General features: G+C 37.0%; 3 protein-coding genes across 21 annotated transcripts in view; 1 reads left to right on the plus strand and 2 right to left on the minus strand.

The window, feature by feature from the left end:
* Positions 1-4,002: 4,002 nt before the first annotated feature.
* Positions 4,003-63,384, minus strand: STRN3 (striatin 3). Of its 5 annotated transcripts, none has more exons than XM_068684410.1 (18): positions 63,025-63,384; positions 43,691-43,794; positions 38,593-38,666; positions 37,202-37,280; positions 36,722-36,901; positions 36,158-36,290; positions 34,971-35,112; positions 29,380-29,490; positions 22,643-22,783; positions 17,466-17,599; positions 11,252-11,427; positions 11,073-11,120; positions 9,804-9,925; positions 8,198-8,365; positions 7,778-7,918; positions 6,274-6,381; positions 5,855-5,941; positions 4,003-5,717 (listed from the first exon to the last, which is right to left on the minus strand). In XM_068684410.1, exons 1-18 carry the CDS (start codon positions 63,382-63,384, stop codon positions 5,548-5,550), a joined length of 2,478 nt encoding a protein of 825 aa, XP_068540511.1. In that variant the 3' UTR covers positions 4,003-5,547. The 5 variants fall into 5 exon arrangements, with proteins under 5 accessions (XP_068540511.1, XP_068540510.1, XP_068540512.1 ...); XM_068684409.1 differs by having other exon boundaries at positions 37,202-37,283; XM_068684411.1 differs by lacking the exon at positions 29,380-29,490 and having other exon boundaries at positions 37,202-37,283.
* AP4S1 (adaptor related protein complex 4 subunit sigma 1) lies at positions 62,562-86,450 on the plus strand. Of its 4 annotated transcripts, none has more exons than XM_068684415.1 (7): positions 62,562-62,882; positions 68,864-69,016; positions 72,402-72,599; positions 74,032-74,118; positions 75,222-75,290; positions 78,660-78,671; positions 85,698-86,450. In XM_068684415.1, exons 3-7 carry the CDS (start codon positions 72,462-72,464, stop codon positions 85,824-85,826), a joined length of 435 nt encoding a protein of 144 aa, XP_068540516.1. In that variant the 5' UTR covers positions 62,562-62,882; positions 68,864-69,016; positions 72,402-72,461; the 3' UTR covers positions 85,827-86,450. The 4 variants fall into 4 exon arrangements, with proteins under 4 accessions (XP_068540516.1, XP_068540515.1, XP_068540518.1 ...); XM_068684414.1 differs by lacking the exon at positions 62,562-62,882 and adding an exon at positions 63,611-63,742; XM_068684416.1 differs by lacking the exon at positions 62,562-62,882 and adding an exon at positions 64,286-67,245.
* A 1,835-nt stretch (positions 86,451-88,285) lies between these two features.
* Positions 88,286-144,179, minus strand: part of HECTD1 (HECT domain E3 ubiquitin protein ligase 1) — a 61,872-nt gene continuing 5,978 nt past the window's right edge. The window contains exons 3-43 of one of the 12 annotated variants that reach the window (XM_068684399.1): positions 131,224-131,458; positions 130,097-130,324; positions 127,573-127,854; positions 127,038-127,308; positions 126,601-126,677; positions 126,415-126,513; positions 125,966-126,080; positions 125,207-125,381; positions 123,695-123,833; positions 123,304-123,474; positions 122,130-122,352; positions 121,997-122,041; positions 118,764-119,027; positions 118,557-118,633; positions 117,206-117,340; positions 116,813-116,974; positions 116,375-116,469; positions 116,081-116,186; positions 115,371-115,505; positions 115,152-115,291; positions 114,383-114,706; positions 113,756-113,922; positions 113,390-113,566; positions 109,780-110,616; positions 106,389-106,610; positions 104,545-104,678; positions 102,241-102,397; positions 101,177-101,399; positions 98,486-98,540; positions 98,068-98,250; positions 97,495-97,705; positions 97,330-97,415; positions 95,030-95,157; positions 93,930-94,131; positions 93,653-93,790; positions 92,778-93,385; positions 91,597-91,675; positions 91,417-91,510; positions 90,952-91,102; positions 89,591-89,735; positions 88,286-89,235 (exon numbers count right to left, since the gene is read on the minus strand). In XM_068684399.1, the coding sequence (XP_068540500.1) occupies positions 89,098-89,235; positions 89,591-89,735; positions 90,952-91,102; positions 91,417-91,510; positions 91,597-91,675; positions 92,778-93,385; positions 93,653-93,790; positions 93,930-94,131; positions 95,030-95,157; positions 97,330-97,415; positions 97,495-97,705; positions 98,068-98,250; positions 98,486-98,540; positions 101,177-101,399; positions 102,241-102,397; positions 104,545-104,678; positions 106,389-106,610; positions 109,780-110,616; positions 113,390-113,566; positions 113,756-113,922; positions 114,383-114,706; positions 115,152-115,291; positions 115,371-115,505; positions 116,081-116,186; positions 116,375-116,469; positions 116,813-116,974; positions 117,206-117,340; positions 118,557-118,633; positions 118,764-119,027; positions 121,997-122,041; positions 122,130-122,352; positions 123,304-123,474; positions 123,695-123,833; positions 125,207-125,381; positions 125,966-126,080; positions 126,415-126,513; positions 126,601-126,677; positions 127,038-127,308; positions 127,573-127,854; positions 130,097-130,324; positions 131,224-131,458 (7,633 nt within the window). In that variant the 3' untranslated portion in view covers positions 88,286-89,097. Of the gene's footprint in view, positions 89,236-89,590; positions 89,736-90,951; positions 91,103-91,416; positions 91,511-91,596; positions 91,676-92,777; positions 93,386-93,652; positions 93,791-93,929; positions 94,132-95,029; positions 95,158-97,329; positions 97,416-97,494; positions 97,706-98,067; positions 98,251-98,485; positions 98,541-101,176; positions 101,400-102,240; positions 102,398-104,544; positions 104,679-106,388; positions 106,611-109,779; positions 110,617-113,389; positions 113,567-113,755; positions 113,923-114,382; positions 114,707-115,151; positions 115,292-115,370; positions 115,506-116,080; positions 116,187-116,374; positions 116,470-116,812; positions 116,975-117,205; positions 117,341-118,556; positions 118,634-118,763; positions 119,028-121,996; positions 122,042-122,129; positions 122,353-123,303; positions 123,475-123,694; positions 123,834-125,206; positions 125,382-125,965; positions 126,081-126,414; positions 126,514-126,600; positions 126,678-127,037; positions 127,327-127,572; positions 127,855-130,096; positions 130,325-131,223; positions 131,459-144,179 lie in introns of all 12 variants that reach the window. The other 11 variants (XM_068684398.1, XM_068684403.1, XM_068684397.1 and 8 more) reach the window with 11 other exon arrangements.

The following is a 144,179-nucleotide window of genomic DNA, read 5'->3' on the forward strand; positions in this document are numbered from 1 at the left end:
TGTCAGCCAAAGCATCTTACTAGAAAACTACATTTATTCAGGCTGGCAGAATCAGTCACCTGCTTATCAACGGCAAAATAGTCAAAGTGCTAAATCAAGAAGATAAAATCCAGCTCCTGTTTCACAAACAATTACCCCAGTAATGAAGTGGTATTGAAAAATATTTGACAGGATTTCCTGTCAAATAAGACACAATGTTATTTCCTAGTAACACAAAAAAACTCCAGGTAAGACAATCCAGGAGAAACCTTTGGCTCCAGACCACTCCAACAAGAGCACGAGGCACACGAAGCTGAGTGACGACACAGACCTCAGCGTGCTGGGACTTCTGCAGGGAGCTGACTGCGCTCTTAACACCTGCACCAACATTTGAGCTCCTGCTGACAGCGATCGCAGCGACCCACTGCTGCTTCTCGCAGGGGCCCGATGCTCACCCCAGCTGACCCACAGCCTGTGCCAGGGCTGGCAGCCACGGCCCCCTGCTGCCACGCGTATTTCCCAACAGGGTGGGACAGGTTTTTGTTTGCTCCCTGCTGAGATTTCAGGAAGGCAAGATGTGACTTCTGCAAGACGAAAGAGCTTTGTATTCCCACTTCAATGTAAGCATAGATACAAGATGTCCCTAGTCAAGTGAGAAGCTTTTTCCTCAGAAAACCGTTCTCTTTGGAAAGAGGGGAAAGCAAAACACAACTATGCTTTCACTAAAAAGCACTGGACACCAGCAAATCCACCCATTTTGAGGTACAAAATAAAAACTGGAGGAAAGACACTTACATGAACGTAGAAAAAAAAAAAAAAAAAAAAAAAAAAAAAAAAGGCTTTAAAACAAGAAGAAAACAGGCCCGCCATTAGAAAGCTGCCCATGGCATGCGGTCCCCTTGGCCAGCCACCATCCGTGAGAGAAAATGGCTGCCTGGGCCAGCCGCCATCAGGGAGGGAAAATGGCCGCCTGGGCCAGCCATCACAAACGTCCCCTCAGCTCCCAGGCGCAATATGGGGTCCCTGGTACGTCCACAAGAACGTTACCGTCCCCACCTGCCCTCCAGGGGCACAAACACGGCGTTAGGGGGTCCGGGACCAGCGCCGAGCAGCGCCACCAGCCCTTCTCCCCCGCGCCCTCAGCCGCCCCGCGACGACCACGGGCAGGGAGAGCAGCGGCCCTCCCGCCGGGACTACTCACAGCTCGCCGCTGGTCCCCCGCGTCCCGGTCCTCGCTCGGGAGTCGTTAGAGCCGCCTCCGGGCTGCCTCCGCCCTAACGGGTGCGGCTGTGCCCTTGAGGACGGCCCCCGGGCACGGCCGGTGTCGCCCTTACACGTGGGCTGCGCTTCCCTGCGCAGTGCCGCTGGGCCGGGGCGCGTGGCCGCCCTGCCCCGCGTCCTGGGCCCGGCCTGGGGCTCGCGGCTGCCAGGCCGCTGCTGTAACGCGCTCGCCTATTTCGTCACGTCCAAGTGGCTGAGAAGGGGAGTTGTAAACCCTACTCCAACCCTCTCCGACAACTGTAGGGCAAGAGCAGTAGCTGAAGATTGTACTCCAATGAGCAGTGGGGTGGCTGTTGCAGCACACTACGTACAAAACAAGAATTTTGTGCCAGATCAAATGCCCGAGCACTGCTCCCAGACAGGGGCAGGGGGCACTGTTTTAGGCAAACTAGACTGCATCAGCTGGAACAGGAGGTGTGACCTCCTGGGTCATTCATACTCACCTCAGTTGTAACATTTGAAAACAACTCCAGGATGTTCTAGTTTTGTTTTAAAAAAGTTAATTAAAAAAGCACATAAATACAAAGATTATGATTAAACTAAAGCAGACAATTAAAAGGTAAAAGTCAGCTGTGTTTTCATATTATACATCTTAACTGGGAGAGGTTTTAAGTCATTTTCCTAGCAGGATTTAGACAGGCTAAAGTATTTAGTCTCCCTACAAGAACACCAATTGTGCATTTGTCTGAGACACCTTTTATTTAAAGGGGTAGCTAGAAGAAAGGAAGAGTAGTCATCAGCACTGTGAGACCAAACAGCTTGCCACTGAGTTGAGAGTAGAAGTGGTAGAGAAGCACAAAAGAACATGCTAGGAGAGATGGCTATCAGTGTTCAAATAATTAACATGCAATGGGAGAAACATGAAGTCTGTGATAACATGTCCTCAAGCCTGCAGAGGACACCAGAAGAAAAAAAAAAAAAAAAAACACCTTAAAAACCCTTTTATCAATTATGTCCTAGTAAAAGAAATACTTTTCTTAGGATTTCTAAGTTAAGGAAGATTCTTGACCAGGACTCCTTGCACTTTTTCATATGAATTTCATGCTTACTTTATATAGCCAAGATGCTGGACTGCAGGACACTTACTGCTTAAAACAGTTCCTACAACATTTTTTCCGCTAGATGAAAAGAGGAAGACTGTTATATCAACCATACCCCAAAATGTTAAATATATTGTTAAACATGCTCAGATATCTTTCAATCAAGTTTTTGTGTGAATCCTTTGGGTCTCACTTGCAAAAGAGAATAAATCCTTTCAGAGAAGCGGAGGTGTTTTTCCTAAATGGAAATATTTATTTCAGCACTATCAGTTTTTCCATCACCAGCACTACAGCTCTTCTGTTCTAAAAAACAACAAAAACCAACAAATAAAGGTTTTATACTGTTATACCTCACAGTAAATAAACCTAGACTACATTAGAGATTATTGCCAATATTCAATAAATGAAGACACTCTACAGCATTTGATCCACTGTGCATTAGTGAGCTAAGATGATTAAGGTTTCAATTAAGGAAAATAAGCAAATATTTGTTTTTACCATTTCAATTTTAATACAACTCAAAAAAGTAAATGTTATGCATGGCAATGTTTATTAAACAATCACATTTCATTTAAGCATTAAAATGCAGCAGTCTGGAAAAGCTGCCAGAAACAATGTTTGGCTTCAGAAAAGGCGATTATGAAATTACTTCCAATAAAATTCAAATACTGTCTTGTCTGTTGATTAGTTGAATGCTTTAGACTGTAAGGGAAAAAAAGTGCAAATCAGCTGAATGTCACTTTAAAAAGTAAAGTCTTAGTGTCCTACAAGCAGTTATTGAAAGGCCTCACCTCAAACCTTCATGATAAAGGACAATATTATCCAATTCCTATACAATTAGTATTTACTGTAGCACATTTTAAACAATATAACATTACTACTAAAACAAAATTAATTTTGGAATATAACTATAGTATTCTGGCTACCATGGGCACCTTTTTTTCCTTTTTTAAATCTAATTTGCTTGACATGAGATGGCATGAGATACTTCTGAACTTGAAACTTACATGGAACAATACAGTAAGAACCACTTATAGGAACATGTTCCAGCTAAATTTAATTTATACCTAAATGTACTATTTTTGCTTGAAAATCTAAGATTCATATTCTCTTTCTGCCGATATACTTCCAGGGAAGTGACTCATTGCAGAGTTGCTAAACATTGACCTGTTGCTCAGCCTTTTACAAAGACAACTGCCCTTTTGCACATCATCTTTATTGGAGGACTTGAAAAGAAGTGGATGAAGGATAATAGATAACATTTGACATAGGGACAAATTGTAAGCATTGAAAAAAACAGTGAGGGTTTTGCTTTTACATTCAACACAGTGGTGCCACTGCAGTTGGAAATAAAACCAGAGTGCTTTCCTGGCTCCTAAATCACTTAAGATCACTTCATATACAGAGATATAAAATAAGCATACTGCTTTTGACTAAGGGCTCTAAAAATACATTAGTAATTTTTCAATTTGTTCTTGTAAAAAAGCTTTAAAAATACTGTGGAAACATGTTCTTATATGTGGGTGCTGCTGCTTGAAACAGATGTTGACATCGAGACAACTATTACAACTTTTGAAAAGCAGAGCAGCTTATAAGCATAATAAACAAATGATCATTTTGCAAAAATTTAGACCTAATTTAGTAACTTGTAGAATGACACTTTCAAACTGTGCAACACAAAATAATGTAGCCAACAGTAACATACAGGTACACCATTTAATATTTATTATATGCATTTTATATACATTATTTTTCAACAGCTGTACTTCTGCTATGTGGTACAATCTTAAAAATTTGCTGATTCATAGTTTGTAAAACAGAAACCTTACAAAACTCATCAAAACTCGCAAACTGATCAGAAAAGTTCTGTGGAAGACTAGAAAAAATACTTTATTGTATTAATCATGCATTACACAAACAAAATCTTTAGTTACACCATAAACTGAAGCACGTCTGAAAAGAAAATAAAAGCAGGGAATAACTAGTCAAAACACAGCAGATTTATGAATCTTGAATCAACTACTTTCGTATTCTATTCGAAACGCAAATAAAAATATCTTTCACTCCAAAAGTTCTGAAACAAGATTGTTTTTTTGGAATCAACTCCACTCCAGGTACTTAACCAGAGGAAAAAAAAAATCTTTGTTTGCAACTTTAGAATTATGAAATGTCCCATTTTCTCATCTATTTTAGACTGTTCAAAGAGTGCCATAATAGATATACAGGGCCCTTTAACACACTACATAAAAGGCTATAAAGACCAACAAAAAGTGAAATAAATAACAATAGGCCATTAGCAAGATGGGTAATCCTTGATAAATAAACTCGTAAATACAGTAAGATGTACAAAATATCACATAGTGATAGGATGCCAAGATTAATTTTTTTTTTTTAAGAGTTCATTGGGGGGTGTTAACCCCTCTGTGTTTCATTTAAACACATTTTACAGTCCTTTATTTATGAAGACAGTTATGCGATGATGAAGAATTAGCATCCTTATGCAAGGACTTAGCTGAGCTGTATTAGGCAAAAGAAGGGAAGAGTGTGGTTACACAGCAGCGGGTCAGTGAGATCTCTGTGTTTTAGGGTTCTATAATGCAGAAAAACATTATCAATACAATCTTGAGCACTGTTGTGACAGGCTAAATATATAAAAAGACTTATAAAAACTAGAATTTTATCCAAACATTTTGTGCAACTAATGCTAAAATATTTTAAGTTAAATTTCCTTTTCTTTAAAGCAAAATAAAAGTTTAGAAGGGGAATCTGTGGCATTCAACTGATAAACAGAAGATTACTAAGAGATGAAAAGAAAGCTACTCTTGGAGCTCACTTCCCCCCACAAGAGCACCACATTCCTAACCCTAAGGCAGCACACAGAGTCCAAAATAAAAGTCTTTTGTAAGATCAGACTCCACGTTTGCTTAAAGACACCTAAAGAACAGACATACGCTCAGTTCATATCCAGTCAAGGCTACAAATACTGGTTTTCTTTTTATTCTTTTTTTTTTTTTTTTTTTTACTTCTCCCCGCCCCCCCCAATACAGTAATTACAGTTAAATGAATGAGCCTGACATTGTTCAAGATGTGGTGACTTTTCACCAACTTATACCTGCCCCACTTAAGAGCCTTCACCCAGGCAGATCAGATGTAGTGTCTTATTGGTAACCTTATTGATGGCAGTGATGCATTCCCTCTTTTTTGTCCAAACAGACCTGCTGTTATGATGCAGGTTTGTTCTGCTGTGTCACACAAATACTTTGGCAAGGGCATCAGCTCCTGCACTGGCAATATATGCTTTTGATGGATGAAATGCTACATCATAAATTGATTCATCCAGCTTTTTCCTATGAGCTGTTATTTCTTGCACACATGTCTTGCTGTCCAAATTCCATAATCTAATGGAACAATCATGGCCTATTTGGGGAAAAAAAAAGAAAAAAGGAAAAAAAGACTATGTTAGATTTTTGTCAGACGGTTAAATGCATCATAAATAAAAAATCCAGAGCATAAATGAAAAATCCATAGAACATAGAGTATTAAAAGACCCTTACTTCCAGACATTAAATAGATTCCATTAGGATCTACAGCTAGACTTGTGACAGCATCCAAGTGAGCAACCATAGAATGGATCATTTTACCTAAAAGCAAAATAAACAAGTGAATTTCCTGTGAAGTACCGCTTCTTTTAAGAATAATATTCCCATTAAATGCAATATGGAATAACATGCTTATTTATATTCCAATATCTGAATGCTACAATTCTATTACAAATTATCACGTTTCAACTACAGACTACATAAGCATATGGGTAAGCGACACACATCTCTCAAAGGCACTCACACTATAAGCACACCTTTTATCTAACATCTTCATTGGTAGCAATGACAATGATGATCAAAACTGGGCAAGTAATAACCTAAATTTTAAATTTTAGTCCAGTAAATGTCCCAGAGGTTCTCTTTACACTTACCCGTTTTGTTGTCAAAAAATTTGATGTGTCTATCTTCATGAGCTGTAATAGTTACAGGAAGTGTGGGATGACTTACAACCTTGTTAATATGATTACTTGATTGTACACCTGGAAACAAAAACAAGCACAAGCATATCCATCTGCCTTAAAGAAAAAAAGCTAAAACTAGAGTATTTTAGCATTACACTTTAGCACACTGTATTAGCTAACATTATATAAATAACACATTTGGAACAACATCAATAAATATCAACAAATAACAACTTCCTGCTTTACAAGAGATTGACTAAGCCAAGTATATGCTAAGCCAATGTTTTTTAAGGTTAAAGCTGTACAACTAGTTCATACACATGAAAGATCCTTGAGAGATGGCAAACAGAAGAAAGCAAACCCAAACCAGGGCAACGCTAACTAAGCAGAAACAAACAAATTATAATGTATTTTTAGTAGACACCTATCATAGCTCCACATGAAAAAAGATTTACCTTGAAAACAAAAAGAAAGAATCCAAATAACCGAAGTCAGCCTAACCTACCAGATTGTCAGATATCTTTACATATTTGAGATTAAAGAAACACTGAACAGTTCAGAATCTCTTTAAGAATTTAGAATACTTTTTAGAAAGCACTTTCTATATTTTGATATGCCAGTGCTTTAAGGACTGTTTCCCTCTTTTTTTTTTTTAATTATATTTAAGAGTTTCTCTTCAAGCTAGGAAAAGAATTTCTCCAAGTTGTTTCTCACTCTCAGTGTCAGTTTTGCACAAGCTATCTATTATATAGCTTCTGCACTGTTCTGTAACCTCTGTCGAAGTCTTTATACAAGTTAGTAATTACACTTACAGTATTAAGTAACTGAACTGGACTAATTGGATAGGAGAAGCACATACTCCCCTTGCAATATTCTTTTAGATTTCACTTCAAAGACAAGAATGACCAGAAACTGGAGGTTTTCTTTACAAAACACTCTCATAGGTTGAAGAAAATTAAGTCTGGAATAAAGACCCTCTATTTAGACTGTCAACAGCTATATACGATTCTCAATGACGAGCTATGTCTTTGTAGCATGTTATTTGCAGCAACAGAATTTCTAATATTTAATGTTCCACAGGAGAGAGGCTTTAAGTACAACCTGTACAGACTCTACACTGAACTAATCTTCTGCTTAATTCACTTCTTCCTTATGATCTTCCATATCAAAGCTGTACGATGAAAACTAAACAGTTTTACTAAACAATTCAGACAACTAAATCCAGAGAAAACCTAACTTAAAGATCAAAAAACATTGCTTTTGCTATCTCTAACCACTTTCAAATCCTCCTAACCCACAATCAACCACCATTTCAACTGCATTAGTTCCAAACATTTTTACATATCTAGCCAACTTAAGACATCAAATGACATAATGCAGGTAAGATGCATAAGCTTTGGTTTGACATATAGTAAAACTTGGATAAAGGTACCTCATTCAAGATGGATATTTAATAGAAAAGAGCTTTACTTACCAGATTCTATTTGCGATGAAAGCATTACCACTGACTGGGATGTTTCTAAATCATAGATGACTGTGCTGCCAGTGTTAAAAGATGCCACCATATGTGCAGGATCACAACCTATAAAGTCAACTGACGTAGGTATTCCATGCTCTAGAAAGTGAAAGAATTGTCTTTAGAAAGAAACACTTAATGTTTAAACTCTGAAGAATTTTTAAGTTTGTTCTACACTCATACAATAACGTAGAAAACGTTCCCTTTACAGCAGTGCTGCACCACCAGGATTATCTTATGAAAAGATCTTTTCCCGTTAGTCCTGTTATCTAGTGTTGAAAAATAGAGACAAGCCTAGACATATCATAAACTGTCTCATGACAGATTATCAAAACCAAAATTTCACTGAAAAAACAAAACAAAACAAAAAACCCTTACCTTTCTCTCCATTGTAAGTGCAAATACAGGGAATTTTTTCTGGTGGGTTCCATAATCTAATAGTGCCATCTGCTGAACAAGATAGTAAGTGATTCTTTACACCGCTGTAAGCGAGACCCCAGACTGCATCTGTGTGAGCGAGTAATGTGCCAGCTAGAACGTTTGGCTCTGGAAAAACAAAAGTTTAGGAATTAAATATTTCTTGTACCTCAAAGTAAATCAAAGTCCACAAATATCCCATATAGTAGAAGATTAATTAACTTATTCTGTAAATCTGTGATCTAACAGATCTGTTGGTTGTAATCATATACCTATTCTGTAAGTATCAGTAAGAGGAAAATCTAAATAAGTGCCAAACATTCAGTGCAGGCATGAATTCTGAACAAACTGGAATGCATATAAAAAAATAAATTCAAGACAGGTGCTTTCGCACTTGATTTATTCAAGTAGTTTTCTAGAATGCAAATAGATTAGATTCACAAACAAAATGGTCCACTACAGTGCATTCAATAATCAGTGCAATTAATAACATTGCCCCACTATTCAGCAGAATAGTTTGAGAAATTTTGAACGTATTCATGCAGCTAGCTATTAAACTGAGATTTTAACATTTAAATAGCTTGCTATCAGCAAATCATATCTGTAGCCTAAGAACTCCTTCAGTCATTTGTTGAAATTACATATAAACATATACAACCCATAACTGAAATTAAATCACTTAAAGTAAAAAAGAAACAGTCCTTCCCTAGGGTGGCTATAAGAAGCAAAGTAAGAATGACCATTATTATTTATCAAGACAAGGGAATAAAAAAAAAATCAAAATAGGTTTTATTTTGTTCTTAATTTTATTCTTAAAATAGCAGCTAGAATATTAAACAGTAGGTCATTTTTCACAACTTCTGCAAACTATCTATTTTTCCAAAATGATGCACACCTGTTACCAGAACCTCTCAGAGGGGCTGACTTCTTTCATTTACCATCTTTAAATTTACCATCTTAAGGATGCTCGGTTGCAGCCTTTTCTTTGTATAAGATGCAAAAGAACCTAACAAAATCAACTTCCCACCTTCCTGAGTTCTTTAAACACTGATGACTTTGCTGTAATATTAAAAAAAAAAAGTGGGGACACAGGGGACATTCCCCTGACACAGGGGAATGCTTTAAAGCCCTCAAGGTACCCGAATGTCAAAACAAGATGACCTCTGATGTGGAATAAAGAAACACAAGCATATTTTTTCAACAGTTATAACTAATCTTAGTTTTCTGAGAATTTCCTATCAGAATAAAAAATCATTCCAAAGTCTGGAATTTTGCTGCAAAGTAGTAAAGCACACTCCTTAAAAAATAACAGATGTAACTGATTTCTTCTTTATTATTTAGACCTCAGAAAATGGCAGTCTTTCTGCTACCATTCTACAAAGTATGTCACCAATGCAAGTGAAATATCAAGCATTTACCACACACAAAAAAAAAGCTGAAAAACAAAATTTAGTTAATAAATGGCATTCACATTTCACAAAAGCTTTAGAAAACAGATTATTGTCAGGCAGAAAATTAATGTTCAAGACAATGGTTATCAGTTGTTTACCTTTTAAAAGGTACTTACCATAGGTATCATATGGGTCAACATTAGGGCTAGGCATGTTCCACCACTGGATGGTTGCATCAATACCACCACTGAAACACTGTTCTCCATTAGAACTAATTGCCAATGACAATACAGGTCCACTATTGGGAGACAGAACAAAAAGTTTACTGATACTGCCAACAGTATAAAGGTTAAAATTTTGCTCTTTAAGAATAGAACAAAACAAACAAAAAGCCCCACAGTAGATTGGACTAACTAGTTACAGAAAAAAAATGTTAATTCCAAAGAAACAGTTGTTAGAACATATGTAAGTCTGAACAAATTATACAAACCTGTATTAAAATATTGAAGTATATATAACAAATTAACTAAACTATCAAAAACTTAACCAATTCGAGGAACACAGTCTTATTTCAACAGAAACTACATCTGTGAAGCATGAGTTTTTACAGAGCATCCATGCCAATCTAGCAACTACTCGTGCTGACAGAGTTGGTTCCAGCCCCCTGCCACCAAAACTATTCACTTTCTCAGACAGAAATCTACGTTCCAGTAAACTGGTTCATAAAGATAATTCTAGGAGCACTTTTTGGTCAAGATTAGACTACTGCTGGTTTGACTTCTGGAATCTGTTTGCTGTGATACTAGACAAGCACAACCCGTAGCTCAAAGAAAGCAGCAACTCTGGTCACATCACTATGTCAAGGTTTAACTGTCTTGTAAAACAACACCCCCAGATTAGATGGTCATGACAGGCCATGCCCAGGTTGTTTAAGTGCAGATGAGCAAACCAGAATTATGGATTTGAAGGTGGTAAAAACAGATTATTGACTAGATCCACCAACATACTCAAAAGAGTGAGGAACAAAGCTGAACTCCATGTTTAGCCGATTCTTTTTTTTTGGTCCTAATGTTTGCAAGTGTACTTTTCATTTCTCAGACCTGTGTCTGAGGACTACTATGTTAGACTATGGAAGTCTACTTTATGTAACTTCTTTACATATTAAAAAAAATACAGTCCAAGACATACACATTACTCAGGCAATTTCATTGTCTTCTACAATGTCTTCTTCCCCTTGCAACTAACTACATTTGCTCCTTCCTGCCTTTTTTGGTTTATCATGGACTCTGCAAGTCATGAGACGGGCTCAGTATTAGCCTTGTTTTATAGAGCATAATTCTGTCTATCTGATGTAAAAATATAATACATTTGTAGCCTTTAAGGTGAAAAGTATTACGAATCCAGGAGATAACATTTATCAAACAGTAACTCTGTCAAACACTTACATGTGGGCCCTAAATGTGTAGATGGGTTCTACATCTAAAGAGGCACTCCTGAAAGAAGAAGAGAAGTAATTACATTAAATGAAATCTCTACTGAAAAACTTTGAAGATGTTTAAGACTTTAATCAGTTTCAAAGGCTTTTAAAACATGACTGATGCTTTATGAAAACCCATATACTTGCTTTTTGGCAGGAACTGTTTTCTGCAAATTCCAAAGTTTTAGAGTATGGTCCTCAGAGGCTGTAACCAGCACAGGCTCTACAGGATGAAAAGCTAATGCCCGCACTCCATCGAAATGACTGCGTAGCGTATACTTAGGGTTCCATGTCTTTCGGAAGGCATCTTTATTAGCTGGCAGCTTAAAAATGAAAAGGAGTAATTTTATGTGAGTTTAAAAATTTGTCTACTTGTGCTTTAGAAAAATACGCTACTTTTGATTCAGTTAATACATATTCAACCTTAAACATGCATTTATCTACTCATCCACCTACTATACATATACAAAGTCCATCTCTGGCACGTAAAGTAGTCTGCATTTTTTTTCCCCCACTGTAATAGTTTTTGTTCCACGGTGGAAAAGAGTATAATTCTGAATATACAAACAAGCACCTCTGATTTTCAAAATTTGGTTGCAATCCTTTCATGCGATGATACCTTAATTCTTTTTCCCCAAAGAAAGATACTGGCTTCATTGCTTATAACGTTCTCTGTACTCAAGGAAGAGATTACAACTGTCAAAAGCTCATTTATCACTTAAACAAAATAAAAATAAGCTTCAGGCCCCCAGTGAGTGATCTTCCTCAGATGAACAGCTTGACTGAGAACCTAACATAACTCTTGAATAATTCTAAGTACTAAGTAAGGCACGTACAGATAAATAGTTAATTCAAATCTTAAAAAACGTCATCATTTTAAACATGAAATTGTATAAAAATATTATTTGAAAGTCTTTAGTATATTTGAAGACTTGAAATACATTTGTGAGGCAATAATTTAGTTAACTATGTGAAACAATACATACAACTTTTATGTTTATATGTCGTGAAAATACAATTTATACTCTTCACCTAAAAACACGCTAAAAAATAGGCTAAACCAATTATAACTGCTTAGTATTAATCCTCAGTACCTTGGAAAAGTTACAGTCACTGGAAGAGGTTTTCCAGTAAGAAAAAGTAATTTAGAGCTCTAACTATAAGTTATATTAACCAGAGAGTAGAGAAAACACACAAACTACACCACACTTCTCCTAAACCTCCATTCAAGGAGAAACACACATACTTCTCTCTTCCTCTTAAGTAATTATAAAGGAGTTTAGACAACTGACTTTAGTTAGATAACAAAAATTAGCAAATGAAAAATGAATGGAAAATAATTCTATGCTCTGCATTACAGACCATCTGTTCACCGTGTATGTTTTTAAAGCAGTTTTCAATTGTAGGCCAGAATCTCTCAATAACACTAAGATGATATTAAAATCTCTCATATGTAATAAAATCTCAGTACCTTCCTTATATGTGGCAGGACTGAAAATAAGTGTCAGATCATAATGTAACGTACACTAATAACTATTCTTGGACCAAATCTCCAGCCTGGACCAAATTTCCCACTACTCAAACAAAATCTGATTATATCCAATCAGAACAAATAGACTCAGACAATACAATTACTGTTCTGAGTTACAGATCTGCAGGCATTTGCTTTTCCTATATACATATTTATATAGGCATACTTATTTATATATATATATATATATATGTGTGTGTGTGTGTGTGTGTGTGTGTATATATATATATATATATATATATATATATATATATATATGCGCAAATGATGCCAAATTCACATCAAGAAACAAATCTGTTTTACTAGATGTGCAACCTGGACACTTTTTTTTTTTTTTAATACCATGTAACAAATACATTTCAAAACCAAGTTCATAACAAAGTATTTTGTTCTTAATCTTCCTTCTCCACAGCATACTGAATATCACAATATCTTTAACTGAAATTTAAGTTATTTAGAACTATACTGCATATTACATGCAACCTTCATACAGAGAATCATTTTTTTATTTCAGGGAACAGCGTGGGATTCTGGAGTTCTGTATTAAACTTAATAGCTTTCAGTCAAAACAGCTTATTTACTCACCTAAGGCTAAAGTGGATGAGAAAGTGAAAAAAGAATATTTCTAGGAAACAGAGTTCCTTAGCACTCTTAATCCTCATTACATAAATACATTCATCTACCTGGCTAACTCATGCACTTGTAGAAAACTCGGGCTTACAGAAATTTAAGTCAAGTATTTGTAATGTGTAATGGCTAACTTTATCATATTATAACCTAGATTAAAGAACAGACCTCAATTCTTTGAAGATTTGCACTCATAACACATTCATTTTTCTTACAGTTGTGATGAACAGCCATTCAATAAAAGCAGGACTGAGTACACTTGTCCTTATTTCACAAGGAAAATTCAAGTCTTTTGTTGCTGTTCTTAAAATGGCTATTGCAATGGTAAGTTAGTTCTCAGAAGTGCAGAGGAGTCTGCTAAAATGCAAGGTACCAAATTTACAGAACTTACTATATTAAATATGGCTTTAAATCCTTAACGTTTTTAAAACAGATTTCAATATCATGCTTGTTTTAGAAAATACCATGTACACCTTCTGAGAAATCTAGTTACATAAAGAGATGATTTGGGTTTAATTCCCGTTGTCCACATTTCCAATGAACCTTGATATCCTTACTACAACCAAGAGAACAACTAACATCTTTAAAACAGATATCCTTGTAATCTCTAAGAAAAAAAAAAGCAGTAGTCTATTTCAAAAAAAAAAAAAAAGAGCATACCTCATGAAAACATAATCAAGGAACTTGGAAAAGATATTTGCTGATTACAAAGAATAATGTGATCTACACAGTAGGGCTGGGCAAAATAGAACACTAATAATATGTGATACTGTATCAATGTTATAAGGTATTGCAAGAAAAAAGCCCCTCTGAACAGAAAGGCATGGGAACACTGCCCCATAAAGTCTTATGTCCTACTATAAATGTCAGAAGTTAAAGAAAATCAAGAGAAGACAGACTGGAGCACCATTCAGCTTTAAGCGCTCCTTCTCCCTTTTTTCCTAAACTTCATTGGACAGGACCAAGAGGGGTCAGCTTGATCCTAGTTCCTGGATCAGTGCGTGGCCACAGAGCAAATGCTTGGAATAGCAGGGTCTGCCAGAAACAACCCCATCATCCCAACCACCCCACAAACACACATACAAGAATTCTGTCTAGCCCAGGAGACACAAAACACTAAGAACAACAGCAACAACAAAACTTAACCACAATCTCCTGAAACTTAAGAGTATAATAGAAACTAACAACAACACACATCAACCTTACCATACAAAAAAAAACACTAAACAGATTAGAGGAACAAATCAAATTGTAAATGCCTGCTTCATAATAGTTGTCCAACCTAAGCTAATAGGAATTGTTTTTGCATTTACTTTGTTTGTCTGTATGGGAATACAAGGCAAACTCCTCATTCTGCTTTACAAACCACCAGGGAAACAAAACTGGGGAAAAAAAAAAGGCATAGGGAGGGCAAGCTCTTCCCTGTAGTCAACAGAACCCTTACAGAACAGTAAGGAGACTTGCATCCTTCTCTGACTATCACAATGAATTACTCACCTACAGCAATTACAAAAATAAGGAAATAATACTTTGTAACTGCAGTCAGTGTCTTTTAATCTTTTAATGTTATTTTTTCTTTAATATGCTGCAGCTTAGGAGATTTCCAAATCTGGGTGATAAATGAGGACTTCTGGATTTGCAACCAAAACTACCACCATCCTGTGCAGCTATAGAATCAGGATTATATGAGTTAATTGGATTATTTAATTTAATAACATCGCTTCCTCAGGGTACAAACAGCTGCATACAGTAAATATTACTAACTATGTATTGAAACACATGACTTCAGATGACTGCACTCTTACAGTATCTAGATCTTAAATGACTAGTCTTGTGAACAATTTGTGCACTAATAGATTCCCAAACGGGAAAAAAAAATCAGCTACAGTTAAAGTTCTAGATATTTAAAATTTAATCCCATCCTGCCCAAATATTCTCTCCTTTTCAAAATATGACCCTCATCAAGGAGTGCTATACAAACACTAGTGGAGGCCCGCTGTGGTTTTTGGGAGGGTAGGGAGGTTGTCTTTTGTGTGCGTTTTGTTTTTTTTTTTTTTTTTTTTTTTCCCACTACAATGGTTCACACCTGAGTTATTTGAGGAGTATGGAACTATTGCTAGCAAAATGCAAGTGAAACTATGAAGGAATTTTTAACCTAAAAGAACATTGTGATGGGGAACTAGTACCATTAGTCTCTTTAGATCCAAAGCAGAACAAAGATTGCCTTATTCGTAACTAAAAGTATTAATAAAACTTTCCCATCTGTGTTATTTGATACTGCAAGTGTATCTTTTCTGACATAGGAGGAAGTCAGAAATCACCATGTGTTTTTCAGGTACTCTTGCGAAAGTCCCTAAGAGCACTGTAGAGGAAGCAGAGAAAATGAATTAAAGTTACAGCCAATCACTTCTCATTTATATTTGGTGAATGACCTAAGTTGAAGGGGAAAGACTTATTCCTATCTTTTGTGTCCTATATGAGCCAGATAATCATGAATTAGATGGTCTCCCCATACACCTCCCAAACCAAGCCTTAAATCAAGAACCTCTAATGAAAAGGTTTTGATGAAAAACTTTTGAAAATCCAATTACTCTGACATACCCATCACTAAAACGGGAACACCACAACAGAAAAACCACCAACAGAAACTAAGAAGTTCAGTAGTTTCATCTAAAATTCTGAACTGCTTTATATTGTCTCCCAAGCAAGTTAGTGTTCAATGAAGGATAATTTAGAAATTAATAAAAGTATTAAATTGAACAATATGTAAAAAACCCAAACTACTCAATTTCATAATCTCCAATGGAATTTACTACAGGTCAAAAACCTGCAGGTTAGGGTACTATTTTACCACTAGTTCTGGACATTTCAAATTTAAGCACCCTTAAAGCATGTTCAACAGAAAAGTTATCAAAACACCTTGTATTCTATATCCACTTATTCATAGATTTTATTTAAAATTTATAAAAAAGTATTTTCTACACATTACACATGATCCTCATGCCGGTCTACAACATTTTACATCTGGAGATTTTGTTATGTAGAAAGCAAAATCCTGAGAAGAATAAGATGCAAAGAGCTGAAAATGATCTTTGATTTTAAGTTACCTTATTTCTCAGAAGTGTTATGTCATTGAAATGAAACAGACAAACTGAAGATTAATTTTTACTGGGAACAAGACAATATATGAAAATATGGAAATACTGGAAGTATTTTTAAAAAGTAGTCATTCATTTTTATACAGTTCAATAACAGAAGGATAGATTATTAAAGTTTTCATTTGTGATTGAGGAAATGTAACTATGCAACACCCTACAATAAGGGAGAAACGTAGGTATTAATAGCTGTAATGAAGTACTACTGTTTCTACCTATTACAAATACAGAAGGACAACTATATTAAGTAAAAGCTGTGTAGTTTAAGTATTTTCATACCCTGTAAAAAGCTATAAAGAATTTATTTCTTCACGTTACAGGTTCTAAGATTTTAATAAAAACCCTAGTAGTGTTTTCCAATACAAACACACTATCTAACTTGAAAAGGTATACATAGTTATAGAAACAAAGTGAGGTACCTTAACAAAACCTAAAAACCACAAGACACTTTACAGTACATTATGTAAGACTTACCTGACCATTGCCCCAGTCAGACAAATTTACCAGCCAATTAAAACAACATTCATTCGAGAAAAAACTATTGGCAGTAGCTTAACGAATATGGTGAAAAGAATCTCAGAACTCTTACAGTAATTATAAAAATATTCCCTAAAAGTTTACATCCAAAATATATTAACGATGTATATTCTATGCTGTTAACTGTATATAAACACAAAGAGGGGAGCAAAGACATTAAATATCAATATTTGTGTTTTATGCCATGTCTTTTCAACACTCCATTACAGTGCATCACTGCCACTTCTTTAGAACAAATTCCTATTAAGAAGTCATTTTGTCATAACACATCCCCCCAGTGAAAAAAAAAAAAGAAGAAAATTAAATAAGAAAATAAACAAGTCATCTTACTTAACTTGGATTTCCCAAATTACTTAACACATTCACAAGATGCTCCCTCCTCCTCCCACAGAAGTTTTTGCTACTAAAAGCTCTGTTACCATCACCTCTTAATATTCAGGGTGGGGGCAAGGGGCAGCGATTATAGATTACATTAAAATGTATAAAGAATTTTAAATAAAATTGCACTTACATCATAACTATAGTCTGCATCATTTGTTACTGTCAAGTCTGCAAGGTCTCCAAGGCCCAGTACACTTAACAAAACATCATCAGAACCCATAATAAATGACTTGCCTCCTCCAGATGGAAATGTTATTGGCTCAGCTACAAAGAACAAAACAGTTACTTTAAGTCTCAATGTAATAATTTAATCTTCGATGAAAAACTGCATTATTCATAACTTACAGGCAAAGCAGAGTTTAAAACTGAACTTGTATGCACTACATACTACATACCAAGTAAAAAGGAGCATGACAACACGCACACATGTGCAAACACACATTAAAAACAATTCTTAATTATTTCTGACATTTGATTTCAACTTACTTTACACAGACAAATTTTTGTATGTAAAAAGGTCACAAGAATGAAGTGGCTTGACTGACATCACTTTACAAGATCAAAATTATGTCCCAGATCTCCAAATTATACTTAATTCACTATACCACATTGTCTGCTTTCTACTCATCTGCAAATAAGTCTCTGTGTTTTATACTAGTCAGACATCTCTACTTGCATGACTAATACTTGTATCTCAGAAGTTAAAAACCTCCTGCAAAATCTCTTATTTCAGCTTCCAGATAAAAAGAGAAAAAGGAAACATCTGTTATTCATGAACTCCATCCTTCTTAACAGGATTTTGGATGCTAGATGCTTAAAATACACTCAACTGGTATTTATCTTCGTTAGCTCTGCCTCCCCCAAATTAATTATTAACATTTCTGTTAATTACCATTTAAAATTGAATAAATACTAGTTATTTATAACCATTCCTTCTGAACTCACATCTGAATAATAAGATTTTAAACATTCACCCATATTCTTTACAATCTTCAACAATCCTGTATTACAACTTCTAGAATACTAACAAATACCAACTTACTGGTGAGGAACATTACTAAAGGCTTAAACACTGTTATACTTCAGCGTATTATTAAAAGCTGCTTTTAGTTATCAATATTCCTTGTTGCGCAAAAATTGGGACATTTGAAAGTTAAAACACTTAAGACAAACTTCAGCAAAGTATGAACTTCAGTTAAGTTTTTTTTTTCCAAACATCTAAAAAAAAAGCTAAATCTTATTTGACACCCTCAAAAATTAATACTCCCTGACTTTTAGATTTCACTGATTTGGAATACCGAGTTATGGTCTCACTATAATGACACTCCTCAGTTTGAATCCTCTCAGAAAAACCTTGAAGCTCACAGAAAAGGCTTCCACAGCTGAAAAACATCCATAACTTTTTTTTTTCCATTATAGAAAGTTCCAAACAGGGGGACTAATAATCAACATATTCCTTTTTTGAACATACATCTTTATTATACTGCACTGCCACTATGTGAATGGTAACTACAGCAGCTAAAGGGAAGTGACTAAATTACAGGTGCCTGATATCATTGCTAAGGCAATCCGAGGTGTGCAAATAGGAGCCAGCACAGTCAGATCAGTAGATAAACTTCAGTATAGACAAAAACAGCATTTCAAGAGTAAAACAGACTAATACTTGGAAACTACTACACTATTAAAAACACAACCTTATTAGCACAGACAACACAAAGTATACAATTGCATAAAAAGAGCAATCAGTATTCTAACTGTGCACAATTGTCTCTTTTCAAAAGATTCACAACCCACGCAAAGGTCTTGACTCAGATTACATTAAATTCACATCCTAAATAGCTTACCATGCCCCTCTATAAGCTTTTAATTTTTGTTAGTATTTTACTAGAAAGTTCCATTTGACAGTCTGTTCCAAACCACACACATTTTAAAAGAAATCATATTCCTAGAAAATTCCAAATTATTTTCCATGGTTCCACCTAGTGTTTTATTATGGATTATTTTTTTATCCTTGTTGTTCACTTATCCATGCTTCCTAGATGAGATCAGAACTTTTAAATGTTGCTTTACAAAAAGTGTCTGAGCTGACAGGGAGATAAAATATTTTTATATGAAGCAAGAAATAAAATAACATAGCAAACATTGCTTGAGTTAATTTAAACTATGAAATCCTCAAATGAATAATATTCGTCCTCCATTACTTAAGACACTAAGATATTCCTGGTTCTTTTCTGACAGAAAAAAGAAGTGTGAGGGAAAAAAGGGATCCCAATCTGGAATTTCCAAAACTGGCTCACTTTCATCTTGACAAGGTCCCAGCCTCATAAATACAACTACACATTTACAAGCCAAATCTCCCAAGTCTTTACAGTAACAGAAACAAAGCTGCTGATCGCTGGGAAAAGGAAACAGGACACTCACTTGACATCTGAGGAAAATTTCCATCCCTGTTGTGATGCTGTGAGTCTTACTTGATCTTCACAACAAGTCCACATCATTTAAACCTGTCATACTAATACTTTGTCAGATTAATGCTGTCTGTGCTTAGCAGATCAACTTGCATGAAAAGATGCTTTATAGTAAAAGTGAAGCACTATCATAGAAAATAATACCACAATAAGAGTCTATGCATAAATCAAACTTCTTTTGCATCAGAGGTGAACATCCCTTTATTTAAAACTTCAAAATTAATGGTATCCGAAATTCAGAAATGTTTTCTTTCCAACATTTTTCTTAGTACCATAATACGTATGTTTAACTGAGTTTGCAACCAATAAATACCAAATAAAAATGATAGTTTTGCATAAAAATAAACTTGTACTACATGAAAAGACGCAATGATTCAGTATTTGCTTCTCCTTCTAATCCTGAAGTTACTGACATCATATATAATTAAGTCAAATTCAACTAGTAGTATTTGTACAGAAGTGAACTGCTTTAATCAAGTATCTCTGTACACATTATGTTGTTGTCTACTACAAGACCTGGACATCTGATCTTGTTTTCCAGAAAGTTAACACCTACTACAGTGAAAGTTCCAGTAAGTACCAAGCAATAAGCTGTTACTACTGTTTGTTTTTTTTCTCTTTTTTTTTTTTTTTTTTGACAGAAAACAACCCCACAATCTATGGATGATCAAAAAGAAAAAGAATCCATGAAAATAATAATTTGCTATACAACATATTGGATGAAGTAACATGCTGCAGTTCATTCTGTTTTTCTGAAGATCTTGCAATATGGCAAAATGAAAACCCAAATTTCTTACAGCTGAAAATATAAAATTTAATTATAGCAAAAAATTTTTCTCATCATATTTAATCAGGCACTTCAGTAAAAAAAAAAATATATATAATTAATTAACTTTTAGAAAAGTAGAAGATCTTCCTAGCCAATTAGTTCTAATAGAATCATGCTTTCTTCCCTGGCCCCCTAACCCTCACCAGGAAAAGAAGAAACAAGTGAGTTTAAACACTTCCTTCTATACATGAAAATACAGTTACCAACCACTCAATAATTAACAGAACTGGAACACTTAGAGTGTAGCATAAACCTTACGAACATAAGAACTATAAGAAACCATAAGAACATCACAGCTTGGTAATTTTCATTAGGCTACTGTGCCCCAGAAGACATATGATTGATGCGTAAAGCTGTCTGAAAAAAAAAAACTTAACTTTTAAAACATAGCAGAATAAAAAAACTGAGTAATACCAGCACCTTATGATAACGAACTATTTAGTCCTTGTTAAAAAAAAAAAAGCCAGACCTAGAAAGAACACAACAACTACACTAAGTTTCCTTGCTTGCGATTTTGCAAGCAAGTCTATAAAAAGACTTAAAGAGCCACATAACACTGAGGATAGAATTTCTGACCAAACAGTAAAATTTCCAGTCTACTACTCCACTTTGAAAGGTATGCAGAAACCACACATAACAGATACAATAATTAAGATACTCCTGCTACTGCTCTTAAATAGACGAGAGTTACATAGCTTGCCCTTAATGAGTCCCTCTGCACAACGTGTATGGCCTACAGACTGAGGGACCTGTAACTGCAGGGTCAACCTTCACAGAGCCAGAAGACTACTTGAAATGCCTAGTCCAAAGCATCACATTAAAGCACATGGTACTGAGAAGCCTGGTATCTCTCCACTATCTATCACACCACCTTTATGATGATACTGCAAGATACATGCACATACGTATTAGCAAGGTAAAATTTCACCAGTAGTAGTTTTTTGTTTTTTTTTCCTCCACCAATTGCATTCTACAGGTGAGTTTGATACTGGTGCATCTTTAAACTGTAAATGTAAACAAAGCAAAAAAGGCAATAAAAAGAAAACTGAAAGACAAACACTTAATAGTTTGAAAGAACATCTGAAAATCTTCCTGAAAATTTTCAATTTTTCTGCTTGTCTGGGGACAGGAATTTGAGGTGGAGCGGGTGGGATGACAGCAGGGATTATGGAAGAACAGAAGAACCAATAAACAGCATCAGTAAAATGCAAATTGTTTTGACTTTTAGGATAAATGATACCACACCAGGATTTATGAGTCAAAGATAATCCTAAAAGAGAGAAATTTGCATTTGGTGGACTATTTTGATTATTATTTTTTTTTTTCAGTAGAAGACAGGTAATTTACACCATATTATTCTCATCTTGAAGTTACTACAATGAAATCTACTGCTTTAGAACTAAAACCTTAAAACTGAAACTGGCAAAAAGCTGAATAACAAGATTTTGGGCTATTTAGGTTATCATTTGCCATTGACTTCCATTGCTTAAGGTAATCCCAACATGGGAACTAGTATTTTGTAAAGAAATGCCTAAGTATACAAAGATGCTACATAAAATAGGACAAGAGAATTTAAAAATAGTAAACAAACATTAACCTTGAAAAAAAAAAGAGACAAGTTAGTCTCAAAGCTTAAATAACCACTTTTAAATTTCACTTTAAAATGCAAACTGTGTATCAAGTTTTAATACTCACCTTTTCCCCCAACCAATCAATAACACCCTATTTGTACAAGATTTTGCTAACATTGGGTCTGCAAACAGGGATTTAATAGGCTCAGAACAAATGTCTGTACATAAAGTTGTTTGAAAATACTTATAAAAAAGGTCAGTTACAATAAGCCACTGTGATTCAAGCTGTAGTCTCGTAAAACCATTTGCGAAGAACTGCAAATAATAATGATGGGGCAATCTGCAACTCCATTAAGCTTTATAGAGGGGACATATGTTACAGTGTGTGCTTTCTAGAAGAAATCCCCTGGAATATAATAAGTAGCTGAATTTTTTGTACCTTCCTCTGCTCTTGCACCTTCATGATCAGTCATTCTAGAAGAGGGTGACCTAGATTGATTAATGATTCCTGAAGGGATGTGGGGTATCTCATCATCGCCAAGATCTGCTATCATGTCGTGAAGTTTTGTCCTGTTGACTCCTGTAAATTAACGTCAGCAGCAAAAATTCATTTGATTGCTACCGCTTGACTTGACAGAAGTCTAAAAATCTATTAAACTAAGTAAACAAGAACAACTACTAATGGGACCTCATTCAAATAAACACAATGTTTTTTTTTCTCCTTTGTATATTAATAAAATTGATGTTTTTGAAATCAAGAGGAATAAATGCGTTAAATCTAAAACTGCATGCAAACAGTTCGAATTCACCAAATCAAAGAATAACTGCTTTGTGTTCTGCAGATCTATTTTATAATTTCCTGTAGGAGAGAAAAAACCTCAAATCTTACATCCCTTGTGAGAAGCCAAACATCAAAAGAACATAATTACTAAACAAAATACATGAATTAAACATTTGCTTATAGTATTACATAACTTTAACTGTACTAAACAATTTAACATTGAAACACAGTGCAAATAAAAAATAAGCTTACAAATGAGGGAAAAAAATACAGATAAATCATAATGGGGGTGCAACAAACAATTAACTTTCCCTGCTTTTGAATGGTGTTCAAGTTATATAAAATGTTTATTAAATACAAGGCTAAGCATGCTTCCACCACTATATGAAACTGCAGATGCATACCACATCTACTATATAAGCATGCCACAAGAAATAAAATATAATGAATTTGTACATTAAATTCATGATGTAGGTACTAGCTAGCAATAGTATGTTTTAATTAAAAAAGCTTTTTAATTAAGTTCATTTCTGCTTTCAACTTAGAGCTTTCTTGTTAAAAAGAAGTCTTCAACCATTATGTGAAATTTCAGTGATATACTCGTTTTAAAGAAAACAATCTGCAATGATGTAAGACAACCATATTTTAATTAATAAGGAAGTCCTTACAGGTATTGCTGGCAGTTATATTGCAGAACATTTTAAACAAAAATGAAGACAGCACACCTACACTGACCCCTCAAAAAAACTTCTATCAAGCATATTTTTCTTCTAAGCTCACTATAGTGTAAATATTGACTACATTTAAAAGGATATATTAATACTTGAATAACTTTTTAACATATCCATTTTTGGTCAAGTAAGCTTTAGGAAGCAATTTATTACACTATGAGTTGATGAGCCTCTTAAAAAATATAAACCAAACAGAGCCTCCATTTTATAAAGTAGCAAAAGGTAACCACTACAACTAAAGATCACTTATCAAAAGCAGAACTGTATGTTCAAACACTCAAACTCTAAAACACTCTTTGAAATAATACTTGATCATTTCAGTTGTTTAGATATATCGTGGACAAAAATGCTTAAAATTTGTGTCATCAAAAATAAGCATCCATCAATAACTGAATACTCTGTATATAATGCACAGAAGGATCACAATGAAAAATACTTCTGCCAGTGGAATCATGGCAAAAACATTCCATGCATTGGCCAAGAAGGATGTTACATAACTATTCATATTAATAGTTATAAAACACACTCATTTTGCCAAACAAACTACAACTCATACTTTTTTTGTACTTTTGTTGTTTTTCTTACTTTGTTTCATGGAACATATAGTATTTCCATTAAGTCTATGAAAGCTGCTACCCAGAAGTTGTTTGAGAACAAAGATGGCTTCCAAAAGTTTTCCTTATGCAACAGAACATATTTCTTGAATGGTGAAGTTTCATTTCGCTCCCATGTATTAGTGAGTCTAGAAACCTACAATCTCAGGTAATGAAATATTGGAAGTTTTCTTTCCTGGTTATAACGTTTATGTAGAATCATTTCAAATAAATCCAGAATTAAAGCAATATTATTCCCTTAAGAACAAGAGATGGATAAAGCAAGGATTAATACAAAGAGACCTGCTTGAGGAAATGGTGAAAGCTGATAAAATTTCTTGCAAAAAGAATTACTAACAGGAACACGCAACATTCCTCTAAATGCATGAACAGAAAAGATTTCATTGCAGTTAGATATGAAAGCACAAGAAGCAGCTATCAGGAGGGTAGGGGGCACCAAGTATATGTCACAGTCATTGGTCTTACCGTACCACGGACATTGATGTCCTGAAAATAACATCTTTCATTATACAACTGAAATGACCTTCCAATTTTTGCTGGCGCACAGCTACACTGCATTTTAAATCTTGACTGTGTTACTGTCCTTTTGTGCACTCCAGCTTACAGAGTTCGATGATCTATTCTATCATATCATCTAATCAATTCTTGTAGACATCAGCAGACTGAGAAGAACTGTATTTGCCCTGAAGAGCACTGATCTAAAAAGATTGCTCTGACCAAAGAGGTGAAGGAAGTCCCTCCTCACTAGCATGAAGAATATCTCCTATGCATCAACGCTTTTTTACAATAGCCACTAAACTGACATGGTTAAGATCTCATTTCAAACATGTACAAGTTAGTTGTAGTCAGCAGGTGAGATGTTTATAAAAGACATAATTAAATCTCTCAGCGTTCTTAAAAGTCTCAACTATACAGACTGCAGAGCTTGCTTTTGTGTCTTTTCTATTCCAGTTGCTTGTCGGACAGCAAGCTGACAACTTGGTGATCATCAGCTGATACACTTGATATTATAGAGCAATCACTAAGTTGCATGATAAAAAGTTATAACTGGTACCCTGAACTGTCTACGTGGATATACTCTTGGCTCTCCAGAAGAAAACACACTTGTCTTCATGTTGATAAACCCAAACTATTCAGGGAAAAATGCCAAAAAATAACTTAGGAGATTTTATTCACATCCAAACTGAAGGTACCTTTGTAAGTGCTCTCACCCTGAACATAAGGGCATGAGAAGATAACCTCAAAGCGTGCTCAGAGAGAACTAACTAGCAGTAGTCCTGTTCACTCTGCTAACCCCTATCTTGAGCCAGCCAGTCATTTAGTATGTCATTACTTAGGGGATTGTCAACCTTGACTTAGGTGTTCTTCAGCAAGTTAAGTCACTTCTTGTCCTCAGGCATTCACTTCAGAACGGCCCTCAATCCATCACACAATGGAAGGAAAGGAGCAGATGCCATTCCAAACTGCTACTCTGTATTTCATACTAAAAAACGTCAATGCTCATGACTGGGAGACCACCACAGAAGAGTAGAGATTTCTGCTTTCTATTAAGTGTGCCTGCATACAGTTGTTGAAGCATTCTAGATGTTACAAAGATCTTTAAGGATTAGTATGTGCTGACTCCCCATAAGCACCTATGTTCCATGCACTAAATGGCTATGTTCTAGTCTTCAGGATGAAAGAAAACAATCAGTAAATAAACCTGCTAAGAACAAATGCAGAACACCTAGAATCTCCTTCAGAGATCAAAAAAGGCAATCAAATATTCAGCACAAAAAAGCTGTGGTCTGACACGTCAAACAGATTAGTTCCAAGATGTAGCAGTCTGAATCTAACAGTGATCCTTCTGCATCAACCTATGATGCAGTCAAGATGATTAAATCCAAATAATTCCATCAATACAGAACAATTAGGCTGAGGCACAGGAAGAGAGAACTGTCAAGGACCAGGAAAAAAAAAATAAAACCAGTAAAAGGACCTCCATTTGAAGTGATCTAAACATACCATTAAAGATTAGAAAACTGTTTTTCTAACTGCTAAGAGCACACTACTCTTATCTAATTGTATCAAATTGGACATGCACCATTTCTACAATCATGTTGGGAATATTTGAGAAATGATATCTAAAAAGGAGTTAACACCTGATTTGCCTGCAAGAAAATATTTTATCCAACTTCGGCAAAAAAGTTTAATACCTTAAATTCAGCATAATAGTGTAAAAGGTAAGACTGTAAGAAAATGCTTTTAAAGAAATCAAACCTAATTATAATAGACAAATAAGGAGTTAAGTCTAGAATATACTGTGTGTCTTTAAAAAAATCCCACAGCCTCAATAGCTAGACTTTATTTTACTGATTATATTACAAAGGTAATGTAACTAAAGCTTTTTTTTTTTTTTTTTAATTCCTTTCATACGAAAGTAGTACTTCCATGTAATACTTTGACTACTCTGACAGATAACAAAAACAAAAAAAGAAAACGAGCAGGAATGAAGTTATGAAGACGTGTGTGTCAGCAGTAGATGACCTAAATCATGGTGTTCCACCCAGAAGAAAGCATACGAATGCAAACTACAGAAGTATCAAAATAGATCACATCAGCTTCTGTTCCCTTATCAACCTCCACAAATAGAATCAAAGTTATCGTATACATGGGCCAGGGCCACAAAGATCCTATCATGAATAAAACAGTCTAAATGTATATTATGGGATAGTTACCAGATGCTGGTCCAGTAAAATCCCTTAGAATGTCTGCCCTCAAAACACTGCAAGGCAACATGTCCCACCCTAAACACCTGCTTTTATTGTGTATGGAAGTTATGCTGTTCAATTACCTCAGTGATTTAAAGGTCAATTTTAAATTAGAAATTACTATCAGAATCCCACAAACCAACCTGTAAGACTACTAATATAAGCTCAAGGATTCCCAAAATATAATTAAAATTAAAAATAAAAAAAAATAAACCACAACCAAAACATTAAACAGTGATTTGTATTACCTCACAGCATTGTGACACATAGTTGTCTCCTAATTATTTCTCTTATGCAAATATATCCAAGTTTCAAAATGACTTTAGATGAAGAAAATACTTCTCTTGAGTTTTGACAGAGGAACACACATCATCTAAAGACAATGTAAGTCAACTAATAACCAACGACAACCATGTCATATAATTCATGGTGCAAAATTTCGTGTGTTACTCTTTCTAGCAACTGCAGGAAAGCAGAATGAAAGAAACATGTTAACGTTTTCAGTTTTGCAATTGAACACTTCAGATAGAATAATTACTACTTAATCTAAGTGATTGTCTAACAATTTAATCAGCACTATTGACCACTAAAACATCGTTTTTTCTAGTGGGTGAGGATTATGCTCCTCTTCTAGAAGCTGTAAGAGTGCTACAAATTGGGAAAATAAAGTGATTGTGAGAATTCTTAATTGCATAGCAGCCAAGAAAGTAACAAGTGCAGGAAAGAAACTTTTTATACAAGCCCAAATAGTATCTACAAAACAAATAGGGAGACCTGGACATGGCTTTTTGTTCTATTTATACTCCTACAGCAACACTACTTGTCACTGTTTTAGAACTGCTCACCTTGCAGAAGCTAGAAAATGCTACCTGGTATGGTGGGTGTGAAGAGGATAGAATCCAAAGCATAGTTTTGAGAACTTTCACTATGAGATGATCCCAAAGAAACAAACATTTAAAGAGAAATAAAAAAATCCCCTAAATACTTTCCTGCCCATAAATCAAAACATTTGCTGCTATTATGCAGCCACTGCATAACATAGTCTAAAACGTGGAATTTACATTCCAACAGTCTAACAGAAGTTCATGAATAAAAATTCAAATAAAAGGTACATTTTAATATTAATAGGTTTCTAACCTTACAAAATATTTCATGTGAACTTGATTGTTCACATGAATGCTTATTTACATGTTAAATGAGCATTATCATCCAGATAATATATTCTAAAAATCAAAACAAAGACTGAATAAAACTATCTTTATACTACGGAAAAAAAATATTTATGTGCACCCACCTGTATGCATGCATGAGAGTCATGCAGAACTGCTGAAAAACAACATGCACCAACTGAATTTTGTTAGAACTTAAAGTAATCTCAAATCTTAACAAATTAGAGAATTCTTTATGAAGTGTTATATTTTAATTACCACCTGATTTAGTTAGTACATATTCATGTATTTTTAATTTTTTTCTTCAAATACAGGCTTTATTTTTTCTTTTAACTAAATATAGCTAGAAACTGTAATAATATACTTCCAAAATAAGAAACCTGCTAGCAAGGGAGCCTCTCTACGCTAATTTAGTAACATTTTGCCCACTAATAACATTTTTGAGTTGATGGTAAAATGATTTTTAATATGTAGTTAATGTTGAAAGTCTAGTTTAACATAGTTCAAAAAGGACAGCCAGTCTGAAAACTCTTAAAGAGTAAAGAAGCATTAACTAAAACGTGTCAACTGCACAGAACAGTGAAGGACACCATAAAATAAAGATTATATAATAAACAAAAGAGAACTTAATCAAATTACGGGCTTTTTTTTTCTTCCATTCTAATCTTGCCTTAGATTGTAAAAGTAATTAGAAGACCATAAACGGCAATTATAGCTTGATTCAAGCTCATGATTAAAAAAAACCACCACAACACCCAAAATAGTAGTACATTATTTCATTTTAAGAAGTGGAGAAAGCTTAGATTTTCTTTCAGAAAACTTTCTAGAGTAGAAACACCCCCAAAATGTAAATTGTTCGCTATTTCTGTACTCCCATTACAAAGCAGTTCTCTTTTACCTACTTAAGTTTCTGTGTTCTCAAGACATTTGTCCCATCTAGTAAATGGCTGGAGATACAGGTTTCAACATTCACATTTAGCAGTTAGAAAGTTAAAGTTGGTTGCCCCCGTTACAGAAAACAATGTTTAATGGAAATAAATAAACAAAACAGAACTCATGAGGAAAAAAAAAAGTCTTCTATAAAGATAAGCAAAAAAGCGTTGCATTACAAGATTCAGAATCTGCACTTACTCTTTACCCCTTTCTTCCCCTTTCGTTCCTTCTTGTACTGTTCCTTCAGTTTACTTATTAGTCCCTGGTCTACATCCCAAACCTCAGCAGTTGGGGACAGGTCATCTTTGTCTACATGCAGCATATTATTAAAAGAAAAAAAACAGCAATTGGCAATGCAAGCTGTTGGCGATTTACTATAATAGCTGTATAAGAGCATCAATAAAAGTTCTTAATAAATCTTTAAAGGTGCAGTCTCAGTTTAAAGTTTACAAAACACTAAATCTTGTTTCAGTTTTCCAAGGCACTGCTTAATATCAGTTATATTTTTGAAAATTGTATGTTAATTTGTTACTAAGGAGCAAACAAATTAAGCTTCATAAGTAACTTCATGTTACATACTTCAAAATACACAAAAATTAGTTGGTGCTCAGAAACAATTACTGCATCTCTACAAAGACAGTGTTAAGAAATTATTCAGCCAGTATTGAATAAGCAAATGAAAGTAATCATGCTGTATTACTCATGAAAATGCAAGCTGAGTAAGTCAGTGCCAATTTATGAAGACCACCATGCATCCTCTCGCACTCATTCTACATGCACAAGAAACCTTGATCCTACATATAACAAGGGGAACAAGCCTATAAATACAGCACTTCACATGAAAATGGATAAAATTAATTCACAAATGTGAATAAATTGCATTTAAATAAAATAAATTCAAATAAATTGCATATAAAATGCATTATAATTTCTAGAAAATAACACATTCCACAGTTACTTTAGAATATTTGTCTTTTTCCATTTGACAAAACAGTTGATATTCATTTATTAATTTACATTACTTATTACCCACAACAAGTCAAGTCTCCACCTTTCTAAACTATCTGAAACATTTCTGGAAAGATTAAATGAGAAAAAGCATAAAGGTGTTTCTAAGATAGATGTAATATTTGCAGAAGGACTTTATCTAAAGAACAACCATGCATCAACCCAATTTGGCTTACACACAAGCCAAGCTTACACTCACAAAAGATATTATACAAAATAATAAAACTAGGTTCCTCAGTTCCCAACTTCCACTTATGCCTACAATTATCAATGTCTCCATAAAACTGCAATTTTTGATATTATAGCTATTTGAATCATAGAAGTATGCAAGAGAAGCTGTATACAGCAAAGAAAAAAACAAGCATTAGGAAGCAAAACAAACTAACTGACCTTGGCTTTATGAAGTACAAATGTTTCAAGACAAAACATGACAAATAATGGGAAAATATTCTAGGATACTGATGCATCTACCAAAAGACCATCATTCAGGTAGGGCAGATCAATGACAAAGAAATAACCTTGATCAAAGAGGTAGAATACAGGACTGGCAAGAGGTGAGAAGGCAACAACCTGAATACAACGTGGAAGTCTCTAGAACTGTGCACAAAGAACTGTGGAGAAGGAAATGGAATAATTACCTCTTCCACCAAACCACAGCTACAACTACCAAACTGCAAACAGAAAGACCTCAATCTTTATGAGTACAGGGTCAAAATACTGACAGAAAAATACTGCTTATTCAGGAAATAGAAGAGGTACAGAAACATGTCAGAGGATATGTCCCTAAAAAAGAGGAAGGAAATCAGAAAAGCATGTAAACAAAAACAAAAAACACATGGGAAAAACAAAGAAAAATCAGTGGAAGAGGGGAAAAAAATCTAAAGCAACATTAATAGAAGGAAAACAATTAGGCAGGTTGAAACACTGCAGAGAAGGATTTGAGAATTAAATTGAACCAGAAGCAAAACACATGGAACAAAGATGTAATGCTGTCACAAAATGCCACAACGTTCTGCTATGTTTTAAAAAGTGTGATGTATTAAACCAGGAATACAAATAATTCAGTGATGGTGCTGACAAAATTGAAGCAATATCTCTAGTCTGCACTCCACTGAAAGTTTAGGAAATGTTTGAAGATCAAGAAAACAAAAAAAAAGTGAGTTATCAAAGAATTTAAACGAACTGGGCTTATTCAGAGAGCAGGGAAAACTAATGTCTGCAGGCATAAATACTTCAAAAAAATGTCATTGGCTACTGAAATGTAGGTCAGAAATAGAAAACTAGTTAAAACACTACCTCAGATTAATCAGCAAAGCTCTGAAATTAATTTCAAAGAAGATTCTAAGGAAAATATTAAAGTATTTCTCTCAGTAATGCCTGCATATTTCAGAACAAAGTAACCTAACTAGACTCTTCCATAAATCTCCTCTAGTACTGAACTTCTTCAAATTGCCTGTGGTGGTTCTAATTCATACTAAATTGACACGAGGACTGTGCAGAGGATCCAGGATGACTACTAGTCAATACCATTTAATGGAGAAAAAATTGAAGAGGAAAAAGAAATCCTATTTTAAAAAATGACCCAGGAGACTCTGAATTCCAGTCACTCTGCCACCCAGAATTCTGGGCACAGGCGGTAATTCTCCGAGTCATGCTCCACCAGGGAACAGAATTGCTGTGTTGCGTAGAGAAGAAAAAATCAGTGAACATGGTAGACAAAAATCACAAGTAGGATAAAAAGACTACATAATACGTAACATTTGTAATACCTGACATACTATGCAACAACACGTAACATCTCTTTTATTCGTGTTTGTTCAAGGGAACAGAACTTACATATGCAGCTTTTTCTTGATACTGTTTCACCACAAAGCAGTTCTAAATTTTTAATCTGGAAACATACATTCATTTTTGAATGTGCTGTATACATTAATATTTTAACATCACTTGAATTTTCTCATCTTTCAGTATTTTGAAGATGAACTGCTCCTAATAAAATGTCACATTTCGTAAGATTTTATATCACAATACCTGAAAAAAAACTTAAGACTCCAAGTATATTAAATGAGGTATTCATAAAAGAGAGCGTGCTCATAAGAAGCTGTATTATAGGAAGAAAAAAAAAACTTCCACACTCGGTGTCTGGTTGCTTCTCAGAAGTCTCTACTAGCACAAATATCAAATTTGTGATGAAATATTTTAGCATACCTGGAGTTATATGCAAGTAGTACTTGGATAATTAAGCTTTGAAAGTAACAATAAAGCAAGACTGGGCAATAGGTTTAGAGTCTAAACATCAGAAGTTTGATTTGCATGTATTAAACGAAAGCATAAAGAAAACATTTGTTCTTTACATTTTTATCAGAGAGCCCAAATCCTCACAAGAGTAAGAAATGATAGGGCGATGCCGCTGACAGGGAAGAGTGAAACAGGAAGAAAAAAGCTGAGAACAGAAGTGAGCAACTATTCACATTCCGAAAGAGAAGAATGAATTGTAACTGAAATAGTAAAATTGGTGGTTGGTACAATTGTTTAGAAAGGAATGACAAATATTTATTTCAATGAAGTTCTAATAAATGAATAAATAAATCTATGGATTAGCCTTGAGATTTCAAATAATACCAGTTTCATAGAGTTCAAAATAATTGGACAGGCTGTAATAGGGACAGGTTCAGGCAACCTATCATTTTTAGAAGGCATTTAAGTGGGACAGCACTTGAAGTGTTTTGATAGATAATAAAAACATAGTCTTTAAGTGTTTCAAATTTGCACAGTGATCTTTAAAGAAGTGACACAGTCCCAAGACCTGATAGACTGTATCATTAAGCATCTGTTAAAGGAAATAACAGCTGTATTAAAATCACTGACATGCAGTTACAAGTAAGTCTTCTGATTCACTTAAATAGTGAGTTAGTACAAACTATAAAATTTATGGATTTTTTTAATGGGGCAAAATGTAGAATATGTCCTTTTTAAGATGGAAGTAGGTTTGTGTGCATTTCCTCCTTCCTTGCCTCAGACATGAGGGGTTTGATAGCAACAGAATTATTGTGGTTAAACTAGTCAGAAAAAAGCTGTCACATGTGCCCATGAACTCCTGAAATGCTCTGCCTTGCTTCCTGTGGGTTCACTTACAGTATAATAAAAGACACTTCAAAACTGCTCTCTGAAAAGCACTGTGGTTCAATTTGATTTTTAAATAGATTTATTTTATTTATTTAAAGTTTGGGACAGCAACTCAACTCCTTGAAAACAAGTTTGAAAATTTTTGTCTTGCAACGTCAGCATTTCAACTAAATTAGAACCCCAGCACTCTGGGTATCTGACTAAAAATGACAGAGATATAACAGGCTTGGAAAGCAGATACTTGAAACTGAAATGGACAAACTAGTATACTAAATTTCAGCAGTATGCTGTGACAAAATCAATAAATCTTTTCATGAATTAAGGCATCAAGTCATCTTTCCTTCTATATACAACAGTGGTGAGACTAATTCTAGAACCAGAACTTCCTGCAACATTCAATATTTAAAGGGAAGTTGCAAATTCAATCAGAACCTTTGCTTCACAGCCTACTCGGGGATCTGCCCTCTTGGCTAAATAAAATGATGACTAAAAAACTAATCAAAAAACATAGCCTTCAAAGGGGAACAACACCAGCCAACTACAACACTTCTAAATCTAGGTAGTTATTACCAAAACGAAAGGTTACAGTTTACCTGGCTTCATCTTCTAGCTAGAAATTAGAGCTTAAAAAAAAAAAAAATAAATTAAAGGTGACTAACACTGATACTAATTTCCAAGACAGAACACTTACTTACTAATCCTTGGTACCTGCAAAATCCAGATTAGATGTGTCAGTATTTTGATTTCTGTATGCGTTTATATTCCACAAGTACAACAAATTCACTGTCTCAATAGCATAAAATGGTCAAATAGGAGAATCTAGTGGCACTTCTTGGCTTTACAGTTAAAGACTTACAGCATGAAATGACAAAATTGTTTATGACAGGTCAGAAACTGTCAATTCCCCATTGCAGGACAAATGTGAACGACTGTTCTTTATTAATTCTTTTTCCTACCCAAGTTTTCTCCCTCTTTCAGTTTCTTCTTTTGAAACGTGTAGGCTCTAAGAGTTGTGAAGAATTTCTTCTGAAAGTTACTTAACTCATTTTGCTTTGTTTCACACTGAATCTGCTTACTTTATTAGAGTGCATAATAAAATTAAGTAAATAAAAAGTTGGGCCAGTATAAAAGGTGGTGGTTGGTTTTTGTTTGTTTGTTTTTGATTCTACTAATGAAAGTTACATTAGCAGTAACATCTAAAAAAGATCGCAGTCAAAAAATCTAAATACACCCATCTCCATTTTTGCAAGCACACTGAAGAAATTCATTTAACTTGAGAACAGAAACCTTAAAGCTCCCTATCAGAAAGAAAACAACTTTTCAGATTTGAAAGCCAACTTAATTCAGTTATAGAAAAAAAATATATATTCAGTACCCTAGTCCTCCCTATTCAAACGAGAAAATGTATCTATTTGTGGGGAAATTTTCTGAAAATTAAACCAAAACATTAAACGTAACTATAACTGAATTTCTGGCAACTGCAATAGTAAATAGATATGAAAATTTCAGCATCCAATATACTATTATGTAATCACCAGTATCTGACCATCACAATCATCCACACATCCACACCACCTTAGCATAGACTGCAACACTAATATGATGTCATGAACAAGTTTTCCTTTATTTTGTACATTCTTTTGCTGGCATCTTACCCCACTCTGTTCCATCTCCTGAACTTCGGGCTTCTCCAGCTCCCTCACCATCTTCAGCTGTTACTAAAAAATCAAATTCTTTCAAAGCTTCTTCAGTATCAGGGTCATCTGTAAGGTCAGCAGCTAAACCTTCATTACCAATCTGAAAACAGATTAAAAAAACTGTGTTTGAACCATGAACTTTTTTCATACTCAAATATTTAACTTAGAAATTATATAGATTACTCTCACTGAAGACTTATTGCATAGGAAAACACTTTCCAACATAAAATGCAGAAAAAGATACTTAAATCTAGTCAGAAGTAGAGCTGCTTACAATAAAAAACAAAACAAAACAAAAAAAAACAAACAAAACAAAAAAAAAACAGCACAGCCTAGTTATCATTAGAAGGGAAAAGAGCGCTGACACAAAGTTCAGCAACAAACAAGTACATCGATGACTTTGGTTTTGATTTAAAAGGTCTCAACTAGAAACTGTTGTTGATTTTCTTGCAATATTAACAGATTTCTAGAGAAGCTTTATAACTCCCTGCTAAGGCATCATTGAAACGTTTTCTTTCATTCTGCAGGTAAAGAAAATTTCCATGTGAGGCTGTGTTTCTCTAAGACTTGGGCAATACACTTTTGCATAAGGACACAATATTTACAAAGGTAAACAATCTTTCAGTTATTACTTTTTAATAAAAAACAAGCTTTGTCAAGAGTCAAAGTATAACTGCACTGTCTTCATAAATGCTTTAGTGATTTACTTACTAGATCATATGTTTATCAGACTACCTACTGCCCTAGAAGAAAAAAGATTTAACCAGTATTTTGATTTACCTATTTACCAGAAGTATAAATTAATATTAAAAGTGTGTAAAACCCTTCCTGACAAGTCAAGTTAGGAGATTCATACTTGCATCAAGCTGAGCTAATGTTTCTAGCTATTTATGAAAATTCAACACAGCCAAAGGCACCATCATACTGTGGAATTCTCTGCTGAGCAAAACGTAATAAAACTGTCAGTACAGTGGTCCTAAATCAACCTCTTTGCATAAAGAAACCCTGGTGACAGGGAGAATATTCTAGCACAGGAATAAAAAACATGACATACTTATAACTGTCTGGGGGAAAAAAGAAAAAAGATTTCCCTTTTTAAAAAGACATTTATGCATACAAAGCAGTATTTTAAAAAAGTATTTTACTTTATGTTTCTTATTTATCCGGTGCTTTTCTTTTCCTTCTGCAATATCTTCTATCATGTCACTCTCCTCTTCTTCATCACTATCATCTGCATTTTCTAAGAAGTTAAATGTTTCCAGAACATCACCAGAATTCCTAGAAAAAATAAAAACATGAACAGGGAGACATTTACTTGCTCGAGAGATTTTAGAACATTAATCATATTAAATTAAATTGCTACCTGACTTAATAGCTTCAGAATTTTAAAACAAGCACAACAATGAATTGTTGCATGGATAAGTTTATATCGCTATCTAATTCTTCACTCTGCAACACTCATCGGTATCTTTCCTTAAAATAATAATTCCAAAGCGGAATTGAAGATAAATTTATGTCATATAGCCCTATATACTTTCTACACGAGACTTAGAATCTATTTTACTTAAGTGCAAAACCATTTGTAGTCAGGCTACACTCACAGGGTTCGGAGCCTTCAGAGTCTGAAATTCAATGTGAACTGACCAGTACATTAAAATGACCATGCAGAATAAACTGTAACTTCACACATTTCTCACCTCTTCACTTACCTTTTGATTTCCTGTCCCTTTTGTTTTGATGAAGGAGATTCACCCCCATTGAGAATCTGTTCTAAGTTCTTTGTCTCTACTGAACCATTTGTTTCTGAATTGGAGAGCCCAAGCAAAGACCTGACCCGCTGGGAGCGTACATCCAATATCGTATCTGTATAACCTACTTCCTGCAGATACCTATACACATTAACAGGAAAAAGAGCAAAGCACATTTGAGGGAAAAGGAAATAAATCAGTATCAAATCTTTCTGTAAAATGTATTATAGTGGCATTTATTTTAAAATAAACTTCTTCTCCATCCATCTCACATGGAAAAGCTCCATCTATATTGCTTAAAGGTCAAGCCTATAAACCCTGTATGACAAAACCATCATCTGCCCACCTCAATTACCCGGTATCAAAGAATAAGCATACACACAGTTCATGAGACTCCAGAAAACAGTTTCAATACACCAATATTCCAACAACACTACTTACTGTCTTAGTAATTGTCTGCCTTGCTTCCAGGTCAGTTGGCTATTTTGAGGTACTGCAGGAACCTCCGTATCTTTGGTTTCTTCTGAAAGATAGTGACATATTTAGTGGTGTGTTTTTTTTGTTTTTGTTTTTTGGTTTTTGTTTTGTTTGTTTTTTGTTTTTTTTTAATTCAGCTTTTTACAAGACACCAGTGAAACTAAAAGCAAATCTTAAACCTGCATAGGGCAGCATCTATTTTAAAGCATTTTTAAAAAAATTAAAATAGCTTTTTGACTCCTTAATTCTTTGTTAAAGAATAAAGCAACTAATTTAACAGAATTAAGTGAGTTCAAAAATTCTAATCCTCTACTTGGAGTAAAGGAACTGAAGAAGTATTTAACATGGACACAGAAGAAAAGTCGGGCCCCAACTGACTGAAGCTAAGAAATGTTAATGAGAGAAGTGTATCTCTTCCACAAAGCTGAGAGGATTAGAAAGTGACTTGGAAAACACTAAAGCAAAATACAGTTAAAAGAGTAGAAGAATAAAAGACAAAAATGAAGTTACACATTAGCATTTGGAGAAAACATGTCAAGTTTAACACAAATTCCATGAGCCTATGAACAAAAAATTTAGAACCCACTGCACCTACTATGGCAGAGACTACAAAACATTGGACAAATTAAGGGCTTAAGAATTAATATGACACTTCTGAAGCACACTACTAAAATACAGGCCAACAATGCCACTTTCCAGAAGACCTACATTTCAATAGAAGCCACATTCAATTCTGCTTATTAGTTAGTGCAATTACGAAAAATTATCTATAAGCAATACTGTGAAGAGCAAAACTGTTATGATCAACTTATCAGTGTCGTAAAATCACAAGCACTCCAGGGTACAAAAAGGCAAGCTAATTTTTCCTCTTAGAACATTCTCCCTTCATTTAAGGGAAAAACACAGACTCAACGTTTTCCAGGACAATACAGTAATTTTTTTTCCTCATTCTTTAAAAACTATCATCCTGTAACAGCATCAACACCAGAAGTATTTCTAGTATTTATTCTGCACTTATGCTTTCCTTCTTAATGGATGTCACACTGGTGTAAAACATTAAATCCTTCAACAAGAGATATCTAAGAAGTAAGAGAAGCAGCAGCTGAATAAGGAATTGTGCAACCATTTACAAACTTTCTTTGATTTTCAGAGCTGTTTCAGAAAAGAAGAAAGAAGAAAAGTTTTTTTGATTTAGAGATAAAAATATTAACCCATCATAAAATCTTTCCAAGTATTTTCTCTATAATGTACTTGAATGGGGAAAAAATGAGTGAAAATTGCAATTAATAAAAAAAATCTAGAACAATTTATGTAGAACAAATTATGCTAAAGCAAGCTGTTATCAGAAAAGTTACCTGATTCAAAAGTTGGCATTTTCAAGTCACCTTGGTTCAATTCTGTGCCATATTTTAATTTATGATATTTTGCCCTGGAAAAGCATGGAAATAATTAACAAATTGGCATACAATGCTTTTATCAACTCAAAATATTTCACTATTCCCTTTTAAAACAACCATGTTAACATAACACCACTAATCAAAATAAAGCTGTTGTGATCATTATAGTAACATACAATTCTAGTCTTTCAAGAATGCAATTTTGAGATAACCTTTTCACAGTTACTCATGATTACCAGACAATATATAGGTATTTAGTATGTTCTCCAATATATGTATTTTTAGTTTTTATTAACAACAAACAAAACAACAAATACCATACATTAACTACCACAAGAACCTTTAGAAAATCAGTAGCTTCAATTATTTATCAGGGATAATTTCATCACTTGCCACAGTTAATTAATCATCCTATGATGAATGAATGTCACATTTGGGATCCCTGCCTATTTGCCACCTTCAATTTCCTTTTCAATTCTTCTCCTGCCCTGCCTTGGCACAACAGATATTTCTCCCCCGTGCTAACTTTCCTTATCACAGATTCTCTTACTGATTTTCTCCTCCTCACTGACTTAAAGCTTTGCTTCCTATGCTGCTCAATCCACCTATGCAAGTGTGCCTCACTGCTTCTTATCTCCTGATCTCTCAGCCCTTTGATCTTTGCTTTTACATTATTTTTTAAAAATCACTTGGTGATGCTTTTCCACACAGGAATGCGTGAGACTTCCAAATCACGTTCTACGTGCAGGGTGCCTACCACGAGTCTTCAAGTCCCTTTACCTCCAGGAATATTACATGCACAGTAATATGTCTGAACTCTTCACTTCATAAATCCCCTGAAAAAAATATCTTAAAATCTCAGGAAAAAAGATCTAGATGTGAAAAAACCTCTGGTAGAAAGTTATCAGCCACATTTAAAAAAAATGTTTCTATACACATATAGAGAAATACAGCTGTCTTTATACTTCTAAATTTAGCATTTGATTCAAGTTTTCAAAGTAAGTGAACCACATCCAGTTCCCACCAATTTTAAAGACTACTCCCAAATATGAAGACACTAAAGCTTCCTGAGAAAAGACACATACTGAAATGTGCTAGACAAAACCAAGGATTCCCAACAAATTTTCTTTTTGAATGACTGAGCAACTGCTAGTGTTGTTTTTTTTTTTTTTTTTTTTTTGTTTTTGTTTTTTTTTTTTTTTTTTCCCCAAAATTCAAGTTCCTCTCAAATGCTGCCTGACATAATGGATAGTATAGGAGACTGCCTTCTAAATTACGTAAGTTTCTGACAGAACTGCAGGCAATTAGGAGCAGTCTCATTAACAAACTATCAGTAGATGGCACTATTGACCCTTGGTAGCAAGAAAATCCTGCATTTCCTAGCAATTACATTGCAACTGAAAAATTGTATGGTTCCTGAAGAGGTGGTACATGAGTGACCTGAATTTGACTGACTGCCAATTAAATACAAACGCAACTTTGAATTTATTAGTTAGAACACATTTCATCCATCCACTAGTAAGACTGTCAACACTAGGTGCTCTCTCCAAACTGAGAGACTAAGCTTTGTTCCACATTGCAATAGGGTAATGTACCACCATGCTTTTCAGATAATGTGTACAGACTATGATTTATGCGTCCTAGAAAGTACCGTACATGAAAATAAGAAATTTTGAAGATCAATATAGCAGAACAAATGTCTACTCCCAACTCATACCTGAAGTCAACAAAGCACTGTAATTAAAAACCCAACCTAAAATTATTCAATTCAGAGCCATTGTCAATACTATTTATGAGGAGTCAGTCCATTTTGGAGCTTCAGTTTCAAAGCACAGCTAAAATTCTGCTTTGACTGTTCATTACAAAAGATAATGAGGTATTTGATCTAAAAATATACCAATGATTACCCACTACAAATAAGCCAAAATATTGCTGCATGTAATGAGATCAATTAAGTCTTTCACAACACATTTGATACTCAACTTCAGTTTTATACTAAGAAAGTCCCCTCCATATTTTCCATGCAAACAAGGCTAAATCATTACGTATCTTAAAAATCACTAAAAAGCTGCATTGTTGTTCATGAGTCAGTGACATTAATCCCCACCCCACACCACACAATAATTGAATTCTCCAAGAGGCATCTTTTGAGTATTGCCTTGCTATTCTTTTAAAGCTAGGTTTCCGTGAGTGAAGAAATACAGAGAAAAAAGAATGCCTGTAAAGTGGATTTAGCTGCTTGCTGCTATTTAGCTGTTGAATTCTACCACTCAATTGCAAGGAAACAAGCCAGCTCAAATCCAAACACCAGCAAGTCAAAATATAGGTAGTTTTATCATCTCCTGAAGTCTTTTCAATTTAAGCACATTACTGAAGTTTAGAGCACAGCGGCTCAGAACATGAGCCAGAGAAAGTCTAGCTATATCCATAGAGCACTGTAAAGACATAGACTAGCTAGAAACACACACACAATCATCTAGGGCATGATTTTGTTATCAAAAAATAAAAGTCACAAAGAACTGACCCTGAATATTCAAGGAAGTTGAAATAACAAGCACCATTTAACATCTCTAAAACATTACCACACCTGTTATATACTTAAAAATAAAAAACAGAAATATCAAACTATTTTGTGACTACTACTGCATTTTATTGAATCTTATATACTGATGTCCTGTTCCACGCCCTTTGTCTGAAAAACCATGATATTCATCATGATCTGAATGAGTATTTTTTTTTCCCAAACTCCCTATAATCTGACATTCCACTGCCTAAAACTCTCTGACAGCATCGGGGAGTTAGCATTAGCAGAGGAGGAAAAAGGCTTGGAGGGAAAATCAGGTGCAATACCAATCTCCAGTGATCTCCAGATCAGAATTTTCCAATTTATTATTATTATTTTTTTTAATCTTGGGGCTTGTCATTAGTTGGGGTCCACCATGCAGAACACCAATGGCAAGAAAATAAAATAACCCCATCATCTTTAACTCCTCATTCAGTGCAGCAACAAAAACTAACAGTGTATCATTAAATAATGACAGAGTAACAAGTTAGTACTTGTTTGCTTTCCTTAGTCAATCCATCATACCTCAGCAATTAGATCTCCTCAAACTACTGAGCATGAGTATCAAAAAGTTACAGACAGCTTCCTCATTGCCTCCCACACATTGACCAATCAACCCTGGAGTTGCAGTTCCTGTTTTTAGCAAATCTTCATGACATTTCTGGTTGGGACTTAAGCAAGGATTTTTCCTCTTGAAAAGTATGCAGCATTGGCTCGTACCCAGCAACCACAAGAGCTAAAGTGAACTGTACATTTCTGTTCTGCTTCTGTTGTACACATCATTATAAATTTCTCATTCATCAGATGAATTTTGGAATGTCATTGGAAGTCAAACTATAAAGTTAGTTGCATTTCAAGGGAAAACATCAATGCAATTCCACCAATACCATTTATTTTCATATTCCGCGTTCTGTTGTATGATGCTTTCACACACTGGCTGTAATTAACTGCCTTTGATTTATCTTATTAAGTAGATAATCCCCATGGCCTTACAATGGGCATTTGCAGAAAGTCTCCCTGTGCACCATTCAACGAGGTTATCACTGCCCAAACAACCAAACTGTTCTCCTTCAACTGTTCAATGTTCTTTTAAAGGAAGAGTGCACTGCCCACCCAATACTGCACACTTCTCATCTGTCTCGAACCCAGAGTCACTTGCACATTACCTGTATGGCTTCAAAATATAGCTTTTAGTCTTAATACTGGTTGGAAAGCTTGAGTTCCATTCTACCCTGAGAACAGGGCCATATAAAGTAGCTCCTTGGCACCTTCTTACCTCACCCATGAACTAAAACACACGGTGTGGTGGTATGACTTGCCATATAAACCCACACCATTTTCTGAAGTACACCTCTATATTGCATGTTTCATTAAAAGGCATGTAGCCATCCTTGCCAAAACACTAACTTTTAAAAAGAGCCCAACTATTCAGTTACTTCTATGCTATAGTTAGTTATTTATAGTACTAATTCATAACGTAGAATATATTAAGGCATACTCTCAGACAACTGACTTCAAATTTTGTAGTAAATATAGCTAGGCCCCACCTAGACATTTTTTAGTTTATACTGGCAAGAATATTCTCCACAAACCAAATACACAAAAGCTGACAATTTTGTTGCCTGACCCTTAAGAAGTTTACACCATTGGATTCTGGTACTTTTTAAAGAACAAGATAAAATGAGATTTAAGAATCAAGTCCACTACTGAAAGTATAGGAACATGACAAGATTGTCTGCTTAGTGCAAAATAAAGAACTAATTTTGGCCAACTAAGCAGTCAGCCAACAGAAGAGTTTGTAGTTCTGAAAGACATTACCCTGGGTGGACTGAATGGAGTATTTCATTACATTAGTGCTACAGAAAACGTACTGAAACTAGAAATTCTAGCATTTACCACATGATATATCAGTACTTTTATATTAAGTCAAAGTGATTTATTGATATTATCAGTACTAAATTCCAAAGGATTCTTTTCTGCCACAAAACATGGCTTTCATCATGCAATGCATACAAAACAGTTGTAAAGAATGCAGAGATAGATATTTTTAATCTTTTAAAGTTCAATACCACTGGAGAATAGGTAAAGGCATAGTAATAAGGTGTAAGCATTTTAGGAAGAACTACTCTTACTTGATTCGGTCTTACTTAGCATGCAATTGTTCTTTAACTCGGAAAAAGAGAATCTGTTCAATTTGAACTTACTGGGATTAAGATACAAGAACAAACAATTTTAAAATGTGGGGAATTTCTTATAGCAGCCACTGAACTTCATCAGGAAAAAAAAAAGAGACAAGAACGGTACTAGGCAATTCAGTTTCAAGAAGATTTTTCAATAATTACCAAAAACACTTAATGTAAAGACAACCAACCATAAAGACAGTGTACATAAAGTAACTATCCTTATTATTCTACAGTTTAAATAAAGTGAAGGAACCCCTCCTACTCTGCAAAGTCTTCCACGTCAGATAAAAACTTAAATGCGTGTACCTACCTTTCTTGTTTTAATGCATATTCTAACATTTTTATTCTTCTCACTAAATCTTTCTTCAGATTTTCTTGACCCTTTCTTTCCCCTTGTAAAAATGCTATCCGAGCCTGAAAATACAAAAAAAAGGATAACTGGTTTTATTTCATATTGTTACCAAAACAAAAAAAAAGCAATCAAGTCTGGCTTGGAAGAATGGTCAAAAACATTTTTATTTTACTTTCAATGAGTCACTTTAGTTAGTCATTTCTATTTCATTAGTATTTCATTAGTATTTCTTCCCAAGAGTTTTAATGTTGATTTTTAATGCACAAGTATTGCTTTTTTACATTGAAATACAGTGTATTATATAGTATAGTAACTGCAGAAAAAGGCACAAACAAGAACCATTTGAAAACATTTTAATAAATGTACACATTTTTGTTGTTACTGCACTGTTAACATCTTTTCTTTAATACATTTTCTTCTGAATGCAAAGCCCTATTAAAATAGACATAGAACATACTTTTAAGCCTTTTATTTTTTAATGATAATATATTAAACACTTTAAGAGATATAACAGATATAAGAATTAAAATACAGAATTTGCAAATCAGTTCTACAGAAAGCAACTCTTCTACAAATTCAAATTCTAGTGGCTACTGAAGACAGCTGAAAGTTAGAGTATCATGACAGAATTGTTTTTACTATGCCATTCTACATGGAGCAGAATATATTTGAATATTTCTTGGTTTTGTTTTTGTTTTTGTTTTTTTTTTTTCCAAGCAAATTAACTTCCTGAAGTACAAAGAAACAATGAAGCTTCAACTTGTCTGCTAACCTAGCAGACAAGATTATACCCAGTAAAATAAAGTAGCTATCTCTACCAGTGCAAAAGGTCTAGCAGAGAGCTTTAAACTAGCTGAAAAAAAATAAAAGGTAGTTTGTTGAGAGAAAAAAATAATCTCACTACAAAGTAAAAGAGCTTATGCTTTGACTTTTTGGAATTCAAAACTCTAAGGAAGACCAGAAAATTTGCCATTTGAATACAAAACCAAAGAGTGAATGATATTACTAGACTGGCTATCCTTATGGGAAACCACAAACTCATTTGTCCTTGTCATGACTTGGAACTGACTAAAATCATTGGGTAGCTAACTTGAAACGAGATTGGATAGTGTATTTGCTTGGAAGAGACAAAAAAAAAAATAGAATTAAGAAGAGTAAAGAAGCAACAACATTGTGCTGCAGAGGTTAAGATCAATGACACAATTTCATTATTATTTAAGACCTAAGAGATTTTTTTTAAAGGGAGTGGCTGTACCTTTCACTGCTCTCAGTGGTTAGAGCCTGTGACAGTCTAACCGAGATTACAGCATTCCTGCATTGCTCCTGTGATATCACAGTAGAAAGTTTCACACATCAGTGCAGTCCTGATTTTAGCCCCTATTGCCTTTTACTTAATGGTAAACCCAATTAAAATATGTTTCTTCACCTTGCACTAGCTTGTAAGTTAACCAATTAAAATTTGAAAGCCTAGTGAGAACGATGCAGTTATGAGTGAGTTACAAGTTTTGTTGTGAGAACACCTTTGACTAACTACTGCCGTTTTGCAAGAAAAAGTAAAGCACCCGACAACACTGCAAGGTAATGGAGAATTAAAAATAAATGCAGACTTTGTAATGACTCCTGCACAGATATTTTAAGAGAGAAGTTGGAGAAAGATCAAGAATCAGCTATTTTAAATAGCAGTCTCCCACTGGAAAGGCACGAAGGAGCTGAGCAAAACCAACAACTATACACAATTATGTTATGTAGATTTTAAAAGCAGTGCAAAAACTGACTAATCCAACAGAAAGTTAATTGTACATAATGAGCATTTTCTTCAGAAGGCCGTTTACAACCCCTAGTACCTGAGGCAGCAAATGGCCAAACAATTCCGCAAGCCCAACCTGTTATCCTAATTTCCATTAGTCAATGATAACAAAAGCTTGTAAGTAAACAATAGCCTTATACATAAGTACAGAAGTCCACAAAGTGGTTATAAAAGCAATTTTATAAGGCTAGTGTGTTACCTGCATATATGCTCACCACCATACTTCAAACATTAGGAAATTACTGCATCCACAGACTCTTGATGGAAAAAACAGGAATAAGTACTTCAATTATCATTTAACTACAGCCACAAATGCTTTTAAGCTCTTTAACTCTAATGTAGTATTCAACTCCTTCCAAAATTCAGGTCTTCTCTAAGTGATGGTCTTCAACCCTTCCCTCAGTCATCTCTCTTTGCCTAGCATCCTGTTGGAACTATTTGACAGATCTTAGCTTAGCTGCCAGCTGCAACTGTCGGACCTTACTTCATCCTCAGTTTGCAGACCACAGAGATGAAAATAAATTAACCACGACCACACACAGAGAGAGGCATAGGCCTCCAAAATGGTCACAGCCAAACTACTTCCTTCTTCTGGAAGCACTTCTGGATACTTGGCCACAAAGAATTGAGCCTTCGTACTTATCAGATAAAACCAGCCTTACAAAAGGCTTGAAAAAATCCTTAATACACAATAACATTTGTAGCAGTCTTCACAGGGTCCGAAAGGTTGAGCAGAAAGGCTGGCAAATGAATGCTCTCCATAATCTTCGTCATTTTTGTCAGCATTAGCAGACGTCTTTTGGCACCACTTCCTATTGTTTATACACACATGTAGCTGGCCTAGGGACTCACCCCCCCTTGTGACTGTCACATGGCTTAAACCTAATTGAAGCTATCTCTGCAGAAGTTAATAGTTAGATGTTTAGAAATAGAGGAAATGAATTTAGACTTTAGGAAGACTGTTAGACATTGAGACCTTCAATATGAAACCAAGGGTAGGATTTACTGCAGGTTTGCTGAAGGTGTTGTAATAATTAACTTGTTTCCTCAGGTACTGAATTGAGAAATGAGGGTTGTCAAAGCCATTACTAGACATTTTGCATGACGTTGAGCCCCAAGAATTAACATACAATTTCCCAACCCTGATTTCTTTGAGAAGCAGTAAATCTCAGGTTCAATTAAAAAAAAAAAAAAAAAAAAAGATGCAGTAAACAGATCCACCTCCCTCAGTTGTTCTAATTTTAAGTTCCATACAAACATTGAAGAAATGCTCTCTACACAATACAGCTTTCTCAATCTTTAGACATTCCTTTCTTTTGAGAGGAATTTGAATCAATTTATAGCTATTCTGGTGATTAAGGATTGACTGGCACTAACATTGGAAAGTAAAAACAGGACAGAACAATTTGATACTCCTCTTCCCTCCCTGCCTGCCAGTTACAAGAGGATTCTTTACATTGCTGTTAACCAATTTGTAAGCCCTCAGGCCGATAGTAAGAGGATCAATCCTCCTCCTGCTTGTATTTCTGTTCCCTCTACTGTGCTGACACTGCCTCTTTTGCTGCCATACATTAAGCCTAACGAGGAAATCATTCTATTTATTTTTTACTCAGTTCTGAATTACATCAGTTTCCTGATCCTACTCTGAACAGCCATGGGAGTACTTAGGCTAGCACAAGGGATGCAAACAGGATACCAAAGTATGGTCTCAGATCAGCCTAAACTGACCACAAAATCATAGCTTGCATGTCCAGGTCACAAAAGCCGCAAAGAGGGGAGAGACAAGGCAACGGAGAAGACGAGTACGGTCTCTCCTAAATTACAAATCCAATCAAAATGGATTTTAAGAAGTGTATTAGCAAGATCATTTCTCAAAGGGGAGAAAAACATTATTTTACAGAACATGTATAAAACAATAGTTTCATATGCAAAAACATAGCTTTCACATGGCTTTAAAAAAAATCCAGTTGCGTTTAGTTACGTATGATTGTTATGTGTGTTAGACTCCACTCCCCCCGATAGGAGTGTGCTTCAAATCCTTGCATCGTAAACAAGCTCAGAAGCCTCTTCTTTCAGGGCAGACTCTCCCTGTTCTACCAGACTGCTCATTTTCATATTTATGGTATTTTCCCGTCTCTCTGATATCTGCTGTTTTTCTACAAAAATAAGGGACACTTGATAACTCTGTGTTCCCTCTACACTTTGGCCCTCAGCTGTAAATAAGAGTACTACCACATGAATTCGCTGCGTTTTATTATGAAAGTGAATTCAGAGAGCACTTAGAAACAGAGTGGCAGATATTTTGTATTTGTGCAAGGATGCATGAAATAAAGCCTAATACTAGGCAAGGCAAAATACAAGGCTAAAAAGAAATACTGAGCAACTACTTGAATAGTATGGATCCCATGGAAAAGCACTGGCTGAGGTTAAATAACTACAGGACCTACATGTAGATATGGAAGGAGACGAGTTAGAATTCTAGCATCTAATATTAGAGACTTGGTAAACTTAGTTCTATTTTAACAGAATGCTGCATTTTGGACAAACCTGTACTAGATTTTACAGATGGAAGGGTATTCATATTTTCAAGCAATAAACAGACAACAGTCTTTCAACAAATAAACTCCAAGATCTCAAACAGGAATACTGAAATTTTCCTTAACTATGTACGAATGAATCACTCATTTCACTGACAATCCACATCCCATGCTCCACATCCCTTACACTGTTTGATCCAAGTATACCAGAACATTTAGTTTGCCAGAGAACTTCCACATAACTTCAACTTATTCAAAAATCAGTATTTCACACAGAAGTTGACCATTGAAAAAATTGAAGAAATATTTTCTGGGAGTAAAGTGAAGATCTTGCTTTGTTTCATTTTTAAAGAAACGTGAATGGTTTTAAAACTGCTCTACATTTCACACAGCACTGCCCATAATAGCAGCACTCATTAAAACTGCTTTTTGTTGCTCCAAACACATAGAAAAGCCTGACTTAAGGACAATTGTTTATCTTGATTAAACATATTTCTCATAGCCATTGAGAACAAGGGAGAGAAGTTATTATAGTGTTTTGGGCAGGTAAAATCACATATGCAAACTAAGGGTAATTTAATAATACATATATAGGGTTTCACAGTCTTACTGTATTAATAAATCCTAATGTACAGCACTTGAAATATCCATCTAAGAACTCAAACCTATTAAGATGTATCATAGAGAAAAAGAGGCAAGTAATCTGCATTAATTGGTAAAGATGAAGAATTTATCCTGTGCTGTTGGAATAGTAACACTTTTCTATATAATTCAGGCAACCAAACTCTAATGGATTCACCAATCCAGGAACACACCAGGTAAGTAGGTATATTTACTTTCTAGATCAGTTGTAAATGCTTAACTTTCTGGAAGAGAAGAAGAAGAGTATTTTGAAAATAAATCAACTTCATGTAAAGCAATGCCAGCCGCAATGCAATGCCTGCATTTTTCTAAAGCCCATTCAGAGTTCCAGAAGGAAGGAAGGAAAGGCCTGCAATATTTCTGAAAGAAACATAATACACTGAAGCAGCTTGAACATACATACCAGCGCGCACATCAATGCGTGCTTATCCTACTACGGCATGTCACAAGACTAAGAACAATAGTAAGATTTATTTTTTTTTTTTTAGTATTTTGTTTTAATCATATAATTACACACAAAAAATAATCTTCATTCTTAGATGCTTATTACACTGAAGATGAAGCAGAATGGTTTTGGAAAAATAAAACATACCAGTGAGGTGGAAGGCTTGACTAATGGCAGCAATATAAGAGCTGACACACCTGTACAGCTATTGCTGTTCTAGTTCTCATTCACAAAAAGCAAAGGGAACATGTGAGAACAGCCTCCACCCTCAATTTTCAACAAAGACAGTTTGAAACATCACTGCATTCAGAACATGTAAACCCTGATGCACGTAAAAGCATTAAGAAGAGCTTCTGTATACCCATATGGACCTGATGATATCTTTGTATTTTAATTAATCCTTAAACTATCTTGAAGAACAAATGGACTTGAAAGAAAGACCTTCACTACTTTAAATAAAAATTAAATAAATTTCATTTCAAATCAGACTTGATTTTGCAAATTAAAGACTCTAATAAGATTCTTACTCTAAGGAACTGTGCAATAAGGCAGGTGTCGGTGTTTATAGCAGGATCATACATGTTTCAAAGACATTTGAAACGTTTAAAGTTTCTATAGAATAAAAAGGAATTGGAAAACGATTTTCTGGGGAACCTTGTCAATAATGAGTTACATATGAGGTCAGTAACTACTGTACCTACAGTAGTAATGATATGGAGATGTTTCCTAAAGGTTCCCTTTTTTATAGACCTTTTTCATTTCAGCTGATGTTCATTTCTTGATCTTCAACTGATACTTTACTCAGACCGATCTGATCACTTTCTGATTGTTTCTCAAAAGCAAATACTAACCATCAGAAAAGTGACATCCTTGAGCAACTTTCCCACAAGAGTGCCAGATTAAAAAAAAAAAAAAAAAAAACCAAACAAACACAGCTGATCCCAAAGAGGAATCTGTTTGGTTAATGATAATTGACAGATACAAGGGAATCTGCTCATCTGCAAGTCCCCTTTTGCCTTGCAATGGGTATAGCCGAGACCAGGATTGCAAAATCCTGTCCTTCCCTGAATATATCCTTCCTAGTTTTTGCTACCACTATGTTGTCTCAGATCATTTAAAGTCAAAAGGTTGCCTTTTTTTTTTTCTCCCCTACGGGACAAGTTACCATAAAGTTCCAACAGCTTCTTTGAACACCTCCCAGAAAATTCAGCTTTCCATTTCTAACCCTATTGTTAAAATTTTTGCAGATCTTCAGTATTTTTCCCACCTAGTACCACTGCTTCTTTGCTAGTTTACCCAATTCATGTATCGGGCAATTGATCAAACTTAGGAGTAGTAAATTCTATTTTGTCCCACCATATGTATCACATTGTTTGCCTCTTCAAGTTTCCTCCTTTTCTATTTTATGGTCAAACTTCTAAGTGACAGCTTAAAACACAGCTTAAGCATACCTCCATTCTGTCAGTGTTCCTTACTTGAGATGATTCATGCAATCATTTTTCTTGTGCAAGGATTCTTTTTATGGCCACTCTCCTATTCAATTTGATATTTAGGAATAGCAGAATAACATAACTCTTGGGTGTATTTTTAAAGGCTAACACCCTCTAAGCATCAGGGTTTAGAAGTTGTCCATAGTCTTCAATTCAGAAGCCAACAGCAGGGGAAAAAAAAAAAAAAAAAAAGTTGACTAAGTCCCAAGAACAGTCAAAAGCTTCCAAAATTATAGATGCAAACTGTTACACACAGCATTCTCCTGAAAGACTAAAATGTAACACTGTTCCACTTGAAGGACAGGTGGCCCAGAGAAAGATGCAGTGGGAAAGCAGGCAGCAGGTGCATCTAGATGCATAGAAATGCTGAGAGATAAGGGTAAGAGGAGAGCACAGATACCTCAGTAACGCACACACTATGTAGCAGCCACACCATGCATGAAACTAACACAACGCACCAAGACTCAACGATCAAATCAATTTCAGGAAAAAATAAAGTTAACCTGGTTATCATCAACATACCATAACAGACCAAACTACTAAAATGCTCTATGCCAAGGTGTCTGAACACGTCCCCACACACCAGCTCTCCTTCTCCCCACACACCTGAGAACTTCACAGGCATTGCACTTCAACATCTTAACTCCTGTGCTAGCAAGTTCACACTTTGCTTTGTACTTGACATGCAAACCATCAAGAACATCAGCAATCCAGGCAGACCCAAGATTCAGTATTCTTTTTTTAGCTCAAAGGTATCAACAGCCATAATTTATTATTTCTTTAATCAATTGACAATCAACGGGAACGCCTGCAGGCCCAAAATTGCCTACCCAGACAATACACTCGTAAGAGCCAAAAAAATCCCTCATTTTTACCTGCAAGTTGTCGAATCTCCACCAGTATCAAAAGTTTCACTGAGAAAACACCACCTTTCCATTCAAACATCAGATGTCATCAGTGAGACAACTAAATAGCTAACAGAAACGTAAGCAGCACTAGTATTTCTTACTGCTCACACAGCTCCTCCTCCAAGAAGGGTCCATATATCGCCCTTGTAACTGCATGCTATTATCAAGTACAATGAGCTCTTAAACATGTTTGAACAGAAACCCCAAGACGCCGAGGCAGTCGTGTTTCTAAGAAGAGTTACAGAAAGCTCAAGAAACAAATCAAACTCATATACATAAACTAAGCTCTTTTTGCAATTAGGTCTGTTGGAAAACATAAGCATCCTTCCTCTAGCACGTACCTCCTGAAGATCAAGTCATGTAAAATAAAACCCTACATCTATTTTCATAACTGACTTGTTACTGCAATGTAATTCATTTCACATCAGCATTCCCAACAAATAAGGATGTTAGTGCTCATACGACTTCTACAGACAAAAGTTAATAAAGAATATTAAATAGTTCTACATATCAACATATGGTCACTTTCAATAGACTAAAGAGAAGTGCAAGAACCTCAGTTACACATATTGATGGATTAAAATCAAGTCCATCAATGCCGAAAGTTAAACACAAAATACTTCCTATATTAGTCTCTAGTCAGCATCTTCACCAAACCAACAAGCAGTTCTCTGCCACCATATTCGTAATAGCACAAAAATCAGAGTTGGCTTTCGTCAACACCCAAATGCTCTCTCTGCTTTGATATCCCAGTAAAGAAAGTATTTTGAATACATTTGGCCTCACCAAAGATGTCAGTTTATTCACAAAATGTTCTATGCAAAGTAATGCTAAAATAATCCTTATTTTCTCACTCCAGTTTTTCAAGTATTTTTCTGCCCAGACCTAAACGCTGATTTTTATAAATGCGTGTACATTAGGTGTGCATACACACATACATAAATTTACAAGATTTAAAAGCAACCCCATACCATATACCCGTACCACAATAATGAGAGTTTCAAACTAAACTACTGAACATGCCTGCATCTTCTCTATAAGGCACTGAGAAACAGATCCAAGGGTGCTAATGACAGGTCCACAACTTAACACCCTTTGATTTTTCCAGCTTACAGCACGAGCTGGTGGCAAAACACATACTCAAGCGCAAAGCAACCAGAGCACCCGTAAGAGAACTTGTTCATCCAAGGTCAGAAGTGTTTTGCAAATGGGAGTCTTAGTATCTCTACTGGAAGGGTTCTTGTACATTTTCTTCTGTTTTTGACTTTCTTCTTCGCATTTCTAATTTTTCAGAACCAGCTGTTAGCTGCCAAGAGGTAGGTTCAACCATCCTCCAACAACCAACCAAATTTCTAAGCTATTGTACTTTGTTACAGGCTCTCCACACTTGGATCATGTTTCTACTTTAGTTAATAGAAAATCAACTGCATTTCTTAGCAGAAACTAGCCATTAGAATACATATAGCACTAGCTTCCTTTTCATTCAAGACAGCCATGTAATATTGTGCACATACAAGATTTTACAGAAAAGCTGTGCAGTCAACCAAAAATACACGTATAAATTCTCTCTTCCTGGAGGAAAATAATCTTTGGGCTTCCCTGACCAGAAAACTGGAGTGGGGGCACCTAGAAAAGGGTGTTCTCAAACCAAAATTGATGCAAATGTTATCAATTTAAAAAGACGAGAAGATCAATCAAAGCATTTTGACATTTAGATAGACCATACTTCAGTCAGTTACCTTTGCACCAAAGCAAAGGTTTGTCTCAAGTTTTTGTTTTTAAACAGAAAGAAATCACAGAATCACAGAATTTCTAGGTTGGAAGAGACCTCAAGATCATCGAGTCCAACCTCTGACCTAACACTAACAGTCCCCACTAAACCATATCCCTAAGCTCTACATCTAAACGTCTTTTAAAGACCTCCAGGGATGGTGACTCCACCACTTCCCTGGGCAGCCTGTTCCAGTGTCTAACAACCCTTTCAGTAAAGAAGTTGAATGCCATAGTTCTCTTGGTAGCTTATTCCAAGGGTCCGGGTCTTCATTTAAGTACTATGACCTAAGTTTGTGTTCTTTCCATCAAAATTAAAACCACTAGATCAAATGACAGAGTAAAACATAGCTTACTTTATGAATTCATTTATCCTATTTCTGTGACTACATAAAGTACTCATTTTTCACTTCACAGAAATTTCAACTTGTTTCCTGATTATTCCCAAGGCTGCTCTACAAGAAAAAAGGGCAGCTACCTTTACACGTAAGCCTGTAGACACACAGTAGACACTGTTCAGTGAGATAATTTTTTTTTTTTTTTTTAAGGCGGAGTGCCAGTCTATTGTGTCACACTCCTTAATCCAAACTGCTTTCTATTTCAAAATTCAAAAGTATCTGAAAAAGCATTCTAAAAGCCAGGGAGGCACTTAGCGAGGCTTGCTTTCAGATTTATATTTGGTCAACCACCAAGACTGAACTCTAAATGGATCATTCCGAGATGTTACTTCTAGCCCTCCATTTTTTTTGGCCAAATTTTTAGCATTCCTTTCAAAATTACTACTAAAGAATGGGCCATTATATTGCAGTGTTGACCTTGCCAGTTCTGCACAGATCACAAGACACAAATCACTTCCCAATTTCTATATTTACAGCTCCTGTTTTTAAATGCACAAATTATTCAGGGGTTTACTGACTTTCTTTTACTAGAAAAACGCAAAGGTCCTGGAGGAAAGCAGCTACATGATTATTTAAGCAAAACTTCATCCTGTCCCTATCACTCGCATTTTCCACATTTTCTACATTTCTACTAAACGCATGCGCCCTACAAGCACCATCTTAAGAAGAAAAGTTACACACCTCTGACCATTTGTATCTAAAAAGATTCCTGTAAATTCATTTAAACTGCTGGGCATTCTGGGCATACACGTAAGCCAGTTATAAAGCTTTCTTTCCAGCAGAGTTACCACCACAACCAGTAAGACTAATTATACACTGATGGTAACATCAAAACACAACATTTGATAAGATTAAAAATATCCTTACTGTCAACATCATTATGCTGCTGCATTATTAAAATGAAGTTACATTGTTTAATTACTCTGCTAGTAATTAAATGCCATATTTAGAGCCTCATTAGACACCTACTACTAATAGACCTAAGAATATTAAGCTCTCTATCATAACTTGTAGTTGTAGCACAAGAGCACAGAGATCAAAACAAAGTTGTACACTTTGTAGCGTGGCAGGTGCTTACAGTCACTGGAGTGGAAAGGGAAGGACAAATGCCAGCATGGCAAATATTCTCAAGAATGTGCACTTCCTTTTCCAAAGCCAGGAACATCTATTTTTCATTTAGGAATACGTAAGTATAACCTGCAGCAGATTGAACACAAACAAGCTAAAGGGACCTGTTTTAGTGATGAACACTCGTGCCAGTGTTCATCAACTGCAAGTCAGTAACATACGTTCCCAAGGAACAGACAGAAAAAGGAAACAAAACGCTCAGCTGTCAGAGCTAGAACACGAGAAGCCCTCTCTATGCACACAAAGGAACACAATACCACAGAGCTTCAAGAGCTCAGCATCATTAATTCGGCAGCCATGTTGGCATCACCAAATTGATAATCAAGTTAATGGAAACAGAAGTTAGGTAACAAAAGAGAGGAAGAGTTGAAACACTTATATATAGTACATATAAAGCATAGCGTAAGGCATTTTAGGAGAGGCCTCACAAAGTTGATGAGGAATGGGTATTTTGCACCTCATAAATGTTAATCTAGCCTCATGGCACAGAGCAGTGCCAACAGTCTCTAGTTTACACCACTTATCAGCGCGGTACCGCAGCCAGCAGTCCTGCCTTCTGCCAATTCCACTGTACAAAGCTCGCTAAAGCCACGGGACAGAATATGTCTTACAGAACTTGCAGACGCATTTACATGCTCTCCTTGAATACTTCCAGAAGTTCTGTTTGTCTAATCAGGATCTTTGTCTTTTCCTCTCCAGGGTACCCAAGGTTTCTGTTCTGGCACCCTGGGGTTTGGTCACTACAACTTCATTCACCCGGGACCCCAAAACAAACCAAAACACATACCAACAAACACTCTTATCCTTGAAGCAAGCAAGCAATTTCAGTTTCACAACTCCAAGTGCCAAGTGTTTGAATGAGTCAAATCCATCTCCTGTTACTACTTATTCTCTACTTTTTCATAGTGTGTTATCTGAAATACAAGCAAACATACTCTAGCTACCTGGTGCTAACCTCAATAGCAAGCAAAATAAGATATGGTAGCATTCCTCTGGGAATACTTAATTTTGAGATTAAAATTATTTCACAGAGGAACAAACCATAACCTGGAGTTACATAGTAGAACCAAGCATTCTCCAGCATATTACACTGGCCACTACTGTAAAGCCCATTTCTGTTGTTTTTATTATTATTATTATTTTATTTTTTATTTTAAAACGGTGTTATAGGATCATCAACCTCAAATTTGGTAGCAGTTAAGTATCAACCATGTTCTGGGAGAAGATAAGCCAAGGTAAGGGAGTGAGAGAAACTTTACTGCAAGTGATCCATTAAAAGAAAGGGAGATAATCAGGAAGTTGCTCAGACATCTGGAATTTCTCAAGCTCATTCTCTATTTCAGGATCATTTCGATCAGCATTCAGAGAAACGAAGTATTTCTGAACACACAGCCAATGCATGCACATGTAACACTAACATATGCGTAAGCATGTACAATCCCTTCAAAAAAGCCAAGAACACACTCCATCCCCCAGTAACATGAAATGGAATTTAACCCAGAAAAAATATTTTCATCTTTTGTTCCTAACAACAGATTATTGCTAATCAGCTATTTTTATTAAAAACACTATAGTGATAAAAAAATCCTACAGACTGCCTGAACTCACACTGGAGATTCAGGAGTGGTCCTGAAAAACAGCCAACTTCTTAATTAGCTCTTATACCTGTTGGAGTTACGCAGATGAAGCAGAAGGTATCATTACACTGTATATCCTGCTGAGCCATTCCTTAGGATAATTCAAGAATAGCTGAAGTGCCAAAATCGAACACTCAGATATACAAACAAAGCTGTTACAGGTCACACATTCGTCCTGAAGATTTGTTAAATCAGTGGAGGATCCAACTTCCCTAGCCATTCTCTTTGTCAATTAGGAAGGAGACCATTACCACCTTTCCCCAACTTCTTAAACGACAACAGGATGAAAACATGCGCTTCTATCTCAACCCTTACTTTCAGTGTAGAAGAAATTATTATAACACCAGATAGATACTTGATAAAAAATCCTCAAAGTAAGGTTTCTCAGAGAGCCATTAAATACACATAGGAGTGATGGCAAAAAATAAGAAATAAAATACTGCACTCCCCCAGGAAGTGTTACATGCCTTATCTAAAATAAAGCTGTGTCAAAAAACAAAAACGTCACCAGAGTAACTGTTAATTAAACAACAGTTCTGTTCTCTGCTTCTAATAGTGATTTTATTCCAAATAATTATTTATGAAAGAGTAATCATGACACAGTAAAATAATTTTGAACCCTAGTGTGGACAGGAGGAGTGTTCCAGGAAAAACCCTACGCAACTGCTATCCTGATCAGTATCTTCATGTACATAAAGCCCATAGCCATCCACACATCATTTCTTATTCCATCTCTACATGGCTGCACAGGTAGCTCAGTGTCCTGCATTCTTTCACTGTGTTTTGCCTGTAGGATATCACATGGAAGTTCTTCCAGAGGCTATCTGCCTCTAACTCAGTTGACTAAAAAGCTTCTGAAAAGCCACGGTAAGGAAACCCTCAGATAAATCTAACTTCCCTCTATCCAAAATACACAGAACTCTCAATTCAGTGCTTTAAACCGCAAAAAGGGCAAATGCCACACAATATGCAGCTGTTTTCATCATTAGCTTAGAGAAATGACTAATGACAGAAGTTTCTTGTTTTAACTTGATCTATGCTATTTTACACTGAAAAAAAAAATTCATTATAAAGCAAAGATAATAAGCACTCCCATACTTGATCGTGCATATAAACAACACTTATTCACATAGAGGTACTCCAGCACTCCTGCTACAGCACATACCTCCACGGCCTGCATGAACAGAAGTCAGACATTTTAGCTGCATATATTATTTGCATAGCTCATGGCATTTACAAGCATTCTCAAGAAAGAATGTTCATCAATTTTTTGCAACTTATTTCACTGTATTTTCAGTTAGTGCTGTTTAACTACTAAAACAATCCTTTAAAAAAAATTATTTTATATTCAGAATAAGTACTGAGGTACACCTGTAAGACGCAGTGAAATAGTGGTTTATCAATTATTCATCTTTTCCAACAGCAATCCTCTTGACTGCAACCGATAGCTGCTGCATGCAGTTAGAACGCACCAAGCGTTCCGCTAGTGGCATCTGCCTTTCCTACCTGCAACCCTACCATGTTCCATCACAATCAATGTCCCCACTATTAAACAGAGCCTGTTATTTAAGCAAAATGCTACTGAAACTGCACTGCAAGTATATTTTATAAAACAATAACATCAAAGCTATCAGTGCTACTTTCGAGGTCAAAAGAATATAAACATGGCTACATCAGGTCAGACCAACAGCCCACCAACCACAGCATAACCACTTTTAACCACTTTTAAGGCAGCTCCATGGGAATAGTATAAAAACAGAAGAATAAACATCAGAAAATGCTGCCCAATCTCCAACTTGTAGCTCAAAAGCATCCTGAACCAGAGGTACTATCTTTGAACTTAAACACCCCCAAGGATTTTTATTCTATGAACTTATCCAAACACTTTTTGACCCAAGAATATTTTAACAGCTATAGTATCCCTGCATAAAATTCCCCTAATTCCAAAAATTTTAATTTTGTATCATACTTCCTAGCTGTTAGCTAATACTCAGTGAATCTTTCTTCATGTTAAGGAAATAATGAAGATTCTGCAACCATCATAACTTCTTCCACTTCCAATCTATCATCATAAAAAATGTGCCTTCCAAAAGCAAGATGATGTCTATGCTATCTGAAGAATTATTCTGTCAATTTAAAGAGCAAAGTATTCCCTACATTCCCATGCCACTGCTCAAACCTGCAACAAAGCAAAACCAGACACATGCAACCAAGTATTTCAGCAATTTATTATCACTATACTTCCTAAATGTTTTGAAAAAATGTTGAAACGTGGCATGTACACTGAACAGTCTCATCTAGTTCATGATATTTACACATTTGCATATGTTTACACATCCACAATCACAGGTAAAGTGCCTAATTTAGATAGTCAACTCAAGCGTGAAAGTTGCCCAGAAAAACACAGCTTTTATTGAAAGGAATGTCCTATTGGTATGTAATTATGGAATATTTATCAGGTTCTCAAAGATCATAAAACTCCTTTAATGAGCTGCTCCCCACTCCTTGGAGGAGGAGGGGGAGATACAGAAAGAAAAAGGCAGGCGTGCAAGGAAAATCTTTTTTTCCAACCCATGTAAAGTATGTAAAATGGTAAATAAAGTGTCCTATTATGTGTTCACTAAATAGCTGAGGAAAAAAGTATCTGTAAAATTAGATAAACTAGGAACTATCACGAATGCTGTCACTTTGTATAATGGAAAACATATTACCAAACATATTAGTCTTCATGCACATTTAGGTTAGAAGGATGCATGCTCAGCATACTGAAGTTGTACACACATTGTCGTGAGTACTCAAGTTTCTTAATTATTCTTCCTGATTTTAAAACATTTGGAACTAACACCTACTGTTAAGTTGATCTCAACACATTGCCATGTGATTTTGAAGTATCAGGTAGTACTCAACATCCTTTTTATCCAGTTCAGAAGATATGAAGAAATTTCGTATTTCATCAACAACTGAGACCTTCATTCTGACTGACCAGATCAGCCCATATGCCCCACAAAAAAAGCAGAATCCTACTGGTCTTCTTAGATATCTGAGAAGTTGCAAGATCATTAAGATTTCCTACAAAGCTCCTCAACACAACTTGATCTTCCTTCCCATGAGTTTCTGTAATGCATCTCCAAATGTTTTCCCACTTTTTTTTTTTTTAAACTGAAACCACAGAGCCACTTACAGATTTGATAGAAAAACTGTTTCCCTTAGGAAGTAACATCCAACCACAGAGGTTTTCTATAACCCTCTAGAGTGCATAAACATAGAAAACACAATCTGAATTTACCCAAGTGTAACAGCAACTAACATCAAGGTCATGACACTGACAGGGCAAAGTTACAGGTGTAATTACACAATATTGTTATATTCAGAATCATCCTTCTGTGGGATTACAGAACAGATCCAGCCTATTACTTCAAGAGATCAGTACACTACCCGTGGCCGGAGTATTTCATCTCTACACAACAGTGAGAAAGAACTAACAAGATTAGTCTGGCAGCCACTGTTACAAGTGAAGGAAAAAGTCTACTATGGTTTAAGCACTGCAATCCTGATGTTTGGTATTTCTGTCTTTGACACCGACCTGCACACAAAGACTTAGCAAACAACTACATTGCTCCATTCGTGCACACAGGCAGACCAGCTACGCACCTGAACAGTTGGAAGAGACACCATAAAAGTTATTAACATTTAAGATTGTGTCTGATGTGCATGTGGACTTAAGGATGCTAGTACACAACTTCTCCAGGTCCAAAGGGCTGACATCCTTTGTCAGTGATTATGGCTGTGGTACAAACCCCAAGACAATTGAAGCAACTTGGCATTTAAATTAATTATAAACACATATCCCAAACACAGGTAGAACAACAGATCAAGAAGTTCGTTATAAGATCCAAGGAAACAAACTGTTACTGCAGATCATGCCCTCATATGCCTCAACCCAAATGCAGAGGGATCTTACTAGGGGAACAGAAGTCTGACCATTACCTAAGCTATATGGGGAGGAAAATAGGTGAAAAGAAAGAGAAATCACTCAGAATGCCCATTACTTTTTTATCCACAATGAAGAACTATCCTATTCTGTGGATGGATAAGAATCATAAATTCAGAGCGGGAAAATAAAATCACAACATATTGCTAAGTCATGTAGTTTTCTTTTAGTTTTCTTTCTATACAACATCACTTGCGAAGTTATTGAGGTAACTTAAGAAGGAGCCTTTAATTACCAGCACGGAGAATGAACGTATAGAGTATTGTAAGGCTGAAAGAAGGAAGAAATTACTTGCATGGGTGAGAGCTGCACCTACGAAATCCAATTCTCATGCTTCATGCTTCCGTGTTAATTACCTACTGTCATACTACCAGATTTTTCTTCCCGTTCAACCCAGGAGGCCTCAATCACTTAAAAACCACACACAGGTACTTAGTAGTCACAAATGAACGGACTTTGAAGTTTCAACAGGCAAAACTGTTGTCTGAGGTCCAAAATATTAAGGCTTCATTAGTCACAAAATAAAGCAGGACTTCACAACCTGAGTTGTAGGACTAAAAATATATACATGTATACACACACAGAGGCCTGGTAAATATACCTCTTCCAAAAAACACTCCCAACACTTCTGTATCAGGTTTCATCACTACACAGGTTGACATTTAAAGTCCACAGGTAATGCCCTCTCTCTGCCTCCTCCCAACCTCACTTCTATCCTGGGCTTCCCGAGTTATTAAAAGCCCACCCGTGTGCATACACACTGTGCAGTAAGTACGCCTGCTGCATCCCGTGACATGATGCACACACGAGGGAGAGTGAATCAACACATATACAGCCAGGGTCAGAATTCTGACAGCACATGAAGAAATAAGCAAATGAAACAGTACAGCCATGGATGACAAACAGCAATTACAAACACAAGCAGCAGACTTGGCAGGAACACATCATAGTGTCTAAAGGCCACATGAGTTCATACCAGCACTTTTAAGTCAGATACAGTTTTCAAAGTCTTAGAACTGAGCTTTACATTTAGGGCACTGAAAGAGGTACTTAATTTTAAAGTCGCAAGCCTATATATTAAAACAAATATTTCAAGACTGTTTTGTCTGCTAATGAACACCACTAAGCGCTGTTTATTTATAAACAGAGTACTATACTACCGATACGCTACAGAAGAAATGAGAAACAGTTCATTGCTCTCCACTGAAAATGCCTGTCAATGGCTGCCACACTGGTTTTAAAAACAGCCATTCTCTACATCTTAAAATAGTAAGACCAGCAGTAACTGAAGTATATAGTGAAATATGTTTCACTTCTTTTTTGTTACTATTTTTCCCCATTATTCTATTTTAATTATAGCTGTAACAAAAAATAGTGCGAATTACATATTTAATATAGAGCCAAGAAGTCCTGAAAGACTTGCCCAGGTTCAGATACTGCTCTCTATTCTTCAAATCTGAAAGTACATACATCATAAACATTGGCTGCTGTTCTAGTGAGCTACTAAAAACTCTAAATGCAATGCAATTTGATGGAATGTTGCTTCAAGACAGTAAACATTCACCCAATATGTAAAACACACCAAGAAAAAGGTTATTTGGAAATAATAAAATTTAACTGTTATTGCATAGATTTCTGTCATATGAAAAAATGATGACTCTCACACAAACACCTCAAATTCCGTGGATTTTGTAATCTGTACATAAGTTCAGAATAGTTTGTGCATGGCTTTATTTTTACATGTGAACCTAATTAATAGAGGTGTCTCTTCTGTTACCAAAACCAGGTGCTAATGGCGAGATCTATGCTGGAACTACAATGTCTGCTCTCTAACCTGACGCGTTGCTCAATTTTTTGCTCCCGACACAAAGTTGGTGCCGCCACGGACATCAAAGTGACCAGCTCCTCGCTGTTCCTCAGCAGCGGCTTCTCCCGCACGAAATCTCCCCGGAAAGGAGGCGGAAGGAAAGGGAGCGTGTGCTGGAGCTGCCTCGGCCCGGCGAGGCGCCTTCCTCCAGGCGCAGTTCCCGGCCCCGAGCCCCTTCCCTTCCAGGGCCGCCCCCCGCACCCCGTGCAGCGCCCCGGGAGGCTGCGGCCCCCGCAGGCCGTGGCTCTCCCTAACCCGCTCCCCAGCCCGGGGAGCCCCGGAGCCGCGGTGCTGGGGCAGGGCGGCGATGGCAGCTGTCAGGGCGCTCCTCGCCCCGCCGCCGGCGCCCAGGCAGCGGCCGCCCTGGGCCAGCAGCGGGCCGGGGCCGCCTCGGGAGCCGGGAGCCCAGGCGGGCGCCATGCTACAAACCAAAATGGCTGCCCCGGGGAAGGGAGCCCCGCTCGGGCCGTGACGGGCTGCGCCTCCGCCGGGCCCCGCCGCCGCCGCTTCCCCCGCCGGCCCCGCCGCAGGTACCGTGCCCGAGCCCGGCGCAGGGCAGCCGGGGGGCCCCGCTCCCGCCGCCCCATGGCGGCCCAACGCCCGCAGCCCCCCGGGCCGGCCCCGGCCCCAGCCCCGTCCGGGAGCGCGGCCCCGCACGGAGCCCGCCCGTACCTGCAGCTCGGCCCGCTCCACCTCCCAGTGCGCCCTCTCCATCTCGAAGCGCGCCCACTCGTGCTGGATGTAGTGCAGGATCCCCGGGATGGTGTAGTGCTGCGGCCGGGACAGCTCGGCGGGGCCCGCCGCCTCCTGCCCGGCCGGGGCCGCGGGGCCCTGCGGCTGCTGCTGCTGCTGCCCCCCTCCTCCTCCTCCTCCTCCTCCGCCGCCGCCGTCGGCCCCCGCGCAGCCCCCGGCCGGCTGCAGGTTCACGCTCCCACCCGCCTGCGGCGGCGGCTGCTGCGGTCTCGGCGTGGCCGCCATCCCGCCGCCTCCTCCTCCTCCTCCTCCTCCCCCGGCTCCGGGGTGCTCGTCCATTGTCTGCGGGGAGCCCTCCTCCTGCCGCTCCTCGTCCCGCGGCGGGGCCCTGCGGCGGGGGGCCGCGGAGGGGGCGAGCGGCGCTGGGCGGGGGAGGCGGGACGGCTGCGGGGAGGCGGGGGGCTGCGCCCGGCCGTGCGCGGGTGTCAGAGCAGCGCCGAGCCGCCGCCGGCCGCCATTACAGCCTGCAGCCCGCGGCCCACCCACCCGCGGCCGCCCGCCGACGGAGGGAGGGAGGGAGGGAGGGGAGCGGCGCGGCGCCTGCCGGGAAGCCGCTCCTCTGCCTGCCCCCCCCTCCCCTTCACGCTTCCTCCTCCCGGCCGGGCAAGGCGGCGCAGCGCGCATGCGCCTGAGGGAGGTGAGCGCCGTGCGTTGGGGAACGGAGGGGGGGGGGGGAGGAAGGGGGAGGAAGGGGGAGCGGGCGGTGCGTCTTTCCCGCCGCTGGCGCGAGGGCGGCCGCGCGGCGCGGGGGTAACGGCCGCCATGAGGGGAGCGGCGCGGTGCGGCGGGGCGGGGGTAACGGCCATGTCCTGCCCGGCCCCGTCCTGCAGCTCCGGGAGCCGCCTGTGGGGCTGTGCGGGCGCGTCCCGCGTGGGCCGCCTGCCCCCGTGTGCCCCCTGCCCCCCCCCGTCTGTCTCCAACACCTGAAGCCCGCGGGGTTCAGGTCTTAGCATCCACAGCAGTTCTGTGGTGCCCCTTGTTAGCCTCACGAGCAGGCAGTTTTAGGTTGTAAATTTAGAGTATGTTTCCGGAAGCTGCCTAGTCCTTAAAGCCATTACAGCCATTATAACCATGCTTTTTATTTATTTATTTATTTATTTATTTTTATGAACTCATCTTCACGGTGTCTCGCTTTCTGTGTAGTGTTTCCCCTCCTTGATGGGGACAGAGAGTGCATAACACCATTCAAAAGTCATTACCACACGAAGGTGGTTTTGCGAGAAATCTGGTTTATTTCATCTGGGGTGGTTGTACCTGTGATAGCCGTGCTCTGGTCAACACCATGGTATGGGTAGGGGAAACTGCCCCGGCTGTGAGATTCTGCTCTGAAACAGCATTTCCAAACTGCCACCAAGTCCTGTCCAAAGCAACAAAAGGGCCATCTCTTTTTGAGCAAGACAGGGATTTGGTTTTGCTTCTCTTGAAAACGCATATGCGCTGTACTCATGCCATAAGAATACGGACAGCGTCCTTACTGGGACTCATTCTAAACAGAGCTGTAATTGCATTAATTACTGAAAAATAAATACTGCTTGTCTCAGTACTGGTGTTTCCTCTCTCTGCTAACCTCTCAGGTGCACGTTGCTATTTCAGTTGTTTTACCAATTCTTATCCGACTTCTCCATGAAGTCATTTCCTACAACAAATTCATCATACGTTTTTCCTTTTTCCATACAGATTACCATACTGTGTAAATCCAACTCTTCAGCATTTTTTTTTTCATTCTTCACTGGCAGTATCAAATCATTACCAAAAATTACGCCTTACCTCACAATCAGTTTAGCCTTTTGTTTAGCTTACAGTCTTATGAGACATTCCTTGTTGCTGAATACATGGGAGTTACTGAAATTTAATTCCGTTACTATATTCAGCCAGCATTCTGACAGCCGAACAGCAAAGGAAGACTTTTTTACTCTTTCCTTCCTCCTTGACTTCCCTAGATTAGCAAGGCAGCTTTTTTTAAAATTCCTGATCCTGAAGTGAAACACGGTGATTTACTTTAAAGCCACATAGACCAAGTTGTTTCATCTTCGGATGAATTGTAATTTGAACAATAATAAGATCTAGAATACAAAAATGATCCCTATTACCAATAAGTACTAATGATACTACACGTGGCTTTTGTTAAAGTTTTGTCCATGGTCAGAACAAAAATAGAACAAGAGTATCAAATAAATGAACTGTCTTCATTTGCTACATACCTTTTTTACAATAAATTCATAGACAGCACGTTCAGTAGGCTAACGTATACCTCAAAAATATTTGTTCACCTGCTGTCACATGCTTGTAGCTCTATTATTTGACTTTTTTTTTTATTATCCTCATTGATGCTTTAATTCCAGTTTAACCCATTTTGTTCTACATTTAGCACACAGATGAAATGCACTTAAAACCTCCGCATCCACAAAACCAACTTGTTTATAGAGTGGGACAATACAGTGAATTACTGGCTTACAGTTCTGACTAATGTTTATTTTACTCTTGGCAAAGGAATTCTGTAAAGATGAAGTTGTGTATTTCTTGCTTGCTATACTTAACCTCTTTCATTTTTAACTCAAAGTCATAAAAGGTTGCTGAACTTTGTTACAGCATAATAGTTAAAATGCTTTTAAGTCTGTGGCCATTGACTAGAGTGGTTTTAACTTGACGGACAGAAATCTAATTTGGAATAATAACTGTGCTGCCCAAAGTTGCAAACTTGGGTTGTGTTTCTTTTTCTTTAATCATCTGTGTATCAGAGTATGCATGAATATTAGTGAAACCTTGGACAAAAATAAATTAAGTGCCTGTTGCTTGTAGTGGAGGAGTAATTAAAATTGTTTAAAATGTTTAATATAACTGCCTGTGAAATCTGCAGGGCTGGCCACACTGGAGATGTAAGACCTCCTTTTTATCCACAGAACAGGTATTGCAGGCTTTGCCTCTCTCAGAGGTCTCAACCAGTATCTGAAAAGATTGCATTTAGGGGTGTGACTCGCGAGCTGGGACAGCTTACGTTGAGCTGTCTCAGGCGGTTACACTGCCTCCAGAGCTGGCACATCCTGGAACCATCGCAGTTTCTGTTTCAGCCCTCTGCAGCAAGCCGAGCAGAGTTGAGCTTATTCTGAAATACGAGGCTGGAGTTACCTATACGGACAGGTGAGGAGGGTGAGCCTGCATGGAGCAGCAAAACCCAGAAGCACCTGTCCATGAGCCATATAGTCCTTAGTCCTTCTGCCTATCTGCTGGTTCAGAATGAGCCAAAGCCATTGAGTTGTAGCTCTTAAAAGATTCCATCAGTCTACCACTGTGAGTCACAGAAGCCAATCACGATACCAATTTTCTCTCACAGATATTCATGTGCAGGAGATAATTTAACAAGGGTGAGCTCTAACACAGCATAACACATATCTAAATCACAGTAGCTACACTGCATGTAGTTTATGTGTGTGCTAAATTATCCACACACAAGAAACCTCGTTTAAAAGAAATGAAGGAGAGAGCTACTCAGTCGTTCAGTGAAGTACTTGGTTTTGAAGTTTGCAATTTTGAGACATTTTATGTCTTCTCTGTGTGAAACCTTTGAGGGTTTTTTTTTCTAGGGAGTCTTCATTATGTCATAGTTCCATAGGTGTTTTGTAAATCAGGTGCACGAGAAGCACTTACTGTAGGTTATTCCAGACAAAATTTGAAATGTGTGGTTGACTGTCACTTGGAAAGCTGGGCTTGACAGTCCATCAGGATCTGGGTACTTCCTTCAAGTCTTCTGCTCATAAGCCCATTTGTGATGCAGATAGTTGTCCAGTGACCTGGAATGAGACTATTTGATAGAAATGAATAGGCAGCCTTCAGATAGCAGCATCTTTTCATTACTAAAATGAGCAAAATAATGGCAGTGACATGAAAGGCTTGCATCACGTCACCAATTCTCTTGAAATATTTGATTCTGTATGCAAAAAAAGCATAGTAATTCATGTTGGATTTGTGTGTATATGCAAGCATACGTGAAGGAAACTGCGTGAGAAAAGCATGTAGGAGCTGTACCAGAAGACACAGAACTGTCTTTGTGAGTAGAGTACTCATAACTGATCACAGAAAGTAGTTTCTGACATACGTGGAACTAGAAGGAGTGAGAGAGTCCTCGCCCATCAACATGCACAGGTGTGTTTTTGTTTTATTACACTTCACAGACCTCTTTACATCTTACATATGCAAAACATTTTAACATGTTTTCTGTATCTGAAAGATAAGATGAAAGAAGAAATAAACTGAGAGAAACAAAACAGTAATTTCCTGTTTTTGCCTAAACTGTACAAGAACATGTTTTTATTTCTACACAGGTGATTTTTAAAAAATAATTATTTTTAAAGAAAATAAAAATAACAAGATATTTTTAACACTGGAGTTACTCTCAAAGCCAGATTCCACAGCTGTACTTGCACGCTTTATGTAATGTATGGATATATTTATTTTTACATGTAAATCATATAGAAAATTTATTCCAGTATTTCTGCACAAAATCATGTGCTTGTACTGTCATTTGTGTGAGAAACATTTACAGGTAAAATTTCGGAAGCTGTCTTTGAGGCTCACAGGAAAAATACAGCAACAACTAGCGATAGTAGCGGACCTCTCCCCTGCAGCTGTTAATCACCTACTGTAATACTGCGAATGATGACTGTGTCATAAATTACGGGTGACACCTTTGAGTACTGCTATGGTTCTACCACTGTTAGAGCATAATTCATTTTTTTAAAATATCGATTCTGGATAAGAGCATTTGGGAGGACTTAAGAAATAATAATTTGAGTCTGAAGTATTTTAATATGTAAAACAATCCAGGGCACTTGAAATAATACACAGATACATTAGTCCTAACACCAGCATTAACCAGATTAACCATGTAGAAAGATTAGGTTAATAAAGGAGTAATTAGGATTAGGGGCCAATCCTGCAGTAGGATCCATGTGTATCGGTTCTTCAGAGTCTTCTGTTATATATCGTGCACTGGTAACTCAAAATACAACAACTCTTTTAATGTTCCTGAGGTGGTTTTAGCATCCTTCTTTCCTCTGGTCTCACCTCAGTATCTGCAGCCCCGTAAAGCCTCAGGTTTTTACCCTCTGGGGAAGGAACTGCGTGGCCGAGTTGCTTGCCAGCAACAGGCCTCGCGCAGCACCTGCACCCCAGTGCTCCGCAGCTCCATTCGTGCCCAGGGGATTCAAATAGCCTGGAGACAGCTTGCCCAAAGCTAAAGGCTCTTCCTTTATAATTCAGCAGTACCAGACAGAAAGAAGCAACATAAAACTAAGAAAAAATAAAAACTGCGTATGTCTTTATCATGGTCTGTTTAGCTGGGACAGATGTGTTTTGCAGCTGGTAGGAACAACATGCCTTTTGGCCCCTTGTGCCCAACCTTGCTTGTTTTTCATTAAAACAATGGGCAGCATTTCTTAGATCGCTCCTCTTTCACATCATATTCCTTTAGCATTCAGTCTTTCTTTTGGTCCTGTGTCTCATCTGGAAGGAGTCATCTACTGTTATCCTTACTTGATACATCTCATCGCATTGCACCTCTGTAACTTCAAGCAGCAGTACAAAGTGGAACAGGGGGGAAAAAATAAGAGCCATATGTGAAATGCAGAAGAGATTACATAGATAGGTACTTTCTCATTTCATCATAAATGTCAGCCTGAGCTGCTGTCTCGCAGGGAAGATCCCTTAATACATTTCCATCTGGGCCTTTTTTGTCTTAATTGCCTCATTTGTTCTTTCTCAGAGAACCACTTCCACTCGTTCAAGAGCCCAGAGCCCAGCGGACAAGCTGTGTACACCACAACAGCATTTATTAACGTTCTGACTCTTCCGTCTGAGGGAATCAACAAAAAGGCACTTTCTTCTTGACATAAAGACTTCACTGTGTCTGCTGGAGGTGAGAAAACAGACTGTCAGGGCTGCAAACAGATTCTATTGTCATTTGTATTGATTCTGGACTCCTGTTCCCTGGAGGTGTCCTACAGACAAGAGCAGATCAAAGAGGAATTTACAGAATAAGAGGGATAAAAGCTTTCTTGCATATGTAGGATAATGCAAAGGAAGAGCTCTCCCTGCTAGCTGATACATCCTCTGGTATTTTCCTTCATTTGAAGGACTTGTGAAGATTTAAGGGAGAAAAAATGGTCCCATTCGTCCTTTTCAAATGTCTTACCTGTTTGGAAGACAGTAAAGGAAAGAGGATTAAAGAATTCACTACTGATATTAACTCCCAGTTAAGGCTGTATTTCTGTCTAATGGCAGCATGTCTGTTAGAAAACAATCCAGTCAAAAGGTCTTGTTTTTTTCTGAGGGTTTCTTTAAAGCAGTAAAACTCCTCCTGGGCTGCTTTTCTGAAATAGGTCTGTTGAACCTGCATATCTGTTGCAGGAATTTTTCCTTTTATTGTTGACTGTATTTTGTGGATCTGGTTTATGATTTCTTCACTCCCACATCTAATTTTAAAACAATTTAAATTATATGGTAGTTTCACAAGGGTAAGGAACGCCCCTACAATATCTTCTAATCACTTACCAGGTCTAATTAGTGAAGATGCGTTTAGTATAGGAATCTGGATTTCTCTGCGTAGTAAGTAAACCACAGCACGCTGCAGAGAATGCGATCGCTTTCTTCAGATAGCAGTGATGATAGCAGAGGTGGCTTTTCTTTCAGGAAATAACTAGGTGACCAATAATAATGAGAAGCAAGCAATAATTAATGGTAGCACGATATACTGGGATTCCTTGTATCACTATCATGTAAGATTTAGATGGTATCACCCCTAAATATAGCCAGTTTGTTTAGGTTGCCAGTAATATGAGGCAGCACCTATGCAGCATGCCTTGTTATAAAAAATCAGTAGATGGCTAAATACCTAAGAAGCTGCTGACTCAGAAATCAATGCTGATTTTTGCATTTTTCCCTTCTGCACTGTTAAGATACACTGTTTTTTTTTTTTTGTTTGTTTGTTTTTTTAAACAAGGAGCTACACCGTATTATTCTGTGGATTCCTGCTAAAAGTTTGCCCTTTCTTGCAGGAACTCTGGGATCTTAGGAGAAAATATTTGCATTTTACCTTGGTAAAGCACCAGGCAAGGAGCAAGTTTTCAAAATTGGAATAAAGAAATAGCTTTTGCAGTATTTGCTGTGTTGCCAGTGTATAAACTTCAAGAACGTATAGGACAATAAGTCTGTGATCCAAACAGAGTCAGATGGAAAACATTACAGTGACTGTTTTCTGGTATTAAAGAAAAAAAAAAATAACAACACAGAATTTATGCATTTGTAGTGGGTTTACGTGGCAAGGTTTGGTAGCAGGGGGCCATAGGGGTGGTTTCTGTGAGAAAGATCTAGAAGCCGCCCCATGTTTGGGAAGGGCCCCGTTGTTTTCCAGATCTGAGCCAATAAGCGATGTTGTTTTGCGCCTCTGTGAGAGCATATTTAAGACAGGGAAAAAAACGCTGCGCCACACAGCAGCCGGGAGAGTCAAGGGAGTGAGAAACAGCCTTGCAGGTGCCAAGGTCAGTGTAGAAGGAGGGGGAGAGGTGCTCCAGGCGCCGGAGCAAAAGTCCCCTGCGGCCTGTGGTGAGGACCATGGTGAAGCAGGATGTCCCCCTGCAGCCCATGGAGTACCACGGTGGAGCAGGGTTTCACGCTGCAGCCCGTGGAGGAGACCACGGTGGAGCAGGTGGCCCTGCACCGACGGAGGCTGCCGCCTGTGGAAGACCCCTGCCGGAGCAGATTCCGGGCCGGACCTGTAGCCCGTGGAGAGGAGACCACGCAGGAGCAGGTGATCTGGCAGGAGCTGCTGCCCGTAGGGGAGCCAGGTTGGAGCAGTTTTCTCCTGAGGGATGGACCCCGTGGTACGGACCCATATCTGGAGCAGTTCTGGAAGAGCTGCTGCCTGTGGGAAGCCCACGCCGGATCAGTTCATCAAGGACTGCATCCCGTGGGTGGGACCCCACAGCACAGGGGACGAGAGTGACCAAGAAGGAGTGGCAGAGAAGAAGTGCTGTAGACTGACCATAACCCCCATTCCCCCGTTCCCCTGCGCCGCTCGGGGGGAGGAGGTGGAAGAGGGTGGATGGGGGGGGAGGCGCTTTTGGTTTCTTTCCTTTGTTTCTCACTTCTCTAGCTTGTTAGTAATGAGCAATAAATCTTACTATCTGTCTTCTTATGCTGAGTCTGGTTTGCCCGTTACACTAATTATTGCGTGATTTTCTCGTCCTTATCTCAATCCTTGAGCCCCTTTCACATATTTTCTCCCCATTCTTCTTTGAGGAGGGGGAGTGAGAGAGCGGCTGTGGTGGAGCTCGGCTGCCCACTCGAGCGGAACCACGACAGCATTATGGAGTTTACCTTTTTTTGCATGCTTTCAAAACATGAGAAAAAAATATATATACTTTTTTTTTTTTTGTATAGCAAGCAGATTCTGTTTTTTGACAGCCTTTTTCAATTGTACCCTGTATGTGGCAGATTTATATTCTACATTTTTATTTCAGTGGCATCATGTGGATTAATACTTATTTAGATTAAGCTGTTTAGAGTAATTAATGTGAACAGATTTCTCCTTAGAAATTTCTCCTAAGACCCACACTTAGTTTTCATTACGTGTAGAAGCTACCTTTAGCTTCAGTATGGGAAAGCAGATTGGAAAGAGTGGATTGCAGCAGCTCCTGGTCCAGACCAAGATACATGCTGATAACCAGATATGTGGGAGGCTTAAATTCTGTGCTAGAGAAGTAGCCATGTACAAGGCCCATGCACATCCCGTTGTCTTCTCTCCCTTCAATCTGATGTCAGGAAGGTATAAATTAAGTTTTTAAATAATAGCTAACAAAACCAACCAACAACAACAACAAAAAAAAACAACACCAACAAACTGTCCAATTTTGCTTTTTTCAGCTGCATTAATTTTATGATTTGGTATTGAACAAATTTCTCATAATGTTTCCAAACCAGTTAGCATGCAAGAAGAAAATGTTGAGTAGATTGAGAAAATGTTGAGAAGTAGAAGGAGAAATTGTGTACTCCTGGAATTCCCAAAATTCTACAAAGCAATTAAATTGCCCGATAATGGAGAAGCTTTGATACTTTGTGATTATCTGTATAGAAAAAAAATATGGAGTATTACTCTTGGAGTATGTGCAGAAGATTACAGAGGTTTGTTTTTATTTCCTGTGTTCTTTATTTTGGAAATAAACTTATATATGTGCAAATATGGGCTGGCCAACTTCTGGAAAGTCTTTTATAACTCCTACGTATATATTTTTTTTCCCTCACAGAAATACTTTTAATTGCTGCATTGACAATTCAGATCTACCACTGAGATCAACAAAAAAGCAATGATAAAGTTTTTTCTTATGGTGAACAAACAAGGCCAAACGAGGCTCTCTAGGTATTATGAGCATGTAGACATTCATAAACGGACAATGCTGGAAGCTGAAGTAATCAAAAACTGTCTCTCCCGTTCAAAGGATCAAGTAAGTTTTTGTACATTTTTTGTTAAATGTTTTATTGTATTAATGTTGCACATCTTTCACATTAATAATTCTAGAAAAAAATCAGTTTCCATTGCAGGTCATTATTTCATTTGCACCCATGAAGAAAAAAGTTGTTTCTAGATTGTGTTCTTTCAGATTAACTATTATTCTGTATTGAACAGATATTTTTTTCTGAGGCTTACAATGATTTTGGACTGTTCTCTATCACTGTCATGAAGATTCTTCCTGTTTGTTTGAAGAAGCTCAGAAGTCCAGGAAGAATTTATTTTCTCCTGTTATTGCTTGGCTAGTAGTGATCAATAGATAGACATCAGTTTTCTTTGCTGAGAAGATAGTAGGTGTAGCATTGACAGCTCCAAGTTTAAAAAACAAAACAAACAAACAAAAAAAAAACTTGCCAGAGAGGATTTCAAGTTGTGATATAACGATATAACTACCTAAAACAGAAGTGTTTTTGTTTTTTTTTTAAACGCATTTTTTTCAGCCTTCATAGGCATGAAATGCTTTTTAGGCATTTTTATTAAAAAAAAAAAAGTTCACAACTTGTGCATGAAAGTCAGAAAACTCAGATGGTGGAAGTTTGTTAGATGACAGTTGAGATCTTATGGCTCACAAAAGAGAGCCACTGGTTCTTCAAGAAAAGTACCAAACCTAGCAAAAATTTCAAGCACATTGACTTGACTGAGGAGGAATGTGTGACTTGAAATATCAATGAGGTATTTCGGTTTGTGTTCTGAAGTCACCTTCTTTTTCATTAGTTACATGTGTGTTGGAACAGTGGCCCTATCCTATTTAGTTCTAGAAAGCCTCAGAAAAAATCCTAGTCCCTGTAAATTACTCCAGTTCATGGAATTGGCAGTGGCTAAAGAAATTAACTTGTGAAAGACATCTCTGAAAAGAAACTTCACCAAAAGAATTAACAGTATGCTGCCATTTCAAGAACTGAGCAAAACATTACTTAAAAAAGGTGACGTGTAAAGCGGTGTATAATAGCACCATCTGCTGGCTCCCTGTCCTATGGTGAACTACGTGCGGATTTCTCCCGTGTCTGGACTTCTGATACTCTTAATATTTATAATAAGAATATTGATCATTGTTAAATATGAAAGTGACCTTCAGTTTGTCTCTTTTGGAAGTGCTTCTAATTGAAAACATAGGAAAAATATCGACTGTCCTTCAATTCTAACCCTGAACAAATCATTTCAGTTTACCTACATAAAAAGTGGCACCATGTTTTCTGTCAGTAGATGAAAGGTTTCATGTAAAAGTTACCATACCTTCTTTCAAGTCAAAATTACTTGATGGACCTTGGGAAATCCATTGTTTTTTGTGGGTCTTATGTAAGTGAAAGCTTAGTAATGTCACGATTAAATGGCAACTACTATGTTTGACTGATTTTGGTTTTGCCTAGTGCTCTTTCATTGAGTATAAGGACTTTAAGCTGGTATACCGGCAGTATGCAGCCCTCTTCGTTGTCGTTGGAATCAATGAGACAGAGGTAAGAAATTATATTCACTCTTGAGATATAGGCTTGTATTAATCATAGGCAAGAAGTCAAGTCGTTTTCCAGTATGGAATTTTGCAATGTCTATTAGAGAATTTCAAGTAGTCATTGCAAAAAGAAAAAAAGTATACAAGAAAAACACTTATGTTTGACTTCAATCTCTAGCAATAGCCTGAAATATTATCATGAGACATTCTGTATGAGCAATAGCCTGAAATATTATCATGAGACATTCTGTATGAGCTCTATACTGATTCTGCTTTCTAAACGTACGTTTGATTAAACATAAATTTTTAGGGTGAGGTTTCTCAGTAGATGTCAGCATTACAGCCAGATCAGTGGTCTTCTGTGTAGTAACTTCCTAACTGCGCGCTGTTTTTATCCTCCTTGACCAAAGAAAAAAATCTACAACATGTCAGATGCTAATTTATTTTACTTTTTAAACAAAAGTGGAAAAAAAAAGGTATCTGACTGAAAATGGAGAAGTAATGTTACTTAATATGCCTTTAAGGTTCAGTCAGCCCTCAAATGTAATAAATTACATTGAGTAATTTATATTAATTTAAAACTTTCTCCTGCAGACCTTAATGGGGTGGTGTGGAAGGTAGCTGCTGACTACAGTGGTGTCTTCAAGGGTTATAACTGCAAGCAATTCAGGGCACATTCTTTTGGCTTCACTGTACCACAAAAAAAAAAATCCATCAATACTGCTGCAGCACAGTGTCTCTGTACTGCAGTGGGCAGGTGTGACTTCAGCATGGCTAGGCATAGTGCAGCTGCCTGAATTTGTCTAGGTGATGTGGGGGATGGCAGCAGCCCAAGAAAGACAAATCCATTTGGTTCTGCAGTGCTTACTCAGGTGGCTGCCCTGGCCTGGCCCGAAGCTTAGGAGCATGAGCACTTGCCTGCTCTTGGTTGCTCATCGAGATGTAACCACGCCTCCTCTTGCTACAACAGACAGTTTGTGCACTTTATTGTAGTACTTCCTGTCATGTTCTAGTTGGTTTTCATACATCACGAGCTGATACAACACTAAGAATACTACCATTATGTCTATCTGTTCATTTAACATTCATTCGTTTTTAATTTAATTTCAGAATGAAATGGCAGTATATGAACTAATTCATAATTTTGTGGAGGTTTTGGACAAATACTTCAGCAGAGTGGTAAGTGAGACATTGAATCTGTTACAAAATATTTCTCCTCTTTTAAAGTTCTTGTGAATTATAGGTAATAAATCAAAGTTGGTTTATATTAATGTAGATTTTTGAAGACTTTAGCATATTATCACTATAAAAAAAAAAAGTTGATTTTTCAGAGTAGTAAAAGCATGCATGGGTTATAAATCATCAGACAAGGAATACCAGAAATAGTTCTGGTAGAAAAGCATGTTTTTATATGCTTATACTCAGGGGTTTCTCTAGGTCATCTACTCTCAAAATAGCCACTGGCATTCTATGTTTTAAAGAAATATGAGTTTTTTTTTCTCATTTTTTTTATGTTCTTAGTATAATGTTCCCAAAATACTTAATTCATCATAAAGTAAGTATAAGCATTAAACAGGGAGCTGACAACACTCTCACTGAACAAGATTATAGGGACAGAGCAAACAAAACCTCAACAACCAGCCTGTACTTGTGCTCCCCATATTGTTGTTGTGCAACAGTGGGTATCTGATGTAACAGCTATTGTAAAGACGGTCACTTTGCTGAGGATTTGAAGACGGAGGTAGCTCCAGTTAAAATGACACTTTCCCTTTTGGTAGAAGAGGTTTTGTTAGTTTTTACAAAACTGGAAAATGCAGCATTATAATGCTGGTTAGAACATGTGCAATTTAATGCAGGATTTGAAATAATCTGGTTATAAACAAATTCATCTTAAATAATACTTGGGCACAATTTTAGTTTGGCTATACTGAGGTGTGTTAGATACCCATCTCACAAAAGAGGACTGGATAGTTTCCTCTGTTGTCCATCAGTTTGAAGGTATTACGTTGGTAAATACAGATGCAAGCAAGCAGTATGCAGTGTTTATAATGTTGGCACCGCAGTACTAGCACCACAGCAGACATGGCAGAGCTTCCTGTGTGAATTCAAGGACATGCTTGAGAGAGTCTTCTAAACTCCTCACTGTTTAGATGCCTGACAAATGCGTTAGGATATTATTTCAACTACTGCTGTACCAGCCTTTTAAAACTCATGGTACTGAGTATATCACTTTCTTACTGTATGAAGTTCAGAATGTATTTCTTAAAATTGTTACGACTGCAGTCTCAACCTGAGCAGTAATAACCAGGAGTGGAGTCTGATCCCTGCAGCACGGGAACACACAGTAGAATTTAAATCTTACTTATCTAATTGAGGTAATAGTTGCCAACCACTTCTCAAATTTTATTTTCTTTACTTAGGCAGAGCAAAAATAGATTTAGTTCTTATATGTGCAAATATGTGTATATAATTTCTTGACCACATATATCACACAACCACTGATATTGTTAGAAATTTGCTGAATTCATCCTAACAGATTTTGGTATTTCTCCTAGCATATAAGTTTTAAACTAGGGAAAGTGAAAAGTGGGGTAGTTGAAATCTCATGCCATTCCATGGTTCTATTTTTAATAGCCTGTAACAGTAAATGGCAGAACATTGGAGAGGGCTATAATTCTAGCTGGAGTTTCTGACAGAAACCACAGGACAAAAAAGTATATGTTTGTACTATTATGGATTGATGTTTAGGATTTGCAGAATTTTAGAAGAATCCCAAATTATGATGATGACAATGGAAACAAAACTCTGGGAAAGGAAAGAACATCTGTCCTGCTCTAGAATGACATTTTGTCATCTATTATTTTTAGGTTTGTGAGCTTTAAACATTCTCACATGCTCTATTTTTATCTAATGGAGCTTACAGAGCTTGAATTCCCTAATAGAATTAGGGGAAAGCTTTGAAAGTTGCAAGTAAGATACAGTTCTGAGTCCCCTTCACTTTTGTAACAGCTACCTAGGAAGAACTCCACTTACTATTTAGACTAGATCCTCCAATGTTTTCCACTCTTTTTTAATATGAAGGAAGTTCAAACTGATCAGACTCTTAAAATATAGTTTTTGTGAGGCATAAAAATTCCCAGCTGAAGGATGGCAGGGTCACTCGGTGAAGACTTGTCACCTTAGACCACAGAAGTAGTCGTACTTCTGTCAGCGGGAACTCTGCCTAAAATTCCAGGGCTAGACTGTGAATGGAATCCATGTCAGCAAGTACAATAAACTCCCTCAGTTGCAGATAAAAACGTTCTGTGGGAACAGACATCTTCCTTTCAGCAGAGACTGGAGAAGTTCCACCCTAACTGTGCAGGATCTGAGGCTGTGATTAATTGTTTCTAAATTTAGCCATTTAACAGCCACCCAAGTTAGATGTTCGGTCATCCTATGCTCCCATTACAGGGAGTGGAGACAAACAAGTATCTCTAGAAAGTGAGTCATGTCTCAAGTGTGCTGAGTCAACTGGGGAAGATACCCATCTTTTCTGGCTGCAGAGAGACCACACAGGCTTCTCAGCCAGACACATCAGTTAAATGAATAAAATGATGTTATAACTTAAGGCCAAGACTGCAGGAAGAATGGTGTTATTGGGGCTGGAGCAGTAGTTAGAAGTGGTAGGGGTCCAAAGCTTAAGCTTCTCTCCCCCAGTAGATCCTGCCACAGCCATGCATATACATTGTCTACATTTTTCTGTTGAAACGATGTGCAACTTATTTGGTTTTAACTGTTTTATGGAACAGAATCATAGAATTCATTCCGGCTGGAAAAGATGTGCATCTTGTCCAACCTTTTACCTAGTACTGAAGTCCGCCACTAAACCATGCTGCTGGGTTCTAAACCTACATGTTTCTCAAAGACCCCCAGGGATGGTGACCCAACCACTGCCCTGGGCAGCCTAGGCTGCGCAATCCTTTCAGTAAAGAAACTTCTCCTAACATCCGACCTAAACCTCCCCTGGAACAACTTGAGGCCATTTCCCCTTGTCTTATCACTTGGTACTCAGGAGAAAAGCCTGATCCTCACCTTGCTACAATCTCCTTTAAGGTAATTGTCAGGTACAATAAGATCTCCCCTGAGCCTTCTCTTCTCCAAGCTAAACAACCCCAACCCCCTCAGCTGCTCCTCATGAATTGTAAACTTGAAGTTAACATCTTGTCTTTGAGGAAGAGAGAATATAGGGCTGGAGATACCATCATTAGAGGTGCTGTTTCTCTACGCAGTCATTGAGATAGCAGTGCATATATTCCAATCATTGATAGAGGTGACCTTGTTTTTTCCAAGTGAAAATTTCAGAACGCTAGCTTTTGTAATAGGGGTAGGTAACATATCAAAAGCAGTTTCTGTTCTGCCCGGAACCGAAATATGAGTCATCCTAGACATTTCATTCTGTTTTGAAGACTTCATCATCTAGTAGGATTATGTAATGTTTAATGACTGAGATGAAAGATCAAACTGTAACTAATGGTTGTGTTTTGTTTTGTTTTGTTTTTCTTTCAGAGTGAATTAGATGTATCCTTTTTAGTGTCAGAAAGATATTTGTCTTTTTCGTGGCTGTTTTACCTCATACTCTCCTCAGAGTGCTGACTGAAACAGTCAAGACAACGCACAGGTTTCACAAATTTTGCCTTTAAAATAACAACATTTTGGTATCTGTATGAAAGCATAGGTGACGTTCATGAGAGTCTCCTAGTTAAATTTTCAGTCATCAAGGTAAGCCTCATACCAGTTGAAGAAAGTCATGGAGAGCTTGGTTCAAGAGAACTAAGTAACAACAACATCTAGACATGAAAATATGTATTCATGGGGGAACTTTCAGGCTGAACTACAGATTACTTCTGGGTTTTATTTTAAGTTTACTTAAATAGATACTGACACGAGCTACAAATAATAAGTGAATGTTACAGCTGTGCCTTCAGCCAAATAACAGAGCAGTAGCATCATTGTAAGATTAGATTTGTGCTATGATCTTTCTTTATAGAAGTCTAGGTGAGTTTTACTATCTATATCAATGGAAAGAGAGAAGGACCTTAGAGGGAGAAAGTTAGGGTACCACGCCTTGCCACAGATACTATAGATATCTACATTTGTTTTCCTTATGGATCCATTTGCTCATGTGTATGATGTGCAGGGTATTTGCTTAAAATATAATCAATACTGATCTAAAACCAAATACAAACATACACTAAATAGTAAAATACTGTCATTCTGGAATGAATTTAAGAATTAGTAATATATGAAGAACAGAAAAATGCCCTAATTTTTCTTGTAATTGTTGTCACTTCTTTATAGAAGAAAACAAAAGGAAATAATTTATTTTTACTTTTCTAAGTATTTGAATGATTAGCTACGTGCTGGAACTCTCTCTTATTTACTGAACTTAAATCTACATCTGTATATATACTGCAATTCCTTCCTGAAATTCACAAAACATTGTGGTACTAATATAACTCTCCTGGATTCACCTGGGTTAGAAAAGCGCAATAATGAAATTTCAGCATGAAGGAACTCTTTAGGTCTCTGATCATATCACTACATTTGTTTGTATTCAGTTATAGTTAAGGATCAGAATTAATGTTTACTTTGTGAGAACTTTGCAGAATTAGAGACTAACCCATCATACTCAGCAATTAAATAAGAATAGTTCTGTGTATCTCCATAGGGTATTACTTGGAGTATGCATATAGCTGACTCTTTTTAATCATGGATTATTGTGAGTACTGATGATTCTGAATTCTGCCTGCCTCTGGTCATTGTTTTCATCCTAAGATAAATTTTCTGTAGTTATATACCTACAGTTAGCACCAGTAGCTTAATTAATAGCTGAGAAAAGCTGCTGCATGTTCAGCAAGCTTCTGCATACAATGCTAGTTTGCACTGTTTAGAGAACCTATGGCACTATATACTAACACTAACACTTGCAACTGGTGCAGTACTGTGTCTGAATGACTCCTGTAACACAGACAGCTTCTGCATGGCTCTCATCTGCATGAGGTAATGAATAGTAAGTATTTGGAAAATAAAAGGGTACGTTACTATTTATCTTTCTATTAAATACCAGCCTGAGAGAAAGTCCTCAAATCTTAGCTATACAAATATTGGAAAAGCTGATGCCTAATATGTCTCTCCTCCATATGTATGACATATGCATGATGTACAGGTTTTTTTTCATGCAAAAGTGTGTTTTTATACGTTATACATTTCAAAAACTGTTCTAAAATAAAATATTTTACTTACATCTATATATATACAAAATTTTTCTCTCAGGGAAAAAATCATAAATTGAGAAGATATATAAAATAGTTCAAGTGAAGTGAGATATCCTCAACATTTAAGTGTAAAGCAGAGGTGTAGTGATGAAGTGGGCTCTTCAGAATTTATTTCTGACAATAGCTTGAATAGCAGATAAATGGGCCCAGAAGAACAATATAAGATCTGAACTATACACATCTTACACAGATGTTAATGCAGTGTAAACAACAATCCATCTATACACCTTTCAGAGCGCGTAAGATAATATGGGGTTAAACCATGGGGTTAACAGGGGGTTAAACCATTTCCCTTGCCAACTAGCCTTAGCTAACTCTTACATTTAATACAATTTGCTGATGGAGGAAGTACAGTCTAAATGTCTGTAAGGGCAAACACGAAGTAGTATTTACAAAATCCTTGTATACTGTGTGTCTGGCTGGAAATGGTCATTATTTACCATCTCTGTGTTTTTATTGTGTACATATCCATGTGAAGTTTCTTTGAAAAGTAACATTAGCTATTCTATATATAAAAAAAGTGTTTACTACCATGAACAATAATAGGAAGCTAAATGAAATCCAAAAACATGAGCATAATCACCCATGCACAGAGCAAATCCCAGTTAAAGGCTGTCACTGTCGTACAGCTGAAATGTTCTTCACTAAGCAACATTTATGTGGATTCTTAAAACTTTCCCAAGCTTAGTACATTACCCCAGTATTCATGGCACTGCAGCTCCTGTTAACATGAGGCTCCAGCTTCGTTTAGGTCCAAACTCACCAGTTCACCCAAGGCACCTTGATCTTAATTTGTGTAAGGGCCCAAGCCTGGGGTCAGCCTTCAGGAGGGCGATCTAGGACACAAGACAGGGAGCAGATTCAATTTGAATCCTGCCCAGCAGGTCTCATACCTAATAATTGTATGTACATACGATATATGCCTGTGTGATGCTAAACAATGCATGAACAACTGAAAAGTTATTTCATGCAAACAGAAACAAACAGTGATTAGCTACTAGCCGGTCCAGTGACTACTTTTAGAGAAGCTGCATTTTTACAGGAGCTTTTGTATGAATTGTGTGTCATTGTATGATGTCTGTTTTAATTCTGGGATTGTCGGTCACATACTTGAGGGTACCTAAGATAGAAGCGTATAACATCACTAGTGTTTTTTTGTTTTAGGGCATTTTTTTGGTTTGCATCTGTGTGCTTGCACATGTGCATGAATGCAAGTGTGCGGGTTTTTTTTTGTTTTGTTTTAAAGAATCGTGTTGTAAGGACAGTCAAGTAAACATGTAATGTAATTGTCCTAGTGGTGCTGGCTTCCCAGTGTGTTAATATTGCTAGGCAAGCCTCAGTTTTGTGCGTGAAATAAGTGGGTGAAATTCTGTGTGGCTCTAAAACTGCAGCTTGGGTAGTGTAGGAGCTACTTTCTTGGTGTGATGATGACAGACTATAAAAATGAAAGTGGTATCACAGAAGCTTTGTAGGGAACAATGTGCTGGTAAGCCTGGGAGTTTTTAAAATTACAGAAAGTTGGCTTTTCAGTTCCTTGAACTGGTGAAGCAAACCTTACTTGAAGATGTTAACATATGGAAGAAACAGTTACTTACATTCTCCTTGTGGGAGGAGGAAGGCAGGGTTCTCTAGGACCAAGTATTTCAAGAATGTTGTCTTGATCCAAAAAACCTTTACATTCCATTTCAACGAGCTGCTGCTTCTAGGATAGATAAAAAGCTTTGATACAGGAAATACTTCATGCGAATTAAGTAGTAGCAAGAAAACTGAATGATGAATTTATAATAAGAGAATTTATAAGGATATATTTCAGATCATCAGAATAAATCAGAATATGCGGTATTTCTTGATCCTAGATTTAAAAAAAAACAAAACAAAAAAAAAACACCCTTCAACCAACCTTTAGTTGAAAATGAATGACCAGGATGGAAATCAAAGTTCTGTAACGTTGTATATTCAGTAGCAAACCACCTGCCACATAAGTACTGCTGCTGTAATCTACAAAGATTGTGTTTGTGCTCCTGGGTGTGTTACTTGATCACAAGGTGTTGGCTGTACTTCATCATTTCTTAAACCTGTACACACCCTGAATTACTTGCCTGGAATATCCTGAGATATCTTTAAGTGTCTCTATATGAAGCAGTTATTTATCACGTGTAAGGCTTGAATGTGCCTCTTTCCTTTCATTCCCTTCTCATTGCCTTCTCTCCCACTTCACTATCCACATACGTGTTGTTTCAGGGAAGGAGACACAGGACTGTGTCACATCTACCTCCTTTTAGTATTTAAGTGCCATAAAACATAAAGACGCTTCATGAGACTAGAAAGTACCATTAGGGTCTTAATACACTTTAAACTACAGATGCACAGGTTAATAAATATTTTCTTCTGCATATTTGGTTAAATTGTCTGTTGGCCTCTACACAAACCTAGCGCAAGTGTAGGCAGCCAGGATTCTTACAGGAAACAAGACCTTAAATGGAAGCTCAGGGTGGTGTATATGTACACACTGTATAAAGCTGTTCCTGTTGCCAGTTGCTCAAACTGGCTTGTTCTGCTGTTTTTCAGCTGGGTGTGGATTTATGACTTCAGGACTTTAAACCCTGAATATTGGGGTCACTTGCCAAACCAGTGACAGGTGGGGAGGATGAGTGTTGCTAAGACTCAGAGATAGACATCCCTGGCTGGGCAGGGCAGGCAGACTTGAATGGCTAAGCAGTGTTTGTACAACAAGATGTAAGAGTAGAGAAGAGTCACAAGACTTACAGGAAGGGAAATAAGCCAAGATTGCTGACTGTGCAAGTCTGACAGTTTGCCAAGAACTGCATGGTAAAGTGAGGTGGGAACAGAAGTGAAAAGGAAGCCTGGATGTTTGGCTGAGGGGAGGGCATAAGCACTCTAGCTCCTCTGTTGGAATTGCAGTACCATGAATCACTTGGGTTGGTAGACTGCAAAAGCAAAAAGCCAGCAGGAGTCAGTTTGATTGCTTGTTGAAACTTGAACGGAATGTTATCTAACTTCGTGAGCAGATCCTCTGGCACTGTTTAGAGCAGGGTCACGGTTGATCTAAAAAGGAATAGAAGAACTCTCATCCTAAAAGTTCACATTACTGTAATAAGGAAATCATAACTTCTCAGAATAAAGTATTTGTGTAAAGACTTGTTTTTCCATTGAAAAGTAGAATAGAGGAGGAAAATGTTCTTAAATCCTTAATCAGCCAAAGTAAAACAACTGCTTTTGTCTCTGGAACCACAGAAACTGAGAGTGTTAAAGCTTTGAGGACAGTACTGTTCCTCCGAATTGAAAGCTTTAAGCCTGATGTTTAGAAGCAGCATAGGCCTATGATCAAATTCAGAAGGAGGTCTGGTATGTAAAATACAACCTAAAATTAAATTAGGTGCTTCAGTTTAGCAAATCGGAAACTATCTTATGAACCATGAGCATCGACTGCAATAGTTTCTCCTCCTCAGTTAAGAGGTATAGTTATTATTAAGTGGTTATTATTACAGTTACTGAGTGGTGTGGTTATTTTGGGGGCTGAATTCTGCTATTACACATAACCTAGACACAGTGCTTGTGGTCAAGCAGAATGCACTCTTCAGAGAAGCTCTACAGTTGCTTACTGTGCTGCCCAAGCATGCAGTAGCACTGAGTTCAGCCCAGAGCATGCACAGCCATTCCAGATCAGCAGAGGAACCTAACAGCCTGCTAGCTGCAGTCTCACCAATTTGCATCTACAAATTCACCCTACAATTCAGCCAAAACAAGTTCAAGTCTTCCCATCTTTTAGAACAGTGGTCACAGACAGGGCTGATGAGACCATGCTTTACTGGATGCAGCAGGAACTGTCACCAAAACAGGGACAAAAGCTTAAGCTTCTCTCATCACTGAGATGATGAGATGTCAGCACCGAGATGACAGCGTTATACATAAGATTTTACGGAACAGCCTTAAGTAGAAAGCAGCAGATGCAATTGCTATGATCTCAGCTAAGCTTGGCTACTGAGGAACGTGGGTTTGGAATTCCCCAGGCTGAGGGAGGACAGCCTGCAGCCTCTAGGGTTCTCAACAAAAGACGAACAGCATCTTTATCATGGTGTTTTGAAAGACAGCCAGTCATTTCATCTCAAGTAATGACTTGGGCTTCTGTATCTGAGAGAAACACCTACAGCAAAATCCCTCTCTGCACTCTTAAGTACTGGCTTCAGCATCAGTTGTCTGTAAGCTGTGAGTTACTGACGGGTCTAGCTCTCACCATTCGTTGCAGAGGAAGGAGCTTCTCAACCTGAATGAGGTGCCTTCCCTTCTCAAAGAGAAGCTAATAACACAGACACTGGCATGCTCAATGCTACATAACTAAAATCCTTTTCTTGAATGTGGATCTTAGGCTGCTGACTTTCGTGAGGTTTCGTGGTTGCAACACTGGTTATGACTGGTGTTTACCACCTAGCCAGAACAAATACATACAAATATCAAGCTCCTGAGCTGCTATCACATGCAGGTGATCTTCCACTGTTCCTGCAGTTTGGAGCAGTAATGCCTTAAAACACTGCAGTTAAATCTCCTAGAACTCATGAGACAGAGCAGCCCTCTGAAATGGCCAAGTTCAAAAAATGATTCAGATTATCTTCCTTCAGGTGAATGTAAGATTGTAACCATCTTTCAGAGTGTCTATTTAACTAGGAATCATTTGCTTTTACTCCTGTGACTTACTACTAGAGTTATGCATCGACTTTTAATGTCAGCAAGGTCCTCTTAAGAAGTTATTCTCAAGCAGATCAAGTAAATAGCATCAGCAACCTAGGCTAAGATAGATTATACTTGAGAATCCAATTTTTAAGAATTTGACTGAAAATGACTTTGGTTAGAAGAAATGCAGAATACCAGTATCTTTACATTCAAGGCCTTTTTCCTTTGGAAAACATTTCATATTCAAGGAATAGATGGTACTCAGGCACACAGTAAAACTAACCACCTACATATCTAAGTTCAGGTTTACCTTTCTTTTACTTCTCTGTGGTCATCTTCCAAGATGTAACACTTGGTGCTTTGACTTCTCTAGTACAAACTTCTGACATCTCTGTGGCCATGAAAAGGTGCCAGTTGTACTGACTCCTTAGTTCTAGGAAAACAAACAGCACGTAACTAGAATAAATTAATACCTACTTTGTTTAAGGCTTAATCAAAGAGAAAGACTAAGATGCCTAAGATTTTTCTCTAAGTTTATCTTCACGTTGTTTGAAATAAGCTTAACTCGTAATGTTTCTAGATCATGTTCAATTTGGATAGAGTGCACATCATTTTGGATGAAATGGTGCTAAATGGCTGCATCGTGGAAACAAACCGAAACAGAATCCTTGCCCCTTTGTTTGTGCTCGACAAAGTGGCAGAGAGCTAGGAAGACGCCAGACTGACTAAAGCATTTAAAGAAAGATGGTGAAATCATCAAGAGAATACCAACACGTCATTTTCTGATTTTGTAAGAGCAACTCATGCACTGTTCACATTAGTTGGAAGATATTTCCTGCTTCTCCTGTACCCTACAAACCTAATGGGAAAACAGCTACTGTAAAACAGAGCCTTCATTTTCAGATGCAGCTTTCTATGGGCACAGCAGAAGCCCTTTTAGAACAGAAATATGTTTCTCAGCATTTTGTTTTAAATGGAAACTTACATGTGACTGTCTAGGTATCCCTTTGAATCATCTATCCTTCTAGCTGACCTAGAAGACAGAAGATATGGAAATATAATTTCAAACAGTTTCAATGCCTCCTTTAAGCAGCAACACTGTATTTTTTTTTTTTTCATACAAACATATTGTAAATTAAAGTTCTGTAACTTCTATGATTAGGTTCAACCTTCATCAAAAAGCTGGTCTCCTCTTCCACGGAGACACTCTTCTTCTGGATACAAAAAAAATGTAAATAACAGAAGTAGAGACGTTTTTAAGATTCCTGCATACCATGTAAGTTGTAACTAGAAGTTATACTTAAATAATATTAATAAAATAATTTAAATCCAAGTTTGATTCAATTTTATACATACTTGCTTCATAAATTACAGAAAATCTATTTCATTTTGGCACACCAGTGTATTTTTTTTCTTTGTCTGTGCATCACAAAAGACAGACAACCAGAAATGCACATGCTTCTCAGGACCACGTAAGTACCAAATCAACCCTTCCTTCTGTAGTAGGAGGACATTGCTACAGGAACTTCTGTTCACAGGGCATACAAAACGCTGTTTCATCTCTGTGTGTTACATTCCTTAAGGCACTGGAGAATTAGCAATCTGAAATGACTTTCATTTACCTTTCTAGAATGAAGTTATCTGGCTCCTCCTTCATAAACTCCAACACTCGGCATAACTTGACACTGAAAGAGCATGTGTTGTGCGGGCATTATGGTTGAAAGCACACTAAGTCACGCCTAAACTGCACCTACAAACCAGAGCATAACAAGTACAGGGTGAAGTGTGGTGTGGTGGAATAGTCTACAGCTTCCAATCTCCCACTTCTCTTCCTGCCCGCAAGCAAACCTTGGTGTCCTGAAAAGTAAGCAGCATCCCAACTTTTGATCTGAAGACACCATCAAGTGTAGGCATTTCTTGTGAATTACCACACAACCTCAGACTTACAATCAAGGACATTAAATATGCGGATCTCTGATCACAAATAACAAAGTACTAACTGATCACAATGCAGAACCCATCGGACCTGTATCTCAGCAGGTTGACAATGCAAATAACTTGTTTTCCTTCCCAATACAGGACAATGCTGAACAGTTAAATACATACACAAACACATTACAAGATCATTTCCTTTAATCAACAATGAAAATATTTCACAATGAAAGCAGAAAACCCACAAGGTATCCCTAAAGAACTCTCTAATTGGAAGAGAAAGTGTGCTGGGTTTATCAGGTTCATGAAATCCTAATTCCAACACCCACTCCTCAGGCCACTTCCCTCTCCCGCTGTTGCTGACCCCAGGTCAGGCTGGAGTCAGAGCACTGCCTCCAGACCACCTGGGGTGCCTATACTGGTAACCAGCTTTTCTGGGTGAGGTAGCTTTAAATAACGCCACACGAAGCACAAGTTCATGCCAGATCTGGAGCAGGCACTACATTTATGCAACCATTGGGCTGAAGCACAACAGTCACAGGAGTGCAGGGAATGGAGACTCCCCTTCAATTATGCATTGTGGAAATTTCAACGAAGATGCCTGTAAAGTCCTATAAATACCGGGCTATGAAAAGAAATCTGGCATCTGCCCGATTTGTATTTGAGGCAGACTCTTTTGGCAAGGCTCTCCCCAGCCGTGGTCCAAGCAAAAGCTATTACCAAAGAGAACTGGCACAGAACAAAGCTTGCCACACAGATTCAACTAAAATACTTTTTTTTTTTTTTTTTGGAAAACAACTACTTAAATATCTTTAAAGACACATATACATCAAAATCTTACTTGCTTTGTCTTACCATGAGCCATTTTCCACCAATAAATATCCCACCACATGACAAGCCCAAGACAGGCAATGCATCTCAAGTAAGGCTGAATCAGCTGCAATGTGTGACCCAGTTTTCACTCCAATGCAATAAAGAATTAAAACCTCAGGCCACGTGGACCCTCTGAAAAGCACAAGCACCAAAATCTGCCACATGCAAGGTTATCACTGCCAAACTACTTCTTAAGAAGTTGCTCTAAGTAATTTTGAAGGAGTTGAGTACAGAGGCAAGTTAGAGAGAGCAATTATTGCCATGTAATTCTTTTAAATCTTGAGAAAAGTGAGAGAGACTGTTCAGAAAACATATAGTCTTAATAACATAAGAAATATTAATGAATTATTCAGAGGAGACAACTTTATATGTTGCAAACATTTTAATGATTACTGTTGAGCTTACACATGGGGTGTTTTGTTGTTTTTAAACTTCAAACTGCAACAAGTTAAATAAATGTTTATAATATACAAAGAAAATACAACCAAAAGTAAAACTTGCTTTAAGTGTGCCTTGCACTAGGAACCAGTGTTTTTTGTAATAGCTTTATTGTTGAGCTGCACAAACACACTTAAGGATTTGATCTTTATAGCAGGGCATTTGAGAAATCAAAATATATTCCCACTTGAAAGAAAAAAAAGGTTGTGCATGATTATATGCAAAAACCCACTAAAATACTCCAATAGTGCAGGCACCATTAAAAAAGAAAAAGCTGGAGATGCCCATTAACTCTAAGTTTTAAGGAAGCAAGTTTCTGACCAGTTAGCTTAAAGCCAGCAAAACAGGGATCAGTGACGGCAACTGTAGTGTACAAGGTATTAAATGACAAACTTTACACAAATACACTGTTAGAAATTTGTATCAGTGAACACTGAAAATCTGATGATCTGTTCTTTGGAACAGTCAAACAGAACCACCTTAATTTCCAGTTGTGCAAGCCCTTGAAGCATCACACAGTGTTCTGTGCCAATTTCTTGCTGGCTGTGTAGTTACAAGGATTTGTTTTGTCATTAGCAGCTAACAAACTTATTCCACATGTTCCTAAAGCCTCACAGGTGAAAAAAGGCAAGTCTCGTCAGAGCACAGCGTGGAGATCATATTTTTTGCACACAAACACAAGAGGCTTCGCTAGTATCAAAAAACACTTCCTCATGTCCCGTATTGCAGTCAGCAACTCAGTTGAGATGGAAGCCTTTCTCCATGGTAGCAGCCAGCAGACGCTCCCTCATGATCTCCTCAGAAGAATACTCAGGCAACTTCAGGTAATGGACACACGTATTCACAGATGGATAACTTGCATCTGTAGCATCAACCTGAGACAAAGGAACAACAATTGATACTGCACTTCTTCACAATACTTCCTTTAGAAGTTAAAAGCTTAAGGTCCTTTAAATTTATGACATCTACCACGTATGTAACACCGACAAGCCACAAAACAGTGGCAACAGAAAATCTACAGACCAAATTTATCTTTTTTATGTATATGAAAAACTTTGTAATCAACTATGATGTCAAAAAACAGAACTGAAACAGAAGCTAGTACTGAAAACTTAGCATAGTGGTACGAATTAGAAAAGGAAAGAAAAATAATATTTTTTCTTAATGTAGCGAGGACTACATTCAAAAGCCAGAATGGTTGGTTTGAGAGGTAACCTGCAGAACCCATACCTTGCGTACAACGGTGAGCCGGGGATGTAGGTTTGCCAGTCCTCCTGGCGGGAGTGTTGAGCAGCCAGTGGTGAACTGGAGGAAAGCCTTTCTTTCATCTGAAGACATACCACACAGAACTCTCACAAACCGAAGAAATCCGGGGCTTAAAATAAATTAAAAAAATCAGTTAAGATGGCAATTCCATGATAAGTTTCTTTTTTTATAAAGCACCTTTAGTAAAATCTAAGTAGTCACTGTAAGCCTCCAATGCCTGTTCAGTAGTAGTAAGATAAGAACAGAACCACCACAAAGTGGGTTCTTTAATACTTCTTTAATCTCCTTGCTGAACATTACACAGAAAAATGCAGGTAGGTAAATTTTCTTCATACTTATCCTGAAGTGTTATTTGGGTATTTTCTCTAAGAAGTGTTAGAGAAGTAGACAGAACTCAGACCTACCCTAAGAAGACTCTGACTAATCTTAAGACCTTTCATGCACCACTTCCATTTATGTATAATTTCATTTCTATCCTGCTGAAGACCATCATGCAGAAAAATACAAAAAATATAACAGACTGGAACAGAACTTCACAGAATCTCGGGCTGTCCAGATACCACTGCTTTCATCTATACCAGCCCAAGGAACAAGCAGGAGGACGGGGTATGTATGAAAAAAGCACTGCTTGCCACAACATGCCCTCAGGTATCAGAAAACACATCTCAGCTGCATCTTTGTACGCAGGGCAGGGTCAGTAGAAGAATCCCTCTGCACAGCATCTTGGACTGACTAGAATCCTTCACATCGTACTTACACTAACACAGTTCCAAAAGTAATTTGTACTTCACAGCTAGCTACCAAACATGACAAGCAGCAGGAGAAAAATAAAAAAATAAAAAAAAAAACGTTTATAAACTACCAAACTACCAAGACCACTTCCCAATAGGCAATTCCAAGTATATTTTTTGCCCACAGTACATTTTTTGTTTTAACTACACTTGAAGAGTAAAATAAAAAAAAAAAGGACAAATACCAAGAATACCCAATTGAAGTTGTAACCACCACCACAAACAGAAGTCAAAACCCTGAAGCGCTACTTCTTAGTAGCTTGTATGAGTTAGCTGCCCTTCTACTTTGACTAGGTTTTGACATTTTAATACTTCCTTTTTTTTTTTTTTTTTTAAATCCTCTCATCACAAAGACCCTAAGTACCTTCTGTCTGATGCAACGTATATAACTATTTCATATAGGTATGGCAATTAGTTGGGGTTAATACTGGCTGAAGAGCAATTTGGCTTTTTCCACCTAAGAAATATTCTGGACATTTTCACAGATCATGCATCTTTTAGCTACTATTTTTAAATCACTTAGACTACAATTACCTGTCTCGTGTATATCCCAGCTTAGGTTCCGTATAATTAATGATATCCTCTGCTGCCCAAGAAGGCGACTGATTTCCACAAAGAATCATCTGAACTTCTTCGTGGCTGAAGGAACTCAGCTTCTCCATTGGGAAGACTCTATTGAAGCCATCTTTAATTTATACAAGACACAGTTACACGTGCAAGTCCAAAGAATGTTTATAAAAATAACATAAGCATTTCAATTGTACTTCAATCAAATCAGAATCAACCAACAATTTCTTAATCAATGAACAAAGAATCTCTTCAAGGTTAACAATGGCATAAGTAATGAAATGCTATGAAATGCATCTCTTACCTGCTACATCCTTAATTTAAAAGTTTGTGTTTGAAAGCGATTCTAAGCTACTACTTTAAACCAGGATACCCAGAACACCGCTGATTCCATCTAAATACACACATATATTCTGCCATAACGAAAATTACCTCGGAATGCCTCCATCTGTTTCTGTATACCAGTATGCATGCAGAAGTCAAACATGAGATCTACGTACTCCTCTGCATTATCCATTGTGACAGTCTGCAAAAACAACACACAAATACCGTAAGACTTCGTTCTGCATTAGAATTACTGCTGAGATTTCTGAAGGTAGGTTCTTTCCTTACCTCATCTTCACCACCTGGTTTCAGATCCACAGCTGTAAACCCATATACTTTGGACGAAGGGCAGAACTGAAAATTTAAACTTCAAAACAGAAAGACAGTTACTAACTGGAAGCAAGTTTGCTACTGCTTTTGCAAGTACACCAGATTTATGAACTGCAACCTTCCCTCCCCCTCTACTTCAAAACACTGTTTGTGGATCATTTAGTACATATCTGAATAGTCACACCATGGTAGCAAACTACAGTCAGTAATGCACTATGCAAACAGTGGTTCATGTCTATGCTATGCATGTGTGTATTCACCCACTGCTTATTTGGTTTTGAATACTACCAAAAACATCTTACAGTTTGGCACTGTTAATCAGCTTCAAAACTGTGAACTCAAACTGCTCAAGTAGTCTCAAAGAACTCTTTATATGAATTCCTGACAGTAACAGTTACAGAGCCACTTAACATATTAGACATTTGGGCCCTTCAACAGTGCTACTTGCATTCTCTCTCTTGTGTCACCCATAAGTCAGCAAGGCCATAAGCAATTACTGAACCTTAACTACGCAATCCCTGTGGCACAAGATGATTTTAATGAGTAACATATTAATGGTAGAAGAACCAGCGTTTCAAAAGAAATAATTCAGAACTACAAAAGATATCATCCCTATCCACGTTCACACCGGTATTTTTTTGTTTCTTTAACATTTACTGACCTTCATCAAATCTTCTGCTTAACATAGTCTCCAAACACTGCACCATGTGTCTATTAACACAATCCCAAATTTCAGAAGAATTGCCCAAATTTCTCAATCTGTCCTCCTTAAAACTCCTCAAAAGACTTAATAAATGTCAACAGTAGCAATAACAAACCTACTGATTCACATATTTGTAAATATCTTCACAGATATTTGGGTGTTTCTACAGTCATAATGACATCACAGTGCAGCCACATTTAAGTTGAAATAATAAAAAAGAACAATGAATGAGAAGGAAAAACCCTCAAAGTATGGAATAAGAATATACCTACTGAGAGCAAGCTGGATTTTGCTGCACCTCTAATGATTGCACCTTTCCCCCAACAATATTATTTAAAACAAGTAAATCCTCATTTTTAATTAAACATGGTAACGTTGGTAACATTTGCATGTAATACAACACTGTTTGCATATTTATAAATATGAGAATTCTTACCCTAAATCCTCTATGCTAAGTGGGGGTCCAGAACCTGATGGGTTCTTCAGCATTAATTCCTGTAGTTTTGTATTTTTTTCATCTTCTGACAGACTTTTGTTGCTTAAAATTTGACGCCTTTTAATTGCAAGGTCCTTAATTTCTTTTAGAAACCTAGCTCTATGTGGATTTATTAATTCAAAGTCTTCCCATGTTAAAATTCCATTAAACCACGCAGGAGGTTTAGGTTTTGGTGGATCAAGAATAAATTCCGATTTGGAGTCTTCTTCCAGACTGCCCACTGACAAGGAATCATGCCCTTCTTCCGTGGAAGCCTCTGACTGACTTTCAGTACAGTGCAAGTCTCTGTCACCCCGTGATTCATATATCAACTTACTCATGTTACTTTTAATGTCTCCCATACACATGAGTTTAAAAAAAGGCTTAGAAATGGGTAAATCCACAAGTCTGTTGTCCTGAATGCATTTAGCCAAGAAAATTCCAAGGAAATGAAAGAGTTTTGTTATTCTTTCAAGTTCATCACTGTCTTGTGGGAATGGTGCTGTGAAGAGTCCACACGATCGCTGTACATAGTAGCCAGGGGGTTTTAATCCACCACCAATATCAACCTGATTTAAGAGACAGGAGAAAAAAAAAAGATAACATTGTTAAGGGTGAATTTAATTTTACAACTGTGCTGTTTAATTTATTATACTGTACTTCTATATTAAAAAGAAAACACGTGAGAAAGACAGCTGTGGAACATTGTGGCCATTCTTGACCATGGAGAGCAGCTGCTCACTGACCATGTGTTCTTCCCTTCCTGCCCATCTAGCTCATTTTTCTTTTACAGAAGTTTTGTACACTAACAGTTAAAAATGCAAACATATATATACCTGCCGAGACTCATCATCTGGAAAATCATCGTCACAAAGCCAAGCTCCCAAATCTGTCCGCTGAAATTCTGCTGCTACCAATGCATAAAATTCCAAGGTAGGACCCAGGCCTGTTCCTTCCTCACCCAAAAATTCAACCTATTAAAAACATAAGGAACGTTAATAGTAAAAGTAAATTCTAATGAAAAGATCAGTGTTGGTTATGCAACAGGATATTCCGTATACTGGAATTCGAAATAGCTACCTAACCTCACTCTGCTAGGCAGATATGCTTTACCTCTAGAACAGATTTTCTGTCTGCATGAATCTGCATGACATTTTCTGCCCATTCCATCAGGGAATCACCTCGCGGAACTTTCACTCTTTCATGCTTGAGGCGTCCAACTCTGAATTCTCCTGGATCATCACGTCGCACTGTGCTTGTGGTCCTTGTCCTTTCAACGGTGGCTTCACGTCTGTTCTGTAGCCAGACAATCGCTCTAGAAAAATAAAACAACACAAAACAGATGTTTAAAACTTGGATGTCTGCCAATGTTACAGCAAAATTTACTTGCATACTTAAAGAAACATAGAACCAAAGGTGAAGTATAGTGTTGTTTTATACGTGAACGACTAAGTTCTAAAAATTGGTAACGGTATAAAAAAGTATAAAAAAAGCCAACTTAAAAAAATCCACCACGTTACTACTGTTATAGGGATTATGGGGGTACTTTGTCCCCCTCCAAAAGACCCGCATCAATCAAGCAAGAACAGCTGCCTCTAGTAACAGTACTTACATGAAATCAAAGTTCAAAATTCTCATACGTATTCTCATCTATGCAGCAATAATCTACCATCTGTTGGCTGTTTTGTCTGACTAAGCTAAGTAAAAATAAATGAACGAATAATCATCAAACCACTGTACTAAATAAAAAAAATAAAAGATAAGTGCTTTGGTGTATGTTTTCAGAAAACAATTCACAGCTATTAGGAAAACTTTTATTTTTGTTTCTTAGTACGTTATGTAGTAGACTGCAACCCAGTTGAATTATCTATTGCCCGATACAGCCACCTAGCTAGGGGCACACAATCAAGTCCTCAGTTAAGAAGCTGAAAAAAAAAAAATCAAACTTTTTCAAAGGAAAAGGCCTGGAGAATATCAAACAGAAGACAGGCTGCTACTCATCACAACCTTCTAACACAATGAACAAGAAATGTTTCAAGCGCCTGAAAGTTCTGAAGTTTCCCAGCATCTTCCCTTTTTTCCTGCCTACCTACCTACAATGCTTCATATTTGGAATCTTGTTCCAGTAACATCCTCCTGTGAATTACTAATTCAAAAAGGTATTTAAAAAAAAGCAATCTGACAGGTGTTTTTTCCTGTTTTTGTTTGTTTACCTTGATGCTCCAAATGCTGTGCACGTGAAGTACAACTGTCTGGTTTCAAATGGAATTAAGAAAGGACACTTGCTTGTTAGCTGCTCGCACCAGTCTGGCAAAGCTCCACTTGCTAGTGCCAAGGGTTCCTGTATTTTAAAAGAAGAAAGAAAAAAAATAAAAATTGTTTCTAATATTACACTCAGATTGTCCTAACAAGTTTGTAACTAAGTAAATAGACACCCAATATGCCCATGCCAGGTTTCCACCTGTATTTGAGCAAGTTTCTTCCTTCTCAGCAATCATCACTTTTTTTTTCTTTCAAACACTCTGAACAAGAAGTTTCTAGTACTTGAGTAAACACAGTATGCTTTGGCACATACATTAAGAACTGTACTAAATCCCTAGGATACATACTAACACTATGGGTCTACCATTATCTGGAGAGAATTACTTCTGAATTTTGCCCCAAAGTGATTAAATACCTCTGGAAAACACCAAAAGAAATTCTGTGGTAATAAAGATAGTCTATAGGGAAATACTACCATAGTCCTTTCTAAAATACAAGTGTAACAAAAAATACTGCAGAAATTACTACTACAATGATATTTGTATGTCTAAACAGTCTTCAAAAGAACATGAAAAACTGAACATTTTTTTTTTTACATGAACAATTAGGGGAATTTAACTGTAACAAAAGAACCTCAAAAAGCACACAAAGAAGAACTGAGCAAGTTGATGATCTTTATCTTTAAATCTTTATTAAAGAAAACCTATTAAAAAAACTACTACCTGATGAAAAACCCTACCTACTGAAGAACTACCTTTTTAATCTTTTTTTTAGTGCATCTGACTGATACCAAGTTTTCTGAATGTCTTTTTTAAAGCTCTGAATCTGTACACATTGGAATCCTTGTGATCTCTGATACAGTTAGTTGCATTTGTCACATCAGCAAGTAGACACATAAATACACTACATATATCAATGTTTGGTGCCGAAGTAAAAGGAAAAATATGGTTCTGTAAGTGGAGCCTATCTAACCACAGTTCCAAAGAAATCTGCTCATTCCCAACAAGCGTAATAAGTAGTAACAAACTATTCTGGTTTCTTGACAAGTTTCAGACTACATAAATGAAGCAGACTAGTTTACTTAAAGGGCTGGCATCTTAAATCCGTCATTTGAAAAAGAATAGCATTTAAAGAGTATCTAACAGCAAGAAGCGAAACTATGCAATATTTTGTAGTTAAATTCCGAAGTCAAACCTGTTTTGTGGTAAACCTCATCTTTCAAATAGGTCCCAAATCTGTTCTATTTTATTGCAATACAAGAACATTTTAACAGTATAGAGGGTAAATTTAACAGTATAGAGGTAAATTTTGTAAAGCACACAGAAAAATGCATTTATAGCTTAGAACAAAACGGGAAAAACAAACAAAACAGTAACTGCCACTGTTTTCAGTAAATTTCATTTGCTTAACTCCATATCCCCAAACCTTACCCGAGGGTGCATGTGCATGGAAGACATGACACCGAACAACTCCCTTGGAATCGTCCCCCCACCCTCCACTCAGGGACTGGAGGTTACAGGATTGTAGCAATAACTTCATGATGACATTTACTCAGTTATCGCATATCATAATAATACTCCTGTTCCATTTGGGATTTTCAATTTAAAAACTTCAGGTTTTTGCTAGTGGACAAAGAGCTGCTGTTAATTAAACCAGGAAAATTTGCAATTGTGATGGTGAGTTTCAGGAAGTTTGACACCTATGGTGTCCATTCTATATGCATGTCATATAGACCAAAGCAAATATTTGGAAGTGTCTCATTAAGTCCCCTCATTATTCTGTATCCACCAGCTCATTAGAATGAATATTGAAGTTTGAGTCAGATTAAGTTGACTACATGTCAACCAAGACAGTCTAGGTAGTGCCTAATGCAAATAAAAATGTTTACAGTAAACTGGTGAGCACTTTCCTTAACCTACAGAGGATTTTACAGTTAGTTAGACAAACTAAATCATACAAACTTTACATATATCAAGGCCTATGTTGGGGAACATAACTGCTGTCACTTAAAAACAACTGTCTCAATTAAGATAAAAAAAATTATTCTCCATAACTATACCATTCCTCAGTATGTCTTTATTCAGACTAGTCCATTCTTAGAGCATTTACTCATTCAAAATATAAGGAAATATATACTGTACGAAACAATTCAAAAGTCAAAATGGCAAAAAAGCTAATACTTCCAAACAGTCAAAGTAAGGAAGAGTCTTAAAAACAATATTATGTATACAGACTATGCATAATACGATACCTCAATCTGCTGCAGAATCTTTGTAGTAATTTTTTTGCTTGTGAATTCATCTGGTGGAAAGTTAAACTGAGGATGCTCATCTCCTTCTGAAATGCAAAGAAAAAGTTTTCCCTTACTTTGTGTTCATTAGAACATTTCAGAAACCCTGCTATATAATGCACATACCTTCTTGAGCAGTTCGTGCTGTGTAAGGGTCACTGGCAACTATATACAAAATGCGAAGTAACTGCAGAACATCTTCTACTCCACAGGAGTTCTGCCCACTGCCAGCTTTTGCCTGAGGTTGCTCCTTTGCCAAACTAAGGATATCAGAATTTTGAAGAGTAGAAATGGCCCCCTGGCTTAATCCAGATTTTGATCCATGTTCACAAAAATCCTGTGGGGAAAAAAAAATGTTATAAATGAAAACTGCATGTTACAGTCATTATGACTATGTGCTCCAAGTCAATGATTTAAAAAAATCAGAATGGTTGCTGTGTTTAACCTGAACACTTAGTTCAGTTGTAGATAGCTCAAATCATGATTCAAATGCACTAACACAACTATATTTAACATTAAAAAAAAACAGTAAAAACTAAACTTGATATTGTGAACTTTCACGTTTCCTATCTACCATTATACCCTCTCCCCCCCCGCCCCTTTACAAGCATCTTTAAAGCTGCAAAAATAAAAGCATACAGCCAAACATAATAAAAAAAAAAAACAAAAAAAAAAAAACACTTGGATGCAGACATATACCTTGTATGCAGCTATGAGCTGGGAACAATTTCTGTTTTTCCTAATACTTTTATTAGTGCCGGTTAATTTCCAGTGGCGCAGGAAAGCTGAGTCTGCATTCTTCTGCAGGTAGGTTATCAAGTCATTCTTTGGTAATTCATCAGTGCCAAGGTACTGCTCCACATGCTCTACTGACCAGCAACCCTACAACAGGAACCAACAAATGTTGGTTTTTCCTGATTGTAAAGTCTTAAAGATTACACATGCATTACATACTGTAAGGAAACATGCATTAACAAATACACTCACTCATATCCTTTAGCTAATTGAAAACTGTTAGTTTTTTTAATGTAGCTTTTCAAAAACTGCGATAATTCTCATTTTGCTTTTGTTTAAACAGCCATAACAACATACACAAAGGCATAAAAGCAAGTCTTACCATTTTTCCATTTTCTTTCTCTTTATCAGAATCCTTCATTTCTCTGTACATGATCCTAGATATTAAAACAAGGAGTTAATATTTCATACTCACAGCATGTTCTCTAAATTCTGAAGTGACACATTGAGATGTTAGACATCAATGACATTGAGGTAACAGTGCAAAAAAGCAGTAAAGCTGATCTTCACTTTACAGAACATCTGGTATACCCTGATCCAGCAAAGCTCTTAAATGTGTATATAATTTTCATGCTCTGTATAAATTAAATGCTTTTCAAGATAACTGTTTCTTTAAGTGAGGTTTGAGTAATCAAACTGTCTTTATTGTGCAAATTTCCCAACCCAGCTTTAGAACCTGTATTACACATGCACCAACTCTTTGAACGTTTCCATTTCTACAGTTGTTTGCTGTTTATGAACTTGGGAGATACACACATTTACAACTATTTCTAGTGCTTTTTGACTAAAAGATAGTTTAGTTACAGAACACTTTGGGACACAAGGCAACTAGCTAGCTGTAACACACAAGCACTGAAAAAATCTGAAGTACAAAGTTAAAAAACTGCAACTACCATGCTGAAGTTCTTGGTTTTGTGTATGTTCATTTTCTGATATGACAGAAATTATGTTGGTATAGTAAATGTATTCCACAACCACAATGATATCGCCTTGTAATTTCTGCCTATTACTGTAAAGCAAGTAAGGCCAAGTGAGGGTAGAGAGAGCAGTTGAAGCTAGAAAGGACTTACGGAGACCTAGTCCAATACCCCTGCTCAAAGCAACATCACCTGGAGCAGCTTGCTTAGGTTGGTGTTGAGTATCTCCAGGGAGCACGACTCTACAACCTCTCTGGACAATTTGTTTCAGTGTTCAATCTCCCTTGCAATTTGAATTACTTCTCTGATTATGTGGAATTTTCTATACTTCAATTTGTGCCGATGTCGTCTTCTCCTTTCACTTGTCACAACGAAGAGAACTCTTGCTAAATCTTTCTCAGTTCCTCTCATCAGGTATCCACACATAATGACAAGATCCCACAAGCCTTTCTTCCCCCAGGCAGTCCAAGATCTCTCAGAATCTTCCCATGACAAATGCTACAGACCCTTAAATCATCCTACCTGCTCTTTGCTAGACTTACTCCTGGTCCCAAGTCTCTTGTACTAGGGCATCCAGTACTGGCCACAGCATTTCAAATGCCTCTCACCAGTGCTGAGTAGAAGGGAAAGATCATTTCCTTCAAACTGTTGGCAGTGCTCTTCCTAATGAAGCCTAGGATGCTGCTGACCTTCTTTGCTGCAACAAGACCCTCAGGGCCTTCTCTGTCAAGCTGCCTTCCAGCCTGTACCAATGCATGCAGTTATTCTTCCCCAGCTGCTGGACTTTTCCCTCTGTGGAACTTCCTGAGGTTCCTGTCTCCCCAGAGGTCCATTAGAGTTGCAGCACAACTGTCAGGTGTGTCAGTGACTCCTCCCAGTTTGTCACCTAGGAGCTGGCTGAGGGTTTGCTCTGTCCCATCATACAGTTCATTAATGAACTGAACTGAGTAGTGACCTCTGGGGTACACCATTAATGACCCATCTCTAGCTGGACTTCATGCTGATGATCACAACCCTGGCAGTTCAGGCAGTTCTCTGACCACCTCACTGTCTAGTCCAATCAATTTGTTCATGAGGATGTTATGGGAGAAACTGTCAAAAAACCTTACTAAAGCCAAAGAAAATGACATTCCCTGCCCTCCCCTCATACACTGAGCTAGTCATCTCATTGTAGAAAGCTATCAGGTTGGTTAAGCATGATTTCCATTTCATAAAGCCTTAAAACCTTTTTGTCCTTCATTCTTTGAAAATGGTTTCCAGCACTGTTTGCTCCATCACCTTCCCAGAGATGAAGGAGAGGGTGACCAGTCTGTAGTTCCTCAGATCCTTGCCTGTCCAAGGAATAGTTGTGACATTTGCTTTCTTCTGGCCCTAAGAAATCTCTCACAGTTTTTCAAATATACTATCAAGGACCTTTCAAAAGCAGCCTGCTCCTTCAGCACTTGTGGGTGAATGCCCATCAGTTCACGTGGACTTGTATGCCCTGCTTCTTTAAATACTTCCTAACCTGTTGCCCTTTATGCCCCTCGCCAGATTCAACTTCAGATCAACTTTGGCTTTCCTTACCCCATACAAACATGCTCTATGTCTCTATATTTCTCCTGAGTCACTTGACCCTTCTAGCATCATTTGAATGCTTCCTTTTTATGTTGTGAATTCTGTTGGGAGTTCCTTCATCCATCTCTTACTGCCTCTGCTTGAACTGCCACACACTGGGACAGACTAGTCTTGAGTACAGAAGAAATCAGCCAGTTCTCCTGGGACCCTTCTTTTCTCTCTAGGACCGTATGCCCATGGGATTCTTCCAAGCAAGATCCCTGAACAGGCTATATTCTGCTGTCTTGGTCAACTGCTTGACTTTTTAAATATTATGAACAAATCACAGTTGAACTTTAGAGATTATGACTTTTTATGTTTTGAAGTAGTCAAAGCACTAGCTTTAAAACCAATACAAACATTCTAACAAAAAATACAAGAAAAAATAATTCTAGCATTATTTTCCGCAAAGGAGGAAAACAGGTTCAAATGGTTTTATACCTGTTTCCTAACCAGTTACACAGTGTTCTCTTTAAAGAATAACAAACTTGTGAGCTTACGTGTATGTTGGCTCCCAAATACGTCTAAGTTTGTCAGATTTCACATTGCCATTACAGGAAAGCTGTAACAATTTCTGTACATAGTAAAAGATGGTAGATCGAAAGTTTGTTAGGGGCAGTTCTACTTCTCGAGTTGTTCCAAGACCTGAAACTTTCAACGTAAGTGCTAAACGTGGTGAAGGCATGCACTCAACCTCTTCCAACAGTTCTGAATGAGGTGTACCTGCGCAGGAAAAATTGAGATGTTAATACGAAACACATAAAGCATGGCAAGTTGGCTTAAACATTAATGAAGTGGTTCAATAAGAAAGTGTAGAGATTTCCTGCACACCTACCAGTGAGACTATGCTGAGTTAAAACTATAAGCTATAACTAAGTACTATAATTATAACACTTCTCTACGTGAGAAAAGCTAAGAGCAGTTTTTGAAATCCATGTTGATCCTTACGTCTTGGTTACATCCTCTTTAATATTATCACAGCACATGGATTCTTCTTTACTTACGCAAAGCAAATCCATGTGCTTCCTATTACATTTACACCTTTCTGGTCACCAAAATCAACAATGGTTCATTTCCACATAAACCTAAACTATGTATTACTTTCTTTGTGAATACTGATTGCACCTACAGAGTTGAACAAGAATCAGCTAAGCAACAAGATCATGTGCTATGCTGCTGGTCATACAGACTGCTCAGTTACTCTATTAGTTTTTCCCTCACCATGGGTTTGGATTGCTTCAACAAATCCTTTCTGATCAAAGCTATTCTGGGCAGCTCAATGCACAAATTATTCCCTGTAGGTAGAACCAGACATAGCAAGAGATCTATCGCCAATCTGAGTTTAATTCATGAGTACAGATGTTTTATACAGCACTTAGTTTACTTCTCCCTCAATAGTGCTTGGACATGCAAAGGCAAATGAAACTCTCATTGAAGCAAAGAAAAGCCACACAGACACAAAAGCATGTTGTATTGGTTAACAGTGATAGGATCCCTGAAGCCTAACAGGACCTTAACAGTAAGTCTCCGGATCAGATGTCACAAATATGTCTTGGCAGCATACCTGGTGGAGGGATTTCTAGATCAGTTGTTTGTTGAACATTAGTACGACCAGGTCTTGGGTCAAAAGCAGGAACCAAAGCAGAAAACTGTCGTTTCAATACATAATCATCATCCCATGTTCTTCTACGTCCTCCTTTGGTTTCATACTCCTCTTCTTCCTTAATAAAAAAAGCGGGGGGGAGGGATGTATTTTTATTTTAGGTTCTTTAACAAAGAATCGTTTCATCCAAAATTTACATGTTCATTGTGGAATACAGCAGATACAGCAGTAACAAACAAAAGCTGACACAAAAGATATCAAAGCTGGTACTTAACAAGTGTTAGTTCCATTTAGTTGGTCAAGCAGGAATCAAAAGAATTAAGCAAAACTGCCAATGAAGAGAAATCAGCATTATCGGGCTAAAATTAGAACAGGCATCTTTACAACTTCTGGAAAGAAGGAAAATTTCCTTGAAGCACCAAAACGGCATAGGGAAATGCATAGTAGTACAGACGAGCAGACTTGGTGTAGATACTTGGTGCATTCTACAAAATTTGGAATATCAAAGATTCAAACAAATCAGTGGAGTTAAAATAAATGCAGTAATGTTTCTGAAACCAATTAACTTTTTTAAAAAAGTATATACCTATATTGATATATAACGTACATAAATTTATTTAATCCAGAGATGAAATTAAATACCAAAGTATTGGAATTATTATTTTGGGAAGTAATTAACAAGCCTTTGCAAGTATTAATTGCTTATGATTTTCCCAAAACAGGCCTTGAATCTGTTCAGCTCCTTACTGAGGAAGAATTGCATAGTGTAAAAGAGGGAACAGTACTGCAACCCAAGAAAGGAGAATGTTCTTCTGCAGATCTGATTCTTGTTGTATAATCTACTTGTTCCCATGAAAAACAACAGGAGGTTCATTTAACCATTTCTGAAAAGTGACCAGCAACCTGCAAACTGTGGTTATTAATTGCATTGCAGCAAAATAGTATAAATAAATAATTCTGTCTATTTCTAACTTTGTATCTTTGTGCAGCAAGTGAAATACTTAGTGGTGCACTTGAGTTTCTATTGAAAGCATATTCACAGTAGGTTCAAATATTTAATGTTTTGGTTAACATGCCTAAAATTTGAGCATATAACAACAAGAGATAGTCTCTACAATTCCATAAATTAATGTTTACACTTATGTAATAAATATTAAACTGACATTTGTGAAGTCCTCTGTTTTTCCTCTTAGGCCTTGCAACATACATTTGGATCACTTCAGTGGTGGTAGAAGTCCAACCGTTCATTATGGCACGTATTCATCGTACCACAGAAGAACCAAGTGAAGAGCCAGGATTCACGATAGCATAGGTAAGACCCATGGGACTAACTTGATATTTTTCTCTGTCTTTCCCTTCCAGATATTCCACTGCCATACATAACTTATTACCGGCCTACAGTTAAACACATCCCAGCACTGCATCACTAAAAAATTTAGCAGCCTGCCCACAAAGTTACGCCAATTCATCAGCTGGTGACAGGGGGAGCCATCATTTTTGTCTGTCAAGTTTTTTCCAGGTTGCTTTTAAGATGTCAGTTCTGGCCCATAAAGTCTCAGGGCACGCTGATGTTTAAAAACCTTTTTCTCTGGTAGAAATGTTGAAGGTGGCACAATTAGTCAAACTTGGACACGAAAGGAGAGCTAACTGGGCAGTGCCTTATCTGGTGAGACCTTGCAATTTTATAGCACCAATTTGAACAGATCAGAAAATAGATTTGTTAATACTCAAAATATATGTTAGAATGGGGAAAAGACACAATGAATGATAATCTTCTAAAAGATGTGTTCTTCTTGCAGTTCCAGAGAAGTGTAACAGGATTTTAACTTTGGCATATCGTTTGAAGTCTTAATTGACAGATATTCGGAATTACAGTCACAGATTGGCTAAGGCTGGAAGACACCTCTAGAGGTCATGGGGTCCTACCTCCTGCTCAAGCAGGGACACCTAAAGCAAGTTTCCCAGGTCCATGTTCATCTACACGCTTTTGAAAAACTCAAAGGAGTGAGACTTCACTACCTCTCTGCACAACCTATTCCAGTGATCCGTCACCTCTACAGTAAATAAGTGCTTCCTGAAGCACTTCTCCAAACCAGTAGTCCTAAATCTAAAATGCATTTCTGTTTTAATTAGAATCATAAAATGGTCTGGGTTGGAAGGGACCTTAAAGGTCATCTAGTTAAGAATCCATAGTGCCAAAAAAAAAAAAGTGAATTTTAACACATCTGTTAGCATAGACAATTAAGTTAAATAGCTATACTGTACCATAACTTCCTCATATTCTTGATCTTCTTGGTTATCATCTTCATTTTCATCGTCTTCTTCATCTGGTTCAGGTAGATCCTCATCATCATCCAACTCTGCCAACAGAGTACTAGCTCGGCAGCTATCAAGAAAATCTATAATACATATATACACACACATTTATATATTTACATAGGAAAAAAAAGACATGGATCTCTTTTAAAGCCAATTTTTCAAAATTAAAAAACAGAAGCATTGAGAATAGTGAAAAAAACTCTCACAAACAAGAAAGAGAACTAAAAATAGTACTGATATAGTATATCTAATAAAAACAGCACATAATATTGCGTAATTAAGATTGACCAGCAAGTGATCAGTTCTTCATTTGTCAAACATGTTATGATTACATTTATGTTAAGTTTTGAAAGAACGCAAAAACTGGTACACAAATTAATATTGTCTGATTCTATATTTAACTATTTTAAAAGAAGGTTAGTGATCAAATTTTTGCTACAAGTATGCAGCTTAGACTTCAAATTGCAACGTAAGGGACGTTTAAAATATGTATGTAAGAGCAACATCTTTAAAGATTTAGTTGCAAATGAATTTCTGTAACAAAAAGGTGAAGCCAGTTATGAAGTTCAATTTCACCCACGTAGTACTAAGACTTAATCCCCACCCCTCACCCCCCAAAAAACAAAACAACAACAAAAAAAAAAACACAGCGAAGTTCACATTAATCCAAGATAGACTATGATAGAAATTAATTTTTGAAATTTTACATTTTTCTATACACACAGAAACTGTTTAAGCACCGTTTGAATTGTTGTCAAGACCCCAGTAGAAATTCTAGAGTAACTCACAAAACTATTTGTTCAGTTGTTTATATTTTAAGACTTGTCACCCAATCAAAATATCGTGGCACTTAAAAAAAATAAATGGACATGGCATATGGAGTTGGCTGATTACGATATGTACAAGTGGCTCAATTCCAATGCCCAGATAACAATTTTGAAAGACTTTATAAACAACAAAATATAGCACATCCAATCATTTAAAAAATAAATAAATAAATAATTCAAGTATTTCTTCTTTCAAGACTACCTCTCAATCCAGTTTGCCTCACATTAGGAAGTATTTTCCCATATCTAGTCCTGTTTTTTCTTGACTTCATTTCATCAACTTAATTCCTAGATATTATCACTCAGCCTAGTTAACTACAATCTTTCACAGCATTCATAACTCCCAAATAACTTCCATCTTTGTTTGTAACATAACTTCCACCATGTTTGTATCTAGCATATAGTGCCCACATAACTTTGCATTTTGTTCCCAAAATTCTCTTCTTCATGTCAATTTACTTGGTGTTCTTTGCAACTTGTTGCTACTACTATGGTCTTGAGATACCTGGAACCTCACATACAATTTTAAGTGTATAGTGTATCTAATGGTTGGTGGTTTTCAATCAAGGAGTACTACAAGGTACCTCAGACTGAGCATGTAGTATGCTCAATGAGGAAACGTTAATTTTAAGTAGAGGCTCGTATGTAAACTACATTAAAAATAAAATGATTTGATTAAGGAAAAGATCAAGCGCCCAAATAAACTATGCCATAAATAATCATCATGTGGGATAGAAATTGCTGAACTACAAGGACATAAAAACATAAGGAAAAATTACTTTGTTAACATTATTTTACTTGAGTGCTACTTCACAGAGCTAGGAACATATAAATAGTTTAATTTTCAAATACTTATCAGTAAATGAACTACTACATGAAAAGAAACAACAACAACAACAAAAAGGAAAAAATGAAAAATCATTAACGGGAAGTCTGCTTATGTTCATTTAAAATGAAACTTACCATATAAAGAATATTCTGCCTCCTGACCTGTATCGCTCTCACTAGATGTTGATGTTAGGCTAGTAGTTAGAGTATTACTAAGCGACTGACCAACAGATAAAACTGTAGTTGCTGTAGCTACATTGCTGCTGCTAGTAACACTGGATGTAGACATGGTCACTGTTGATGTGGTACCAGTTGTAGTCAGATTAGGAAAACTTTGGGCACCCATAAGAGGAGAAGCTATAGATAAAGATATGGTAAGATAAAATAAATGATTTGATGACTTGAAGAGCACAATTTACATGCACGAGTCCTGTGTTGAAAAATATATTTCCGGTTGAAAAATTATCTGAAGGGTTATTTTACAATAAAGATTTACAGACTAAAGGGGAAGGGATTCCCAGTGCGAAATTGCACACTACAATGCAGACGCCCACACCTGAGCATATTCCCTTGTGTACATTTAAAACAAAAGTATATTAAATATAAAATTAATTAAATTAAAATTTAATTAATTAATTAATTAAATATAAGTCCCCAACCCCCCACTGTAAATTTGAAATTACTTCATTTCAACATCTGAAAAGTATTTTTGATATGTTACTCCAATACTGTGGCTGTCTTTAAGCTTAAAATTTAGTTTAACCTCTAACATAAATATAATTAAAATTAAACAAGGAAAACAACATAACCATATATAAACAAATTAAAAACAGAACATAAGACAATTTTGAAACCTTTTCTGCATTTTCCTTAAAGTTCTTAAAGCAACTCCTACTTGCTATCTTTCACATAACTAGTAGTGCACACAGTCATGATGTACTGGCAGTACTGTGAAAAACAAAATTTAATAACCTAAATTGGATGACTTATATGAAGTAATTTTCAGAATAAGCTAGTGACAACTGCGAGGTTACCTTACTGAACATTCAAATAGAACACAGAAAATGCATTCTAGTCAACAACTGAAACAAAACTGAATTCCTTGTAAACTCAATGGAAAGAATTTCAGGTCCTGTACCTATCTGAAACTGTACAAATTAAGCCTATATACGATTAATTACACATTTACACCCCAATGTTACAAACATTTTGTCACAAACTTATCTTCAAACACAGACGGTTAATCACATGTTTGCATATGAAAATTTGAGGGGTCATCTATACTTAAATTTAATCATTATATTTTTCAATCTACTTTTTCTAAAATTTATCAAATGAGAGTTTTACAGTTTTAAAAGTAAACATTTTCATTATTACAGCTTATATAACCTGATGTATTGTTTTTTTTAAAAAATAATATAAAAATAAAATACAAGTCTGAATGTCATACTACTGGTGTCTGCAAGGATTACTACCCTTGCAGGAGGACACAGCACAAAACAGAACCGTTCCCCTGAGTGCATTTGGTAACTTTTTGAGAAAAATAGATGCCACTGTTCTGGTTTTGCATTTGTGTGTCAGATACTGTTGTTGTCATTTTGATATTTTTCCCCCACCCCCACTAGGAACTTAAATATATAAATAGAAATACCAAAATGCAGACTAAAATCCACGAAGGAGTTCTAGTCAGGTATAATACTTGTTTTTTTGTTGTTTTTTTTTTTTTCTCTGCAGGGGAGAAGAGAGTGAAATTTAATTAGTTAGTATGCCATATGCCCATCTCTATAAAAGAGAACGTGTGGAACATTTCCAATCCAAAGGGACTTTCTTTGTTGTTTAAGAATTTAATAATCACATGCTCAATACACATATCTTCCACCCACTTTAATAACAGTAAACTCTCTGCTCTTATACTAAAGAGACACAGAAAAAGCCATCGGTGTAAGTGTTTCATTTGCTCAGATCTCAAGAACAAACAGAAGCTGGCTACCTTAGACACCATATAAATCCTGCCAAATACTGGTGTTTTCAATGTAACCACTAGAGCAAGTCCAAAGAGACTTAAATCACTACTCATGATTTCAGACAGGTTGTTTTTTCTTTGTTTGCTTTTTGCTTATTTTTTGTTGTGAAAACCTTTGGTTAAAACAACAATGTACTGCCCTAATTTGGGTGAGATCGCTCAAATTTAGAATCTAATCTCTTTTTGGGACACAAATCCTCACAGTTTCTTTTTGTGTAAAATTAGAATTCCCACATATGGGATAAAGTTAAACACAACAAATACAAATTTTTAATTTATTTCCTATTTTAATGCTGTATGATTTCAAACATGCTTGAAATACTGCAAATACGCTGGTAAAGTATCCCATATTCTTCAAAGACTCCCCCTCTCCCCAACACAAAGCTACTTCAGAACTAGAGGCACTGAGTATCTGTCTAATGGGATCAATTACTGGAAATCTTCTGTTTGGTATTTTATTTACATTAAAAAATATATACCCCCATCAAAAAAAAAAAAAAAAAGAAAATGCCCACTAGGATCATTTAAAAAACTGCAAAAAGCAAACAACACACCTTCAAGTTAAAAGTACACAAGTCTTAGAAAAACATAAAAGCTTAACAGAAAAACTGTTTCCTTCTGGTGTATTAGGGTAATTTTACTTTTTCTAACTTGTCTACCTCATGAAGTACTGAGCTCCAAGCACTGAACTACACGCCTAACAGAAAGCTGGTTGAGCAACATCTCAGATGGGAGTGTTCTGAAAATTCGTTAAGAGCAAACTCACAACAAGCAGGTTTATAGCTTACCTGCTAATACCTTGATCCCACATATAATCCAAGAACACACAAAGGTTGAAGCATGTACATAATCCCACTTAAAACAATGTTAGCTACAAACTTCCATAAAATTAGCATGCCTAAATGACTTGCTAAACCTAAAGCTTAATGACAACGTCATTGGAAAACATACACAGAACTGGGTTACTCAGCCTGCTAGAATACAGGGAAATGTTAAAATGTCACCATACTGCAGTTTACTTTTTCTTTCTACTCTGCTCTTACCTCCTAAAGCTCAGACAGAGAATTTGCAGTATGAACAATATGCATTTCCCAAGCAAAGCAAGAACATATCAGAAGCAGGCAGACAGAAAGTAAGTGTGCGAATTCTGCACAGAACAGATCAGAGAGCAAGAGTATCCCACCTTAGCTGCCGTTCCTAGTCTTCAATCCTTTCAAATTAAACTATACTCTCTTTCTTCCTAAGCACATAATAAACATCAAATCTACATCATTTCCATTTGATGGGTACCACAGTGTAATCTGACATCAAAGGGGCATGTAATGCTTCATAGCTTCCATGAACTCTGTGAGCTGTTCACCAGTTCTGTAAGTGCCCATAAAAGCAAGGCTGCTCTAAGAGCATTGCTCTGTTAGGCCAACAAAAGCCAAACTTCTTTAAGTCTAAAGAAAATCAAAGAAATAACAAAAATTTCAACTAAAAATAAATACAGCTTTTACTTACTTGCAGTACTCATGACATTTCTTCCCAAAGTGTTAGTATTGTTATCACTGCTACTTCGGCTTAAATTCATGTTGTTGGTGGCATTGGTACGTGCTATGGTTGCCACTCTTCGTACAAAAGACTCCAGACTTGAAGTTTCTCGAGATGATAAGTTAGGAACACTTGCGCTGGAGCTCATCGGTGCCCCAGCAGCCAACAAGGAACTGACTGAAAGTCTGTTACTCGCTGAAGAGCTTAGAGGTCGTTGGGAAGCTGCTTCTTTATTAGTCAGTTCGGAAACGGAACTAACATCAGGAGAGCTGACACTAACAATTCCCATGGATATAGCACTGGACTCCCCAGGAGTACGTATTGAATTATCAGGACCTAACTTCCTTTCTGCATTTTCATTTCCCATGTCCGCTGTTAAGGTGCTGGTGCTTGCACTGGAAGATGACCCTACTTCAGCCTGAGGCACGTTATCAGCGGAAGACAGAACAACAATTGGTTCATGGACGTCAGTGCCTGAAACTATATTCTGCTCCATTACACTTTCTGATCTCCGCTCCATTTTGGTCGAACCCAAGCTGATGTCGCTGCTACTGGCCACGCTACACACAGAACTGCTGCTTCCTTTTCTACTTGAGGAGCCTGCAGCAGCAGTCGTCTTGTCTGGACAGTTGTTTTTCACCAAGCTGCTCCATGACTGCGTTGTGCCTGAAACAGTGGATGAAACAGGTTTGGGTGATGCCGCTGAATCAGGGTCGTACCCTGGTGCAAGCTTGAGGTCAAACTTTCCTTCTGCGCCCATACGGTAAGAGTTAGAGCCACCAGCATCCCAGGTGACATCAATCCAGCCTGGAAAGGGACAGGAGTTTGTGAGATCCAGCAGAAAGCAGACAGGAGCGTGTCAGACAGTAGCTCCACAATGTGGGATCAGCTTCTCATAAGGGCTGCGTGTCCGAATTAACAAAATCAGTAAGTAACTCCTAATGCCAATTCAGGAGTCTTTAAACAGTTTGGTAATGTAGAAGTGCTGTTAAAATTATGGCAGCAAGTACAGTCAGCTTCTACCTTCAGAGTCCCCAAATCCAGCCAAAAGCCAAGTTTGCTTCAGGAACGAACCTGACCTACTAGGATCTCTCCAAAAGTTATGATGATTCTCTAAACATCCGAAATGTGTATTACAACATATCATCATAACTTCATTAATACCTGACAAGAAGCTACAATTCCTCTATGGACATTCTATGTTTTAATCTGTTCAATGCTTGTAAATGGGCATATCTACCCTACAGAACACATTTTATGAATTTCAGTTTGGGATTATTTTTGTCCTATATAGTGCAAGAATGAGTGTACTGATACTCAGCTTTTTGTTTCAATAATTTACACAGACTCAAACATTACTTATTCGCAGGAAAAGTCTTACAAGTAAGGACTACTTCATGTAAGATTTCAGTGTCAAAACAAGAATATGTTGCATGGAAATTTGAAGTGTTATACTAGGATCAGAACAGCACTGAAAAAAAAAGATGCTACTCATCTTTAATTTCTTTATTAAAATATGTTCCAATATTTTTAAGTTAAATGTAATAAACCTGCAATAATGAGGATAACATGCAAAATTTAGCAAACTAGGATAGAAATGGGGACAAAAAATATTAATGCTTGTCTGATATTTTTGCTAGTCTGATATACCACAGAGTCATCTTAAAAGCTTCTTTCTAGTTTTTCTTATTGCATGTTAACTGTACCAAATTTTGTGTCACTATTTCAATCGATACACATTTTCTTTAAAAACAAAATCCCTAAAGCTCAGTCAGCTCCTGAAACCTCTGACAAAAATTCAAAACAAGATGTCAGGTCCAGAGGCCCATACACGTTTTTCTTTAACAAAACAGAATGGAGCTCATTTGAAGTAAAATAGATACGTTTTTAGCACTGTCAGGTGCACTTTTACCTTATAACTATCCAAAAGTCATCACTTTAGACTGAAACAGAAGATCACAGGCAATTTTCTGTTTAGAAATATCACTCTGGAGGAAGAGCATTTTAGAACTCATAAAGTTTTCAGTAGACATCTCATCCCCACATGAGGGGGCTGATATCATGTTATTATGGTATGATTTTACTCCATCTTCATGAGTTTTATCTGAATAGCTTCATGCCACTAAACCTCTGAAAAGTGATGCAAGTCTGAATTTTTACCTTTCCACATTTTATTTGACTTTCTGATTGGACACGAAAAAGAAAGAGGTAAACTCCATACAGAAACAGTATGATTTTTACCCTTTCAGTATCTGGACCAAAAAAGAAAGAGGTACACTCCATACAGAAACAGTATGATTTTTACCCTTTCAGTATCTGGACAGGGTGTTTTGAAAAAGCAGAATTAAATTACTGTTCTTGTTTTGTATAGTTCCTTCAACTACAATGTTAATTACAAACAGTTCAAAGCTTGTACAATTTTGTAAATATACATTATGTACTTGGAGTCTTGATGCTGCATTGTTGTGGCCCCGAAACAACACAAGATGTGTTTAAGCTTTTGAATAGCCACAGAAAAGCCAATGGGATACCATTTTCTATTTTCAAGACAACTGTGGCAGGAGTAAGAGTCTACTGATCACTTATCACACTTTGTAGTCATCACTTGACACACGAACCTCAATTTTACCTTTACTTAATAGGAAAAGTTTACTGGAATATAGGAACAAAAACACTGATTTAATAGACTACTCACCAATAATACTTAACGTCTTAAAAGTGAGAGTGTATCTATGGATACTCTTGCATCTGGTAAGAACAATACATAGAGATGATGGGACAATTCCCTACAAGCTATACTGAATGGCTTAAAAAAGATGAAAAGTTGCAAGACATTTTAGATCATCATACTTTGGATGTTTCTCCCTTTTTAAGAGCCAAGAACTAATAATCTGGCTAGGAGTGACTGAAGAAGCTTCAGAAACAAAGCCAATCTTATGTACACCTAAATAGGGGTGGGCAGCAGAGGCAACTGGGAAAGCATGTTCAGCTAACAAGATTATCAGCTATTCTGGAGCTTCTTCAATACCTCAGCCTCCTGAGCACTGAATTCCGTGGCTGCTGCTGGTTTTGATTTTGCTCCCTAAGTCATATTACTTTTCACTGTTTTTAAAATAGCAACTTGATCCCAATGAAGCTAGCGAGGTAGGAAAGGTACAGGATACAACAAAAGTCAAGAAAAATATTGCAAATGCTAAGCTAGAAGAAATGAAGAATGTAATTATAGATGTTGCAGGCCCAAAGCTTAATTAATCAGTTTGCATCAACCAGCCTGGAATATTTTTAATTCTTCATAATGAATGTCAAAATAACAATTTGGTATTTTAATTAAGCAAAGCTCGGAAAATGTTTTATTTACAACAAGATTTTTTTTTCCATGCATTGAAATGGAATTTCACAAATGGACCACAATGATTACAGTATTTGAGTTCCTTCTCTCCAAGATACTGAAATTTCTATCAACTTCTTCTAGAAACTACAGAAGGAATAGTGTAATACGACCAATTTCACATTTAGATTGAAATAAAACATAAAATACTCATACTATAGAGTTTTTCAAATTCAGGCAATTTGTGCTCACCATTATGCAATTCTCCTGTAACAGTGCCTTCACCCTGTGGGCTTCCATCCTGGTCTCTCCATTTCCAATCAATTCCTCTGATTACACGAGCTCCTGGAACCATGTATTTCAAAACCTGAGAACGGACCAGACGTCGCTGTCTTCGCAGATTGGCTTCAGCTTCTTTAGCAGCTTTTCCTACAAGAAATTTAAATTCAAATTGGAAGACTGAAAAATGCAGCAATATTGATTAGGGAATAAATCTGAGCTTGTTTTTAAGCAAGCTCCAAGGCAAAAGTCAACATGTTTTTTCCACACTCATTTTTATAGGACACGTTTGTTAGGATTTTAAGAGAACAAGCAGGACATACACATTCTTTTTCTTACCCAACTGATCTTCACATACTCCATTCACAGTGCCATAAAGTTCAAATCCAGACAGGGAGAGGTAGTGTGTTTGCCCACTGGCATTCTTTCCCATCTGTTTTATTCGAACATGTCTCCAACCTTGTTTCTCATCCTTTGGAGGATCTAAAGGCCATGTTGCTGTAGACCTTCAAATTTGTTTCAAAGAGGTATCGTTGGGGAGAAGAGGAGAGAGAAAAAAAAACACAAACAAAACACACAAAACCAGAACACTTTAGTACCAAAACCAAACCATGACAGCAATCATTTATGGTTAAAACCAGAAAACTGCCAAGAACATGAGAAATACAAAACCTAGCAACATTAGAGACAAATTCTGTATGAGTGTTGGTGTTACTATTATCTCCAAAAAAAATAAAAATAAAATGCAAATTTAAGATGATAGAAAATCACAATTATTATTACGTGAACCAAAAAGAGAACTTATGAATCACTTATTTTCCAGTCCACCCTTAATCATCTGCGCCACCTACCCCTTTTTTACATAATTATTTATTATAGCTATGGCATACGTTAAGGTAGTCTACAGCCAAGTATATATTCAACTTAGCTCAATTTTATGAAAGCTGGTAAAATACACTGACATACCCTGGTTCGTTGAGACTACAGTCATCAACATGAGTATACAAAGTAGTCCAGTTCTGTCCATCCTTAGATACCTGGAAAACCCAATTTCTGAGAGCAGATCGTCCATAACCTCGAGCATGGCGTAATGTGTAAGCTGATGGTATAACCCAAAGGCCAAGATCTATGGCAAACCAAGCATTCTTATCATCATTAGTATGACAATTGAGAGCTGAACTGTCACGGCTTAGGATGTCTTCTAAACGGCCATAAGGCAGATTTCTTCCTTCTGAGGATGTAACCACTACTAACCCATAGGCTGCTGGATTTACCCACTCATATGCAGTTCTATTAAAAAGAGAAATGTACTGTTCAATTATTACTTACATTAAAAAACAGATATCAGTAACATTTGACAATTTACTGCAAGTTATTGATTACAGCTGAGTTTATTACAAACTGGAGCAGTTAATATCATTTGAGATAATTAGATAACTTTATAGACATTCCAAAAATGTTACTTCACTACAGCAGTTAACAAAAGACCCAACCCTTCCCATCCCTTCATTTCTTCAGCAAGAATACAAACAAATTCTCAATCCAACTTCAGAGATTCGTATTTTTGTATTAGTTAAGCAGAGCAAAAAAGATATAATTCTATTGATAACCAGTAAAAGCAAACTCCCATTCTTAAAAAAAACAACAGACTTCATTGTGAATTTTCATTTTTTTCCCCTCTGCATATAGTTTACTAAATTTTAATTCAAAATATTTAGCTTTGAAAAAAACTCACTTGGCATTTGTCCCAATCCAGTAAATAATTCCATTTTCATCAAAATCGTGTTGATGCCTGAATACAAATGTTTGGCCTTCACGTAGTTTTCGTACAAAAACAAATGAAGCCCTATCAAAGTCGTACCATTGCTTTGCTACCTACACATGAATGAAGAAAAAATATTAGTGATACAGAATGCAACCTTTCCTCGTGAACCGCACATGGTATGTTGCTCACCATTTTCAGGAGATACTGTTCTAGAGATTCAACAGTTGCCAACGGCTCCATCTTTAGCATTCGGCCAGTTCGATCTATTAATGATGTCTCCCCTGAAGCACGTTCCAAACGAAACCTCAACCGTCTTGTCAGTATCTGAAAGAGTACCTAAATGTTAATATTGGCTTTTCTGTTTACATTTTGTAGATTAAGAAAAGCAATGCTTCACTAAAACAGTTTCAGCTCCTCATAAATTTTTGTGTGCAATTTAAACAAGCACTATATTCTAACTTAAGGCTTTTAAACTGTTCCCTTATTGCTCCATTTTTTCAGCTAACTCAACAATTCTTTGGTGACAATCAACATAAATCAGTTACACATTCAAGTGAATACTTTCATATTTCATGTTTTTAGAGCTTTTATTTCTTTTTTTTTTTTTTTGTATTTTTACTAAGAGCTATAATAATAATAAACGGGCTCAATATCCAATGGCAGCAGTGTTTTTGCAACTTCCTGCAACCATCTTCTGATATTTAACATCAAAATAAAAAACACAAACATTCAGGTTAGGTATTAGAAGAAATAAATGACAAAAAGTTTGTTCTTTAGCTAATTCTATCCAATTTACAAGAATGCATTTCATGTAGATTTAACACGTGTAACTTTTCCTGAAATTCATACAAAACATTTGGTTGTTTATCACCGAGTATTACATACTGTTATCACTGTACCTGAAGATTATACGTAGATCCTGGTGTATCATACAAGTGGAGAGGTAGACGTTCAATAGATTCTAACACTGCTATCAATTTTCGAATTAATGCAACTGCTGGACGACTGCAAAAGTGAACAGTCACTATGTTACCACACAAGGAGGAATAAACAAAATCTACAGTATCTCAGAGAATACTACCCAGCTATAGTAAAAAGCCTACCATGTTAAGAATGTTCCTTTGTCTTTTTGTTTTGTTTTGTTTTTAAACATACATTACCACATCACAAACATAGGTATTTTTTAAACCTACCTCTCATCATCTTCATTTTCACTGAATGCTGTTTTGAAAACATTTATTCTCTCTACTAATTGACTACAGTCTTGTTTCACATCTAAATCGATGTTCTAAGAAGAAAAAAAAAATATATACATTACTTCTGATACAGCACAGCATATTCATTTTTTACATTGGCAAAAGTATCTGTTTGGGCTCACTGAATTTGCTATTTAAAGTCTTTATATCAAAAGCTACATTATATCAGCCATTATAACTGACCAGACTTTTAATATCATATTTGAATTAAAATAATTTATTGTGATAGTATATATTCAATGGGTCAGATCACTTACTGTTGCAAGTCTGTCTAGTTTTCAAGACAGAAAAAAGCCACATCTGTAATATTTATTTATTTTTAATTAAGACTTATGCCTTCATTTTCTTTCAAAAGTTTTTCTTTAGGAGACTTACATTCTGTAAACTCACATTATTTAAAACTGTAAGCAATGATTGAACTAAGCCACTACTGCACATTTCATACGGAGAAATAGTATTCTCATCCTTCAAAAGTACAATTAAGTTTTCCAAAGCAGTCTTCATTAAATCTCTCCAAGTGTTTTCTCCTTCAATACACTGAAAGACAAAAAGACAATTATGATGAAACAAGCTAATAATAGTATCTTTCAAATGAACACCTGAAAAAAGTGTCCCAGTGAAGCATGTAACTAGCAACTGTATGCATAAAAAAACCTCACAGTTCAGACAGATATATTGTGACTATTTTACATGACATAGCACAGTCTGAATATTGCTACATGATTTCCACTGACATCATATGCTTTAAATTACAGGAGGTACACTTACCTGTCTGTTTGTATGAAGTTCCCATGCAGACTCTAACTGTGTTGCTATGTTCCTCAGTGTTACAACTACTCCTCGAGGCATGCTTTCAACAGCTTTAAAATGATCATCGTATAAATCTCTTGCCATAGTGCGTACCTACAAAAGGATTTTCATAATCACAAGTCATATGTTACTGTAATATGAGACCACTATTACTACTATTTAAGACTCTAGACAATTGGTTTTCTTTTTTGTTTGTGTTTTTAAAAGTCCAGGGCAGACAAAAATAGGTAAGAACAGAAACCTATCATACAACGTACATCATAAGATGCGCAAAGGCTAAATATGAAGCAAAGATGAAAGGTTAAAAGCAGAGAGGAAAATAAAAGGGAATAAACAATCTTACACAAATTTACAGAAACTAAGCTGACCATCATACATTAAGTTATAGTGCAAAGGTAGCAGAAAAGAGAGTTCTCAGTCTACAAATCTTCAGTACTGTATAAGTGTTCTGGTAATATTTTAGAGGTAAGAGTAATCATTTTTTAAAAATATGGTTTATGAAAGCTATTTGCATTCCCTAAACCAAATCCCATTAAGTCATCTTTAAGTGACCTTATTCTGAAAACTTTTTTATGATGCCGTTGCACATGGACCTAAGCAAGGTAAGGTCTGTACATGAAAGACAGAAGAATAAAAATGCATTCTTTTCAGATGCTTAAATGCACGAGACCTGAATGTTACTGTTACAATAGCAACAACTAAGATATTTTATTTATTCCTAGAGCAGCAAGTTTAATATTCATAATGTACGACTAAAACACAGATGTTATTTACATGGGTATGACCTACTCATGACATTTCTAACAACGATTACCAAAGTATTAGAAACATTCAAACCAACTACAAAGCTTCCATCAATTCAAAATGATAACTAGAACAGGTTATGAATGAATTATGAATTATGTATGCCAGTAACTTAGGACAGGGTTCACCAAAGACAGGTATGTTGATCATTATGCCTTTTCTTTCTTTGCATTAAAAAAAAAAACAACAAAAAAAAACAACTGGTATCTACTGGATTACACAAACATATGCCAGTAAGAAGGATTGGATTTTCTTCTGTTTTTAAAAGAAAATCTGTTTTCATTTAAAAGAGCATGGAGTCTAAGACTTCAGGACAAAACCACCCGCCTTAGAAGTGCTTTGTTTTAAGTCAGGTTTTCCCCTTTAAACTTGGCATTAAATTGCATGCAGCTGAAATTAGAGAAGATCTTAATCCTCTAAAAGGAAATTTTATCACATATGCAAGTTGATAAATAAAACAAGCTATATTAAACTCTAAGTATAAAATTCACACATGCTCACCAACCTTCTGCTTTGTCTTCTCCAGTTTAGATTTTAGCTTTCTTCCTCTCTTACCAGTCCAGCCAGTCACAAATTCTGACCCTGCAATGTATTTTATTTTATTTTTTTTTAGACAAGTCAGAATTTCCCACAAGTATGAAAACCAACAAACCAAAACCTATCTTATCTACACTTACTCCTACCTGTTCATTACACATACCTACATACTTACCCAAAGAGGTTTCAGCTGTAAACGAATGCTTTGTTCCTCTGTTTGACTCAAACACAAAGCCTGGGAGATCTTCTTTCAGTATTGTAGCTTGCTGACCATCAGAATTGTGGATAGCAATTTCTCCTTCTTTCAGACAGGTGAGTGACCAGTTTCCCACAGTAAGTTTAGTTGGCCCTGGTGCTGACAAAATTGGCTGACTTGTGGTAGATGGTTTTACTTGGCTTCTCGCTCTTTGCAACTTCTCAAGGAATTCACTCCTACTTTCTATTTAAAAACAAACATACATATTTTTTTCTAACAATTGATTTCACCATCGCGTATCTCAAGCAATGTTTTTTTTTTTGCATGAGCAAAACAACTGAGTACATTCAATGCAAAATTAAGTCTGAAATTAAGGGTTTTTAAGTACCCTGAACTTCTTCCCAGTCTATGTACTCCAACAGTGATTTACTCCACAATCTCATCAATATGGACTATGGAACTCTTCCTAAATGATGCTACTGAAAGATGTGTTAATTCATTTTCACAGTTATAATAGATCAAAGAAATCAATGACAAACCTTCAAATTTGTAAAAACAAGTTCTCATTATTGCCAGCATGAACTACTTGTGTTTTAGAAATAGTAAATTAAATGAATTCTCCAACAGGAAAACAGCAATCAAATTCAGTTTACAGCAGGTGAGGAAAAGATGATTAAGCCATATTACAAAATGGGAAAAAAAATCACAGAACTTTAGAGTATCGTGATCAGTATGTGGTAAAAGGAATTTGATTAGTGACAGATTAACTGTCACTAAGGCAACAGAAAATAATATTTTAAGTTATATTAAAACTTTCATTCGTCTTTTTTGCAGAACTTTTGCATTCACCTCAGAGAAAGTTAGAAAGCCACATTTATGTAACTTACCAGTTACATTATGCTAAATCAGGTTATAATATAGATGCTTGTATTCCTTTTTTAGAAATTACAAAATTTTTCAAGACATGTATATCTGAGAGAAACATGAAATAAATCTAATGGCACCACAAAATATTTATATGGAGACATCACTTAATAGATGATAAACAGGCTCACATCCTACATTTTGGATACGTAGGTAATCTACCTTTAAACTATTCTAAACAACTCAATTTCAATTAAATTATTTTTTAAATACTGTAGTAATTACAAGACTACATGCTACATTCAAGCTACTATTTAAGATTATTCCAGAATATTTAATGAGTTTGTATTTTAGAAAAATCTTTATAGGTTATTGATTTTTTAATTTTGTCTCAACTTTAAGGATAAAAATTGATACTGATTTTATTAATATAACATCTGTAGTCTGTGAACTTGCAAAATTGCTGTTTTCTTTTTGCTGCAATGTCTTACACTCTAGGTTTTTTAAGTCTGTCAGCTTAACTACTATACAATACTAAAAAAAAACAAACAAAACAACACTTTCCATATGCAAAGTAAATATGCACTACCGAGGCATAACATTCTTTATGGTTTAAAAAAATCACAGAAGCCAGGGAGATTTGTAAAAAAATTATTGAAAATTTGTATGAGAAATGAAAATTCTGTTAACGAATCACTTCCAAATTTCCATAATTACATTTTTTACCTATTTATTATGCAACACATTGCACTGAAAGTGCAATAATTTAACATGGTTGGAAACAATTTCAGGCTCCCTTAGACAGAATTTTGAAACTCACATAAAGAATTACCATTGAATTTCAATTTTTGCATTGAATTTTTTTTATCCCTAAGATTTCAAACAAACAAGTATTAAGCTAATGAGGAGATGGGTGAGGACAGACCTTCAATGTTCAAAGTATATATATGTCCCCACATCCCCTCCAGCCTTCATCATGCAATACACACCAACAAACTCCATTAGTCAACCCTCTATATTCTTGCCAGTCATGAAGTTACTAAAAAGTATACCATGAGATTAATCAGCAATGATTTAAGACAGCAGAACATATAGTATAGTTCAGGACTTAAAAACAAAGATACTATTCTGAATCTATCCGTGTAGTATTTTTAGTTAAGTATTAACAAATACCAGTTTCATATCTCAAGTGAAAGAGAGGCTGCTGCACATGCTTAAGAGCTAGCTAATGGTTAAACTTCAGGCAAACTACATTGCAATGTCAGCATTCTTAGTAGATGTCTGTTTGACAAAAAAAAAAAAATTAAAAGCCTGATTTAATCCAGTTTAGCACCCTCCCTTCCATAATATCCATGGTAGATCCCAAGTTTTTTTGGGAAGGTATCTATTTGGTCATATATACAAAAAATACATAGGAAGAGAAACATTAACCTAAATCAATAATCTGACTAATCTTCACACCAAATTCATCTGAGTAGTCCCATTCAACTCATCTTCTACAAAAACAGGAAGAACTCATCCCATCATATGGGAGGAAGCAAGCAGAATTGGCTTTCAAGGGCCATGATGATCTAACCACATGGATTTCCTTAAAATTACATTGTATGATAAACAAGTATATCAACACAGAAACTGTTTGCCTTGCTTAAAGAATGCAAGAATACACTTTTGGGGGAAAAAAAAAGAAAAAAAATTCCAAAGTGGCTTCCAATTGTGTTACAATCCAAAAACACACCATACCACAATTCGTCTTCATGCTTCAAAATTCACAAATAATGTCATTAGCACTTCATTTCTATCCTGAATCATAATATGTTCTGTTATTTCACTCAATGGCTTGTTGAAAACAAAAATATTGCAAAGCGTTTTATGCCTGCTGGTTCATAAATGTATGAACTGTTGCAAAAAAGATGAAACGATAAAGGAGGGTTGTTTCTGCACCCAGAACAAGTTGTGTATTCTGCACAGAAATTTAAAAAACAAACACAAAAACTGTACACTACCAGTGCATGAGGTCCGTTCCCCTATCCTCCCTCCAACAAACAATTAAGACACTGTAATTTGTTTCCCAGTCTTGATGAGAAACTTTCCATTACTTTGTCTTCAAACACATGCAACTTCATTCTGCTAGCTAGAAGCAAACAACAAATCGCCATTTCAACCTGCTTTTCCTGAGACGGCCACTACAAAGTGCTTTTAATGACGGGGGTGAAAAAATTAGGTATGCATGGAGAAGAGTCAAAACAAAACAAAGTTAATACACTTTCACTGGCAAGATGTTTACTTAACACAATTCACCCAAGTTATAGTCACATGCTATCTGATGAAAAGCATCACAATTAACTGACCACCTTCCACCTGTTTACATCCTTTACTATTTAGTAAGCCAATTCCTGCAAAACAAAATAGCTCCAATCAAATTATATAAACAAACAGCAGTCTCAAAAATTAACTTGGATTTTTACTGAGAAGAAATACTACCTGAACTATCAGATCCTCCTTCGGGGCTTCCGCTGGAATACATTGTGGCCAGTTTCCCATCCAAGATAAATCTGAACCATCCATTACTACCATTAGACAGCTCCAGGGCTGCAGCATCACTCCATATATACAGGCAGTCCCTGCCCCTAATGATTGACCAGTCTCTCCAGTGATATGGTTTACCCTGTTGAAGTTCTTTAGCATCCTCCTGTGGTTCATCCTCCTGTAATAAAATTATATTTAATCACAAAACACACACACACAAAAACAACACATAAAACCAAAACAGAACATACGAATCTTGAAAAGTATTGAAGCAGAAAATAAATTACTCAAGCCAAAAAGGTATAGGAACTAAGCTTTTCTGTCTGTAAAATCCATCTTTGAAAGTATTCATTAACAGAATAAGATACTTTGAAAAGATTTCTTTTCAAGTAGATTTACTCCATAACAACAGCCTACTGACAGGGATATATATCCCACCTCTCTTCAAAACTCATATTGTGAGAACAGAATTGTTAAGGCTGGAAGAGACCTCTAGAAGTCATCTTGTTCAACTCCCTTGCCACCTAGGACCAGTTGTCCAAAACCATGTTCAGACAGCTCTTAAATACCTAAGCAAACACTAAAAAAAAAACACACAAAGCAAACCAAAAACTTAGGGCATAACTACAAATCTTAATTAAATGGATAAGAAAATTATCTGAGCTGTCCATAACTTACTGTTGGAAATAAGCAAATAACTTCAATGCGCCCTTAAGCTTTTCATCACACAGAAAATTATTTTTGTTTTTATGTTTTCATTAAAATCCATAACAAGGCTTAAAACCACCTGCAATTACTTGATACATGCACATTGAAAGAGATGCACTGCATTCAGAAAGGATTAATTTCGTTTAGTACTCATGTTCAAACTACAAGACAAATACAGCAGTCAAGGGGTTTTGACACAAAGTAAATACAAATAGGAAAACTCAACAGATAAGGTGCTAATGGGATAATAAGTTACAAAACAATAATGACAACAATAAAAACAATTAAACAAGTGCATACAATAAGCATTAAATTAATAACCTATCTAGCTACCTTCCCCTGGACATTTTCATAATATAAACAATTACATTACAAATGCTGGTTTTACAAGAACAAATAAAGTTAGCAATTCTGCACTTACTTTCTCAGGTTTAGATTCCTCTTCATTCTCATCATCAGATGAAGGTCCCGCCAAAGTTGACACTTTACTAATTACACCAAGTCTAGCCAATTGGTCTAGAAAAAGATCACCACCTTTATCCACCAAATCCCTTATGATTTGCAGGGCTAGCAAATGGCCATCATCATCGTCCTGTCATAAAATGGGATAGAAAGGAAACAGTGAGATCTCTACTTAGAAATATCTTGACATGCTGAACATCATAGCCAGTTACAGATGGATGCCATAAACAACACTTTAAGGTTAGCTGTTAATAAGCATGTGGAGTCAATAAGTCAATAAGTATAATCCCATTTTTACAGTGGTTTCACTAGGACCAAAAAAAAAAAAAGAAAAAGTTTTTTCTTCCTACCTCTTGATCAAGAACTGTAGCTGTTATTTCAACCAGTATTGTGGGCAGATTGTGGCCAGCATCAGAGTCACAAACCTCCTTCAGTAGTGCCTCAGAACAAAAATGTATCATTTTTCTTATGAGAGCAAGACTTGCTTTCCTTTAAAACAGACCACAGGAAAAGGTTCTTAACAAGTAGTAAGCAAACGGTAATCAAAGCAACAAAGAAGTTCAAGATAAAAATAGCTTTTGCACTACATTTATGCATGCTTACAGAAATAATTTTTTGAAATGAATTCCAGTTCTGGTTGCCAGATAGTAAATCTCAGATTAATTCCAAGAATCCACCTACAGATTTGTTAGATTCTACAGCACCATGACAGTCTAATGTATTTTTGTCTCCTTCACCCTTCCCCAGTCAAACCAATTCCACATTCTCTCTTTATCCATACTTAGTGATGGCAATTCACTTCTGCACACTTCATCTGCCTCCCAGGTACCATCTCAGCCTTACATCTGTTGCATACTTCCAGCATTTTGGTTAGATCTCTTGAGTTTTGAAGTCTAAAAAAAGTCTTTTTTAAAGTCTATAAAACCATGCAATTTTCCAATTAAAAAGTAAAATTAGTATGGAATCTGGTTACTTGCGTATGATGAAAACAGAATTTATTTTTGAGTGACTTTTAAATACATGATTTACCAGATTCAAAAAGAAAACTCTAAAATATTGACAGCTACTACTTTTCACATCTTCAACAGAAGTTAATCTTACAGAAACGGTTAACACCGTTTCTTTTTTCTTTTAGTTAAAATGGCCAAGTTTAAGCTGCCCAGAAGTACTACACCCATACACTGAGAATACAAGAGATTAAGCAAATGTTATGTTTGCATAATGTAAAAGGCTGAGAGGTTCTGGTCATACAGTTTATCAGAAATATTATGCCACCAACAGTATTCCTTTTAAGTATCAAATTAGATCCCATTTCTAATTCTCTCAGTAAGAGGCATCTTCTTGATAAACATATAAGCTGTCAAGAAGTCTTCCAAAACCTGAAATAGCTTTTCCCAGTCTCTCTCATTTTCCCATTAATATATCTTGATACTACTTCATTAGCTTTCCTCTCCATGACAGCAGCTACGAACAGCTGTGACCAAATACACATGATCCACAGTGCCAAGTGCTACAAGAACATAGTATTTTTCAATCATGCTTCAGCAGTCAAGAGCATGCTTCTCTCTCCCACTTCAGCTAACCATATTTCTTCCAAGACACTGTATCCCCGGAAAGGTGATAACAAAACAAAAACAACAGCAACAAAAAATACTTAAAATATTAAGCAAAAATAAGACTCAACATTTTTCAAACCACCACTTCTACTCAAACTGATATATGTTTACAAGTCACTTGCATTACTTTTAAATGCTTTAGATTTTTAGTTTTTTTTTTACTGGAAGAAAATCAACATTAGCTTTTTTTATCAGAACATTAAGAACTGAAAAATATTCAGGGAAATTGACAATCACGCCTATTACCTTATTGAAGGCAACATAGTTTGTTGAAATGTTTGTGCAAACACAGGCAATAATCTTTTCAAGTATATGGGTGCCATTTCTGGATCTCCTTTGGGTTCATTACATTCTTCCTCATCCTTGTTTGCATCTTTCTTTTTCTTCTCATCTCCTTTGTTAACAGGACACATCCAGTCCCCTAGAAAACAAAAAAAGAAACACCATTCAAACAAAAGTAAGAAGGTTTCCTTACTAACATCTAGGCAACTGAACATAAATACACATTCCTAAGATGTGAAATCTACATGTGCACAACTTGGTTACCGAACAACTTTTTTAAACAAAGTACCACCAAAGACCACTCATAGAAAAGCTCAAATTCCTTAACAAAAATTGAATATGAACAGACAGCTAGCTACCTGTGGCTCCAGTGCTACAAGAGCCTCACGAACAGGTAAAGAGCAGCTTCCATGTAGAAAGGAAGGATGCCAGAGAAGCTACCAAGGCTGACATCCTCCGAACCCACAGCAAAATCCCAGTCTAGCCCCATTCCACAGCTGAAGACCAGGACCACTGGCACTGCTCATGTCCACTCAGCAGTTTCTTCTGTAATCCCCCAGCCCTTAAGAACATGTAAAATATTAAAGTTTTTATATGTAATCTGAAGGCTAAGGAAGGCTGGTCATAAAATACTGTATTTTTTTCATGATTCTTAATAGAGTAAAATTCTAATAATTGAATTGCTTTATATTTGCATTTCTCAGAATTAAAAACTGCTCTCACCTGGAGACTGAAGAATAGCTACTACTTCACTGTGACCCCTTTCACGAGCTTTGTCTAAAGGAGTTTTCCCATCTTCATCTCTCAAATCAGGGTTTGCACCATGTCGCAAGAGAGTCTGAGAACAAATATTTTCAAAAATTACACATTAACATTCCTTCTTCCAAAGAAGTACATGTTTTTCCCTATGTCCTTCCTACACTAGCATGCAAAGTTAAAACATTACGTGTGTAGGAAGTTGGAACACAATATGCTTTTTATTATCTGTGAAGTTAATATAAAACTTTAATTCACATTACTGACCTATCATAACCAATATTTTGTATTGCAATAAACACTGTAAAGAACATGTAAATATTGGACAGAGCACAAAGACTTCTTCCAGAACAAGGCAGAAATTCAGTATGTAAGGCTATTAATTTAGTATGTTACAATGTCAATTTAAATCATACCTTTGCTACCTGAGGTCTTCCAAAACATGCTGCATAATGTAATGAGGATGACCTCTGTCCTCTGTTAACATCAGCACCTCTTTCACAGAGAAATTCTACCTGTTAAACAAGAAAAAGGAAACTAGTTTTTCCATATGTCTTTATATAAACGTCCTAAACTTTTAAAGTTCTGTAAAATGAATTTACCATTTCCTGAGTTCCAAAAGCTGAGGCCCAGTTTAAAAGAGTTTGTCCTACATCATCCATAAAATTTACTTCAAAAGCTGAAAGATACAATTAAATAAAAATAATTAAAGCTCCCAGAATTAAACATTAAGCTTCAGCAGCGTTAAGCAAATTGCAGGTCTTAAAAAAAAAAAAAAAAAAAAAAAAAAAAAAAAAAAAAAGAATTAACCACCTTCAATAAAAGCATTTATACCTTTAACTACAATCCAAAAAAATAAAGTTATTACTAACAAACACTGTTCAACCAGGTAACCTGTATAGAAAGAATTTTAAGGTAACACCTTAAAAAATTAAAAATTAAAAAATAAATAAATAATTTAATTAAAAAATTAAAATTTAAGTTATGACACCATAGATACCTTATTTAGCTTTTTCTTTTTCAGAGAATTCTCTCTTACCTCCTGTGTCAATAGCATCTATTAGTGCATCAGTGTCCTTACTGCGAATGCAGTCTATCAGCTGCCGATGAGAACGTTCCCCAGAACTATCCAGCCTTCGCAATCCTGGGATTCTGCCTGTAGATCCAGCACTGGATTTTGGCAGGGCTTTTCTCCCTTCGAATAGTAGCACCAAAAGAAGATCTACTAACCGCATGGTATCCAGTACACATCTCTCATCACCCTGCAACGCACTTTCTATAGAATCTGGAAGTTCAGATCTTAGGAGATCCTGGAAATAATTAAAAGTCTGAACAATAAAAAATATACAGGGCTTTAGAAAACACTATCAGAACTGGGTTTCATTTCCATATGAAACGTTTCCTTTTTTTCCCCTCTTAATAAATAAATAACCTATATGTATATATATTCTTTTCATAATCAATAGATCTATATATCTATATATAAAATAACAAGAAAATCTTGTATATATTAAAATACATGAAGAAAAAAAATTAAAAAGAATGTAAATCTGTAGCATAAAATGATTTCTTACATGTGTTACTACTGGAGAGCCTCTACACAGGGTTGACAACAGGCTTACAATAGTTGACACCTGATTACTTAATTTAGAGTCTGCAGCTGTAGATGGTGCTCCAGTGCTACTCCGGCCAGGTTTGCAAGCTGAAGATGGTCCTGATACTGTCCCACCAGCAGCTGCCATGCGAGATAACAACTCCTCAGTTAACCCATGCTTAGCTAAGGGGGCTGGGTCAACTCCACGACGTGTGAATCTGTCAGCTAATGAAGCAAAACATCTCAGAGCTCCATCTGAAACCTACAAAAGAAGTGCAAGTGAAAAGATGAAACATCTGTTACTTAAGGTGAGAAGATGCTAACAGGATATTCACAAAAATACAAGACTCATTTCTCCAGGTTTCCTTCAAAGTAAATGAACGCAGACAGCTTAAAAAACAAACAAACAAGCAAACAAAAACTAACAGCAGAACCCAACAGCATTCTGAAAAACTCAATGAAGGACTGTATTGCTGTTTTTAACGTTTTTCTCATCCATACTACACATTATACTAGAAGTGTCTCCTCATCGTATCAGGAGGGTTGCACATGTACATCAAGGTGAGCTGGCAATCTACCTTCCTAAACATGAGGTAGCAAACCAGACTAACCCCAAGAAAAGATGTTATGAAAACTACCAATACCTATTCCTTACCAAGGTCTGAATTACTACAGTTCTTATCCCTAGAATTTCATCTACTTCCAGTGCAGCCAATTTTCAAAATGATTGTCAGCTGTCACATACCTGAAAACTGTTACTTATCAATACACACACCAAGATTTGAGTATTATTAGCTACTCAGACAGACTTTGTTAAGTTAAAAGGCATAAATCCTTGTTTGCAAGGACTTGGAAAAAAAAATTATTCTCTTGAATAAAAGCACTACATGGTAAACTTCTGGCACAGTCCCTGCATGCCAAACATTCTGATTTATCAGTACTCTTGTAAAAGAGATTTTTCTTTAATTTACAATGATGACTATTTGTATCCTCTGACATTTTGCTCCCATTCTTTGTCAAGATGAGGTATGAGCAGTTCTATCAGTCTTTATGTAAACCACAGCTACTTTACTAATTGTTACCAGAACTGCTCTGTCAGAAATATGTAAGAATGGTTCAGCCTATTTAGCACACTACATAGGTTAACAAAGCTAAATAGTACTGTGGAAGGTATTTACTTTTCTTCTCACAAACCATGAGCTAAGTAGAAACGTTAAAAAAAAAATAAAAAAATGCAGATAAGCTGTTTTCAGGGCCACGTTCATCTGGTTTGAACTCTTCCCCCAAGTGATATTACTAGCTGGCTACCCTCAGAAAGGGACCAAATCCAGGAGTGTAAAACAATAAAAAAAAGGAAATACTGGTCAAATCCAAAATAACCATCAACATTTGTCAAAAATCCTGAGGCATCCTTCACACACAACATATGTTTCTCAAGGATACAGCTACAGATTCATTTACTATGATCTGGGTTACTCCAACCTTAAGCAAACTTCTCTTGAAGCCTAACTGCTAAAAGACTACCTTATTGAAAGTTTGAATTCCTGTTCAGATCTTCAACAGTCCCAGCAATAGCTTTGTTAAAGCATCTTAAATTGGGAAACAGATAAAGACTACAGACTTATGGTCTAAATTTCAAGGTTAGCTTGCCTCAGATGATAAGTGCATTAATGAAGTAATATAACGGATAAAAACCAAGGTGACTTGTTCTCAGATGGCTGGTGTGATAGCCCCCTGCCAAGTGGTTCTTTCAAAAAGATCTGACAACACATCAAAAATCTAGCTCACTGGCAAAAAGACTGTCTCACAAATATGACACACTTAATAAACCAAACTAAGGTGGCATGGAGTCAGGAATGGGGACAGAGGTGGGGGAAAAATTGGGACAGAGAATGGCATTGACAAGAAACCTGGCCAGGATACAGCAAGGATTTGGCTAAATACCTATTTGCAAAGCATTAGTACGACAAGCACAAAGGGATTCTGCTAATAGGAAGTTAATTACTTTAAGTTCCTAGACTTTAAAAGGTCTACGTAGCCTCTAGTTTATAAAACTGCAGTAAAGAAGTGGTGTTACAGTAGTACTGTTTGTCAGTGTAATATTTTAGCATCAACGATGACTGTTTTTATTGTTTCTCTTAGGCAACAAAAAAAGTTGAGTTTTGTCTTTTACTTATGCTCAATTTAGTAGTGACTGAGGTGCAGACATAAAACAACAATTAATTCTGGAAGTATTTCAAAAAACACTGAAAAATTTGAAGGACATTTTTCAATGAACTTTTCAGAGGCTGAATAAGATCACATTCACACAACAGCACTTGCAGTCAAACACTAAGCAGCATTTTTATTCTCTTGTCATCACAACTGTAGAAGACTACCACAATATTCATATATAACAACTGTTTTGTGAACATAGTTGTGGAGACTGTACAAAACTACCTAGCCATTCATTTATTAAATGTTATGGATGTTAAATTCATAGTTTGAGCCAACTATTTTATTACCTGATGGTCTTCATGTTTTAATAAACTAGACAGCGATTCCACACAGATCTCCAATGAAGAATCCTGAGGCTCCATTTTGCCACAGAGCCTGGAGACTACAGCCATAGCAGAATGCAAAGTATCTTTATGAACAAGGTGTCCACTGTCACGGATGAATGTCAGAACGCAATTCAACCCCCCAGCTTCAAACACAGCTCCTGACTCACGGGTACAGATTAATTCTAACACCTGCAACAAAATGAAATTTAATTATAACAAAGTACACATAAAAATTAAGTTATTTGTTCATATCCATCTACAGAACTAGTTAAATAACAAAACAATAACAACAACAACAACAAAAAACACCACACAACACCTCTCTTCCTCAATACCCCTAAGGGGATGAAACCTCCGGTAGACTAACAGTTTTCTGCTTAAATACAGGAGCAAATACAAGAAAATCCCTCAATAGCATGGTTTTACCAGTCAATCATGGCAAACAGCTAGATAATTACTAGCACCTCTTCCTGGGAGAATGAAGTCTTTTGATCAAAAATAACTGAGAGCTTTGAAACTTCCATGAATCCTATTACTTCAGTGAGGTACTTGAAAGAACAGTATAAATAGCAAACGTAGGTGTAAATTCTGAGGCAATAGTAATCAGGGAATACAACTACGTGCTGCCACACAGGCACGAGTTATACTACATGTAAAAGATTTTGAGGGTCTTGGAAATTCTTCTGAATACTTCAGAAGGCTGCACTGGAGCTATGACCAGCAAATAATTTCTTAAATAAGGTAAATTATCTGCATCTGGATTGATGCCTCTTTCTCTTTTTAGCATAAAATTAGCCCTCAGAATTCTAGTCATGGAGACAAACAGGAAAACTCTCTTCTAGCACTTTTAGTTTCTATATAGAGAGCAATATCTAGCTAGTTGTATTTTTAAAGGAATCTCAGCTTTGAAAAGCACGAGACTGAACGTAAAGATTGAAAACATAGTTGACACATAAATTTTAACATACTGGGCATGGTTTTGCTTCACATTTTTATGATATATAGGATTAGAATATGAGTAAATTCTTCTGGAATGGCAAGTTTTCCAGCTCCTTCTTAAAAAAGAGAAGATTCTGCAGAACACATACCTTAACGCACTGCTCAGCCAAATCTCTGCTGGTTCTGTTGTTAAGTTCAACAACTACTAAACGATTACAAAGTGCCTTGATAGCTCCATCAACTCCCACAATCCTACGGGTGCATTCTGCTGATACGTCCAGATAATATGTTATGGCACGAGCTGTTACTTCCAACACATTGTCGGGAGCACTTTCATCAAGAAAAATTTTGCACAGCGCTGGTAAAAAAGTTCGAGGAGGGCATCTGCAAAAAACAAAAATCATTACTACACTGTACAAGTTCCTCTACATTAAAATATTTCATACTCATTCACATTAACAGATTTATAGCTGGTCTGGAGCATTTAATTAGAAAGCAGGCATCTCATACGCACCCCAAAATTCAAATAAGTAATCTAAAAAGATCACAGAATCACAAAATTGTAGGGGTTGAAAGGGACCCCAAGAGATCATCGGGTCAAACACCAAGATGCTGTACTAGTGGAGAAACCCAACAGAATAAAAATATTCTTGAAATTTTGCAATCATGTTGGGAAAAAATTATCCTCTGGAAAAGTCATTTTAGGGCTTCCTTTTCACTTCACCCACCAGAATGTATTTTCTTCTAAACAGAGCTTCAATGTTCGTAACGATAGATAGCTACTTATCCATGAAATATTATGTTCAATAACAGAGACTAAAGATCTTGGTTTTGCTACGTAATCTAACTCCGAGGGGCCTTTCTTCCCACTGTTTTAAACATGCTCACTTCCCTTCTTATCCTATTTCATTTTCTCTCTCTTTCCCCCAACCTCATGGAGAACATCGTTAATTTAGCTTGCTGTACTACATTTTCTCTTCATATCCATGCCTTGTTAGCCTCTGGCTCTCCTCCTTTCCTTACTCTTAGCCTCATTTCCATATACAGAAAGGATGGCCAAGATCATCCCTGTAGCTCCATAACAAGCTAAGCAAGCTGCAACAGTCCTCCTTCCATCCCTTTGACACAATAGGATGCAAACCATAATGGCTAGTCACCGTAATGCTTATCACAGCTGTGGCAGCTGTGGTTAAGACTGATCAGGACCAAAAGTTCTGTGACATACTTTAAGACAGAAGAGGTACACTTTAAGACAATTTATTTTGAAACAGCACACAACCATTTAGCAATGAAAAACCTAATGTAATGATTGTTCACTACAGTGGTAGAAGACTTCCAAGGTAGAGGTGAGGAATTAAGTGAAGGAGATACATGCCATGACAGCAGTTAAAATAACTCAGTACCTCGTTCATTCCTAGATGTAGAAAAAGACCGAAAATAAATCTAAAGGAGGCAAATATTGCAACTTTTCCTTAAATTAAGATCTTGGTCTGGAAAAGGAGGCCCAAACTTTTATAAATCCAAAGAGAGAGAACAAAAATAGTAGTATGCCTTTTGGTCTGGAGGACAGGTGACGTACTCACTGATTAATCATTCAGTAGACCAACCCAGAGGTCACCCCATATTCTGCCCGGTATGTGCGGTGATTCACACACAAGGGCACAAAATCCTGGGAGAGCAACATGCTAAGACTTTCCTTGAAAATCTGGCCATGCTATATAAAGTAATCAAATAATCCTGCCTGACACATAAATGCAGTGCCCAATGATCCTTCCTGATATGAATAAGCAAAGCTTTGATAAAGGTAAATCTCATATCTAATACTTTTATTAGTCTATACAGCATATAATCCCAGTTGTTCTAAGATTACTTGCTACTCAACTCCACATCATAGAAAAGTTAGCCTTGTAAATGCATTTTCAAGACATTAGACACTTAAAAAAAATCTGAAATTTATTAGGTACCTGCCATACAGTCAGATAGGAAGCATCATGTCAGAATGTAAAATTTAAATCAGACAGTGCTACCTGTCCTCATCTTTTCTACTGGGTCTCTTACCCTTTACATTTTACGCAGCAACTTATCACTAAAACATCGCTGTAAGCAGTATTCTTCAAACAGTATGTTGCGAGAAAATATCTACCAACAAACATAAATCTTACAAAACAAACAAAAAACATGACAAGATGAAGATAAGGAGCTCCACAGTCCACTATAATGATAGCAAGTAGCAGTAAACCATTGTTCTTGGATTTCCAAAGAAAGCAGCAGAAAAAGCGCCTCTGTTTTTTCACAAAGAATTAAAAGTAACAAATAAAAAATCTTTAAGCATTTTATGTATTTATGATTCAACAGTTTATAAAAAGACAGCACAAATGCAACTTAGTTTTTATTTTAAAATGAAAATCTAAAAGTCTGGAAGAACTCCAGTCCTGTCTCTAAAGCAGCTGTTCTTGAGAACCGGCACATACTGCACAACACCGACCAAGTTACTCAGAGCCTACCATTTATATCCAATTCTTTGCCAGTGAAGGCAAAGGGCTGAAAGGGCAGCGCATTGTGATTGTATCAGCAATGTTTTTCTTGTAAGAGCACAGCTCACTGGCAAAAACATACGCTTTTTTATTTGTTTGTTTTTGTTTTATTTTGTTGTTTTTTAATGACTTTTTGCCAGAACAGCTAGCCAAATTAGTCAGGAACCATGCTTTTTAGATTGGGAGGCAAATAACTAATAACCTCATCTTGCTGTTAGTGCATTTGTTTTCTGACATTTCCAGTCCTCCAATAAGGCAACCAACTTGTATCAGGAGCTTTCAGGACGAAACTGTAGCTTTGTTCAATACTTAGCCTGTAGAAATTACTTGGTTCATAAAAGAAAAAGCTGCTCAGACTTAAAATTTGTTGACTACACTTATACATGTTGAATTCCTGTAAGAGCAGCAATAATGCTAAGAACATCAAGTTCTTTATATATATATATAAATCCCTTCTGAAAGGGGTATATAGGGGTATATATATATATATCCCTTCTGAAAACAACAACTGATCTAATTTTAACAAGACCTTTCAGAGAGAAGACCTCCAAGCGACTTCAAGCTCTGAGCTCTGTGTACCTGGCCTTCCTTTTACCAGGTCCATACCATTTTTTAGTTTTGTTTGTTGGACACTGCTAGCAAGTGGAAGTTGCGAACTAGGCTACATCATGTAGAAGAGGCAGCAGAAACATTTTAGAAAAAGACAACAATGAAAGCTGAAAATAAAAAAGAAGCAAAAATCAAAGCAATACTGAAGCTTTCATTTATCTGCTAAGGAATCATCTTCTTTTCCCTCCTTTTTCCTGCAGCACATCAAGAAGCAATACACACAAAATCAAACTTGAAACTAAACCAGAATGAAACATGCTGGCTTTGTTGCATGAAATTTTACGCACTATCTACTCCAGTACATGTCAACGTAGTGCAAACCAATCATTTGTAACGCATATTACCTTTAAGTGATTCCACCCCCCCTTTTTTTTTAATTAATTCATTCCAATGCAGACCTCATTAAGTAGTTTTAAACATCGGGTGCCTAACAGTGCAGAGCCCAGCATTCTAACCAAACGCTCTGGACAAAACTGCAAACTAAGGTACCAAATCACATAATCTGTGTGCAACAGAAACATCTGTTCTCAGAAAGCTAAATCCAGGATGGTTCATGTCAAAGCAGTCAGTCATATAAAGGATGAATATAAAGAGAAAAAAAAGCTCTGTCCTTGTTACAGCTCACACAATCTTCAAAGGAAACAAAATACAAACTTCATTGTACTCAGACATTATCTGGAACATGGCAAAAATGAAGCCAGAAGTTTTGTCTCAGCCTGCAACACAACAAATCCACATTTTTTCTCCCTCCTTTGGCACAGAAAACGTAGAGTTACCATTATCTTTCCCCTTCTCTCTCTTTCAACTTAAACAATTTTGGTTAAGCTCTACACAGCACAGTAAGACAAATGAAGCTATTCCTGAAGTCACACCAGGCAATAAAATGCACGCGGCAGTCCGAACTATTTCAGAGGAAGGCATAACAGAATCAGGCTTTATCAGTCCCAAGCCTCTGCCAGTGAAACTGTTGTGAGTAGTTTTATTGCCATTATATAAACACAGCCCTAGTAATCTGTTATATACAGCTACTGTTTTTTTTTTTTTTTTTTTAAAGGAGGTCATAGCTGGCAAGAGATCAAGCATATTTTTTCAAGCCCAAAACATGATGGCAACAATAACAATGACTTTGAAAATAAATTCAAGTCATCAACCATATTCTCAGATACCAAATACAAAGCAGTCTACAATGTACCAAAATGCCATTTGTCCAGATAGGAGCTCTGTGCTCATTGCCTACTGCTCTCTAACAGTTTTAGGCCAATACATTGGTATACTTTGTGCTGTGCAGCACAGCCCTTTAAGATTTATAACCTGTAACAATACAGGTTATAAATGGAGCTAAATACATTTATTATCAAGCAGAGTGTACAAGGTTCTTCACTACTTGTTTACAACAGCTCCTCTGATCTGCTACAGGCTTTTTATAATTCTTTCAAAACATAATCATCAGGTTAGGTGTTCAGTTTTGAGATACGTCTTCAAGAAGCCTTGTCCAATCCTCGTCAAATAGCCTTTCATGCTAGGGTCTTAAGTGTTTGAGACAAGACAAAAGGTCCATTAGTATGTGAACTATTTCCTAGGATTTAAACAATATTCTGACTGTGCAGAACGCGATGAATAAGACGGGAAGTTTCCGTGTTGAACTAAGCCAGACAAGCGAGTAGGAGGAGCTTGCTGTGCACAGATGTAATTAATTGACTGCCTTTTGTTACCACCATCACATAAGCAAGCTGGCAGGAATGCGTACACATGCACTCATACTCTGCATGTTTTGAATGCTGCTTTCTTCCCCCTACAGTCTTGTGATCTTCAGACACTTCAGATCAACTGAGCCTCACCCATTCAAGTTCAGAAGCTCTGAACTTCTCTCCTCACTGCCCAGTCTTCTCTTAATCTGTTGCCTGTGACACACAAGCCATAATATTTGCTGTGTTACAGCATCCGAGCCTTCTTGTCCCAGATCAGGATGTTATTGTACTAAGCACAGTGCAAACAACAGACTCCAGCCTTGTAAAACTAAAACCTAGCTGTACAATAGGACAGATACAGACAGATATCTCAGCAGTTTTGAGAGCTGTGATTCACTGATCAGCATATCATATCTTGGCATTGGATTTCCTTATTTCATTTCCTTACATCTTCTTAAAGCGTTACCATCAGTTTATTGTCACCAGCAGCATTTCTGCTATTCCAATAGAGAGGCTCCAAGGAAGCTTGCCTTTATTCCAGTTTCTCCAAGAGATACCAAAAGAGTGAGTTGTGCTGCTGTCATTCAGCCCACAGTTACTACCTAAATCATAATTCTGTACAAGCACGCAGAACGAGCAGACAGGAAACCGCCCTGCTTGGCTCTACAGCGAGCACTAACACTCCCACCAAGACCCACAACCCACAGCCAGGTGCTACTCCTCTTATGGACGGTTGCAAAAGAGCTCAGCCTGCTTTGAGCTTAGTTCTGAAATAAAGATACACCTGCTGCCAAAGTATTTCACCCAGGCTTGGAAGATCAGGTAGCATCAAGAGCAACTGCTCTATAAAAGGCGAGTAAATTTATTACTCAACTAGACAAACCAGGCTGACTGCCACAGAGATTTAAAAAGGGATTAGCACACCTGTGAAACGTCCTCCTGGGGGGGACACCAAGCAAACTTCAATGTTCTGTAGAAATAACGCTGCTGTGGTTGTTTCTTGGGGAAAGCCACATGCAAGTGCCCCACTAGATAAGAATGGCTACTTACCCAGTCACACCCCATGCAGCTTATTTCAGACTCTTTTTGCCTGCTGAAGTCCACTCTGGCCTTCGCAGCCGCTCCAGCTACTGCTGGCCAAGGAGCTGGAAGTACTGGTTGTGACACGCACCCAGCACCTAGGTGGTTTTGGTCCCTAACAGCACAGAAGGGCGTACCGACACATCCCCGGTGCTGTGTGACTTCTCCAACAGGTGGGTAGAACAATTACAGCTTAAAATTACACGGCTGTCACATTTTGAAGAAGTTTGCTCATTGTAGGTTTGGTGTGGAGAACCGTGTTACAAACAGAAGTACACAGGGCAGCACTGCAGTCCTCACCCACTAATCCCCAAATCTGCACTAAGCTACTTCAAGCGTTCCTCCTGGTTGCAGCTACAAGTATCTGCCCTGCGTGTGTAAGGGATGAGAATGTGTCTGCGTGATGGTACCAGAGGAAGGACTGGAAGGCGGAAAAGGGAGCACCAGCACTCGATGGGAGACCTGCAACACTGGCCCGTCCATACCAGGGGCACACAAGTGTGCGCCTCCATGCTGCGCCACTGGGAGGTTCTGTGCACTGCCACTGGACTCCTGGAAGGAAGGGGAAGTCCTGTCCTTCCTGGCAGATGGTCTGTCGGCCTCTGAGTCCTTCAGTTTTCACTTGATCCAGTCTTGAATAAAGACACCTTGCTACTAAAGTGTAAGTGAAAGCAGCACAGGGAGGAGAAATCCACTGCACACCTGGCAACATTTCTAGCAACCAGCTCCTGACAGGATTTTCTAACAAACAACCATTTTTTGTTTGTTTTAAATAATTAAAATGAAGCACCAGGTACATAAATACACGTAACACCAGTAGGAACCAAACAGTGAGTCAGACAAGCCATGATGTACGTCAGGCCTAAAGTCCAGGACAAACCCCTGGTGGCCTCCTTAGGCAGGCTGCTGCAGATGACAGGGATGTAACACTACCAAATAGCTGCTCCAAAGATTAGGAGCCATCAACAACTCAGCCCCTAGTGCTGTTCCAACCAAGACTATGCTCAGAACTCAAGAGTCCTTTGAGAGGTAGTGGAGCAACGCATCCAGGGGTGTCTGTGCCACAGTGGCCACAGGCTGGATTCACCTTCGAAAGGCACAGGAAAAGTAACAGGGTTTCAATATAGAAAAAAATCTATTTTGTAATAGTTTTTATTCTTTCAAACTAGAAAATAATGCCTAATTTGAGCCAATAGGTAGCTTTAAAGTTCAGATTATCTATGCACTTCTTCTAAACAAATATGAAAACTGAGGAAGAATCTTTAGAACCTTAGGTTTTCATTTCCAGGAGTACCATATTGGACGCTTCCTTCAAAGACTCCTTTCTTTAGGAGTGATTAGAAATGAGGACCAGTCATTACGTAATGAGTTATGCTCTGTGACCACTGCTACAGCTCTTACCAGGTAACCCCAGTCTCCTTTCTGGTTGTCCACCCAACTTCATTCCTCTGCTCCCAGGATAAGAGCTTCTGCTACTAACTTACAAGTCTCCCACCCACCAGGTTTCAAAGAACTTTACAGGAAGACTCTTTAATAAAAGATAAATTAAAAAAAATAAATTAAAAGTACTATTCAGTATCATTATTTTCTCTTTATATCCTATTCCATTCAGATTACAGTATTAGAGCATTCTCTGTTCCCTGTATATCATGAAGAGATCTAAACCATATCTCGAAGTGCTGATTCTATGTAATTTAGTATATATAAAGAAATTTCACACTTTCAGTGCCAAAATGAGCTTGAAGACCAAAATATACAAATTCTTCAATACACATTCTTCCTCTGCAGCAAATGCAGTTGATCTGAAACATTTTCTAAACTTCACAAGGCTAGGGAAATTTAGCTATGTAATTATTATGCTGCAGCATAAGCCCATATGTTGACACACGTATGTCTGAATCTCCATGTCCTCTTTCAGGAACAGGAGCACCTCCAGGGATGCAGACTTCTCACACTGCCAGAGCAGTAGGCTCCTGCCGGCGCTAAGCCCTTCAACGCGAACGAAGTGACTCAGCTGATTTTGCAGCATGCCTGTGTATAAAGATACCACGGAAGTAAAAATAGGCACCGTAAACTCATCTCTGTAATTACTTTTCGTGTTTTGTATGTACTCAAAAGCCTTGCCTAAAACAGCAACAACATTGTTTAAACCCAGCAGTAGTCTTCAAGCTACCAAAAAAAGAAAAAAATAAGGAAGAAACCAAGGCACTGCATGCCCCAAATGGTTAACTCCGCTCCTCCCAGCACTCCCTGTCATGTGGCAGAACCTTTGGCTGCGGGCGCCAGGGCCCAGCCTTGTGACTTGTGGCACAAAACCAACCTCAGCTGCCTGCCAGTGCTCCCTGCATACCATCTGCTCAGACCCGCTACAAGTGCGAAAATAAGGTATTGTATATGGCTACACTGTTTTAATAATCCTTTGCTGTATCTAATAGTGTTTGATAAATGAAAACACTGCATGCAAACCTCATTAGTAACTTCCTTTTTAAAAAGGCACCAGTTAAATATACCACTTGTTTGACAACGTGTCGCACAACTTCAGTTGCAAAGAACATACATCTTACACGTTGGTTTGTTCTTCAAGCAGTGGTAATTCTGACCTATTTTTGTTTAATGACTCTTTTCCTTTCTGCGGCTCTTCCTATGGGCGGAAATCTCAGATCTCTGGCTTTCCCCCACTGTTTCTTTTACTGAAACTCGGTTTTGTTTCCATGTATCAACCAAAACCCACAGAAGAGTAATGAAGATCACCCGTAAGAGAACTGACTGCGCACCTTCGCTGCCCGCACGTATTCTTCTGAGTCCATTTCTGATACATACTTGGCATTGTCTTCTTATAGCGCTGTCACAGAAGCAATAAATCCCAAAAACTTTCACATTTCAGACTTTAGAAACACCAAGCTATGATTAGAATTTATAATTATAAAATACTTCTTCTCTACTCTTAACTGCAATCAGGCCAGTAAAGCTAGAGTTAACAGCTCCATCCAGTATCTATTCCTGCAGAAACTCCATATTAATATAAATTAAAATAATTTAGGATTCAAATCTGACATTTAGAAACACTTTCAAACTTCCTTTTATGGCTAAATAAAGAACAGCTCAGCTGCAGCATCTCTCAAGCCTCCTGTATTCTGGCATGCTTTTTGCTAATTTTGTGCAGGTGTTGGCAAACACGCAGGTATTCCCACAAACTCAGTGTATCGTTTTGGTCTCCTGGTTCTCCCATATAGAAGGGGTGTGAACACAATAACAGGAAGACAAAAAAAAAAGAAATATTATGTAGAAATGTTATGTAGAAATATTATGTAGAAAATTATGAGAAAGCATCAACTGGACATTGCATTTCCAGCCTTCTGACTTTCTTCAGTAAAGCCAAGTGGAACAATTTCATTTAATAAGCAAACACACAAATCAGCGAGGCTGAGGTGATGCCAGCTTTCGAAGAGACAACATGGACAACATGCTGTCAGTCAGATCTTACCTTCACGGTAAGGAGTAGCTCTTACGAGTTGCACAGGCAGCAGCAGATGCTCTCTCACAACACAAAGTAGCAAGTACCTTGCAGTGTACCATTACAAAGAAAGACAGCCACCACCACCACCATAGTTAAACAAGTACACCTCTGTGCGTACCTCAGCACTGGTATGACAGACAGCTGTACCCTGTTCTGAGAGCTTGCTGTTAGGGAGAACGCATTTAAATATTCTACTACACATTCAATCAATATCAACTGGGTAAGGTGAAAAAAAAGGTACAAGAAGACAGCTCTCACAAGGTAAATTCTCAAGGAATAGTTTTGCTCTAGAATGTGTTGGGTTATATTTTGCATTTTTCAGTATCTCGTGAAAGACATGCCATGCCTCAGGGTAGTAATCCGTTCTGTAAATATTTTGCTGAAACATGGTCCACCCTGGCTGAATAAATTCAAGAATTTACAGATACTTCTATGTGGTTTTCATTGGGAGCAATCTCAACTGCGCAAACAGATAACAGCTCAAATACACATTTCATTTGTAAATATTTCAAAATGAAATGAGCAATTAAAGCATAAAGTATGATTTTCTGAATGTGCCTAAATATGGATATCTCCCTGCTAGCTTCTGATGGATTTCCAGGTACTGAAAAAGAGAACTGACTTAAACTAAAACTGCACTCAAATAATTTTGAAGTGTGCATCTATCACAAAAAAAAAAAAAAAAAAGCACAAAGTTCCTCATTTTCCTACAGTTTTTAAACAGATGTTGTATTCACACAAAACTCAAAAGCAAAGCATGCTAAGCCTGAAGTAACACCATTAATATAAACTATTTTAATTGAAATCAAAAGAAAAAGTAATGAACTTCACAGTGCCACAGAGAACTGAAATAGCTAGTCAGAGCTAACCGGGGTGATTTTGCATTGTATCCATCAGAAACCTTTCCCATTAAGCACTCTCCAAGTAGCCTTGTGAAAGTTACCAACTCACAGGCAGATTTTAGTCCCTGAGTATTGGATCCAGGCGATATTTGCATACAGCCAGTCTTACACAAGAAATCTTCCATTTCCCCATTACCAACCTTCTGAAAACCCGTGTAGGCCATGCCTCATAAGTACCCTCTTCAGAAGAGGCCAATATTGAAAATAATTTACTAGTACAGTCATCCAAGAAAGGATGTCATCTATTTCAAAGTGGTCTCATCCAATCTATTAGGACATGGAAACCTTTAAGACAGTAAGTTATTGAATTTTTTAAAATTCTGCACCCATCTCCTGTGCAGTGGCTGCAAGAACAGATGACTTTAATTTTACCTCTCACACAAAAAAGCAGAACAAAAAGATGATACACTCAAATATGACAGTAATGATACTTTAAGGGGGAAAAACAGAAAAACTGGCAGACTGATAAATAACAGCAAAGACACTGTGATGAGTTATACAGAATTGTCAGAACTACTCAGGGGCACAGGCTCACTTCAACAAAATGTCTTTACAACACATTCAAATGCCATGTTTCTGACCTTAGTCTGGGTAACATGAGGTAGGATGCCTTTCCAAGAGTGTTAAGTACGTGGTATGCCTCTGTCAAACGAGACGCTCGATTCAGGAACAACCAGGTAAAATACAGGGGCCTGTGACATGACAGAGGATGTCTATTTGGATAACCTAATCTTCCCTTCTGGCATCTGTAACCATTAAGATTCTCAAAATGACTAGACAAGGCCAATTAATCTCCATAATACCTGTGACTATGAGGCCATAATTCCCATTTTACAAAAAGAATTCAGAAAGAGGTTTGGGTGCTAAAACCCTTTACCATTGCAAAAACAAAAGAGAAAAACCCAAACCAACCAACAGCAAAACCCAGACAGACTTAAAAATCAGAAATAATTCTAAACATTAAGCTGTAACATGCTAGCTCCCTGCAAAATACTGCACATCCCCTGCTGTGCCTGTGCTTTCCAGCTCAGAAGGGCAATCTGCGGGGTGCTAGAGATCCCACCACATTCACGTCCACCCGCAGAGCGAATAACTCCAGCACCGGCATTTGACTGCTGCCACATCCTCTGAAGAAGGCAAAGAGTTACCAGGAACCACACAATTCTTGCCATTGTGAAGCTCACAAAATTACATTTATTGCAAGATACAGCTGCATCAGCCCAAACTAGTAATTCACTAACATACACTTCACAAGGTTTAAGCAATGAAAACTGGCACTCTATAGTTGACAGTAATGCTTGTCTCCATGTACTGATGGTTGCACTCCAGGAGAGGAAGAAAAAAACAAAAAACACACATGAGAATGGGCTGACTGAAAACAAACAAAACCAGGCAAACCTGTAGCGGACACACATCATGAGTGATTTTTCAATCCACCTTAATACAGCTGATCGGTATGAGCTGCCCTCTCAGCCTGTTACTTTTACCATGACTGCTAAATCTGTTAAAGGGCACGTCACCGCTTTCTGAATTGCAAAAATGCTTGTAAAGCCAACACAAACATTAAAATAGGCCTGAAAACCAGCACTTCAGATTCCTATTCCTGTCTCTACAAGGAAATTGCTTTTCTGTCTGCATGCAGTTCTGATTTACTGGAGCTATACATCTGCTTACTAAACAAAACGAGCACAAAGAACACTCAGCTCATCTCCCATTTTGGAATTCTCTCCCCACTATGAAATACCAACCAAATTTGTTTTGTTTCTTTTGGGGGGTTATGTTTCAAGCAAGCTAAAGTGAAATCATGATGAAGAAGCCTGTAGTTTTAGGCGATGAGGCTGAGGTAAAGATGAACTTTTCCACAGTATTTTAACACAGTCTCACTAGCACATATCAAAATAATCTGCTTCACTAGAACTTCATCTTACACTTAAGATGTGTTAGCATGACATGGCTGAGAGACACCTTTCCTCTAGTGAATATATACCTCAGTGAGGAACAGAGTTTAACGTAAGCTAGGTTAAAATAAATATATTTCACCTTAAAAACTAAACTGAAAGGATTTCTACTTTATACATTAGAACCCTCAATTTTGATGCTTTGTGTAATTTTTGTTTATGTTTGTAAAATAGGCTGACAACTCTTGATACTGCATTGATGCCCCCATCTGTTAATGCTAAATATACGGAGATGTCTTCGGGCAGTGCCAAAACGAAAATTTCATCTGTTCAGTGCAGAAAAGGTTTTACTCAGGTTTCACTGTTTGTTATATTACTGCCTCGTTTTAAAAGCTTTCATCAAAATTATAGAAAATAATTAAATAACATCTTTCTTGATGAATACTTTTACTCTTGCATACAAAGACAGTAGCAGCACAAAGCCCAGATCTGAAGAGATCCCATTTTATTTTGCTCAAATAAAGTGAAAAAAACAGAGAGAGAAAAAGACAAGTTCACACACGTGGAGAAGGCCTCTCTTAACAGTGTGAGACTGCAGCTAACAGTCTCTACAGGTCTTGGAAATTACCTTTAACAATTCAAACATTAAAACGCCCTTTCAGTAATTCTTAAAAAAAATATGAATATTTAAAACTCCTGTTAAAGTTAACTTAATAGCATACGGTTTAACTACAGTTTGGGACTAACACTTATAATCATGGTGAGTTTCTCAATTGCTTAGCAGAGCCGTTTCCATTTGCTCATGAAGTTTCTGCAGTTCACACTACTGGCTGGTGCTGCTGTTAAAATGTTAGCCATTCTTCATGCTAAGTGACTA

This window comes from Anas acuta, chromosome 5, assembly GCF_963932015.1.
Source record: "Anas acuta chromosome 5, bAnaAcu1.1, whole genome shotgun sequence".
Lineage (NCBI taxonomy): Eukaryota > Metazoa > Chordata > Aves > Anseriformes > Anatidae > Anas > Anas acuta.

What these genes read in the sequence shown, in the direction of transcription:
- STRN3 (XM_068684409.1), bottom strand. Translation starts at nt 63,384, where the DNA reads ATGGACGAGCACCCCGGAGCCGGGGGAGGAGGAGGAGGAGGAGGAGGC. An exon ending in ATGCAGACTATAGTTATGAT is followed by an intron (nt 11,428 to 17,465) that starts GTAAGTGCAATT and finishes TTCATTTTTAAG; the next exon opens with CTGCCAGCTAATAAAGATGC. An exon ending in TTCATCGCAAATAGAATCTG is followed by an intron (nt 6,382 to 7,777) that starts GTAAGTAAAGCT and finishes TTTTGTTTCCAG; the next exon opens with GTGTACAATCAAGTAATCAT.
- AP4S1 (XM_068684415.1), top strand. Translation starts at nt 72,462, where the DNA reads ATGATAAAGTTTTTTCTTATGGTGAACAAACAAGGCCAAACGAGGCTC. An exon ending in TCTCCCGTTCAAAGGATCAA is followed by an intron (nt 72,600 to 74,031) that starts GTAAGTTTTTGT and finishes GGTTTTGCCTAG; the next exon opens with TGCTCTTTCATTGAGTATAA. An exon ending in TTGGAATCAATGAGACAGAG is followed by an intron (nt 74,119 to 75,221) that starts GTAAGAAATTAT and finishes ATTTAATTTCAG; the next exon opens with AATGAAATGGCAGTATATGA.